The 140,633-nt window shown below is 49.5% G+C and overlaps 5 protein-coding genes across 12 annotated transcripts in view; 1 reads left to right on the top strand and 4 right to left on the bottom strand.

The window, feature by feature from the left end:
- Positions 1-18,199, top strand: part of TEAD3 (TEA domain transcription factor 3) — a 25,807-nt gene extending 7,608 nt beyond the window's left edge. Inside the window, exons 3-14 of the mRNA XM_043593155.1 lie at positions 2,891-3,142; positions 4,948-5,012; positions 10,461-10,523; positions 11,341-11,352; positions 11,931-12,068; positions 12,179-12,228; positions 12,812-12,873; positions 13,657-13,790; positions 13,978-14,151; positions 14,346-14,486; positions 14,565-14,717; positions 14,896-18,199. Coding sequence (XP_043449090.1) covers positions 2,891-3,142; positions 4,948-5,012; positions 10,461-10,523; positions 11,341-11,352; positions 11,931-12,068; positions 12,179-12,228; positions 12,812-12,873; positions 13,657-13,790; positions 13,978-14,151; positions 14,346-14,486; positions 14,565-14,717; positions 14,896-15,009 — 1,358 coding nt within the window. The 3' untranslated portion in view covers positions 15,010-18,199. The remainder of the gene's footprint in view (positions 1-2,890; positions 3,143-4,947; positions 5,013-10,460; positions 10,524-11,340; positions 11,353-11,930; positions 12,069-12,178; positions 12,229-12,811; positions 12,874-13,656; positions 13,791-13,977; positions 14,152-14,345; positions 14,487-14,564; positions 14,718-14,895) is intronic.
- Positions 18,200-19,982: 1,783 nt separating this feature from the next.
- RPL10A (ribosomal protein L10a) lies at positions 19,983-22,734 on the bottom strand. The gene is made up of 6 exons (XM_043592954.1): positions 22,641-22,734; positions 22,203-22,277; positions 22,031-22,111; positions 21,525-21,673; positions 20,496-20,668; positions 19,983-20,185 (listed from the first exon to the last, which is right to left on the bottom strand). The coding sequence occupies exons 1-6, from the start codon at positions 22,643-22,645 to the stop codon at positions 20,015-20,017; spliced, it is 654 nt and encodes a 217-aa protein (XP_043448889.1). The 5' UTR covers positions 22,646-22,734; the 3' UTR covers positions 19,983-20,014.
- A 918-nt stretch (positions 22,735-23,652) lies between these two features.
- On the bottom strand, positions 23,653-35,686 carry FANCE (FA complementation group E). The gene is made up of 10 exons (XM_043592953.1): positions 35,213-35,686; positions 31,369-31,990; positions 30,747-30,791; positions 30,397-30,456; positions 29,959-30,102; positions 29,471-29,594; positions 29,181-29,259; positions 27,540-27,606; positions 26,166-26,291; positions 23,653-24,187 (listed from the first exon to the last, which is right to left on the bottom strand). Exons 1-10 carry the CDS (start codon positions 35,458-35,460, stop codon positions 24,086-24,088), a joined length of 1,617 nt encoding a protein of 538 aa, XP_043448888.1. The 5' UTR covers positions 35,461-35,686; the 3' UTR covers positions 23,653-24,085.
- Positions 35,687-38,163: 2,477 nt separating this feature from the next.
- LOC122490448 (probable E3 ubiquitin-protein ligase makorin-1) lies at positions 38,164-41,204 on the bottom strand. The gene is made up of 4 exons (XM_043593154.1): positions 40,576-41,204; positions 40,375-40,485; positions 38,535-38,682; positions 38,164-38,301 (listed from the first exon to the last, which is right to left on the bottom strand). Exons 1-4 carry the CDS (start codon positions 40,707-40,709, stop codon positions 38,164-38,166), a joined length of 531 nt encoding a protein of 176 aa, XP_043449089.1. The 5' UTR covers positions 40,710-41,204.
- A 15,622-nt stretch (positions 41,205-56,826) lies between these two features.
- On the bottom strand, positions 56,827-140,113 carry PPARD (peroxisome proliferator activated receptor delta). 8 transcript variants are annotated; one of them, XM_043592943.1, is made up of 8 exons: positions 139,965-140,109; positions 136,095-136,178; positions 73,241-73,471; positions 63,499-63,653; positions 62,233-62,371; positions 60,611-60,813; positions 59,983-60,433; positions 56,827-58,954 (listed from the first exon to the last, which is right to left on the bottom strand). In XM_043592943.1, the coding sequence occupies exons 3-8, from the start codon at positions 73,368-73,370 to the stop codon at positions 58,707-58,709; spliced, it is 1,326 nt and encodes a 441-aa protein (XP_043448878.1). In that variant the 5' UTR covers positions 73,371-73,471; positions 136,095-136,178; positions 139,965-140,109; the 3' UTR covers positions 56,827-58,706. The 8 variants fall into 8 exon arrangements, with proteins under 8 accessions (XP_043448878.1, XP_043448874.1, XP_043448875.1 ...); XM_043592939.1 differs by having other exon boundaries at positions 63,499-63,722; positions 139,965-140,096; XM_043592940.1 differs by lacking the exon at positions 136,095-136,178 and having other exon boundaries at positions 63,499-63,722; positions 139,965-140,113.
- Positions 140,114-140,633: the final 520 nt, after the last annotated feature.

The raw sequence follows: 140,633 nt of genomic DNA, 5'->3' as shown, positions 1-140,633 counted from the left end.
ACGCCCACGGGTGTGCCTCAGCCTGGGGGGTACGGACATTCTCATTTGGATGTCAGTCCAGGCACCCACACAGCATACCTGTGCGTGGCTGTGTGGGGCAGGGGTCACCTGTGGGCCCCTGTGTTGGCGCCTGTGCCCACAGGAGTGTTCCTAGAAAGTGAGCCTTGCCGGTGCCTATGAGCCAGCGGAAGGGACGGTGGTCCCACTGTCTCCTTGACTCGTCCTTGCAGCCGCCCCCTGGGCTCCCCTCCCCCTCACCAGCTGCCAGCGGTCCCAGCCAGGGGCCGCCGCCCCGCCCCCCCAGTCTGTCCCAGCTCCCAAGCACTGCTGTGTTCGCCATATTTGGCCACAGTGCTCCTGCGGGGGGCGGGGCGGGGCTGACATCACCCCGAGAAGGGGGGGGGCCACCGCCTGGAAGAGGGGAGGCGGGCAGAGACTTGGGGGAGGCAGGAAAATTGCTGTAAAAAGTCTGGGGCTGCCAGGGCCCCCCATGCGCTGGGCCCCTGCTGCTCCGAGGGAGGCCTCAGGAAAGGATTTGGGGGGAAATGCGTTGAGGACTCTGTTGGGAGGGGTCTTAGCCCACTGTAGCCCCTCTTCTGCCTCCCCTCATAGCCTGTGGCAGTGTCGGATCTGGGAGGAGGCCCTGCATCTCAACTACCTCAATACGGGAGTCACTGGGTCTCCAGTCTTGAGTCTCTGCCCTCTCACATTTTTATTCCAAGAACGTGGCCTCAGGAGTTAAGGAAGGGATGGGGATATAACTTCCGGTGGGGAGAGACAGGCTGGGAGTAGAGGAGTTGGCCGTCTCACTGGTCAGGAGCATGGCTTCCTCTCTCCCTGGCCACCCCTCTGGTGTGGGAGAGCTGTTCCTCCTGGTCTTGGAGGCCTCACAGAAAGGGCTTCAGGAATATGGGTGTCCTTGAAGTTGCCCCAGCTACTTGGGCTGGGGGGAGGCCCCTGGTCTGGACCCCACTGGGTGGGCTCAGAGCAGTTGCCATGATAGCTGGGCCTCCTTTCTGGCTCAAGGTGGTGAGGCTTCTCAGCTTCATCCCCTTGGTTAAGGGACTGAAGCCAGATTGCGTACGCTCAGAGCCCAGCTCCAGCACTTACTAGCTGTGTGTCTGACAAGTTGCTTAACCTCTCTGTTCTTTGGTTTCCTCATCTGTAAAGTGGGACTAGTCATAGTCTCTACCCCATGGGTTATTTTGAGGATTGAATGAATCAATGCGTGTAAAATCCCAGAACGGTGCCTGCCATATAACAGGTGCTCTCATTAGTAGTCTTTTTTTTTTAATATTAATGTTTATTATTTAAAAAAAATTTTTTTTAGTGTTTATTTTTGTGTGTGTGAGAGAGAGAGACAGAGCACAAGCAGGGAAGCGGTAGAGAGAGAGGGAGACACAGAATCCGAAGCAGGCTCCAGGATCCGAGCTGTCAGCACAAAGCCCAACATGGGACTCGAACCCACGAACCGTGAGATCATGACCTGAGCTGAAGTCAGACGCTTAACTGATGGAGCCCCCCAGGCGCCCCTCATTAGTAATCTTAAGTCTATATCCTTCTGACGTTCAGGCCTCCTAGGCCCTCCCCATCCTTTGCCACTAGCCACACTCTTCAAGCCTCCCTAAACAGGTGGCCCTGCAGAAAGGACCCTCTACCCATTTGGCAGGACCTAGAATTCTTGTCTGAGGGGAAAGAATTCTCTTCCTTGGCTGCAGAGGGGTCTCCATATCTCTTTCCTACCCTACCCACCCCCCGCTTTCCCTGCAGGCCAGAGCAAAGTCCTTGGATGTAGCCCTCTTGGGCTCCAAGGCTCCCAGGACCCTGATAATGCATTGGCCACGCAGAGTCTGAGGCTGAAGGGGGTTGGGGGTGAGCCTTGGAGCTGTGTGTGTTGGGGGCACTGCCGGGTGCGGTCTAAGTTAATAACCCAGTCTGGCGTGTGCAGGGAACTCAGAGTTTACAGAGCCCTGGCCCATCTGCAATGTGGGCCAGGGCAGGGGCAGGCGTGTGGGTGGTTTATGGGCTGCTGTGGGGCCGGGAGGTGCAGGAACAGGAAGTGGGACGGAGGAGCCAGTGGGGTTGAGCAAGGCTGTTGGCCAGGCACCTTCTCAGCTGCTCCCTTGCCAACCAGCATCCCTCCCTCCTCGCAATTCCTGGGACAGTCCCAGCCCCCATGTTTAGGTTCCTTGTGAGTTATCTTTTAGGGAAGTCACAACCACACCCTTCCTGGATCAGGGACCCTCCCCATCCCGCATAATGGGTCTTCAGCAGGGTTGCACTGGGGCAGGGGGAGATTGAGGAGGTGGCGGGGGGGGGGGGGGGGTCCCTGGCTGGGGATGCCCAAGACCCGAGGAGGAGCAGGCAGAGTCAGAGCCGAGCAGCCCCTCTGAGAGCTGCAGACACACCGGGCCCCACTCCTGTTTCTCCTCTCCACTTGTCACGATGCCTTTGGCAGCCGCATAACCTTGGGAGCCTCAGTCTCTCATCTGAATAATGGGCACCAGTCCTTGCCCTCCCTGCCTTAGCTTTGAGGATTAAATGAATATGAATGTGCTTCTTCCCCACAAAAGTGCCGTGTAGATACAGGCATTATTATTGTTGTTATCGATCACCACCAAGACTATGTCTCGCGTGTTTTATGAGTCAGGCATTGGGGGTTGGTACTTTGTCATGATCTCATTTCCCTTACAACCTCAAGGAGACCTTTTCCTTGTCTTATAGGACCGAAAGCTCAGAGAGGTGATGTAGCTCGGTCAAGGTCACACAGCGCTGAACAGGCATAACCTCTGGTTACCTCCACCCTGCCCTGGAGCACCTGCCCCTGGGGTGGGAGATTGCTGGGATCTGGGAGAAGCCTGGCCCTAACTCCTCTGTGTCTGCCCCACAGGCTCCGGCTGCCCAGCGGGCTCAGGCCCAGAGCCCAGAGCAACCAGCACAATAGCGTCCAACAGCTGGAATGCCAGCAGCAGCCCCGGGGAGGCCCGGGAGGATGGGCCCGAGGGCCTGGACAAGGGGCTGGACAACGACGCGGAGGGTGTGTGGAGCCCCGACATCGAGCAGAGCTTCCAGGAGGCCCTGGCCATCTACCCGCCCTGCGGCCGCCGCAAGATCATCCTGTCAGACGAGGGCAAGATGTACGGTGCGTGCGGGGAGGCACGGGGACACTGGACAGGACCGGAGAGGTGGCCTGGCCCTCCCTGGCACCTCCCCCTGCTCTCTGCCCCCTCACCCAACCGGTTTGGTGAAGTCCTGTGAGGCCGCCAGCCTGCCACGGGCGAGTCTGGGCGTGTAAGCCTGTGTGTCTGGATCCTCCTCATAAACAAGCCAGGCTCGCCCCCTCCACCAGAGTGAGGCCCACACCTTGACACCCCCGGCGGCTCCTCCTCTCCTCCCCCTGCTGGCCTACAGGTTTCAGGGTGACTCAGTGGACACAGGAAACTGGGTCAGTCCAGTGTGCTCCAGGCTAGGCCTGGGACAAGGTCTTTCCCCACAGAGGGTGGGGAAGCCCCAGGGTAAGACCTGGGGTGTCCTACTGGCGAGTTCCCTCCAGTTCCTGGGTGTGGGATGGGGGCGCTGCGCGCTGGTGGGAGGCCACACGGCGACAGGAGCCTGGGTTAGGAAGAGGGCTGGAGAGACCAGGAGACGCCTTCATTCCTCAGACCACCTCCCAAGTGTCTCCTGCTCTCCTGGCCTGCTCTCTGCCACCTTGCCCATCCCTTGCCTCCAGAAGGGAGTGTCCCCCTCTTGTCCAGCCCTGAGAGGGCTCTCCCAGAGCTGCATTTTTGGGATAACTCAACCCTTCTGGGCCTGGCTCCTTGCCGACTCCCTCCAACCCTCCCTGACGGCCTATGGCTGACTGAGGCAAGCCCTCAGCCCATCCCCTCCCAGCGTCCATGACCGTGACGGGGGCCAGGAAGGAGACAGCTGGGCCAAGTGGTAAGGACTGCAGTGTCCCTTGTCCCCACCCTCTGTGCCATGCTCGCCCTAGCCCCAGAGCCCACTCGTGGGCAGGCCGATGTTCCAGAGCGCTTCCATAGGGCGGGGGCTGCCTGTCCCTACTGCTACCTCCCAGATGGCTGGGGCAGCCCCACAGGGTATTTTTAGACAGGGCGGAGGGAGTGGGGTGGAGAGGGGCAGGCAGGAAGGGAGGGGCAGTGGGGCTGGTTCTGTCATGGAAGAGGAATTTGGAGAATGTGGCCCTTCTGGGGAGGTGATGGGGTTGGGGGCCAGGGAGCCTGGATTTGGGGGATAAAAGGTATTGGCTAAGCATTTGCCGGCATCTCAACAAGTCAGGAGAGACACTGGTAAGCCGTGTCATGGCGGTGACAGGCTCGAGGACACAGTGATGTGCTCAGTGCCATCTTGACACAGGCTGTCAGGGTAGAAGGTGTGGTGGAGACCATCGGGTCCTTCCTGCCTCTTTCACCAGAGAAGGAGAGGGACTTGTCCAGGGTCTCTCCTCATGGCAAGGACAGCTAGGACAGGAGCCTATCCAGAACTCCATCAGACACCCTTGGGGACGTGTGCCACCTGCGGCAGGCCTCACTCACACGTGAACACTGGTGACAGGCACCGGGAGGAAGGAAGGGCTGCTGGGGCTAGGAGTGAGCAGCCCAGCTGTCCTGCCGCACTTTGGCCGCACCTGCCCCTGTCTGTCTGCAGGGAAACCTGTCAGGCGGCCTGACATTGCCCCACCTTCCTCCTCCCACTCTGTTGCCCCCTACTCACTCCCCCAGGGCAGTGCGGGAGCATCTGGGACTCCCCCTACCCTCCGTCTGCCCCGCTCGTCTGCCCCGCTCGTGCCTTTGCGGGGCGGCTGGAGTGAAGAGGGTCGGGGGAGGGAACAGAAGAGCAGCGTTGGGGGAGAGGCCGGTGGGTTTCCCAGCTTGGGGCGGGGAAGGGCGGGTCCTGGCCTCTCTTCATTCTTCTCTCGCCCCAATCCAGGTCGAAATGAGTTGATTGCGCGCTACATCAAACTGAGGACGGGGAAGACGCGGACGAGAAAACAGGTAGGGAGACACAGGTGCTGCATCCCCGCCGCCCACACACCCTCCCCAGGCCGCTCTTGCCGCTGTCGTAGAGAAAGGGGCACTGTCCTCTCTGACCGGCCACCACCACCCCAACCTGAGTGACCTCCGAGAAGCCCCGTGGGGCAGCCTCAGCGGCGCGTGGTCACCGCCCTGAGTGGCCCACTGACCAGCCAGCGAGACAGACGGTTGCAGGGACAGGAGTGCGGAGCAGGGCGGCACGGCCAACGAAAGAGTGTGGGCGGGTGGACAGGGTCTGACCTGGACCGGGCAGGGGAAGGGAGGAGGGGGGCCGCCGAGGCTTTCTGGAGGAGGTATCGCCCAAGATGCATTTTTAAGTAGGAACTTGGGATTTAGGCAGGCAGAAGAAGCAGAAAGGATTCTGCTAGGCTGAGGAAGTTGGATAGATGTATCATAATTGGGAACCCATACAGGGCTTACTCTATATTAATGTATTTATTCCTCACAGTAACCTTATGAGGTGGGTATAGTAATTACCTCCATTTTACAGATGAGAAAACTGAGGCGTGGGGAAGATAAGTAACTTCCTCAAGGTCACGTGGCTGGTAGGGGGTGGACCCCGGACTGAACCCACCGGGCAGGAAAGAGCCACCAGTCAGCAGCGCGGTGGGTGGGGAGAGGGGCGGGAAGAGCCGAGGATGGTGGCTGGAGGCCTGAGGGACAGGTTTCCCCTCCGGGCAGCTGGGTCCACGGAAGGGAATAGAACAGGGAGTGGCAGGTGGCAGCTGTCGAGGAATGTTGGCCCTGGAGCAGCTGGGGCAGTGGATCAGGGAGGGCCAGGCAGAGGCGGGGACCTAGATCCACAGCGATGGCGGCCTGGGTAGTGGCAATGGTGAGGGTAGTGGTGGCAGCATGGAGAGATGATCGGGTGGCTCCCCGGGCCAGGGAGGGCAGCTGTGTGCTGACGGGAGCCCTGAAAGGGAGCTGGTTGGGGTGGGTTCCGTGTGGGGTGCCTGGGAGAGAGGCAGGCTGGGCGCACAGACGGGAGGACCGGAAGCCGCCTCTGATCCTCAGCTCTTCTAACCTCCCTGTCTGGTGGGGTTTGGACCTTGCACCCACCTCCCCGGATCCCCATGTGCATATGACAGAGCTGACCTGTCCCATCCTGTTGTCTCAAAGGAAGGTTTTGAGTCCACCCCCTCAGTGTGGGAGCAGGAACCTCCCTCGTTTATTCAGGCATTTATTATTTTTTTAAAAATTGTTTTTAATGTTTATTTTTTAGAGAGAGAGACGACAGAGTGTGAGTGGGGGAGGGGCAGAGAGAGAGAAGGAGACAATCTGAAGCAGGGTCCAGGCTCTGAGCTGTCAGCACAGAGCCTGATGTGGGGCTCGAACTCGCAAACCGTGAAATCATGACCTGGGCGGAAGTCAGACACTTAACCGACTGAGCCATCTGACACTTAAACACCCCTGTTCAGGCCTTTATTAACCACTTTCCCTGGGCCAGTTCATACTGCACCGCATTTACTCATTTAGCGAATCAGTGAGCTACTACTTACTATATTCTAGGCATGAGGGATACGGCAGGGAACCAGGCAGACAAGGGCCCTGTTCCCAGGGGCCTGGGACTGACTGTCAGAGGTGCTGACTAATCATGCCCCCAAGTTCAGATACCCTCGCCGCTACCTGCCGGGAAGGGGTACTTTGCCTCTCAGGCTCTTCCTCTGCCATTAAATTAGCTATTATGTGAAGACACTTAGAACAGAGTGGGCACTGTAGAAGAATTTGCCGCTGCTAATGCTGTTATTATTCTGTCTTTATAAGCAGAAAGCCAGGGCTCCTGAATGGCTCAGTTGGAGGAGCATGCCACTCTTTTTTTTTTTTTTTTTTTTTTTTTTCATTTATTTTTGAGAGAGAGAGAGCACAAGCGGAGGAAGGGCAGAGAGAGGGGGACAGAGTATCCAAAGTGGGACTCGAGCCCACAAACCGTGAGATCATGACCTGAACAGAAGTCGGATGCTCAACCAACTGAGCCCCGCCCCCCCCCCGTGCCCCTAAGACCTTGTGACCCTTGATCTCAGGGTTGTGACTTTAAGTCCCATGTTGGGTGTAGAGCTAACTTAATTTTTTAAAAAAAGACTAAACAGAAAGCCATTGCAGACACAGGAGAAGGGCACTGTCTCCTGCTTCACCGAAAGAAATGTTTATAGGAACGTGTTTGTCAGAGTGGGAAGGGGTCAAGGGACCTTTAGGCTCAGTCCCTTTGACCTGAGGTGTAGGGAGGGTAGTAGAGCCTTTTGATTCAGAGGAACATTGTACCTGCTCCTGGCCAGGTATCCCAGGAAGGCTGGCTGTATGATGATGTGTTACAGGCCAGCTGGTGGCAAGCTCAGAATTTAAAAATTTGGTCATTTTGCAAGGGTAGCGTTCCTCTAACCTGATTCTTTCCTAGAACTCTGATGTCTAAGATCTCTGTAAAAGAGGACCCATCTCTTATGAGTTTGAGCCCCACGTTGGGTGTGGAGATTACTTAAGAAAATAAAATTCAGGTTGCCTGGGTGGCCCAGTCAGTTGAGCGTCTGACCCTTGATTTTGGCTGCGATCATGAGCTCATGGTGTGTGGACTGGAGCTCCACATCAGGCTGTACGCTGAGCCAGCTTGGAATTTTCTCTCTCCCTCTCTCTCTGCCCCTTCCCTGCTCGTGCTTGCGTGCTCTCAATCTCTCTCAAAATAAATAAATGGACAAGAAACTAACAAAATAAAATAAAATAAAATCTTAAAAAAATAGATGTATGGATGGATAGATAGATAAGACAGACAGACCCATCCTATGGTTGTGAGGACTAAGCACGTCTTTATGTGTCGCCAAGAGCAACCAGATGACAGGCAGGGGTTTTCTTTGGTTGTTTTTATTTTACTTTTGGTTTAAAAATGTGGTTTTAGGGTTTTTACAGGCACGTACAGCAATTAATAGCAAGTACAATGCCTCCACATTGAAAAAACAGCTAAGCATTATATTAGGATTAAGTTCCATGTGACTTCCAGCTGTCACCGAGTTGAGCATTCGGCGGTGGTCCTCTGTGCTAAGGGTCCAGAGAATCCTGGCAGCACAGCTTGGTGGCAAGTGGGCTCTGGACTCAGGCCACCTCGGTTCAAATCCCAGCTCTAGCCCCCAGCTGTGTGACCTTGGGTAAGCTGCTTCACCTCTCTGTGCTTTGGTTTCATCATCTGTAACTCGAGGGATGATGTGAGTACTGACTTGTCTGTGTCGCTGTGAAGGTCAGATGAGGGAAGTGTGAAATGCTGACGGCAGTAATAGCTGTGCCCACGAAGCATCACGTATTGTCATGATATGGGGCGATCAGTAATCTCACCGGACGCGTGTCTGATTGCTGTGCACGGTGAGGCAGCACGAGGAACACCCAGCCTGGACCCTAACCCAGTAGCAGAGGGCTGCCCAGCATCACTTATACAGTAACTTGCAGTATATGATTAAAAAGAAAAAGAAACAGTTTCTTTGTGGGGATGAAAACAACTTGCAAAGAAAGCCCACAGCCATTGCTGATAATGCCCGTGTGAAGCATCCTGGAAGGATCCATGTGTCCCCTTGTGTTTCGTGGGAAAACAGTGACCTTTAGGTTCTCTCAGGCTTAGGGTTAGACCCTTGTAATACGCTGGAGAAGAAATGCTATTAAGGGCACCTACTGTGTGTGTGTGTGTGTGTGTGTGTGTGTGTGTGTGTGTGTGTATGTGTATAGATATATATATGGCCATATATTTGTCCAAGGGGAAGGAAGGTATGTTGGGGGAGGAAGCTGATGAGCAAAGCAGGAGCAGGGCCAGGCCTGGTTTTATAGGCTGGCAAGCTGTTGGGGTTGACACAGGATGTAGGCGGTGGTACAGGGGGAGATCTTTCATAGAGGATATGGCCTCGATATATAATCTGATGGCCCGCAGGAGCATTATGGCCATTGGTGATGACAATCAGAAAAAAGTCTCAGGGTACCTGGCTGGCTCAGTCAGTAGAGCATGTGATCTCATCACGGGGTCACTAGTTCAAGCCCCACATTGGGTGCAGAGATTACTTAAATACATACATATGTACATACATACATAAATCTGTTTTAAAAAGAGAAAGGGGCACCTGGGTGGCTCAGTCGGTTAAACATCCGACTTTGGCTTAGGTCATGATCTCACATTTCTTGAGTTCAAGTCCCATATCGATAGGGCTCTGTGCTGACAGCGTGGAGCAGCTTTGGATCCTCTGTCTCCCTCTCTCTGTCCCTCCTGCTCTCTCTCTCTCTCTCTCTCAAAAATAAATCAACATTTTAAAAAAAGAGAGAGAGAGAAACTGTCTCCTCTGAAGACATCAGAGAGAAAAAGTCATCCTGTTTTAGAAAAATAAAAAGATACCCTTCTGGGTTAGAGGCAGCCCTACTCCAGGGCACATAACTTGAGCAGCAGACCTTGGGCTGGATTTTAGTCCTTGCTGATTGATTGATTGATTGAAAATGTTTTTTATGTGGGTTTTTTTTTTTTTCAACGTTTATTTATTTTTGGGAGAGAGAGAGACAGAGCATGAACGGGGGAGGGGCAGAGAGAGAGGGAGACACAGAATCGGAAACAGGCTCCAGGCTCTGAGCCATCAGCCCAGAGCCCGACGCGGGGCTCGAACTCACGGACCGCGAGATCGTGACCTGGCTGAAGTCGGACGCTTAACCGACTGCGCCACCCAGGCGCCCCTTGTTTTGTTTTGTTTTGAGGGAGAGACAGAGCATGAGCAGGGGAGGGGCAGAGAGAGAGGGAGACACAGCATCAGAATCAGAAGCAGGCTCCAGGCTCCAAGCTGTCAGCACAGATCTTACCTGACGCAGGGCTTGAACCTATGAACATTGAGACCATGACCTGAGCCAAAGTCAGACGTTTAACTGACTGAGCCATTCAGGTGCCCCGAGTCCTTGCTGACTTAGGTTCTCTTGTGCAGTGATCAACCTATACAACTGTACATGGTGGTCCTGGAGGCTACCATAGGCTCTTGATCAAAACAGGGCCAAGAAGAGAGCAAAGAACTGGCAGGGCTCAGGGCCCCATAGTTTCCCCCACTTCCATTTGGCCCCAGAGACGAGGGCTGGGGTGCTCCTTGCCCATGGCCGCCCCATGCCGTGCCTCCTCACTCTCTGTGTTTTCCTCTCTGACGGGGCGCGGGGCGGCCCCTAGGTGTCCAGCCACATACAGGTTCTAGCTCGGAAGAAGGTGCGGGAGTACCAGGTTGGCATCAAGGTATGTTGGGCGCCTGACTAGGGCCTCCAGTCCCTCCTCGGCACCTCCACCGCTATCTCCGCGCAGCTCAGGCCTCTGCCTCGGCGGGCTCTCTGGCCCCACTGTGCCTCCTTTCTGGCTGAAGCTCCGTTCTTGCCTCTTCTTCTGCCCCTTCTGCTCTTTTTCTCTCTTTCTTTCTCTTTCTACAGGTCTCTAGCCACTTGCAGGTTCTAGCCAGGCGGAAATCTCGAGAGATTCAGTCCAAGCTGAAGGTAGGGGGTCCCCACCTTTTGGCCCGGCCCTGCTGTTTTCTGAGACCAGCCCAGGGCAGACAGGTGGCTGAAGAGTATGGAGGGGTGGAGGGTGTCTCAGAAACACAAACAGCAGCATGAAGTCTAAAGGCCACTTCAGGCTACAGAGGGCCACAGCCTCTGGAAACTAGGCAGAAGCCCAGGGGGACCGCCAGCCCTACAGTGAGGGAGAGGAAGACCATCTGGGGCCACTGCGGCTCACCTCTCTTCTTCGTTTTCCTTTTTCTCCTTCCTCCTAATTGCTGCTTGTTAATTGCATGGGGCCTTCGGTGGGCAGGGGGGAGACACGGGGGCATCGGCTGGCAGAGCTGTTGTGGTGGGCATGGCTGTTCCTTGCATTGGACGCTCAATCCTGATGCTCAATCCTGACTGCCTTACGGCTGAGGATCCCAGAGCATAGGGCTCAGGGCCCCCGTAGGCTGTGCCTTCCCCTTACTTCATAGCTGCCCAGCAGACTAAGCCTGCCGCTCTCGGCCCCATGCCTGTATCACAGCTCCAGAGGACCTGGGCAGCCCCCCAGGGCACCAGCTTGGTCCACCATCTAGGTCTCCAGCATGCCCTCCCTCATTCTGCTCTTTCCAGGGCATGCCCACTGGCAAGCTCTCGCTCTGGGTAGCAGTGGGGTGGGGTGAGGGTCCACAGCGGCCTCTGAGCTCCCTTGGGTTCCTCAGACCCGAGAGCCAGGTGGCCGTTGAGCGGAGGAGGGTGAGAAGACAGGTCCCCACCCTACATGGCCCTCATGTGTGCCTCTTCTAATCCACCTCCCTCTCCTTCACAGGCCATGAACCTGGTAAGTAGCCTGCCCCTCCCCAGGGTGGGAGATGGGGGGAGAGCACCTAATACAGGATCTTCAAATCGTGAATTGTGAAATCCATTGAATAGGTTGCGACCAGCATGCTTTGAAAATGAACACTGACAGTGGTTCTCAAACTTGAGCCTGCATCAGAATCGCCTGGAGGGCTGGTCGAAGACAGATTTCTGGACTTCACCCTCAGGGTTTCTGATTCAGTGGGTCTGGGCTGAGGCCTGAGAATTTGCGTTTCTAACAAGCTGCCAGGTGATCCTGGTGCTGTTGGTTCATGGACCACACTTTGAGAACCGCTGATGAAACAGAATAGAAAATATGAGTGCATGACACACAGCATAAGGGGAAGCGTTTGGGTATATACTGGGTTACAGAATAAAGTAAAATTATTTCTCACCAAGGATTGTGCTCAGAGGGGTGATGGACACTTAGGAGACCGGCCCAGGTGGGGGCTGGGACTCCCCTGAGCCCGCATAGCAGAGCCCTGAGGGCCTGGGAGGGGCCCTGAGGCAAACCCCAACCCTGTCTCTGGCCTGGCCTCACACTGCCTCTCCCCTCCCCAGGACCAGGTCTCCAAGGACAAAGCCCTCCAGAGCATGGCATCCATGTCATCCGCCCAGATTGTCTCTGCCAGCGTCCTACAGAACAAGTTCAGCCCACCCTCCCCTCTGCCCCAGGCCGTCTTCTCCACTTCCTCACGGGTACAGGGGGCCTGGGAGGTGGGGCTGAGGTGAGGGAGTGCCTTCAGGGCTGGGCTGTGGTGGGGGTCGTGGATGCTGAGGGGCCGCTGGGCTTTGTCCCATCTCTGCAGTTCTGGAGCAGCCCCCCTCTCCTGGGACAGCAGCCTGGACCCTCTCAGGAGTGAGTATTGTGGCACATCCTTCCCACACCCTCGTCCCTGACAGTCATCTTCCCCTTTGATCAGGGTTCCAGCAACAGCTGGGCAAAGTTTTAATGCGAAAACAGAGGATGGAGAGCACCAGCAAGAGAGCAGTGCATCTGTCTATTCATTCATGTGTGTGTTCACTCATCAACCCACGCACCCACTTGTCGCCTGTCCTTCAGCTCCTTCTCATTCAGTTGCTCTCCCAGTCGGTCCCCTAGTCAGCACGTCAGGTAGTCGAGTGAACTCGGTTCCCTCAATTCTAAGAGGACTTTCATCCTCAGACACACCCTCAGTTTAATGAGCAGCTCGGGGTGGGGTCAAAAGGCTACATTAAATGTGCACATCAGTTGTGAGACACAGCAGGATTTCACAAATGCTAAAATGCGGAGAAGACAAAAAGCTGGTGAGTTCGCTTGTCAGCATGCATTTCTGGGCCTTTGCAGAAAGGCTGGGTGGCTCCCTATTGAGACCAGATGAGACTCCTCCAAGTGACTGGACCAGGTGGAAGGTGGGCTTAGGGGTGACCCTCTAACCAGGCTGTGCTCCTCCTGTCTGCAGCATCAAGCCCTTTGCACAACCAGCCTACCCCATCCAGCCGCCCCTGCCGCCAACGCTCAGCAGTAAGTTCCCCACACAACATTGCCACCGACTCCCCTCTGCCCCTCCCCATCTGCTGAGAAGAGCGGGGGCGGGGGGGGGGCGAGGGGGGCAGCAAGGCTGTGCCTGTGTTTACGCTGGGAGGGAGAAGTGGGTGGTGTCTATAGGGGATTGGTACAGGAATAGGCCCCTCACCTTTTATAGTGTTGCTTCCAGAACTCTGCTACTAACTAGTACACACCAACAAAAATACAACATTTATATATGTGTGTGTGTGTGTGTGTGTGTGTGTGTATATATATATATATATATATATATATATATATAAAATTCTCACGTGGAAACACACCAACATCTTAACAGAATTTCACTCTCTCTAGGTGTTGGGATCCTGGGTAATTTTTACTCTCCCTATTTTAAAAATTTTTTATTCATTTAAGTAATCTCTACATCCAATGTGGGGCTCGAACCCATGACTCCGAGATCAAGAGTCATATGCTCTTCTGACTGAGTCAGCCAGGCACCCCTATTTTTCCCTTTTTACTTGCCTGCATTTTCTGTTTGAATACATGTTAATAGTGATATAAAAATTCCACTGCTATGTACTACTGGGGCCACTGCAAACAGTTGTGCAGGTTGTACACTGTGCAAGAAGCCGTGGAAAGGGAGTCAAAATCCAACCCGTGTTCCTACCCAAAAGGGGTGCCATTTTCTAGTTTGCACAATGCTCTGCGCAGCTGGAGGCGGCTCTATGTGTAACCACGCACACACAGCCATGCAGATGAGGGTCCATCTCGCCCTCCCAGGTTACGAGCCCCTGACCCCGCTCCCCCCAGCTGCTGCCTCTGTGCCCGTGTGGCAGGACCGCACCATCGCTTCCTCCCGGCTGCGGCTCCTCGAGTATTCTGCCTTCATGGAGGTGCAGCGAGACCCTGACACGGTAATGTGGCTGGGGGTGGGGGTGGGGGTGAGGGTTTGTGCAATCATGGAGAGACCCTGGCATGGCGGTCCAGGGCCACGGCTCAGGGTCCTGGGGTGGGGAAGCCACAGGGCGGCTCTGTCCCCTGCAGCTCTCAGGCCTGCACACTTGAGTGCTCTCCTGACCCAGTACTGGGCCCTCCCCACAGTACAGCAAACACCTATTTGTGCACATCGGCCAGACGAACCCTGCCTTTTCGGACCCGCCTCTGGAGGCCGTCGACGTGCGTCAGATCTATGACAAGTTCCCAGAGAAAAAAGGGGGACTGAAGGAACTCTATGAGAAGGGGCCCCCTAATGCCTTCTTCCTTGTCAAGTTCTGGGTGAGCTGCCCTCTCTGCTCCCACCAGATGTGCAGCGTACCTGGGTCCCCCTGCTGACCCCTGACCCTGCCCTCTCTCCCTGTGGCCTGTGGGCAGAGTGCTGGGGTCCTTGGGCGAAACACTGGTGTGGCAGGCCCAGAAGCCTCCCTCTGGCCTCCGCCCTCCTGACACCACACTCGCTTCCCCCCATCTAGGCCGACCTCAACAGCACCATCCAGGAGGGCCCAGGAGCCTTCTACGGGGTCAGCTCCCAGTATAGCTCGGCCGATAGCATGACCATCAGCGTCTCCACCAAGGTGTGCTCCTTTGGCAAGCAAGTGGTGGAGAAGGTGGAGGTGAGTGGGGGCCCAGGGTGGCACGGTGGGGCCGGGAGCAGGCACGCTGGGTGACGCCCTCCTCGTGGCCTTCCGCAGACGGAGTATGCCAGGCTGGAGAACGGGCGCTTCGTGTACCGCATCCACCGCTCCCCCATGTGCGAGTACATGATCAATTTCATCCACAAGCTGAAGCACCTGCCGGAGAAGTACATGATGAACAGCGTCCTGGAGAACTTCACCATCCTGCAGGTGGGGGGGGTGGGGGGGCAGCCGGGGAATGGGGGGCACAGGGGCCTCAAAGTGGGGGTGGCCAGACCCATCGCTCAGGTGAGGAGACTGCTATCCAGAAACGAGAAGGGTCTTCTCGGCCCCTACACCTGTGGCTCTGTGCCGCCTGACCCCTTGAATCCTCCTGCCTGGCCCCCAGGTGGTCACGAGCCGGGACTCCCAGGAGACCCTGCTTGTCATTGCTTTCGTCTTCGAAGTCTCCACCAGCGAGCACGGGGCCCAGCACCATGTCTACAAACTCGTCAAAGACTAGGCTACCCTCTGCCCCCACCACCAGGATCCAGGACGAGCGTCTGTTCCACACACCTGCCTGGCCCCCCCTGGAAGTCTGGGATTGAGGACTCACCCGCCTGCCAGGCCTCAGGCCCAGGACCCAGGAGGCCTCCCCACCTACCCCCAGCACACACACTCCCTGCCACTGTTCTGCGCTTTAATTGTGGGAGAAGAGAGGAGGGCTCAGTGGTGGGGCTGCCCGCCCTAGATGCTGAACCATCGCCCAGCTCTGCCCAGCCTCCGGTGAATGGGAGGACCCCTTTGGGCTCAGGCACGTGTGGCCGGCAGGGGAGGGTGGAACGGAGACCGAGGGAGTCAGAGTGCAGAGGCCCCAGGAAGGAGAGTGTCGAGTTGGAGTTAGGTTGAGAAGAGAGGGGCCCACACTTTCTTGCACCTGCTGTGTGCCGGGCCCGGTGCTAGGTCCTATGTGTACCCAGTGCCGTTCTCAGACTGCGTGAGGCGAGCACGGGTCGTGGGTCTTGGCGTCTCATGATGTGCTGAGACTTGAAGTTGAGCGACCCTTGCAGGGTGGGGCAGAGTTGGAATTCTCATCCAGGGCTGCCTGTCCCCAGAGCCCAGGTTTACACTACCTCCCTGGAGGGGATGGGAAAGAGGGTCTGTACTAGGGGCTGGGGCCATCCACGTTGGGAGCCTCCTCCCAGGGGAGCAGCTGCTTCTGACCAGGCAGGAAGAGAGGAGCAGCAGGTACTTGGCACCTGTTAGGTGCCCTCTGTCAGCCCCTGTGCTGACCTCCTCCAACCCGCCCTGGCCCAGATCCAGTGCCTGAGCCCGTCAGCAGCTTCCTGATGGGAGAAGGCCCCCAGGGGCAGACTCCAAAATAGCTTGGAGCGTCCTGTAGAAAGATGGAGCCCCAGCCTCAGGGCAGACCAGTGTTCCAGGGACAAGGGGTAGCAGAAAGGCTTTGCTATTTTTTAATGCCCAAGACTTGGGTTTGGTCAACCCTTGGTGGGCGCCACTCCCTTATGTTTTTCTCCATCTCAGTCTCCCAGGACTGGGACAGCAGCTTCCCAGAATCAGTTCTGGGACTGAAGGTTAACCCTTCCCCTGCTGGCCCTTCCCAACACCCAGGCCCCTCTGCCAGCTTGGCCTGTCTACCAGCCGCCTCTGGGCATTCACGAGTTTCATATGAAGTACTGTGCCCCTTCCCTTCCTTACACCACCCGCCCCTGAGCTTCCTGAAGGTCCTCACAATTTGCATATCGCTCAGGCCACTTCCAAACCCAACCTAGGTTTTATAATGTATATTATATTTTTTGTGTATTTTTTAAATCCAGCTGTGATGGGTTATATCATAAACGTGGCGTGGGGCTGGGGCAGGGGCCCTCAAGGCCCAGCTCCTGCTCAAAAAAAAAAAAAAAAAAAAAAAAATTAAAGTTATTTGTTTGTGGGTTAGTTGTGTGACCAGTGTATGCCAGACTTCTCTGGGTTGGATTAGCTTCCAATGGGTGCTTCTGCTAGGTTAGCTCCTGTTGGGTCCTCCCACCCTACTCCCTCTCTGCTGGAGGGCCCCCAAGCCATACTTGCACTCAAGGTCCCATGAAAGTTTTGCAGACTCCCTTTCTCCCACCCACTCCTGCCATGAGTGGAGTGCTGAAATGTGCCCAGTGCTGGCCTAGTTTCTACTGCTGCATGGTCTCTTTGAAGTGACCTGCCCAAGGTCACACAACTACTGAGGCCCCCTGCTAAATCCCCAGTCTTCGTGGTGGCTACTGCTGGTTCTCTATCCTGCCCTCACTTTACACGAGAAGAACCTCAAGGGGGAAGAGTGCTTTCCCAAGTGGATAGCTGCTAGCAGGGGAAGCCAGATTCCAACCTGTTCTCTGCCTGGAAAAGCCCTGCTCTCCCCTCTGAACCATCTTGTGCTCATACAGCGGGGACCACAGAGTGGGGAGGGTGAGGAGACAGTATCTTCAATGTGTTTATCTGAAATCCAAATTTAAATAAGCATCCTGTATTTTCATTTGCTCAATCGGGTAACCCTACTCTAGAATCTAGTTTTCTAGATCATTCTGGTCCAACCTCCAGATGGGAAACACTGAAGTTAAATGCTGTCTTCACTCAGCCAGTGGCAACACCAAGATTTGAATCTGGTCGGCCTGACTCCAAGACCATGCACCTGGTAGACTAATCTGGTAGCTTTTTGTCTCAGTCCACAGCATTGGATGGCCGCCAGACTCACTTGCAAGATGGGGAGGGTGCCTGGAGCCCCAGCCAGGTGGTTGTGGCTCCTGGAGTCAGGACTTGGTTTATGAAGCACCCACTACGTGCCAGCCTAGGACTGGATCCAAAAATCTGATCTCTGGGCTTAACAGGTAATTCTATCTATTGGATGCTTGAGGCATCATCACGTGTGTTGTTGCCTTCTCTCTCCCGGAGTAAACAGCAGTAAACAGCCTTCGGGTGATTTAGAATCATGTAGATCTCCTGTGAAAAATCCAAGTGCAATATGGCCGGCCTCCTTGCCTGTCCTCCCCGCCCTCTCGCCCCACATCTCCCTACTTCCTTGCCCCCACATGCAAATGTAACAGATCCAGAGGTGGGTGAGGTCTATTTTCAAGGTCCCAAAGTAAGGTGAGGATCAGAGTAAGGGGAGTCTTGTGAGGCTGGAGCCCAGGACTCTCCTGAAGTGGCTCTTACCTGCTCAGGGTTCTGTGGGAAGCTTTAAAGGGCCAAGATGGCTGGATCCCAGAGACTGGAGCTAAAGTTCTGCCTTTCCTGCCCATTTCTGTTCTGATGTCATCTTGTCAATTCTAAGGTCAAGGCCTAGGTGCTACTCTGAGATTTCTTAGGGGCTCTTTATTTCCCTGTAGTGCTAATGCTGGAGAACTGGGGCTCCCCAGATAGCTGAACCCTGAATTCTCAGGTGCACACAAGCTTTCGACAGATCATCCCGGAGGCTGGAATTTGATGAAAATAGCTCAACCTTCTTTCACAATGGAATCTGCCTCCATGCCCATTTGCTTTCTCTTCTACCTACTCTTTATTGTGCTGCCGTGGGCTTGAGAGCAGGCACCATGGCTCTAAACAGGTTCCCCACTGCCCAGTAGTGGGTCAGCATTTTAGTATAGTTGGTAAGAATTCCTACCCCAATAACGTTAAGGCTTAATAAATAAAATGGGTTTGATTTAAATCCAGGTGATTCAAATCAATCCAGTAAGACTCAAGTCCCTAAGTATTTCTAAAACACCCACTTAACCTTTCCCTGGAGTTCCCAAACTTACAAAAAAAACCTTTAATCCTTGGCTCATTTCAAACAGGAAGGTGTGTCTAATTCTAAAGCCATCCTGGTCTTTCTCCCCACTCACCAGCATCTAAATTCAACTGAACCAGACCAACAGACTTTACATACTATGACCAAACACTACGGAGGTAGCTACATGTGATTGCTATTTAGCAACTGCGGTTTTAGTAACACTTTCTGGAGAATTGCCTTCTGATTGGTAGGATACACAGGATCATGCATGAGAAACTGCTTCTAAAAAACCCTTGGCTCCACAGGCATTGCTCAGTACTGCACCACTGCTGGCAGGAACAAAAGGTCTCTCTGGTCTTAGGCTCTGGGGTGGTTTGCAGGTTCTGAGAGGCTTTGCCCACTAGGGCCCTTGGGACTTGGCGATAGAGATGCAGCTGGGACCCATCACAGCAAACTCCAGGGAGGACTTCGGTTTTATGCTTCTGCCTCATGGCTCTGCCTTTTTGGTTGTATTCAGTGCCTAATAAGCAGCAGTGCGAGAGGCCAGGCGTTAAGATATTTGCCTTTTTCTTTCTGATTACAAACATGACAGAACTCCAGGAAATCCCAGGTAATCATTTTACTCCCAGAGTTAAACATGGCCAACATTCTGGTAGGTCAACTTCCAATCACCTTTACTATGCATAAATAGGACCCCAAATTCCGGGCTTATCACAAGACAAGACTGCAGCTTTTTTACCAGTAAGCAAAGTTACTAACAGTTACTAACTTAAAAGCTAAAACAATAAAAAAAAAAAAACCCTCAAAGATCTTTGGTGAAAACCTCGGATTGTTCATGGTTCAAGCTTGTTTCAAGGTACATTTTTATATATACTTTGGATTAGCCTTTCAGCTGTAGTAAGAGATGGAGGGATGAACCTGTTACTTTACCAAAGTTAAATGAAGCAGGTTCAAGTCTCATGTTAAATCACAGGTATTTCCCATACGAAAAACCAACTTCCCAGTACTGGGTGTTGGAGGCAAGAACAGGGAACTGCCTGCCGCAGAGCCTACCCAAGTACAAAGATCTAAAAGTTTCCACAGCCCAATTCTACCCGCTTGCTAAGCTCCCCCAAAAAACAAGGTTGGTGAATTACAATATTAATACAGATCTATTTGTGTTTTCCTGAACATCTCCGAGTAAATTACCACCCCTGAATATACAGTATTCAACTTGGGGTCACACAAATACTAGATCAGGATCGCAGACAAGAATCTAGGAATCCAAACTCCATTTGGTCCTTGTGATCCCTACAGACTGAGCCTCAACACACCATTTAGAGGGATAAAACCAAACAAAAAAAGCCCACAGAAAGAACCAATGGTGTAAAAGGGAAGCAACTTCAGCGCACAGGTTAAGCACGCCGCCAAGGACAGAGTCAACGTCCTCACAGTGAAGGCCCTGACTCCTTTCTACTAGTAAGCAGGAGCACTACAGGCTGGAGTCCTAGCCTAGATCAGCCCCTCCAGGGTACAGAAGTTTCAGTCCCTGTTAGTAGTCCTATACTGTCACATGTTGTAAGTATCCAAAAGACCTAAATTTTAAGGTAGATAGAATGCACTTCCTGGTTTGCAGCACGGAGAAAAGGACTAGCCATCACTGGGTGCCAGGAACTGCAGTCATCAGCACAAAGCTCTGGCATGCAATGTCAGCTCACAGAGCACTTCCCTCTCCCCTAGTCACAGGCAGACAGATAACGGCAGGTAGCACTAGGGTTTATTAAACTGCGCCTTAGTACAGGCGTTGGGGCTTGCCCATGGTGCTCTTGATGTATAAAGCCCGGACATTCTGCCAATTCTTCTTGAGCAATGACACCAGGAAATTGACAGCTAAGTGGATGTTATACACAAGCTCATCATCTGTCATCTTCACGTGGCCAACAGCCACTGCCAGACACAACACCTGTGGGAAGAGGAAAGTCAATCAGGTTGGTGGCTAGATGCAACAGAGTAAGAGAGGAGGCACAACTACAAGCCAGATGGTCCAACCAAATTGACCTCCAGTCACTAATAAACCTACTGACCCCAGGCCAGGAAGACCAGGGCTATGTTAAAAGCTTCAACCCTGCTCAGTGACTGTGACATGTCCTAAGTATCTACAGAAACACAAACCAGGGCTCCCATGTAGAGAATTCAGAAAAAATAAATGGAAAACTTACAGAACTCCAGGACGGGTGGTGCTTAACCTATGCAACCCAGCCAGCCTTCCTTACCTTCTTCATCTGGAATTTGATTGTGGACTTCACTTCATCCACTTTGGCCACCATATTCTCATTGTGGGTCAGCAAGGAAGGGAACTTGCCAGCCTTATTCAGGCCAGGGCCCAGGATTCGTGGAATCTGCTTGATCAGAGATTCAGAAGCCAGAAAGGCATCATACTTCTTGGCTGGTGAAGAGAAGCAGTTGGATGCTTAGGATCTGGCCCCGGAAAGCAACTCCAAACAGGGCTCTGTCAACCAACCACGAAGTGGCCCCTAACCACCCTGCTAACCCCTCTCTCCAAGTACCAAGTCTTTTTTAATCCTCTCACTCCAGTTTCTCTATCCTCTTGAGTTTTACTGGTCCAACATTCACATGAAACCTGGTCAGAAGCCCAGGCTGACCCACCCTCATGTTCAATAGAAAATACACATGCTCATTAAGACTGAGTTCAAATCCTGCCTTCCTACTTTCTAGATTCACAGTAACTAGGGCACCTATTTCCTACCTGTAAAATACACAAAGGATAAAAACGAAAAAGAAATCAGTTTTAAATAGAAATCCCTAGTCAAAACATACCAGCACCTGACTAGTCCATCTGTGAGAGCTAACCCAATTAGAATCTTCAAAGCCAACATAAAAAGGAACATTTAAAAGGTTAAAAATTATCAGAAGTCAACTAACCACAGCAGATCCTTTCCATCACGATTCTACTCCCTCTCCCATCATTTTAAAAATCCAAATGGGAGGGAGGGGGACGGGGGCACCTGGGTGGCTCAGTCGTTAAGCTTCCTATTTCAGCTCAGGTCATGATCTCATGGTTCAGGAGTTCAAGCCCCACACTGGGCTCTCCACTGTCAGCGCAGAGCCCACTTTGGATCATCTGCCTCCCTCTCTGCACCTCCCCTGTGCTCTCACTCACTCTCAAAAATAAACATTAAAAAAACAAATAAATGAAAATCCCAATGGCAGAAATACCACTCTTCTACCATTCCCATGGGAACTGTCTGCCCAAATACAAAACCACAGCAAGCCACACTCACCCAGCTTCTTGACTAGCTTTTTATTCTTGTTGAGTTTCTTCAGAGCCTCAATGTCCATGTGGGGAATATCCACAGCCTTCGCCTCATCACAGTGCTGCTGGTCCCCCAGCACACATACGGAGAACTTGGGGCGGGGAGTGGACTTAAGCCTGCGTTTTGGGGGGGACAGAACAGGTCAAACCCAGCCTGGGACTCCAAGAGCAGGTGAAGGGGTCTGGGATCGCTGCAGCCACTGAGCCTTACCCAGAAGGTCCACATTCACCAACAGCTAGTCTGGCTTCTCAAACTAGCCGGCGGGCTCGGCCAAGGCCTCCCCACGCCTCCCCTCTTATTTTAAGACCCAGGGTGGGGGTCCGTCCAGCCACGCCTGCCCGGAGCAGGGGGTCTGAACTACCCAAGCGCGTCAGTGCCGCACGTGCCCGCCGCCTCGAGCTCAACCGGGAGCCCGATGGGAGGCGACGGGCACGGGGTCACGGAGGACTGGGTGGGATCAGAACGGTGCCAACCTGACGGTGCCCGAGAAGCGTTTGTCCTTCTGAGGATCATAGTTCTTCAAGCTGATCTGCAGCTCCACGGTCTCCAAAAACCTTAGAGAAGGTAATAAAGTTAACCAGCCGCCCGCGACTGCCCAAGCCACCGCGCTCCGGGCCCGCCCTCCCCGCGGAGACGCGCGCTTACTTCCTGCGCTTGCGCTGGTTCCCGTGCAGGACTTCCCGCACCGCCTCGTACAGGGTATCGCGGGAGACTTTGCTGCTGTGAGAGAGAATCAAGACGAGCGATTAGGACCCGGGAGGCGCCGATCAACACCCTCGGCGTAGTCAGAAGTCTCAGGCTTCGAGACGGAGGAAGGGTTCACGACGCACGCCAAGAGGCTTCCGGACACCAAATCGAGAGCTTTGGGTGCGATAAAGCTGGAGGCCAGGAGGAAGAGATACCTTCCTAGCGGTCGGGCCTGGCGCTCAAACTCGAACGCCGGGCCTGCAGGGCGGCGTCCGGCAACAAATGCCCCTCGGCAAAGCAGAGGCAAGGATCCCCCCGATTTAGCCCGCAAGTCTGCCCCCACCAAGGTGCCAGGGGGCGCGGATGAGTGTGGATGGCTCCCTAAGTGCCACTTACCTCATAGCGCCACACACAACAGCAGGAAAAAAGAATAATTTAGTTCGCGCATGCGCTCAAATAAGGCTTCTGTTCTCGCGAGATGTAGCTTTCCTTCTGAGCGCGAGGGCCGGGCCACGCAATCCCCGGGGAGCCCAGCCGTTTGCGGCCGCTGGAGGGCGCTGCCGCGTGTTACACAGCTAGAGTGGCTCGAACACTGGGAGATAGATTCTGCGGTCCTGGGAGCCCCGTGGCCCGCGAGGAATATTCTCGTTGGCGCCAGCCACTGCCAGGCACTTACTAGGCTGGTACTGGGCACCGCACCGTAATGGTCGCTGAGAGCATGCAGTTCCCCCATGTTTGTCTCTCCAACCTTTTCTGCCCTTTTCCTCCTGTCCTGCACACCTGCTTCGGGTCTCAAAAGCGGGTTTTGCTCCTGACCTCTCCCTCACCATCTTGCTCTGGGGCTCAGGGCTTCAGAGGACGTTGTGAGAAGGGAAATGTCACGAAACTTCGGTTCCTGGCCCCTCAAAGCTTGCAGTGGGGAAGAGCTGGGAAAGTACTGTGATGAATTTTCACTTGATAGCTGATTCAATGTCATCTACCCGTTAAGTAGTTACTATAGACAAGGTGCCTCCCTAGCTACTACAACACACACGGCCAGCACTGCACAACCCTTTCTGCCCTTTCCTCGGTCCAACCGGCCCCATCCTCTTCTCTGCCCACAGAAACCCCAGGAGTCCTACAGACTCCTCCTCGAAAGCCTCCAGCTCCAGACTGAGCTGCACCCACCTTCACGGCCCCATTCCCCGGTGGTCAGTGCACAACAGACAGCTCTCATAGGGCCGAGGTGAGTGGCATCACACCTTATCGCACAGAACTGTGAATGAACGAACCTGAGAACTGTCACCTTCCCCTCACAGAGGATTTCACCAGGAAAAAGATGCCCCTTGTCACTGAGTAGGTGGGTGGTGGTGGTGTGTTGGTTTCAACAAACACCCAGAGTTAATAGGAAGGCAGATACTGCTTTGAATAAGACATTAAACTTCCTGCTTTTTATTAAATATCTGCTTTTTAATAAATTATTATCCAAATCAGAAAGAACACAGAGGGTCATAACATACACTTGAGCATAAGATATTTGTGCTGAGCACACAGGTCAACTCCAGGGCCCCTGAAGCATCATTCATGTATTCTGGGTCTGCTTTGACTCTACTGAGGCCTATCAGAAAGCTTCTGTCCCGGCAGCCTGAAGTAAAAGTGACAAGGAGTGAGCCCATCCAACCCCTCTAGCCCAGGACCCTGCCTGGGCTGGAAGGCCAAGATGGCCTCTCTGCATCCTGGAGCAGGGATGGCAGGTTCCGCCATTAGCCCCAGGCAAGGGGTCAGGGAGAGGTACTAGGGGCAGAAGTATCCTTCAGGAAGCTGGTGAGGGAGCTCTAGGAGTATGGTCCCTTGCTGGATGGTCAGGGAGCCAGACGTCTCAGGGCGGCTTGCAGGGACTTCCTCAGAAAAGTGGTGTTGAGCTCTAGGGCTGTGGCCAGGCCCAGCCTCTGGATTTCAGTGATCTGGGGAGAAGGAAGATAATTATCAGGACTCCAGCAGCTGATCCTTCCCTTTCCCCTCTGCCTCATGGCACTGTTTAGGAAGGAGAGAGGAATCTACGACACCAGGACAATGGAGGAGATATCTAAACCCATTATTCTACTATGATTAAGTTTTCGGGTTCAAGTGGACCAGGGGTCAGATGTTAAGTGTACAACTTACTAAGTCAGCCACATTTAAAAAAAAAACGTTCATATATTTATTTTTGAGAGTGTGTGCATGCACATGCACCCAAGCAGGGAAGGGACAAAGGGGGAGACAGGAAACAGAAAATCTGACAGTGCAGAGCCTGATGCAGGGCTCAAACTCAGGAACTGAAATCATGACCTGAGCCAAAATCAAAGAGTCCGATGCGTAATTGAGTGAGCAACCCAGGTGCCCCCCCCAAGTCGGCCATGTTAATAACAGTTGACAATTATTGGGTGCTTTCTATGTAGGAACACTTTATAACCATGACTTCATAAAATCTGTACAACCCTATTTTATTAAAAAAAAGTTTGTTTTTTTTTTAATGTTTATTTATTTTGAGGGAGAGAGACATGGAGCGTGAGCAGGGGAGGGGCAGAGAGAGGGAGACACAGAATCTGAAGCAGACTCCAGGCTCTGAGCTGTCAGCACAGAGCCTGATTCAGGGCTCGAACTCATGAGCTGTGAGATCATGACCTGAGCCGAAGTCAGACGCTTAACCGACTGAACCACCCAGGTGCCCCCCTCCTATTTTACAGAATAGAAAACTGAGGGTCAAAGATACTCCATTGTGACTGCCACATTCCTTCTGGGCCAGTATTTCTTCCCTGATCTGTTGCTACAACCTCCTGACAGATCTCTGCCCTGTCTTCTCTTGAATCCCCACTCCTTACAGATGTCCGAGGCTTCTTTATAAGATGTACATTTGAGCAAGACACTCCAGCTGAAAGCCCTGGGATAACTACTGATGCCTCACATTGGAGGACCTTCTTCCAGGATCTACATAGGGTCTTTGGTGGATCCAGGAGCCTCCTGAAATTGTGCATAAGATGTGTGTTCATGGTTTCATTTTTCTGGGAGGATCTATAGCTTTCATCAAATCATCGGATGGGCCTGTGACTCCCCCAAAAAGGTAAAGAGCCAACATCCAAGGATGCCTGGCCTTCAGGATAACTCCATGCTCCTCATCAAATTATAGCATCCTCCATAAGATGCTAGCATGGCCTGGCAATGTGAGTCTCAATTTCCTCATCTATAAAATGGAGCTAATAATGGTACCTTCTTATTGGGCTAACACATGGAATAAACTAGCAAGTTAACATAAGCAAAGGGCTTAGAACAGTGCCTGAGACGGAGCAGGGGCTACGCAATATTAGCTCTCAGTATTTTAACTCTAGCCTTGAACCTCACCCCAGCTACCATCTGCTCTCACGTTTTTAGGCCTCAGCTACAGCGAACTACCTGTAGACCCCTTGGACACTCACTGCTTAAACTGTTTCCTTTACCTGAAATGCCCTTTCCTCAGTCTTGGCCCCTGACCACCATTCACCCTTTCAGAGTTGAGAAGCCTGTCCCAGTTCCCAACCACAAGCAGGGTTTAGTTGCACCCCTCTTCCTCTGCCACCCAATGCCCAGCACCCACACCTCTCACCTGGCTCCTACCAGATATTACAGTGATCTGGTTATCATCGCTCTCCTGCCTCACTAGCCTGGCACTGGTGGAGAGTGTCAAGTCAAGGACGGGACTGCGTCATGGTCACTATTCATTCCCCAGTGCCCCATATAACATCTGGCCCACAGCGGTGTTGCTGGGATGAATGAACTCCTAAGCAGTCTCATTCCCCAGTCTTAGGCTTGAACTCATAGTTTCCCTGGCTAACACTCAGGGTGTCTTCCCCAGCAAACACTAGACATACACCCTGGTGGCACACTCAGAGCAGCGGGGCCAGCCCTCATGGCCCTACTGATACTCACATTGGCCTGATACTTGGTCATCACTGTCAGCATGAGCTTGGCATAGGCCACGGACGTGGCGGCTGCTGGCCCCTCTTTACAGAGCTTCTCCATCAACACACTGAACTTCTCAGGGGTCATCTCCACCTGCACACATTGGGAGATGGGACAGAACAAGAAAGGGCCCCGGATTTAAATCCCAATTCTACTACTTCCTAACTAGGTAACCCCGGGAAGGTCACTTAACCACACGAAGCCTCAGTTTCTACATCTGTAAAATGAGGTTCATGATATCTAATCCTAAAGAGGGCGAAAAGGATTAAATGAGATAATGCACATAAAGCCTGGCACATAGGTCTTGGCCTGGCTTGGTGGTTTAAGGTATAAAGGAGTGAGGAGTCCCAAGGGGTAGTGCCAGCATAGTAACAATAGCTCTCCTTAATAATAATGTAATCGATACTTATTATGTATCAGGCACTGTTCTGAGCACTTTACACCAATTATCGATTTCAACCTCACCCCAACCTTGGGTGTCATCACTTCCATTTTGTAGATGGGGAGACTGAGGCATAAAGAGGTCAGGTCAACTACCTAAGTTAAAAAAATGAGGTAGGACTCAGGTAGTGATACGGAAAAATTACCAAAATATACTGTCAGGTTAAAAAAGCAAAGTACAGGGGCGCCTGGGTGGCTCAGTCGGTTAAGCGGCCGACTTCAGCTCAGGTCACGATCTCGCGGTCCGTGAGTTCAAGCCCCGCGTCGGGCTCTGTGCTGACAGCTCAGAGCCTGGAGCCTGTTTCAGATTCTGTGTCACCCTCTCTCTGACCCTCCCCCATTCATGCTCTGTCTCAAAAATAAATAAATGTTAAAAAAAAAAAATTAAAAAAAAAATAAATAAAATAAAAAAGCAAAGTACAGAGAACTGAGCTTGGTGTGTTACCATCTATGTAAAAAGCAAGGAAAAAGTGAACTTAAACACATGTCCTTATATAGAAAAACCCTCTGGGAGGGTTCCCCTGGAATTAGTAACACTGACTAGCCCTGGAGAGGGGACCTGGATGGCTGGGGGAATATTTTTCACCATATCCTTTGGGCTTTACAATTTTTGAACAAAAGGATCTATAACCTATTGAAAAATAAAATTAAATTTATACACAAACACATCAAAAAGTCCCTCCCCAAGGCCACACGGCTAGTAAGAGGCAGAGCTAGGACTTAGCAGGCAGTCAGCTCTCTGCTACCAGCCTTTCCGGCCCCAGGACTCCCTTACCGTCAGGGGGCACCTGTTCTGCTTGCCCCTCCACCACTGGAGGGATCAGAAACCCGGTAGCCCCACGCCCGGCCACAGCATTGCAGCACTTCTCGGTCCAGCCCTCCCCAGGGCAGCCTGCTCACCTGCCGTTCCAGGAGTGACTGCAACACCAGGAACGTCTTCTCTTTCCAGGGCAGCTCCAAGATCTGTCTGCAAAAAGCACAGGCTCCAGTGAGACCGGCCCAAGCCTGGGAATCCATCGCTCCTACCCCAAGGCAGTGCCAGGCACTGGAGACAGCCAAGATCCCCAGCCAACCAAGGAAGTACTCAGAGCCCCCGATGCTGGCGGCCATTCAGTAGCCAGCCCATACTCGGTGCTGGGAAGACTACAGCCCAAGACTCCTGGAAGGGATGGTGAAGGACTTGGCGTGAGGTGTACAAAGGTTCCCTGAAAAATAAGCAGGAGTGGAGAGAGCATCCCAGGTACCAAAGGTGAGGGTGAGCCAAGGATGCAGCGAGATGATACCTATGAAGGCTTTCTAGAGAAGGCGGCATGCCCTGCAGAGCACAGGGAAAAGGTAGACCACAGTGAGGGCCACTCTACTGTGCTTCCTGTTCTACCGCACAGTCCTCTGCGTGCACGCATGGGCAGTGCATCACATGGAAACTGTGGCTTCGTGGGTAGACGGTCTTGAGTCAGATCCCAGGCTTTATCCCTGGCTGGCTGTGTGACCTCTGACCACGTCCCTTAACTACTCTGAGCTTCAGTTTTTCCAACTCTAAGGCAGCAACAGCACCTACCTCACAGGACGGCATGAAGACTGAGATAATGAACTTAAAGCACAGACAACGTACTCGATAAGTGGTGGTGGACGTTGTTTTTCAGGCCGCCCCCTTCTCGTGTTACAGTTAGCATTTTACATTTCACATTAGTGTCCAATGGGGTTGTAGCTCCCCATTGTTCCTACATGTCTGGATTGTGACTCCCCGGTTGTTTTTTTTTTATTTTTTTTTTTTTCCAACATTTTTTTTTTTGGGGACAGAGAGAGACAGAGCATGAATGGGGGAGGGGCAGAGAGAGAGGGAGACACAGAATCAGAAACAGGCTCCAGGCTCCGAGCCATCAGCCCAGAGCCCAACGCGGGGCTCGAACTCCCGGACCGCGAGATCGTGACCTGGCTGAAGTCGGACGCTTAACCGACTGCGCCACCCAGGCGCCCCGACTCCCCAGTTTTAATACCCAAACCAAACACCAATTTAATAACAATCTTTGAGCACTTACTAGGGGCCAAATACTGTGCGGAGGTCTATGTGCATTACCACATTTGATATCTAGAAAAAATCCCACGGAGCGAATATCATCCCCATTTTTTTATATGAGGAAACAGGCTCACAGAGATGGAATAACCTGTCTGGATTCACCAAGGCAAGGCTGAGATTTGAAATCCTGTCTGTCTGACCCCAGAGCCAGTGCTCTTAACCTCTGTGCCAACTACACTGTGCACTACTCAGGAGCAGGGACCCCCAGCCTCTTCTCTACCTTCTCCAAGGCACCTGGCATGGAAGACTGAAACCCTGGCCTTGGGAAGGTTCACGGGATGGCAACTGGCACACGCCCACGGGAGGGAGGACAGGACAGGCAACAGCGAGAGGGGCATCAGCTGTGCAGTTGCCGGTCTTTCAGGCACAGGGCCTGGTACCCAGCCAGCTCCAACTCCAGAATGCCGGGAGCCAGCCTGGCCAGTGGGAGCGGGTGGGGGCAGCACGGAGGCCTGTACACTTACCCCAGCATTAGAACCTGCGTGTCTGGCTCCAGGGCCTCGTCCTTCATAAGGCAGCAGAGTAACTCTGTTTGAGCTGGACCTGGGTAGAGGAAAGCAGAACAAGGGAAGTCTGGGAGGAAATGGTAGGAGAGGATGGAACAGAATGCCTGGCTCATTACAGGGGGGCATCGTCAGGGAAGCAGCAGGTAACCTTACCGACTGAATACACAACTGCCAGGGCCACCCTGGAGTGAAGGGTGCTGGGAACAGAGAGGGAAGAACTACTGGGCCGGGGCTCGTTCCAGAATTACCAGTTCCTGGGGCCTGGAGCACGGGGCCAAGAAGGGTTCTGCAGACAGGATAAGCATACTTGGCACAGAAGGAGGTCAGGGCAGTCACGAGCAGGCGGGAGGCCGAGGAAGTCAGGGACAGAATCTACAGCCAGTGGGGAGGAAAATATTAATTAATTCATTTCTTCTTCCCTGTAATAAATGCTTATCAGACATATTTCAGATGGTGATCGACGTTACAAAGAAAAAACAAAAATTCTGTTATTTAGAACTCACATGGGAGGACAAAAAGTTCCCTTCCCCAGCTCCTAAATCCCTTCAGCTTCTGGAAGGGTCTGGGGCCCACAAGGGAGGAATGAGATGCCATGTGGAGAGATGGCCTGGAGGTCCATGCTCTTTCTGTGCCCCAGGCTGCCTTGGGAACCCCTCCTCCCAAGCACACTCTTCTGCGGGCTCACATTCTTTCCCCCACTGTCCCCAGCATGCCAAGTGTATCCCAATGCACCTACCCGTCTTAGAAAGAGGCTCTTGGTCAGAATGGTAGCATTGCTGAGGCTAAGGTCTGGTGAAAGGGACAGAAGCCAGGTGCAGAACTGCAGGAGAGCTGTGTCCGAAAGCTGCAGGAGCTGCAGCTGGGCACACAGCAGTTCCATCTGCCAAGTAGGAGGGAAACACAGACACTCGGTCTGTCTCTGCTAGGCGGTCTCAAGCCAACTGGGCAGCAGAATGGGTGGGGCAAGGACACTCCAAGGGAAGGGAAGGCAGGGAGAGCTGCCCTATGGTGAGGGGCCAAGGGCTCAAAGGAAGCACACGGTGACCCCTGCCCAAGAGACCAAAAACCCAATAAAATCCTCTCCCCAAATTCCCACACGAGGCAAGGAAACACAGATGTAAGTGGAAAAAGGCTGGGGACATATCCTCAGGCCAGGCCGTCTTCCTGGACTCACCTGGCTTGGACTGCATTCGTGGAGAAGCTGTAGCTCAACTGGAGGGGCACCCTCCAAGCCCTGGAAAGGCAAATCCCATGTTAGGGCTGGCAGAGCCCCTGGTGACAAGTCAGAGACCACCCCTTTGTCTGGCACAGTGGGTGGGTGAAGACCCTGGATGCTACCAGAGGAGAGGGACTGCTCTGGGGTTAGACAACGTATCTGGACTTGGGCCAAGAAGAGCCCCTGCGGTGACGGTCCTCAGACCTTCACCCTGACCCTCATTGTCCAAACAGCCTGTGCTCTCCTGGGCGTGGCTGAAATCCAGGCAGAAGGTGGAAGAAGGGCAATGGTGAGCAGGGGTCAGTTACCTCCCCGAAGGTCTTGAGCAGCTGCTGCAGCCTGGGAACCTGGTCCTGCAGAGGAGAACCTGATCACTGCTGAGCCCCTACCAGCACAGTGTGGCCCCAAGCCCAGCCCTAGCTCCCTCTCCAGAGAAGGCCCTGGGTCAGTGGGAGCTAGGGGGCAAAGATGATTCACGAAGAACAAGAACACAAAGCCTAACCTTGAAAAGTACTTAAGAACTCAAAGTAGACAAGGCCCATGGAAATCCAGCTGTGTAGATTGACCTCTCTGCACCCACCCTAATGGGGGTAAGACCCAGGCCTTGGGTCGGGAGGACAGACCGAACACGGCACAGTCCCACGCCCTCTCCATAGGATAGCTCTGGAGCTTCTCTTCTTGCTTGGCACCCTTTAACCTCACATTGTACATCATTAGGCCAAAGGTTCCCCACCTCCAATAACTCCCTTCCTACCTCATCCTCAGAAGCTGTGGAGCAGAGACTATATTCCCTTAACCCCACCCTCCTACCCCTTGCTCCATGGACCACAGTTATCCCAGTTGGGAAATGGTCTCCCAACCAGCTTTGACCCTGGATAAACCCCCCACTCCTGGAGGATCCCTCTAAAGCCAGCCTCCCCACCCTAGTACCTGGATAGCTTTGGGCAGCTCCAAATTCTCAGCTAGGCCCTTGGCATCCTCCAGACTCTGACCAGCCGCACTGGGCTCAGCCTGGACAGGCTGGTTCTTAATGGGCAATGTACCTCCTCCATCTGCCAGGCATTCCAAAGATTCAGGTTCGTGTCTCTCTTCCTTGTGACCTTCTTCCTCCCTTTCCAAATATCGGAACCTTTTGGGGGCCCTCTCCCCCTCAGGCCTGGCAGGCTCTTCCTCTGGCCCCTTTCTGCGTTTCCCAGGCCAATGGGGGTCCTCGTCCTCCTTGTCCTCCTCTTCTTCCTCTCCAGGATCCGGAGTCTGGAGCAACTTCAGCCTCCTGCCTCCCTGGCCCAGCCGCCTACACAGGCCTTGGAGCTGTCTCTGGCAGCTTTTAGACAATGGGGATGCTCCCGCAGTCGATACCCCAACGTCTAGATCCCTTCGCAGCAATTCCCCCAGGGCCCGGAGCCAGGTGTCAGGGTCAGGGCTTTGGTCTTGCTGTGCAATCCGCAGCACAGAGAGCAGTCCGCTTTCAGGCAGCGACGGCCAAACAGCCATCAGCAGGGACATCAGGTTCCTCTGGCATAACTGAGGCAACCGCAGCAGCAGTGGCTTCCTGGGGAGCAGGAGGACAAGCAGTCAAGAGCATCTTCCTGGAAGGAGCACAGGACAGACTGCATAGAGCTACAGGTTAGATGGCAATGGACAGACAGGGTAACTAGGAGGCAGTACCTGCGAGTCAGTATGGATGGAGGGGGACAGCATGACAGTCATTCAACAAGCATTTATCGAGCGTGTATTTTACGTTGTTGTTAAATCAGCTTGAGTTCATTTTACTATTACTAAACAGCCAAAATTTCTCTGAACAATTCAGTATTTTTTAAATTGAGCATGTATTCATGTATTCTATGCTAGGCTCTGCTCTTTGACATCTCCTAGTTCAGCTCAAAAATTCACGTTGAAACCTACTCTACAAAAGATCTATGCTTGTTTTACAAAAAAAAAAAAAAAAAAAAAAAAAAGTCCCTTCCCAAACTTTACATAAAAATAATACCCCAGGGGTGCCTGGCTGACTCAGTCAGTAGAGCATGTGACTCTTTTTTAATTTTGTAAAACGATTTATGTATTTAAGTCTACACCCAACATGGGGGGGGGGGGAGCTCAAACTCAAGCCCCTAAGATCAAGAGTCACATGCTCCACCAACTGAGCCAGCCAGGCACCCCTAGAGCGTGTGATTCTTGATCTCAGGGTCATGAGTTCAAGCCCCAGGGTGGGCACAGAGCTTACTTAAAAAGATAAATAAAATTAAACAAACAAAAAGAATGTGCTGTGGGATGCACCAAGGCCCAAAGTAAAATAATAACATTCTAGGATGCTGTGCAGTGCTTATTCTGCAGCCCTGTGCTCTCCTTGGCAATCCCCTGGAACTCACAAGGTTACATCAGTCTAGCTGTGACATTCCTTTCACCCAGCTGAGTTCCTGAGAGGCACAGGCAGTGTCTCCTTCCTCCATGTCCCAGTACCCAGCAGAGCATCAGCCCACATCAGGCACTTGGTACACACTTTATTGAATGAATTAACTCTCAGAATTAAGTGTCCAGACATCGGCAAGGACTACTGTGGACAGAGCAGTGTAGCCATCTGTAATGCTGTAAAGGCACGAATCCAGACGCTGTGGGACCCGAGGCTTACTGGTGTGGCAAGTCATGGGTACATCAAGCCCACCTGCCATCACGCCTCTGCTCCTCTCTATGGGACTTTGCAGGGCTGCTTATCATCATACACAAGGGGCACCTGGGATGAGTGAAAGAGAAAAAAAATCTGACTTTTATTTCTTTGTGAAAACCAACCACTTAAGTGAGAGAGAAAACTAAAGTAAAAGTTAAAAAGATGATCAATTTGGGGTACCTGGGTGGCTCAGTCAGTTAAGCCTCCGACTTGGCTCAGGTCATGATCTTATGGTTCGTGGGTCTGAGCCCTGGGTCGGGCTCTGTGCTGACAGCTCAGAGCCTGGAGCCTGCTTCGGATTCTGTGTCTCCCTCTCTCTGTGCCCCTCCCCCGGGTCATGCTCTGCCTCTCTCTCTCAAAAATAAATAAACATTAAAAAAAAATTTTTTTTTAAATATGGTCAATTTGTGGTAGAGGATGATTAGGAGTACAGAGGTGGGGGAGACCCTATCCTAACTTCAAGGACTTATAACTCTTGTGTGTGCACGAACCCCCTTATCAAAATAAGTGTTAAATGCACAAAATAAAATACATGAGATTATGAAAGAAACCAATTATACTGAAGTAAAGTTGTACCCAGAGACCTTAGATTAAGTCCCCTCCTCTTATTCTGTCCGAAAAAAGCCAGACAGCTGGACAAACATTTCTATGACCTCCAATTTGGGGATGCAGAAAGTCCTCCTGAGCCATTTCTTGAAAAAAAATTCAAAGTGGGGTGTGGGAAGCCAGTATTAGAACTTACATTTCTACTTACCTAAAACATAAGAAGTTAGTTATCATAAATATTTGTGTATGGAATGGCCCTTCACCTTCCAGTCTCCAGCCCAATTTTGAGGGAGGGGTATCCAAGTGTGCAGAGCCCCCTAGAGGCTGAAGGCAGCACCTCAGTCACTTTCTAAATTTTTCTGTGCACTTTAATTAGGATAATTAAAGGAATTTATGGATACGGTATTGCTTTTTAACAACACCAACCTCACTAAATGGACACACAACTTATAAGGATGACTGAAAAGAAACTGAATGCCAGTAAATGACGCACACCAAATAAGAAAATGGCAGAGCTGACCCTTCTCCTAGCAGAAATTGTCACATAAAAAAAAATTTTTTTTTAAAGTTCAAAGTCATACCAAAGACTATAATTATCAAGAACACCATCCTTAAGAAAAGTGATTTTGCCCTAGAATGTACACTGTGCTTTGAAAATTCGACATTATAAAGCCATTCCAACAGATGGTCCGTTTTCTCACCACGTTTTAAATGTCTATTTTTGTATACTTTATAATGTGCGCTACTTTTTTTTAAGTTTTATTTATTTATTTGGGGGTGGGGCAGAGAGAGAGGGTGAGAATCCCAAGCAGGCTCCACCAAGTCAGCACAGAGCCGGACAGGGGGCTGGATCCCATAAACCATGGGACCATGACTTGAGTCCAATTCAAGAGTCGAAGGCTCAACTGACTGAGCCACCCAGGCACCCCTTGGGCATTATTTTTGCACTTGTGTACACTTTGTTATAGGCAAGTATCCCTACGCTGGAGGTATGCGTTCCCTTTCTTTAGAGATGGGAATCTGCGAACAGAATCTATTTGAGCCCAGTGTCGTCTTTTTTTTTTTAATTTTTTTAAATATTTATTTTTCAGAGAGAGAGAGAGAGAGAGAGACGGAGCGTGAGCAGGAGAGGGGCAGAAAGAGAGGGAGACACAGAATCCGAAGTAGGCTCCAGGCTCTGAATCGTCAGCACAGAGCCTGAGGTGGGGCTCGAACTCATGAACCACCAGGAGCTCTTGACCTGACCTGAGCCTAAGTGGGACGCCGAACCAAACTGAGCCACCCAGGCGCCCCCGGCCGACTGGCTTCTAATTACTCATTTACACTCAGCGGAAGGCGGGTGTCTTCCAGGCAGGTTCGCGGCTGCGTCCCGGCACCCAGCAGGTTCTCAATAAAGGTCTGTTGGATGCTCCTCCCTACAGGGTGCGCGGCAGGGACGCCCGGCAGAGGGGAACCAATTAACCGCTCCGGGATTCGGTCTCTTCATCTAGAAAAGTGGGCGGCGCCAGCCCATGCCTCACAGGACCTTGGAGAAATGCCGCGCCCCACAACCAGATGACTTACAGCTCAAGGCGACAGTCCGGGCCCTCCACGACGGGTTCCTCCTGGCACAGCGCCTCGAGGACGTGGCCCCAGCCGAAGGGCTCCCCGCCGCGACTGCCCAGCGCCCGCAGCAGGCCCAGGCCGCGCCGCGCTCCATCCGGTCCGGCCTGCAGCGCCTGCAGCAGGAGCCGGGCGGGGGCATCCAGCTGCGCCCAGGGCGCCGACCCCGAGCCCTCAGTCAGGATGGGTGCAGCCTCCGAGGCTGCCATGCCCGGGACCCGGTGCTGCGCCAGCTGCCGATCTGGTTCCTGACCTCAGCCTCGACAACTGGAGAAAGGGAGCAGGACCCCAGCGCCTGCCCCGACGCCGCGAAGAGTGTCCTCCCGCACCTGCCACACTCGGCGCTCGGAGACGCACACTGAGCACCACCCGCCGGTGAGATTCGCGCCCAGTGTTAGAAAGGTCCCGAGCGGGGTGTGGCTAGGGGCGGGGCCGGACGTGGAGCGAGCGGCCAGGGTAGGCCGGAAGGGGCGGGGCTAGCAATGATCCTGGCCAGAGAGTCTGGGAACGGAGTAAGGGGGCGGGAGGAAGGCCCCGCGAGATCCGCGGATGGGGCGGGGCCGCGGTGAGGGCAGGGCCACAATGTGGGAATTCGCGTGTAGCTTGTAGGAGGTGTCCTGCCGGAGGTAGTGGAGTGGGGCGGGGCTTGGTGAAGGGGTGGATCTTTGCCTGTGATCTACACCTTCCTTCCTCCACACTTCCTGAAGTAGTTGGGCGGGAGGTGGGGGTGCTGAGTGGATGTGAGGGATTCTGTTGTTCTTTTTTTTTTTTTTTTTTCAATGTTTATTTTTGAGGGAGTCAGAGCGGGAGCAAGGGAGGGGCAGAGAGAGCGGGAGACACAGAATCCGAAGAGGCTTCGGGCTGCCCCCAATGCGGGACTCGAACCCACGAACCATGAGATCATGACCTGAAGTGCATCGCTTAACTGACTGAGCCACCTAGGCGCCCCAGAAATCCTGTTGTTCTTCAGGATCCAAGTATCATTTAATTTTATCTGATGTCCATGTTATGTGTAGATCACAAACTTTGCGATAGGATTTGGTCACCATTTACCAACCTGCCTTGATGTCACCTCTTCCACAGGCCATCAGCCGCCATCATTAAGGTTTCAGTCCTCTAGAAATATTTGATGCACAACTATCCCTCAGAATGGGGTGGTAGTAAAACCCGACACTATATGGCCAAAGGCCTTGCTGTGAACTTCCTCACAAAGTCCAAGAAGCCCACTTGCTCTGGTTGTTTACAAGGAGCAGGGAGTAGCTCCACCTCCCAAGGTTTCAGTTTTAAGGAAATTTGCTGGAGGAGGCAGACTTCTACTGAAGTAGCAGGCTAGGAGGAATCACTACAGAGGATTAGAGAGGGGAGAAGAGCTCCACAGCACCCCACAAAACCCACTTTGGGTTCCAGTTTGTGTTTACCATTCTCCCAGCTTCTGCAGTCACACACACATCCATTCATTCGGTCAATCTTTGCTGAGCACCTGAGGCTGGGGTTTCAGGGAACAAAACAAACACCTCATTGTTGCTGACACTCCAGTGAGGAGAGACAACTAATAAGTAAACAGTAGAATGTTTGATTGTGGTGAGTGCTTTCAAGAAGAATATAGCAGGGAAGCAGGGGTGGGGGAGGTGAATTTAAACAGGTAGGCAGGCAAGATGAACCTGAAGAAGTTAAGGGAGCAAGTCAGGTAGAGAGATCTGTGGGGAGACATTTCATGCAGAGGGAGCAGCACATGCAAAGGCCCTGAGGCATAAGCATGACTGGAGCAGAATGTACTTGGAGAGTAATCAGAGAAGAGATCAGAGAGGTAACTGGGCCAGGTCTTCTGAGGCCTTGAGATCAGAAAGAGGACTTCAGTTTTCACTCTAAGTAGTATGGTAAGCATAGGAATATTTGGTTTGTTTAAGTAGTCTCTACACCCAGTGCAGAGCTTGAACTCATGGCCTTGAGATCAAGAGTTGCACATTCTACCACCTGAGCTGGCCAGGTGGGCATGGTAATGGTATGGTAAGCCATAGGAATATTTTGAGCTGGATCCGATTTTCATTGGAGCCAAACTTTTGTTCTCTCCAAAATAATTTCAAGGGAGCTGTTGGGAAAGACTAAGGAGTATCTCTCAGATAGTGACTGCTTTGCAGACACCACATTAGCAGAAGTTTTGTGCAGACACCTCTGTCTCAGGTTAGCTGTTCTAACTTCATAAGAGAGGTTTTCAGTCTTCAAATGACCAGCTGTTGGGAGGACAGGCCCTGACAAGTAGCAGGTAGGGTCAGGAATGCTAAATAGCCTTCAGTGACTTGCCAATCCTCAACTACCAGCTTTACCCTCTGGTGGTGGCTCTGGCTCATGCCCACCAAGGTCTGCATTCTAGCCACTGGGAAGGAGAATGGAGGGGAAAGTTCTGAGAGTGGTTTAAACAACCCAGGAGGATCCTGGAGACCCTTTCATGGGATTCTGATGTCATTACTATTTTTATAATACTAAGTTGTTATTAATTTTATTTTCCACTCTCGTATTCTTATGAGCATAAAATGAAGTTTTCCAGAGGCTGACAGGTGATATTGCAACAGAATGAATGCAGAACCACCCCCCTTGGTTTAGGGGGAGGGTATCCGGGCTATGAGCAGACACTTTTTAGATACTAGCAGTAATGGCTTAGATGCATTTTATTGGTTTTCTTTCAGAATCCTACAAAAAGCAAAGTTAAAAACCAAGTCCCTGGCAAGAAAGTGAACACCTCCTCTTTCCCGAGAGCCCCCCACCTCTTCCCCTGTTCCCTAGCTGTGTCAGTACTAGTTTCATGGGCATGGAGGGCTTGCTACTTTCATCCCCCACCAAGTCCCAAAAGGGAAAAGACCTACCACCTAGCAACCCCCTGCCCCTCAGCCCCATCCCCCACATGTTGATCCTGGTTACAGAAAGCCAAGGTAAGAATTATTGCGATCCAGTAAGAGTTCTGAACCCCAGAAGGCCATGGCCAGGGCACAGTCCATGAAGAATGCTTCGTCCTCCTGCTTGGTGCCCCCTTGAAACCCTGTTGGGCCCAGTACCTGGGAGTAGAGAAAGAAATCAATGAAAACCCATCACCTTCAACCCAATTGCCCCAGGAACAAGAGAATCAAGGCTGACACATAAGGTTGAGCAGGTTGTACGTAGCACAAAGATGCCCCATCTAAGCAGGCACCATTATCCTTATGGACATCATGTATAGGTCTTACATTTATCACAGACATTTATTGTAAACAGGGCAAGCAGCCTCCCTGTCCCACATTCCTGCTGTTACCACCTCACTCCCAGAGGTCAGCTGCATACTCTCAGTCCAGGGAGAATCAGAGGTCAGGGCTTTATCCGGTAGCTGGTGCAGATAAATACAATCAGACTTGAAGGGGCAGCGGCCATTCCCCTGCATGAAGAACCGACATCGGATCTGGCTATGAGAGGACAGAAGGAGAGAAGACCATTACTTCAAGCCCTGTTGCCCCAGGAACAAGGAGCACCGAAGGCTGACGCGTAAGGCTGGGTAGGTTGTACACAGCACAAAGGCACCACTTGTACGCAGTCGCCACTGGCATCGTAGTGTAGATTTTACATTTATTACAACTATTTTCCAGCAGATGGCAGTAAAGTGTCTTAAGGTGGGGGGTGCCTTTCTCTAAGTCTCCACAAAGTTCATTTGGGCTAGCTGAGCATCTCTTTTCCTTCTTTGAACTAAGTTTCAACAATACCACCAAGAAAAGATAATCCTAAAACGTGTCTCTGTAACCAACTTAAAACAATGTCCTGTTCTGAGGAGTGGGCTTATGATTTGGTAATTGCTAGCTAATGAAATGAAATTGATGCCCTTTCTCTTCTTCCTCCTCCTATTTACTCAAACCTGGCGTCGGAACCCCCGCCATCTGGATAGCCTACAAAAACCCCACACGCAACCTATCTACATTTCCCATCAGCTTCTTTCTCTTCACCCTCATGGGACAGTGACAGTCCTGGGACCACCTATGCTGAAAGTATTAGGCCTGTTAAATCTTCCTTCTGACCTCATGGTCACTTGGCCGCTTCCTCTCAATACCCCCCCTTCCCCATTCCTTCCAGTATGCACTAGGAGTCAGAATGCTTGGCTTCAAACCCCACTTTCTCACTTAAGTCATACAGACCATGCCTCAGTTTCTTCTTCTGCAGCATGAGGATCTTAGGACGCCCTACTTCACAGAGTTTATAATGTGCGAAGTCTGTCATATATAATAAGCCCGTCATCTACATCATCTCCTATCCTACCTGGGCCTGGGTGCTCCCCTTTGTCTTAGACAACTTCTAAAGACTCCCGACTGGTACCCCAGATGCCAATATCTCCTCACTTTGACCTGTCTCTGCCTGGAGTGCTCTCACTTTTCTCCTCCAGAGGAGCCCCCTCCTCCAACCCACAGCTCAAATACTTCCTCCTCTGTGAGACTCACCCAAGAACTTTCCCCACTTTGTTGAGTCAGCTGTTATAGTTCACAGCAAAATCTGGTGCCTTCTCAACAAGGTCGAATGTGTCACAGGTAGGTAGAGACAAGACCTTCTTTTTTGATCCCACCCTTTATCCAAATAGACTCTGTATATGTAGCATATAATAAGCCCTTTGGGAAGGTGAAATTAAGAACGTGGAATTGTAGTTAATTCCAGATCTGGATGTATGCCCACCCTCCACAAGAGATGAAAACCTACTGACTTTTTCCCTGTCTCCAAGGGCTGCCTTTTGGTCTCTTTCTCAGAGACCCCATGTTTTCAAAGATCATCTACACAAACAACATTCATATCAATTTATCTCCTTGCTTAAAAAAAAAAAAATCAGAAGTAAAAGCCAAGGAGGGTTTCTCATTGCACTGAGAAAAACAGTTACCCTGCATTGACCTTGACCTTGAGCCAGGCTGGAAGGCTTGATCTGCTGTCTCGGTCACTCATCATTATTTATTGGGCTTTCTGAAATAGTGGAAATAGCTCACATCCTCGTCTGCCCTCTCTATCATTCTGAACTTCCGGGATTTGGGGGATCCCAGGCTGGGAGCCACGGCTGAGCCAGAATGGAGCAGAGGCTGTCTTCTCCTCTTCCCTAACCTGGGTCATGGTCCCCCTGCCAGCCTCACCTGGTCCGAGCCTTGAAGTTCCTGATGAGTTGCTCCTTCTCAGCCCCCTCGCTCACCCAGAATTTGTGGGGGATGATGTAGCTGGAATGGACACGGCACTGGGGACAGGCCCTGCCGAGGCGGGAGTGGGAGAACAGTCACAAGCCCTCACCTCTCTGAAGTGTCTCCCTCCCTCCCTCCCAGGCTCCTCCTGACACTGACTTGATGACAGCCAGCGGGAAGTTCTGTTGGCTTTTCCGCCAGGTGCGCAGGCAGCCCAGGCAGTGGGCGTGGGTGCAGTTGGGTAGGATGCCGAAGATCCGCTCGGCCTCTGGCTTGTCCCACACCTTGTCCATGCAGATGCCACACACGACGTCCCGACTGTCCTGCTCCCTCTGCAGCCACACACAGGGTCAGGGCACATCCGTGTCCACCCCCTCCCCCAACGCATACACACTGCCATCCCCAATACAGCCCAGGGACCATATAGCCCTCCTCCAGCTGGCCCGGGCATCTCAGAGGTCCAGCATGGCATCCTCTGCCACTGCCCCTCCCCCGCTACCTGCTGCAGCTCCAGGCCCAGGCTCTGAAGTGGGGCCATGAGCTCCCGGACAGGGTCTGACTTAGGCTGAGGCTCCTGGGAGTAACAGTGATCGTCGTCAGCAGCTGTTGGGGAAAACTGGATCCATTCATTCATTTACTCATTCGTGTAACATCTGCTGAGTGTCTGCTGCACATAGAGCTCTATGGGCACGCAAAGTCTTGCCCCCAAGTAACTGGGAATCCAGTCAGAAGTGTAGGTCTCTAATACACCATTTACAGCTATGCTGTCCTATACAGCAGCCGCTGGCCACATGTGGCTATTGAGCACCTGAAATGCAGCTACTCTGAACTGAGATTTTGAAGCTTAGTACCAGAAAGGATTCTAAAATATTCCATTAATAACTTTTTATGTTGATTACATGTTGGGATGATTTTGGATATATAATTTTTGATCTATTGGGTTAAATAAAATATAATATTAAAGTTAAATTTCACCTGTTGCTTTTTACTTTTTGAATGTGGCTCCTAGAAAAATGTAAATTTCAGGGGCACCTGGGTGGCTCAGTCAGTTAAGCATCTGACTCTTGATTTCAGCTCAGGTCATGATCTCATGCTTCATGAGTTTGAGCCCTGCATCAGGCTCTGAACTGACAGCACAGAGCCTGCCTGGGATCCTCTCTCTCTCTCTCTGCCTCTCCCTCTCTCTCAAAATAAACATTAAAAAAATTTTTTAATGAAAAAATGTAGATTGCATATGTGAATTACAACCACTTTAGAAAGCAGCTGGGCACGTCCTGAAAATATTAAACATGGAGTTACCATGCGACCCAGCAATTCTACTCCTAGGTATACAGCAAAGAAATGAGACACACGTCCACACAAAAACTTGTATACGTGCACGCTTACAGCAACATTATTCGTAATAGCCAAAAAACAAAACAACCCAAAGGTCCATCAACTGATGAATAAAACAAAATGTAGTATTTTCATATAACAGAATAATAGCATTTGACCATAAAAAGGAATGAAGTACCGATTCATGCTACAACATGGATGAACCCAGAAAATGTGATGCTAAGTCAAAGAAGCCAGACACGAAGGGCCATATAGTGGGATTCCATTTATATGAAGTGTCCAGAACAGGCAAATCCATAGAGACAGAAAGTAGACTGGTGGTTTCTAGGGGCAGGGAGGAGTGGGGGAGAGGGAGTGGTTGGCTCATGGGTTTCCTTTTGGGGTGGGGAAAATCTTCTAAAATTAGATAGTGGTAATGTTTGTAGAACTCTGAATATACTATATCAATTCTTTTTTTAAAATGTTTTCTTTGAGAGAGAGTGAGAGAGAGATCAAGCAGAGAAGGGGCAGAGAGAGAAGGAGGGAGAGAGAATCCCAAGCAGGCAGAACCTGATGCAGGGCTCGATCCCACGAACTGTGATTATGACCTCAGCCAAGATCAAGAGTCGGTCGCTTAACCAACTGAGCCACCCAGGCATCCCTGAATATACTATATTACATTGGATTGTATACTTTGTGAATTATATCTCACTAAAGCTGTTAAATTATATAGGTGACTTGTGTTCCAGCTGGACAGCACTGAATTAGAATAACTTAAAAAATAACTGCTAACATTTAGTGTTTACTCTGTGTTCTAGGTACTGTGTGCTAAGCACATCACATTTATGAATTCACTGCACCCTCACAAGACCTGAGACAGGTACTGTTATCACTGAGGACACGGAGGTCCAGAGAGGTTAAGTGACTTATCCGAGCCCACACAGCTACTAAGTGGCAGAGCCGGCATTTGAGACTAGGTGGTTTGACTCCTCAGGCACCATGAAATTCTGCTTCTAGCACACAGACAACAACAGAGCTGGAGGTAAGCTCCCCTCTAGCTGGGAATCTTGAGGTGGGAAAGAGGTAAAAAGGACATAAAAAGGACATGCTCAGAGACAGCACAGGAACCCTGGTCTCAGATCCCACTTGTGCCCACCTGCAGGGCCCCTGATGACTCACATGACGGTGACGGGGACTTCCAGGAACTGCCATCAACCTCCTCCGCCTTGCCGGCCAAACCCACCAGGCCAGGCTCCATACCCCAGCAGGCCCCCGGCCAGTCCCAACCCACAGCCACAGAGGGCAGGTAGGTGGGCTCGGAGCCCCTGCGGGTCAGCCCCAGCCGGGGTCTTGGCAGGGTGACACGTGGCTCCGAGTGGCGCCGGCCCCATTCCAGGTGGCCAGGGGGCTGAGGGTGCTGATAGCTGCAGTGGGAAAGAGAAGAGTGAGGAGACACGGCTAGATCCGCCAGGGCTCAGAGCTAGCTCAGCCTAGAAGTCGGAACTGAGAGGGGAGAGGAGGCTTTGGGAAGATGCGTGGTCCATGAAGGGATGATCCTTCCTGTGTCCCCCACCCTATTCCTTATTTGAGGACAAGGGCTGCTTACCTGCATTGATCTCCGTGGAAGCAGAAGCCTCGCTGGAAGTATCTGCAGACCTGGGACAGCTTTCTGTCTTGAGCGATGTAGCAGCTCAACCCCCAGCGACAGGCCCCTCGGGCGAATGTCCTAAGAGATTGTCTGAGTCATGCTCAACCTCGTTTTAGTTCCTGCCTTTGTAATCCTTAGAGAGAGAGGCTGTAGGATAGCTGAACACAGGCTCTGGAGTTGGTCCTGTGTTCAAATCCTGCCCCTTCTAGGGAGCCCTGGGTGGGTAACTCAAACTTTCCTAAAGCTTGGTTTCCTCACTCTTAAAAAAAGAGGGCACCTGGGTGGCTTCATCAGTTAAGCATCTGACTCTTGATTTCAGCTCAGGTCGTGATTTCACAGTTCATGAGATTGAGCCCCGTGATGACAGCATGGAGCCTGCTTGGGATTCTCTCTCTCTGCCTCTCCCCTGCCTGTGTTTCCTCTCTCTCTCTTTCAGAACAAAGAAACAAACAAACAAACAAAGTTAACAATGCCTCTTTGTTACCTCAGAGTTGTTGCAAAGTTTTTGTTTTTGTTTTTAACATTTATTCATTTTTGAGAGACAGAGACAGAGCATGAGCAGGGGAGGGGCAGAGAGAGAAGGAGACACAGAATCCGAAGCGGGCTCTAGGCTCTGAGCTCTCAGCACAGCCCCAAAATGGGACTTGAACCTACAAAGTGTGAGATCATGTCCTGAAGTCAGATGCTTCACCGACTGAGCCACCCAGGCACCCTGCGAGGGGTTTTTTTGTTTTGTTTTGTTTTTTAAGGTTTTGCACGAGGCACTTAGTGAGTGCTCAGTAAATCATAGTGATGACTATTCTGTCCTCCAAGTACAGAGTCTTGTAGGTTCTGGAATCAGAACTCTGGGTTCAAATTCTGCTACGAGGACCAGCTTCATGGACATGGCTATTTAGTCACACAGGGACCCGACACTTGCTTTAATGATCTGCTGTTGCCCACCTGAAATGATTAAATTTTTTAACAAGGGCCGTGATGTTCATTTTGAATGGGGGCCCACAGATTACACAGCCTGTTCTGCCTGATACTGCTACTTCTTGGTTGCTTGAGCTTGGACAACCTTTTTATGCCTCAGTTTCTTCACTTGTAAAATGGCGATAATATTTGTACCTATTTCATGAGGGATGTCAAATGTAAATGAGATAATATACGTAAGACACCTGGCCTATAGCAAGCCCTCAATAAAACAATAGCTGTTGTCTTCCTCATCATCACTATTACAGGGGCTTTTGAGGGTCAAGGTGGGAGATGGAGAAGGGAAGGAGGAGGCTGGGTTGGACAGGTGTTTGTTAAGAATCTACCACATGTTCAGACCTGGGCCAGGGCTCTGGGACAGCGGTCCACTTTTGTCATGTGCTTCCTTGCCTGGAGGGCGAATGAGGCCACACATGAGGTGGCCAGAGCATCAGGGATGGGGACAGAGGCCTTATTCTAGTCCCAAGAGAACACAGATTGCCAACCCGAGCTAAGGGTCTGCCATAGACTGGTGGGCACCACTCCCTCAAGAATGTCCAATGGTGAGAGGCCCCAGCAGAGAAGTAGGCCGAGGGAAAAAAAGATGGGCAACAGGACTCGTTGGTGAGGGTTCCAGATTGTGGGGCACGTGGTCCTTCATCCACAACGATGGCGTGGAACTCCTGGATGAGGAACCTGCCTATGGAGCTCCTGCTGAGGTGACAGAGCACACAACCAAGAAACCAGGGCCAGGACTAGCAGGAGGAGAGTGGGTACTCACCTCAGGCACAACATCTCAGGAGATGCCAAACAAACAAACAAACAAACAAACAAACAAAAAACCTCACCAATAAAAGAAATCATATTTTAGGACAGAGAGAGACAGAGCATGAACGGGGGAGGGGCAGAGAGAGAGGGAGACACAGAATCGGAAACAGGCTCCAGGCTCTGAGCCATCAGCCCAGAGCCCGACGCGGGGCTCGAACTCACGGACCGTGACATCGTGACCTGGCTGAAGTCGGACGCTTAACCGACTGCGCCACCCAGGCGCCCCAAGGAATCATATTTTAAAGATCAAAATGAACGCAAAAAAAATCTACACAGGACAAAATATCAAACTTTTAAACAAAGAGAGGGTTCAACGCCACACAAGCTATTTGCCTCCCCGGCCCTGCAAGGACACAAGCAACCAGGACAAACACAGACCGTGAAAAGGGCTCAGACAGAAACAAATGGCTGGCAAGGTGGGCACTCGACAGGGTGGCCAGGGAAGGCCTTTGAGTGTAATGTAAGGTCACTAAACAGTACTTTTTGATGATAGTACTATGTAATTTTTGCCATTTAATTCAGAGGAAAGCAAAGAATTCAGTGCCCCAGCAGAACAAATCACCTTTCATTCCCATCCACTTATTTATGTGAACAAGATTTCATAGTGCTTCCATTTACAAAAACTGAAAATAGAAACTGATGTTGGGGCACCTGGGTCGGTCAGTCAGTTAAGCATCTGACTTCGACTCAGGTCATGATCTTGGGTTTGTGGGTTCAAGCCCCATATCGGGCTCTGTGCTGACAATTCAGAGCCTGGAGATTGCTTCAGATGCTGTGTCTCTCTCTCTCTCTCTCTGCTCCTCTCCTGTTCACACTCTCTCTCTCAAAAATAAATAAACATTTTAAAAATTAAAAAAAAAAAAAGAAATTGATGTTGAATGTTGGCTCATTCTAGCAATAAGTAATATTTATATCCATGGATACATGAGCTTTCTGGGGAGCAGAGAAAAAAAAGCAACTGTTCCATCTAGCTCAGGAGAAAATTTTCTAAAGAAAATTCTTTGTTATTTAGTAATTAACTGTTCAGGTTATTTGGATCAGTTGAGTACTACCAATAACTAAATCCAGAAAAAAAATTAATTTTGTTTCACAAATATCTTTGTTGCAGAAACATATAATATTGTGATCAGCAAAAGACAGCATCTGAGAATAAAAATATGTTAGGAGAAAATTTGGGGGGAAAGTGAAATGGAGGAGGCATGCAAGGAGAAAAGGGAATTATGTAAAACTCTAAGAGCCTGTATATATATTTTTTCTCTTTTTTTTTCTTTCTTTTTTTTTCTTTCTTCTTTTTTTAGATGGAGGACATTGGATGCATGGAAAGAAGAATGGACTTATTCACATCTAGCCGCTTACCTGCCATTACTGGTCTGCCTACATAGCAAGTGTAGGACCCAAAGCAAGCAGGATTCAGATTTCTACCCAGAGCTACAGCCTGCCCAGTCCAGTGCTCTGTGGTGCCTTATAATCATCCTCACTGCCTGGCTTGGGAAAAATGAGAGCTGCTACAGGAAGATTGAGGGCAAGTTCTTGTGGGCTGAGGGCTTTGAACACATCCCTCAAAATCTTGCCTGAAGGGCCAGCCTTGGAGAGGAAAGATTCAGAAATGACAAAATGCATTTGATTTAGCGATGTAACTTGTCTCTAAAAACATCTTTTAAAAATAGCTTCTGGAATTTTTTTAAAAAGTAATTGTTTTATTTTAAAATGGGACTATTTGTAATACTTTAGAGATGATCATCTTTTGCAACAATTTACATTACCACGTAAACCAGTAGGTAACGTGAAGTGTGGAGGGGACATGCGGTTGTCCAAATTTCTTTTAGGAGGTTTGTGGAAGGTGCCTGGTCTGCTCGGTTTCTGCTCCCAATTACCATGTCGGGGGAGTAAACACGAAAAGACTGGGTTGGGGTAAGGACCAGACCAGTAGGTGACAACCAAAGTTCAGCAGGGCTGAGGATGGGGGAGGTGGAAAAGAAGAGTCACCATGGAAGGGGGGTGATCCTAGAGCAAGAGCCAGTAACCCTCAGAGGAAGGGTTTGCAGGTCTCCTCTTCAACAATGGAAGCCTCCAGAAGGAGAGATGTGCTAGGAAAACTTTGCCTTTCCCTAAAGACCACCAATGAGGCCAACTTCCAGGACTGCCAAAACAGGGGCCACCAAACTAACTCCTGAGAGGCTCGGTGACAGGAGGTCTCCAAGCATGTCCCCGGGGGGCTCAGCCCCTTGGATGAGGCACAAGAAAAGGGGCTAGGGGCTTTGTGATCAAAGCCACATTTGAGTAACTCTTCCTTCTATATTTTCTTCAAGCCGTGTTGTGTATTGCTTACTGTATGTGAACGTATTAAAGGCTCTGGTAAGCCCCGCAAAGGAACCTATTTGATTTCACCCAGCATTGCTTAAACCTATTTTTATCGTTAATTGTTTAGGCCCTCCACCCCCACACTCTTAACGTACTGATGAAACACATTTTGTTTTTGGAAATGTCAAATTAGTTCACTGAATCCTCAAAACAAGCCTGAAAGTCAGGAGTCATTTTTTTATGTTTTGTTTTGTTTTGTTTTGTTTTCAAACGCTGAGGCTCAGAGAAGTAAAGTAACTGGCCTGGGCCCCGGAACAAGAGCCAGGACCGTACAACCCAGGTGCCCTCATTCAGCCCAATCATCCTCTAAGCAAACAAGATTGACTTGTCAGGGGTGAGGTCCGCCGGCTTTGGGAAATTTCTCAAGTCAAGGTCTGAGGCCAAGGAGGAGGGACAGAGCAGCAGGAGATCATAGGTAATCCAGGCCTGGGGAGGCAGCCAAAGGGCCTTGGTGTTTGGGGTGCTGGAGCCTTGGACCCCTGAGTAGTGAGCCTGGGGAATCAGGACTGCACTGTGGGGGGGCTGGGTACAGGAGGAGGGACTGAGGAATTTAGGGTTGGGTATGGTACAGGGGGAGGTGGAGCCTGCCAGATGAGCCCTCTGACTGGGGTTTTTAGAACTGAGGGCCCAAACTTAGTCTAGGCTGTCACCTTCCTGGCCCTGTCCAAAGCTCAGGAAGGAACAATTGATAATCTCCTTCAGTAAACATCTGTGCCTCCCTCTTGCTACCTAGCTGCCTTTCTTCCCAGCCTGGGAAAACCACTTCCCTCTGAGACCCTAAGATCTACAAGTATCCCATCCTTACCCAAATTTCAGTTCTCTCTGGGGGAACTGAGCTCTTCAAACTGTTGGTAAAATGAAGTTAGGCTAAGGTATGAATGTTTGAGCCAGCATGACCCAGAGAATGACTCTCTAATGGTGTAATGTTCAACCTGATATGTTTCCATTTAAATGTTTATGAACACCTGGCTTCATGCTAAGTTCTGGGGCTAGAGAAGTGACCAGGGCATTGGATCCCACCCACAGGGAGATACTTGGTATTCCTGGGCAGAGAAACCTTTGCTGGGTGGAAGAGAAAGAAGGCAAGTGGGGAATACCTGTTCTAAATGATCAGACCCTGAGCTAGCCCTGACTCAGCTGTGCAGCCTTGGTGTGCCTTTTCTCCTCTCTGGTCTCAGTCTCCTCCTCTGGACAATGAGGGCATGGGAAATGATCTCTAGACCCTTCTAACATTGGGGTGGGGCAAGGAAACCCCTCCTCCTCCTGATGCACCCCAAATTCTTAGAGACTGGGCTTTCAAAGGCCAGGCCAAACCTCAAAGACTTTTCTCCCACCTTCCCCATGTACCCTGAGGCCCATACCCCTACCTGCATGGACGCTGGGAGTGGGGGCTGCTCTCTTTACCATGGCCGCTGCCATCTGACTCTGTGGGGTCCATTCCAGCTGTAGCCACTAGTGAACGTCAAGCAGGCCTGCCCCAATGCTCCTTTATCCTGCCCTCTCCAGGCCGGGCCCAAAGGAGGAGGGGCTCCACAGCCAGGCCTGCCCCTTCCCTTGGCCCCAGGCCTGCAGGAAGGAGGGATGGAGGGCAGAGGCAGGATGGCTGGGAGGCTCTGGGGTTGAACTGCCCAGTCCAGGCTCCAGGGTGTGGGTGGGGTGGGGCCCGAGGACCTTCAGGGATCCCTAGGTGATTACTGAAGGAAACTGGGGAATGGGTTAAAACTTTAAGGGTCCAGGAAGGCAGGATAACTTGGGAGGAGATATAAGGACCTGGGACCCAGGGCCAAAGTTCTCAGAGGCTCGAGTCTTGGGGTTGAGGAACTAACTTGTGGTATCTGAGGGAAGTTTATAATAGAGGAGGCCAGAGGGGGGCCTCCCCCGACTCCAGGCTACATAAACTCCACAGGTGGAGCTGAGGTTGGTGGAGAAATCAGAGGGTGGGCTGGGAGGCTTGGGAGCCTTCGGGAGATGGTGTGAGCCAGGCATGGGGTAGAGGGAGGCCTGTTCCAGAGGGGCCGTGTACTAGACAGATCCAAGAGACTCTGGGGACCTGCCTCCAAGACCAAGATATTCTTTCTAGAAAAAGTCACCGTGGCCTGGTCTGTTTGCCATTGAAGCCAGTTTGCTATCCTGATTGTAAGAAATTAGAACAGTGTTGGTGCCTCAGAAAGGGCTACCATGAGAGGTGGCCAGGAGGGGACTTGCCCAAGGCTTTATTCAAGGAGGACACTTCGAGTTGGATGATACTAAATCCGCCAAGCAGAGCTCCCTCTTGGGCAGCATAAAGCCCTGGTGTGTTCAAAAGCTTGTAGCGGGGGAGAGCAATGGGCTGGGCCCATTGAGGATGGGGAGATAGGGCAAGGGGGACCATGAGCTTTAAGAGTCTTTCCCTTCCCATTCTATTTCTTTTATTTTTTAAAGTAATCTCTACACCCAACGTGGGGCTCAGACTCACAACCCCAAGATCAAGAATTGCATCCTCCACTGACTGAGCCAGCCAGGCACCATCTGGTTCTCTTTCTTTCTTTCTTTCTTTCTTTCTTTCTTTCTTTCTTTCTTTCTTTCTTTCTTTCTTCTTTATTTCTTTCTTATTTTTAAATGTTTGCTTGTTTTTGAGAGAGAGACAGAGAGAGAGAGAGAAAGAGAAAGTGGGAGTGGGGGAGGGGCAGAAGATCCAAAGCACGCTCTGCTCTGACAGCAGTGAACCCAACATGGGGTTCAAATTCATGAACCATGAGATCATGACCTAAGCTGAAGTCGGACACCCAACTGACTGAGCCACCCAGGTGCCCCTGGTTCTATTTCTAATACCCCCTCAAGTCCCATCTAATACCCCCTTAACTCCTCCAGAGCCCCTGTTGTCTCCGCTAGACTGCACTGCCCTGGGTGGAAGAGAAGTTTAAAAAGACCAAATGAGAGGAATTCACTTAAAAGTGAAAGCAGAGGGGCGCCTGGGTGGCTCAGTCGGTTGAGCATCTGACTCTTGATTTTGTCTCAGGTCGCAATCTCATGGTTCATGGGTTCAGGCCCCACTGACAGTGCAGAGCCTGCTTGAGATTCTCTCTCTCCCTTCTCTCTGCCCTTCCCCTGCTCTCTCACTCAACATAAATAAGTAAACACTTTTTATAAAGTTAAAGGAGAAGTTTTAACATTAAATTTAAACAACTTCTTCTATCTATCAGTAAATTGAGACCATAGACTGGGAAACCAATAATCTTGGACATCTTTGTTATTTCTTTTACTTTTGCTGGATCAAAATTATTTATAAGACCACTGCTTTAACCACTGAGCTATGGAGCCCGTTTTGGGTCAAAATTATTATTTTTTTAATTTTAAGTTTTTATTTTAATTCCATTTAGTTAGCATACAATGCAATATTAGTTTCAGGTGTACAATATAATGATTCAACACTTCTGTACGTCACTTGGTGCTCATCACAAGTGGCCTTAATCTCTATCACCTGTTTCACCCATTCCCCCCACCTGCCCTCTGGTAAACGTCATTCTCTATAAAGAGTCTGTTTCTTGGTTTGTCTCTTTTTTTCTCTTTGTTCCTTTGTTTTGTTTCTTAAATTCCACATATGAGTGAGATGGTATGCTATTTGTCTTTCTCTGACTGACTTATTTTGCCTAACATATTTTCTAGTTTCATCCACATCCTTGCAAATGGATCAAAATTATTTTTAAAACTTTGGGGGGGGTGTGCCTGGGTAGCTTGGTCGGTTAAGCATCAACTCTTGATGTCTGCTCAGGTCATGATCTCAGGGTTCATGAGATTGAGCCCCGCATGGGGCTCTGAGCTAACAGTGAGGAGCCTGCTTGGGTTTCTCTCTCTCCTCTCTCTCTGCTCCTCTCCCACTCTTTCTTAAAATAAATAAACTTGAAAAATGTTTTATAGGTGCTGCCAATCTTCCCTCTATGGAGACTATGTCCATTTATACTCCTACCAACAACATGAGAGTGCCTGTTTTTGCACACCCCTGCCAACACAATGTTATCAAACTTGTTAGTATTTGTTAATTTGGTAATTAAACAAACAGTATCTCACTTAGTTTGAATTTATATTTCTCTATGAATGAAATTAAGCATCTTCTCATATGTTTGTTTTTAAAGTAATCTCTACACCCAACATGGGGCTTGAACTCACGATCCAGAGATCAAGAGTTGTACACTCTACCACCTGAGCCAGCCAGGCGCCCCCTAGCATCTTTTCATATGTCTCAGAGGCCTTTCTTTCTCTATGGATTTCCTTTGCCCATTTTCCTAACAGGTTGTTGACATTTTACTCACTGATTTATAGGTGTTCTTTATTTATTAAGGAAACTAGTTCTCTGATTATGCCACACCTTTTTTCACATGGTTGACTTAAAGTGTTTTATGGTTTTTGCCCCAGGAAGAAAATTTTAAGATGTATACATAGTAAGATTTTTCATTTTTTATCTGATAGACTCTAAGTTTTGTATATGCTGCATGAAAACTAGAAAGTTTTGTGTATACAATACACTTTGGTCTATCTATCCACTTTATATAAAAATCTTTCCCCATGTGTTTCTTCTAGTTCTTTAAAAAAATTTTTTTAAGTTTATTCATTTTTGAGAGAGAGAGAGAGAGAGAGAGAGAGAGAGACAGAGCGTGAGTGGAGGAGGGGCAGAGGGAGAGGGAGACACAGAATCCAAAGCAGTCTCTGGGATCTGAGCTGTCAGCACAGAGCCCGACACAGGCCTAAAACCCACGAACCTCGAGATCATGACCTGAGCCAAAGAAGTCGGACCCTTAACCGACTGAGTCACCCAGGTGTCCCAAGTTCTTTTTTTTTAAACATTGTATAAATATATCAAGTATATCCATTGTCCTGTTGATGAACACTATTTTGTTTCCAAGTTTTTGTTATTGCTGCAGTGAAAATGCATAGGAGTCTGTATAATTTAAAGGGTCTCACTTTAGGTTGTGTGTCAGGTTGGCTTCTCCAGTAAATACATTTGGAGGTTTACGTGCAGGACACTCACTAGGGAGTGCTCTTTGGTACAACAGCTGTAAGGAATTGGAAAGAAGCAGGATGGTATGGAGAGAAGTTAAACTGCATTGCAGTTACAACAGAAGCCTCAACTCTGGAGCTGGGGTGATTCTTCAGGCTGTCCCAAACTATTTCAGGGTAGGCACGCCTGGGTGGCTCAGTCGGTTAAGCGTCCAACTTCAGCTCAGGTCATGATCTCACTGTTCCTGAGTTCAAGCCCCACGTCAGGCTCTGCCCCACTGACAGCTCGGAGCCCGGGGTCTGTTTCAGATTCTGTCTCCTTCTTTCTCTCTGCCCCTCCCCTGCTTGTGCTCTCTCTCTCTCAAAAATAAACATACATTAAAAAAAATTAAAAACGAAACTAGTTCAGGGTAGCTTGGCTTCATAGCCCGGTGTTAGCTATAGGCTACCCCTGGGGGTGTGCTTATCCTGGGCAAGGCAACTCCTTTGAGCAAGAGCACTTTCCTGAGAGGAAGTCAGCTGTGAGCCCAGCAGCCATGGAAACTAGTGCCTGGGTTCTGGGCGGTAGAACCTCTTGGAAGCTCCACAGCTTCCATAGGCACAGTCACATTTTCCCTTTTTTTAAATTTTTTTTAATTTTTTTTTTTTAGACAGAGGGAGACAGAGGATCCAAAGCAGGATCCAGGCTCCAAACTGTCAGCACAGAGCCCAACACCAGGCTCAAACCCATGAACCAGGAGACCATGACCTAAGCCGAAGTCAGACGTTCGACTGAGCTCTTCAGGCACCCCTAGCTTTTCTAGGTTTTGCCAACCTGTTTTTCAAGTGGATTATACCAATTTCTATTCCCTTCTCAGCATATAAGAATTTGTACTGCTATTCTTTCTGTCGACATTTTCTATGTTGGTCTTCCATACTATTTTCTGGGATATTTCCATAGATCCTTCTTGAGGTGCAAAAATGATCTCTTTGATGGTGTCTAACCTGTTTTGTTTTGTTTAACTCTTTTTTTCCCCCTTTTTTTCCCTTGGAAGTTCCAGGTATTTCTTTTAAAATGTTTCTTTTTGGGGGGCTTAGTTGGTTAAGCGTCTGACTTTAGCTCAGGTCATGATCTCGCAGTTCATGAATTCAAGCTCCACATCAGGCTCTCTGCTGTCAGCAGAGCCCCCTTCAGATCCTCTGTCTTCCTCTTTCTCTGTCCCTCCCCCACTCTCACTCACTCACTCTCTGAAAAATAAATAAACATTAAAAAAAATGTTCCTTGGGGGTGTCTGGGTGACTCAGTTGGTTGAGTGTCCTTGATTTCTGCTCAGGTCATGATCCCAGGTTGTGGGATGGAGCCCCACGTTGGGCTCTGTATTGAGTGTGGAGCCTACTTGGGATTCTCTCTCTCTCTAATAAATAAAAATAAAATAAATACAATGTTCATTTCTTTCTTAGAAAACAAACTGCTCCTTATAGTGTTGATTTTTTCTTTGTATTTTTTAAAAATATAAAAGTTATTTATGATTTTACTTTTTTATGTAATCTGTACTCCCAGTGTAGGGCTCAAACTCATGACCCCGAGATCAAGAGTTTCATGCTCTCCTGACAGAGCCAGGCAGGCGCCTTTATTTATTTATTTACTTACTTACTTTTTTTTTTTTTTTTAATTTATTTTTGAGACAGAGAGAGACAGAGCATGAGCAGGGGAGGGGCAGAGAGAGGGGGAGACACAGAATCTGAAGCGGGCTCCAGGCTCTAAGCTGTCAGCACAGAGCCCAACGCGGGGCTCGAACTCACGGAGTGTGAGATCATGACCTGAGCTGAAGTCAGACACTCAACCAACTGAGCCACCCAGGCGCCCCTATTTATTTCTTATAATGTATTCAAGTTATATTTTTGGATGTCCTGGGGGTTCTAATTTCATTGGTTGTTATGGCTACGTATTTTCATGCAGGATTATTTTCTTCATTTTTATAATTTTGTGGGAATTCTCAACTGCCAGTATGTGTCCTCCAGAAAGGTTTTGCATGTTTCTTCCAGGCTCCCCAGGGATATTACCAGCCTGAGACCCCATTTCTTCCTTCCTTCCTTTCTTCTTCCTCCCTCCCTCTCTCTCTCTTCCTTCCTTCCCTTCCTTCCTACCTTCCTTCCTTCCTTCCTTATAAGCTCCATACCCAATGTGGGGCTTAAATTCATGACCCTGAGATTAAGAGTCGCATGCTCCACTGACTGAGTCAGCCAGGCACCCCTCTCTTTGTATTTTTTCTCTCTCTCTTCCTTCCCTCCTTCGTATTTATTTATTTTGAGAGAGAGAGAGAGCGAGCGAGCTTGAGTAGGGGAGGGGCAGAGAGAGAGGGAGAGAGAGAATCCTAAGCAGGCTCCACACTGTCAGTGCAAGAGCCCCTAACATGGGGCTTGATCCCAGGAACCATGAGATCATGACCGCAGCCAAAATCAAGAGCTTAGTTGGCTGAGCCACCCAAGCACCCCTTTCTTTCTTTCTTTTTCAAAAAAATAATTTCAGAAATTTTAAAGAATTATCACAACGATAGTATCTTCTAATTCTCTTAAGGTTGCTTTCTTCTCTTTTAGTCTAAATATTTGATTCACTTATTGTCCTGAGCATCATTAAAAGGAGACTGGGTGACTATTGCTCCCTAAGTTTTGCTCACAGGTAAAAAGCAGATGGCCTAAGGCCCTGGAACAGTATGCCTCATTCTAGCAGAGTGACCCCAGCCACACTTGCTAATCTCTCATTGTGCCTCACCTGCAAAACGGGCAGGTGATAGTATTTACCTTAGGGTAGTGGTGAGAATTAAGAGGTGATGTATATTGAATGCCTGGCTCAAAATAGGTGCTTAATAAAGAATATCACTTAGTGATAGCAATAATAAGGTGCCAGAGCGAAGAGATGCTATCTCTTTACGGCACCAGAAGCCAGGTAACAATAGAAAGCTGGTGGGGTGCCTGGTTGGCTCAGTTGGTAGAACATGGGACTCTTGATCTCGGTGTTCTAAGTTTGAGACCCACACTGGGTGTCAAGATTACATTAAAAATAAAATCTTACAAAAATAAAGAAAACTGGTACTGAGACTTACCTTCTCCTCCCTGAACTGAGTGTTATTTAGTTTTTTGGTATCCTCTGTCCTTACCTCTTTAGCCCTGGGAAGAGGACTGGCCTTTAACAGCTGAGCTAGTCTTCAACTATTTTTCTACTGCCTAGTGTGTGGGAAAGGAGAGGGAAGTGAGAAAAAGAAACCAAGCAGATCAGCAAGCAAGGCGATCAATTTCAGAGATGCCCCTGTTCCAAGCATTCCTCTTCCTGCTCCTCACTTCCTCCTGTTCCCCTGAGACTGTCACTCTCCTGGCTGAGATGAACCTCATGGGACTTGACAGTTCAGATCACTCTGGCCAGTAACAGAGAAAACCGGGAGGCAAGTGTCACACTTAACCATCACCATAAGCTTGAGCCTCCTGGGGCCGCTCCCCTCCAGCGGGTGTCTGCACTTTGTGTTGGTTAATCGCTGGCTCTGGGCTCCTGGTTTCTGCAGCGTGGGTGGAGGTTCGAGAGATGCTGGCCACCAGATGATACCATTTCCCACATGGCCCCAGGGGTGAGAGTGTCTGCCCCCCTACTGATGTCTGGATGACCTCCGCTTTCCCCCTTTTGATCTTTCAGTCCTTCTAACGCTTTTGTAACAACTTCCTGTAGTAAATTCCCCGTTTTGAAATTCTTAGGGGTGTCTGCTTTCCTGGCTAGATAAGCACCGAGCTGGCCTCACGGCGGCCCAGCCCACTGGCTGCTGAGGGCTGGGCGCTCCTGGGGCCTCTGTGAAGATGGCACCTCTGCAAGCAGAGGAGAAAACTGGGGTGTCGGCTGAGGAAAGTCCTGGTCGCTTGTGTGGGTGGTCAAAACTGGACAGCAAACGACAGGTTTTTGGCTTTGCATTTCCACACACCACTCAAGGCCCTTCTGAGACCCTCCAGGCCCTCCTCACACCACCCTGGTTTGTACCGTGACACCAAGGGGGCGTGTATGTCCTTTCTGCCGCCTCCTGCCCCCCCCCCCCCGGCCCCACGCCGGTACCCCTGATGTTCCTTGCAGGACGGGGATGGCATCTTCTCGCTCCTCCGCCCCCGCTCACTGACGGATGGTGGGCAGGGCGGGGGATGGGGAAAGATGGGCAGCTCTCACAAGGCAGAATCAACTCTCCTGGCCTGTACCCCAAAGTCTCACTTGCCCAGCCAAGTTTCCCACTTCGTGCGCTGGACATGGAGGAGGGGGAGGGGTCTGGTCAGCCGCCTGGGAAAAACACGTAAATAACTGAGTCAGCCTAAACCAACTCTTAAATATTTAATTCCCATTTATTTAAAGTTCTGTCAGTCTGTGTACACTATTTATATTAAAAACACAGGAAGCTGGGGCTCCTAGCAAAAATATACATTTCGATTTTGGAGATTGTTCAGACACTGAGAAGAGCTATATCCTCAGCACCAGACCTGGGTGGGGGGTGGGGGCCGGGGGTCAGGCACAGCGTCTCTCCCTTTACAGCGTTGGCTCAAAGGGAGCACCCCAACCCCAATCCTTGGTCAGCCGAGGGTGGGGGTGGGAGAGGGAAGTATCTTGTCAGTAGAGAATGAGCTCAGGGCATGGAAGGCAGGGGCAGATGGACGGGACCCAGGAAGCCTGGGCTCTGGCCTCAGGCCTTCCCCAACCTTTCTCATAGACCCTCACCAAGTCCCTCGCCCTTCCAGGCCAGTCTCTTTCCTGGAGAAGCAGCCTGGGTGGGCTCTCGGCCTTCCTGCTCAGACACAGCATCCAAGCTGGGCTTCAGCCCCTCTTCCCAGGCTTAGTGCTTCACGTGGGAGGAGCGGGACTGGGCCTGGCAAGGTCTCTGGTCACCAGAAGCTGCACAGGGTCAGTGACCAGCTGGGCCAAACACGGGAAGGGGAAGGCGGCAGAACTGTTGGGACGAATGGACGTCACACTGAGCAGTCACACGTGAGCAGGTGCTGGGCTGGCTCAGCTGACCCCTGGCCACCAAGGGATCTGGCCCAGCTCTGCCCATCTGCCTGTAGGCCCCTCTAGCCCATCTGTCTCAGGGAACCAGGTAAAGGGAACCAGGGTGTGGAACCAGGTAAAGTGAGTCAGTGCTTGTGTGTGTGGAGTGGCAGCTCCAGGGAGTGTGTGTGGGGGGGCGTGGGCTTCAGCTGGGCTCCTGGATGCATCTGAGGCCGGGTCCTGGCACTGAGTGGAGAAATAGGAGTCATGGTCAGTGGCTGCTGCAGAGTGGGAGTAGGGGGGGATGGGTGCCGATGACACCAAGGCCTGGGGTCAGAATTAAGTACACCGCCTGCTGCCTTCCCTGCCAACCTCTGCCTCCCTCGAGGCTTGCTTCTCTTCAGTGGGGGTCCCACCTGGAGGGACGCCCACCTCCTTCCAGGCTGGGGGTGTCCCCCAGCGGCCAGCGCAGGGGACCATCAGTGACACTGACCTGGAAGACTGGTGAAAAGAAGAACAGAGAGGGCATTGGTATCAGTGGGGCTGGGACGTGCTGCTGGAGAGGGGTTGGCTGGGTAGGGGAGGGCGGTGATAGTCTGGGGGAGTGACTCGGTGACTCGGGCTATTGCTGCAGTCAGCCCAGGCCCTGCGTGGCTTCCCCAGGAAGCCTGGCCCAGAGAACTTAGTGTTTCTTTGGATGGCCCAAATCCTTTGCTGTGAAGACAGGAGAAGTGAGGCCCCTACCCCTGCAGGTGACTGTTGGTACAGAGGGCAGGCCCATTCCTCCTGCTCCTTGGGGGACAGGGGACGGGGCGGACAAAGGCAGAGGACCCGTTCCATGCTGCTGGTGAAGTAACACAAACTGTCTCACAAAAGGAGGGACAGACACAGGGATGGGGAGAGAGAAGGGGAGGGAGGGAGTGAGGAAGAGGCAAACCTACAGAGAGAAAGGAAGAGAGGGAGCGCAAGGAAATTAGAGAAGAAAGAGGGACTGAGACCGAGCACGAGGAAGAAGGGAGCGCAGGGAGCAGAGCAGGGGCGAGAGACTGCGTGTCTGAGCGCAGGATGGGATTCCACGGCTCCCGGTGCGGCTCCGGGCGCGGTGTGATGCCAAGCGGCGCCGGCGCTCAGGGCTGCGTTCAGGGCTGCTCTCCGGAAAAGTCCCGTGGGTGGTGCCTATCCCTGCTCTGTCCGCCTGCCCCTGGAGGCCCCAGGCGCACACCCTCAGTACATGTCCTTGTAGATCTCCTGGAGCAGCGGGTGCAGTGAGGTCTCCGTCTCGGTCTTCTTGATGCGCTGCATCATCTGGGCGTGCTCGGTGACCAGCTGCCGCAGGTCGGCCATCTTCTGCAGCAGCTTGGGGAAGAGGTACTGGGCGTAGGGGTGGTTGGCCTGCAGGTGGAACTCGAGGGCACGCAGGATGGTGTCCTGGATGGCCTCCACCTGGGGAACGTTTATGAGGCCTGGCCGGTCTGTGGGGACACAGGGCAGAGGTGTGGGAGGGGGCAGGCATGCATGGGGACATAACGGGGTCAGAGGAGCTCCCTTACCCCTACCCTACCCTGTGTGGGTGACTCGGCCCGGGGGACAGCAGACCTATTGCTGTGATGGACCCAAGCCCTGGCCTGTCGGTGACTGCCCCACTGAGTATTCTAGTGTCTCCACCCCGGGTCCTGGCCCATCTCCTTTGCTTTTTTGTTTTTTCTTCTGAAAAAGGCAGTATCCTATCAGGGTTAAGAGACTCGCTGCCTGGATTCAACTCCCATCGCTACCACAGACTAGCGATGAGGCTATGGGCAGGCCACTCAGCCTCTCTGACTTCAGTTTCCTCACCTGTAAAATGGGGTAACAGAAGCACCTTCTGCACAGGGTTGTTGTGAGGATCAAATGAGTTATACTCTAGGAAACAGAACAGTACCTGGCATGAAGTAAGTTCTGTGGCACTGTTAGCATGAGTACTGTATCTATTGTATTGGAATCTGAAAAACGCAGGCCAAGGATGGAAAATTTCTCTACCATCAGAAATAATCCCCATTAAGGGGCACCTGGGTGGCCCAGTCGGTTAAGCGTCCAACTCTTGATTTTGGCTCAGGTCATGATCTCATGGTTCGTGAGTTCGAGCCTCGCATCGGGCTCCACACTGACAGCACCGAGCCTGCTTGGGGTTCTCTCTCTCTCTCTCTCTCTCTCTCTCTCTCTGCCCCGACCCGCTCGTTCTCTTTCTCTCTCTCAAAGTAAATACATAAACTTCAAAAAAAAAAAGGAAATAATTCCCATTAACATATTGGCACATTCCTTTTCAGTCTTTTTTCTCTCCTCTCCATCTATAAGACAGAGCCGGTCCTCCACGTACAGTTAGTGCCTCGTGTGTTCCACTGCCATCATCACATGGACACTTCCCCATGCTGCTCCAGCTTAGGCTTGGCGCCCTGCAGTGAGGGCCCAACCCCCAGAAGGGCTGGGTGTGTGGGGCAGGCCTACCTGCCCCACCCTCACTTACCTCCACAAAGAATGATGGCCGCAATGAAGAGAGCCAGGTCACTGTCATCAAGTTCCAGGGCATTGAACTTGACAGCAAACTCAAACTTGGGCTCGATGATGTCACTGAAGGGCTTTCGGAGGCTTCGCAGGAACTCACGGGTGACAAAACCAGTGCCGTTGGCCACCAGCAACCCGTCCTTGTTGACAATGGAGGCCAGCATGGCAAAGATGGCCTCATGCACACCATACTTGAGAAGTGTCACCTGGTCGTTGAGGAAGAGGTTGCTGAAGCTGGGTATGCTCTTGGCGAACTCGGTGAGCTCACGCACAGTCTCTACTGTGGTGCACTGGCAGCGGTAGAAGACATGCACGCTGATCTCCTTGTAGGGTGGCAGGCCGTTCACCAGCTGCTTCCACACCAGGCCCTTCTCTGCTTGCCACAATGTCTCGATGTCGTGGATCACAAAGGGCTGAAAACCAGGCCCCGTTAGAGGCCAGGCCTTGGGGGACCCCCGCCCGTATGCTCCCCAGACCCCCTGCCTGTACCATGAAGTTAGGGGAGGGAGGAGGCCCGGTTCTCCCAGAAGTCAGGCAGGTGGCAGCAGGGCCCAGAGCCTGCGACCGCCAGGCCGAGCAGTGACACTCACCGCCGTGTGACTGGCCTTGCCGGTGAGGATGCCGCGGGCCTTCTTTTTGGTCATGTTGAAGTTTTTCAGGTAGGCGTTGTAGATGTGCTTGGAGAAGGCCTTCAGGTCGGCCACCTGCGGGTTGTGCTGATTCCCCTCGCTTGCTGTCAGCCCTGCCACCAGCTTCCTCTTCTCGGCCTCTGGCATCCGGCCAAAGCGAATGGCTGTATTGTGGGGTGGGGGTGAGGGAGAGGTCATCGAGGAGCCCAGGCAGGGGCTAGCACCTCTGACCTCCTTGTCCCACTACAGCTACATGGGTCAAAATGGAAACATACTTTTTGACCTCAGGACCCTCAGAAGCTCTAGAGCCACAACGTTGGACATGTTGGGGAACTCCTCCGGAATGTAAGCTCCGAGGGGACAGGGATTCTGTCTTGTTCACAGTGCCTGGCACACAAGGGCTCTAACTCATGGAGTTGACTGAGCCACTGTGGCTGGAAGGCGGTGCAGTGTGACAGGTAGGAAGACGGTCTCTGGTGTCAAAGGCCTGTACTCGAGTTCCAGCTTGGCAGCTTACTAGCCATGTGACTTAAGGCAGGCTATTTCACCTTTATTCATAAGAAAAATGGGCCAATACTTCAACCTCACTGGATTGTCAAAACAGTCGTGAGACTGACGCGCTGCCCGCTGTGCTAAGAAGGCAGCTTCAAAACAATTAAATAAGAATGTTCACACGGTAAGCACTCAAAAACTAGTCATTAGTGATGGAACAGGATACAAATCTGGCTTCTCTAAAAGAAAAGGTGAGAAGAATGGAGTTGGCCCTGGGATCTCCTAAGAAATCCGCTCAGCCCACCCAAGCAATGGAGCCCAGGCATTTACAGACTGAGGGGAGGGATCAAACCCCAGACGTGTCAGGCCCCAGCACCTAGGAAATGTTTCAGATGGAGGGCTTGGGTCCTGCCACCATCTAAAATGTAAGAGAGGGTAGCTGTGGGTGAAGACCTTTAAACAAGAAGGCTCCCCCTTGTCCCCTGGGGGTGGGTGACCCAGATAGGCAAAGAGGGGGCAGGTGGGCCGCAAAATCCTACTGTATGGGGTCTGAAGACAAGACTGAGGGAGGCCTGGCGTGCAGGGCAGGCTCTGACTCCCAGGAGTGGCCGGCCTCCAGGAAATTCCAGCCTGGCTTCTGGCAGCTGACACATATGGTCACTTGCTGGCTCCTGCCTGCCTTCAATAACCAAGAAGGGCTGAGGTGATCCCAGGCTTTGGCAGTGGCTTTTCACACTCTGTCAGGCCATCTGAGACAGGCTTGAGGTTCTAGGAGTGATGTTTCCAACACTACTGGAGCTGGGGTCCGTTCCCAGTTCCCTTCTGGGCCACAGAGGCTAAGCCTCAGGTACTGAGAGGTGGTGACTGCCCGAGACCCAGGACCCGGGACCCGGGACCCGAGACCCATGTGGGCGCTGAGCAGCCTGGGGAAGGCAGGTCTTAGGCCGGCGGGTACTGTGACACGTGTGCAGTGCCTGCTGCGTGCCAGGCACTGCTCTGAGGGCACTCCCTTTCTGGGCTCCCGGGAGCCTGGTTCCAGGCTGTGTGGAGGGAGCCAGCACCCCCTGTGCCTTGCCCGGGTCGGCTCTCACCATTATGCGACATGCCCAGGGCCACACATTTCTGGAAGCGACAATACTGGCACTTGTTGCGGTTCTTCTTCTGGATCTTGCAGATCCGCTCACACTTCTCATATTCCAGCTTCATGCGGATCGTCCGACGGAAGAAGCCCTGAGGGACGGTGAGGAGGTGAGGAAAAGCCATGAGAAAGGGAGAAAGTTGGGAATCCTGCTCTGCCCAATGGGTTACGTCAGGGGCCCCAGTTACGTGTAAGGATGTAAAAATCCCTGAGCTCTGGAAGTAATGCAGGGAAATTTTTTTGGAGGGGAGAGGGAGAAGGAAAAGAAATAACTCGAAAACTTTTGAAATATATATTTATATATCTTAATTATTTATTACAAATTTTTTTAAATGTTTATTTTTGAGAGAGGGAGAGAGACACACACACAGAGGAGAGCAGGGGAGGGGCAGAGATTAAGGCAGAGAGAGAGAGAGAGAGAGAGAGAGAGAGAGAGAGAATCCCAAGCAAACTTCGGGACGTTATTTATTTTACATGCTTCTTTGTTAGTTTGGTAACATAAAATTGTATCCTGGATTACCTGATTTATTCATAAATGTATCTGGTTCTGTGTATTTTCCAGGCAGTGGTTTAATAAAATGATATGTGAGGGGTGCCTGGGTGGCTCAGTCAGTGGAGCGTCTGACTCTTAATTTCAGCTCAGGTTATGATCTCATGGTTCGTGAGTTCGAGCCCCGAGTCAGGCTCTGTGCTGACAGTGCCGAGCCTGCTTGGGATTCTCTCTCTTCCTCTCTCTCTCTCTCTCTCTGCCACTCCCCTGCTGGTGCTCACTTGCTCTCGTTCTCTCTCTCAAAATAAATAAATAAACTTAAAAACATATATGTGACATTTTGATGGGCGTGCAGTTGGGAGGACAATCCCAAAAGCACGACTGGAAAAAGAAATGTCAAAGAGCCCCTTTCAGGCCTTGAAGCTCTGATGTCAGGAGATGGTTCAGCCCAAGACCCTCATTCTGTCTTGCTGGTCTTCTACAGCTGCATCCCCAGGGGTGCCAGCAGCCAGACAGCCCATGTGAGCGGCTGGGGTGGCGCCCAGCAGGGCAGGCCTGACGAGGGACCAGCAGGACCCAGAGTGGAGGCCTGGAATGGGCCCAAGGGCCTGGCTGCCTCCCAGGTGGGAATTCCAATGGAGGCACTGTCAGGGCCCAGCCTCTCTGGCAGCTCAACTCACCATGTAATCACAGCCCCGACTGCCAGCCCCCACTCGCCATGGCCCCTACCTTGCACCCCTCGCATGCGTGAACACCGTAGTGGAAGCCTGATGCCTTGTCCCCGCACACACGGCACTCCATGTTGAGGCTGCCACACGAGGCCCCGTCACAGCCCATCTGCAACTGGTCCAGCAGCGAGGGTGGTGAGGAGCTCTGGGAGAGGTCTGCAGACACACAACATAGGGGTGGCTTCACACGCTGCCAGGACTGGGGCCAGGGGAGGTGGACAGAGCCTGTGGGGGCAGAGCAGGCGGTGGGAAGAGCCCATGTTTCTGAATCATACAGCCCTCAGCTCAGACACTTGAGGGCTATGTGCCTCAAGGAGTCGACCTCTCTGAGGATTGCTTTCTTCATCTAGAACGTGGGGCTTCTCTAGGAGGATGGCAAAAAGTTTCCAAAGCATTTCCCCAGATCTGACATACAGCAGGCGTTTGGGAAATGGCAGCTCTACTCTCCAGGGTAAGTCAGAGCATTCCTGGGCTGAGCTCACCGCTGGGGAGGAGAGAGAGGGTGTGTGCGTGTGAGTGTGTGTTGGGAGAAGCGACTATGTTTTGGGAAGAAGGGAGCAAGAGGGAGGAAGCAGACAGAATTTTTTTAGACCATCTTTGGGAAGTAGCTCTCTTAGCTTAAGAGGCTCCACTGTGTGGGCCACGTGGGGTTGTGTGAAATGTGTTTTGTGGACACTGAATTAGTGCAGACCTCTGCAGAGCTGCCCTTCACCCCCCTCTGCTGGGAAATGTGATTCCTGCGTGGACTCCGGAGATGCTGTAAGGGATCACTCAAGAAGCTCAGATCCATTCTCACAAAACTTCTTGCTCAAGAACAAAGAATGCAGGTATCAGTCATGTTGACTGGGAAGCATACTGAACTTCCCCAAGTTTTTTTCTATTAAACGTACAAGATGTTCGAACCAGGCGTTGTGAGCGTAAGCGCGGAAAGCACTCGGCCGTGGCAATGACTTCAGGGTGTATGTGCTGCCAGATGACTTAGTAAGAATTTCCGGGAGTCCCTTCTGAATCTCTCCCTTGGGCACTCAGAAACGAACCCTTCCCGGGGAAAAGGGACGTGCCCCGAGCCCCAGTCTCCCAGCCCAGGGCCAGCTGCATGGCCCCACGTGCCATCTGGCCTGCCATGCTGGCCTGCCAATCTGCTGTATTCTCTGCTCTCTTTCCTGATGACCAAGCAACCTCATCGGCGGCACAGGCCAAATCCCCAGACCGGAGAAACAGTGGCTCAGAGCAGGATGGTACCTTAGGGAGACTCAGACCATGGAGATGAGCCCAGATTTAACATTTCCCAGGCTGCTGTTCCTACCTCTACGTAATACAGATTTAGGCCACTCCACAACATATCTTGATTTCCCTCCCATGGAGTAACCCACCTTCCCAGACCAAGGTGCACTCCACTCTTCCCACACCTTCCTCAGCTCTCCCTCGGGTCCTAGGAGTGACAGCAGAAGAGGCTTCAGCTAGACCCCATCTCGGCCACAGGGAGGGGCGCACAAGCACCAGACCAGACCCCAGCAGGGAGGACCGAGTGGCCTGCTGCGATCCTGGGCTGGTGACACAAGGGCAGGGGTGACACAAGTCCCTGGTTCCTAAAATGGCTTGTCTTGTCCCAGAGACTTAGCTCCTAACCTTCTGTCATTCCACGGGGTGGAAGCACCCACCTCAGCCCACAGATGGGGGCGAGTGGGCTCCCTTCCTCTCCTGCGCACAGGGCTGTAGGGGAGCCTCCAGCCGTGGAGGGCAAAGCCACTTTGGTTTTCTTCCTGGCCTTTTGTCACCACACGACAGACTACGTGTGTTTACTCAGTGTTGGGCGCCCTCCACCAGAACGTAAGGGCCACGGCACAGGAGCTCTGCCACCAGGGTGCTGCTGGATGGGGAGCCGGCACTCAGTGACTCTGGAATAAGCGGTCCTTAAGGTCCCTGGGCATCCTGAGCTCAGCGCGAACTGGCTGGAGGAGCTGGGCAATATCCACCACTCCTAGAGGCATTTTAATAGGGCAGGAGAACTCACAGGGTGAATTGCTGGGAGAAAACGAGACCTGCGCAGATGCCAGGCAGAAGGGTTTCCGGCACTTCCTCCTCTGATCTGTGTGGTCTGTATGCGTGCTCACTTTGTGTCACTTCTTGTAAGCAGTGTTATTTTTGTGGCTGACACGTCTGCCTCCTCTGCTAGACTTGGGACATCTCTAATCACGTTGTCTTTGGGTCTCAAAGCCCACCTCCACCACCGAGTCTTGTCCACAGTAACCAACCTCGTGGGTGGTGCCTTCCTTGTTTTCCCTTGTGACCCTGGAGGCTGGGCAGGTGTCTGGTCATTTGTACTGCAATGCCACCCTCTCTTTTCATTCAACAGACATGTGATGAGCACCAGCTGTGTGCAGGGTGGGATCGGACCCTGCCCTGGACTAGCTCAGGTAAGAATGAGGTAAGAAAACTGGAACACAACATGGCGAGTGGCATCACTGGCTGAGGGGCAGGCAGATGACACAGGACTGTGAAGGAGCCACCACTCAGACATGAGACTGTCAGGGAGATTGCTTCCCTCTGGGCTCAAAGGTGAGAGCTTTGGGGGCGCCTGGGTGGCTCAGTTGGTTAAGAGTCTGACTTCAGCTCAGGTCATGATCTTACAGTTCATGAGTTCAAGCCCTGCATCGAGCTCTCTGCTGTCAGCACAGAGCCCACTTTAGATCCTCTATTCCTCCCTCTTGCTGCCCCTCCCCTGCTCCTTCTCTCTCCCTCCCTCCCTCCCTCTCAAAATAAATAAATAAATTAAAAATAATAATAATTAAAAAAAATGAGAGCTTTGGAAGACCTCCAAATAGCTTCCAGATGCTCAGGAACAGCAGGCTTGAGAGTTAAGAATGTGACTCAGGAGCCATGTGGTCTGAGATCAAATTGGTGTCTTGGGCTCAAAACCCAGCTCTGTCCTCTGGGCCTCAGTTTCCTCCTTGGTAAAAGAGAGATGACAGGCATATCTATCTGAGAGTCATGGTGAAAAGTAATGGAACTACCACAGACAAAAGGCCTAGAACTTGGAAGAGGCACGGAACTATCAGTGTTAAGTTAGGAGGATGCCCGTCAGCAAGCTGCAATTCTGCCCTCTCCAAGCTGTGTACCCCACACAGGCAGGGACCTTCCTCTTTCTGGCTGATTGTACCCCTTCACCCACAGCTTCACAGAAATCCAAGGTTGTGGGGGAGGGGAGCGTCTCTGCTTATGAGACCCGGAGAGGCCCCAGGCCAAGACTAAGCGGCTCACTTCCCCTGGCCTGCCACCGGCCCTTGGCCTAGGGGCATCAGGATCACCTGGGAGACGCCAAGCTGCTCAAGCCCTACTAGCCACCAAAACCACCTGAGCTCTGGGTCCTGAGGAGAGACCCTGGGTGTGCATCTCAAGGGAAGTGCTGCAAATGGGGACTGTGGAGAAACAGGCCCAGGGCGGTGTCAGGGCACTGGGAGATGGATGTCCTGCCCCCAGGTGGTGAACAGGCACAGGCTGCAGAACTTGAAAGCAGTCAGCGAGGCTTGGTGGTAGCAGGCTAGTGAGACACAGGCACCCGCTGCCCATTTGAGGGGAATAAGAGAACAAAAAAACTGACCCAAGAGGCAGAAAGAGGCAGGGGAGATGAGGGGCTAGGGTGGGCAAAAGCGTATGCATTCTCCAGGGGGAGGTTTTGTGGCAGCGTGCATGTGTACCAGGGCTACTGAAGTGGTGGTGATTCGGGAGTGGGTTTTCTAAAGATAAAAGATAAAGAATTTGGTTTCTTCCTGGTTGACCACCTGGCTTAAGGGTTTATCCTTGAATCACCACCCTACCTAAAAGTAATGATGGCAGAATGCTCCGCGTTCTAGGGACCAGGTTCTGAAGGCCCCACAGCCTCACCATGAGCCATAGGGTTCCGAGAGGCCCTCCCATACCAGGAGTCCCAGCCTTGGTGTCCCTCAGGAATGCTGGGTGGAGCCATTAGGGCATGCCATTCCGAGGGCCGCCTGCCTGCACAGCGGGCCACTCTCCCAAGCCAGCGCAGCACAGCCCTCCTCCGACTCCTCCTCTGTTCTCAGGAAACGTACTTGCTCACCTGATGGCCATCATCTGGGCCCTGAGCCCCCGCCTCTGAACTTCCACTCCAGCCGCACCCTGCCTGACCTCCCAAACATCTTCTGAGGGTCTACCTCCACCTCTACCGCAGGAGGGTGGGGGGGGGAAAGAACCAGCATTTATCAGCCCCCCACTAAGAGCTTGTTAGTATCATTTCATATCACCTTGGAAGACAGAACTGACCCCATTTAAGATGAGGTTAAGGGATCTGCCCAAGGTCACCTAATACACGGTGGGACCAGGACTTGAACCTAAACCTGACTGCCCTGTAAAGACTGTGTATTTATATGAATAACAGCTCTTTTTTTGGGCACGCCTACTGTGTACCAGGCGCTCTGCTGGATACGTTGTACCATTAATCCCATGTGAACCTTAAATAACCCTTCAAGCAGGTCTACTTATCCTTTTATAAGTGAGGAAAGTGAGGTTCAGAAGGTTAAGTAACATGCTGACAGTGGCATTAACCAGATCGTTAATTTTGACATGTCCTGTTGGCCAGGCCATGATACCCATGGTACCCAGTTTTTGATCAAACACCAGTCTAGATGTTGCTGTGAAAGTATTTTTTAGATGTGATTAAAGTTTTAATTTAATTTTTTTAAGTTTATTTATTTATTTTGAGAGAGGGACAGAATGAGCGGGGAGGGGCAGAGAGAGAGAGAGAGAGAGAGAGAGAGAGAGATTCCCAAGCAGGCTCCGAGCTGCCAGCGCAGAACCCAAAGTGGGGCTCAAACTCATGAAACTGAGATGATGACCTGAGCCGAAACTGAGTCAAATGACTGAGCCACCCAGGCGCCCTTAGATGTGATTAACATTTAAATCATGACTTTCCATAATGTAAGTAGGCCTCAGCCAATTAGTTGAAGGCCTTATGAAAAAAGACTGAGGCCTCCCTAACAAAGAAGAAATTCTGCCTCGGGACTGCCTTCAAACCCGAGCTACGGCATTAACTTCCCTGGGTCTCTTGTCTGGTGGCCTGTCCTGCCTATTTTCAACTTGCCAGCCCTCACAATGGTGTGAGCCAGTTCCTTAAACACACACACACTCCCTCTCTTTCTATGTATGCACACATCCTATTGGTTCTGTTTCTTTAGAGAACCCCGACTAATACAGCAGCAGAGTAAGACCTGGAACCTAAAACCATCCAATCCCTTGGGCTGAGCTCTTATTGTACTCTATGACTTCCCATAAGCATGTATATGTTCATTACTATTAAATCAGTAATTCATGATTATGATAAATGATGAGACATGTCACTGCTGAGGATGACACCGTGCCATTATTCAAATGTTTGGACTCAGAGTAAACACTAAGCCCAACTCCCAGAGAGTGAACGAACTATCAGTTGTACCATCTTGGATTACAAGGTCAGCAAACAGACACTACTGACCTTATTCACATCATTTATATATGGATGAAGGTTCTCGCGCATATCTAGTTTCCATCACTGCAGGTATGCTGTTGTCATACCCGTGAGAGTGGCCAGGAGGGGCCAACACTGTTACCTTTGCTGGCAGAGCCCCATAGGTAAATAGCTTCTGAAGTGTCAGGGCCAATTCTGTGGGACTCTGGAACTGGGGTACTAAGCAGCCTCCTTACTTCTGTTGTCCTGTTCACTTGCACAGTGGGCTTCTCAGGGCTGCCGCACAGCCTTGTCCTCAACTGCACAGCCAGCCCCTGCCTGGACACCCACCACATACTTGCTGAGAGAGGAGGTGCCCAGGCCAGGAGGAAGGACGCCTGATCTTTCTCAGCTCCATCCCCACATGAAGACCCCTGACTTCTTTCTAGGGTGTGGCTGGGATGCCCATCACTAAAGCAGGAGGGGACAGCAACCCTTGCCATGACCCAGCTGGGGGACACTGGGCATAGGAGTTTCTTCATCGCAGGCCCGTCCTGCCTGCCTTCTCAGGTGTTGAGCTTGGTATAGACGCAGAATCAGTGCAGAACCTCTGAAGGGTCAGAAGAGAAGCAAACTGTGTGATCTTCCTTCTGTTTCAGGGCTTGAGGCTGTGTCCCATCCTCTTGAATTCCTGAGGGGACTCCAGAGGCCAAAGTCATAGCCAGACCTTGAGGTGGGCACACTTTATTTTTTTTTTTATTTTTATTTAAAAAAAAATTTTTTTTTTCAACGTTTTTTAATTTATTTTTGGGACAGAGAGAGACAGAGCATGAACGGGGGAGGGGCAGAGAGAGAGGGAGACACAGAATCTGAAACAGGCTCCAGGCTCCGAGCCATCAGCCCAGAGCCCGACGCGGGGCTCGAACTCACGGACCGCGAGATCGTGACCTGGCTGAAGTCGGATGCTTAACCGACTGCGCCACCCAGGCGCCCCGAGGTGGGCACACTTTAAAGGTAGAGACTGAGGGGTGCGTGGGTGGCTCGGTCGGTTAATCGTCCAGGTCTTGATTTCAGCTCAGGTCATGATCTCACAGTTCATGAGTTCAAGCCCCACATTGGGCTCTGCACTGACAGTGTGGAGCCTGCTTAGAATTCTATCTCCCCCTCTCTCTCTCTATCTCTCCCTCAAAAGAAATAAAAATAAAATGTAAAAGTAAAGACTGAGATTGGAGAAGTGAAGTCACCAGCAAAAGCCATAGCTCATAATCACACAGACTTGAGATCCCTGCTCTGGCTCCCCAAGGTGAGGCTCTTTCTTCCAGGGCCTTTCACCTGCTGGCCTTTTTTGGGAAACAAAACTACTTTAACTTTTTGTTTTTAATGTTTATTTATTTTGACAGAGAGAGAATGCATGAACAGGAAGGGGTAAAGAGAGAGAGAGAGAGAGAGAGGCAGACAGACAGACAGACAGACAGAATCTCAAGCAGGTTCTGCACTGTCAGCTCAGAAACCAAATTGGGACTTGATCCCACAACCCTGGGACCATGACCTGAGCCGAAATCAAGAGTCAGACGTTCAACCGACTGAACCATCCAGGTGCCCCCAAATTACTTTAACCTGTTAAAGAAAAGCAATGCATTTGCTTCTTAAATTAGGAGAGTACTGTAGATTTGAGAATAATACATAATGGCATGTACCAAAGATCCTACTCCTTTGAGTTAATGGCATAGTCCTTTGTGTGTATACTCTTTTAGTGCCTTCCATGATACTTAAAGATTTTTTTTTTTAAGTTTATTTAAACTTGTAGGGGTCAAACCCACGAGCCGTGAGATCATGATCTGAGTTGAAATCAAGAGTTAGACGCTTGACCGACTGAGCCACCCAGGTGCCTCAATACTTAAAAGATTTTTAAGCAATGGGATCCCCAATTTGTCAGGAGCTGTTTTTCCCGTCAGTGTATTCAGACCTACCCTATCCTTGTTAATGACTACACCGCATTCCACAGTATGGCTCTACCACAGTTTATATAACCAATTCCCTACGATGGGAGCTTGCCAATTTTTTGCTTCTATGAGCAGTGCTGCAGTAAATAAGTGTGGAAATCTCTGTGTGTTCTGCGCGGGTATTTACATGGGATACATTCCTAGGAGGGGAACTGCAGGGCCAAAGGAATGTAAAAAGTGTTGGCCTGCGTAGCCAAACTGCCCTCCACCCTCTTAGCTGGAGGGCCATGTCTTCCCCCTCTGGCCAAAACGGTTCTCTTTGCTAATCTGACAGGCTAAATGACATTTTATCTTGAAGATATCTTCTTTGATTAGTGAGTAGACTGAAAAACATTTTGTTTTCTGGCCAGCTGTATTTGTCCTACCATGAACTGCCTGTTTCTATTTTTCGGTTGTTTGCCTTATAGAATTTGTGGGAACATTTTTTATACTATGGCTTTAACACATTATGATTATGTTAAACAACCCCCTCCTGTTTCAAATCCTGAGCAAGGAAGTCTTCCTATCTCTCCTTCATCGATTTATTGATAAATGGAATATATTAAATACCACATCATACATAGCACCGCAAGGGCGGCTGGGCAAATTTTCCCCCAGACATCTCCCTGCGTGCCCTAATCCCATGGATAAAGCTTCCCGAGATGCCATCATCTTGCCCACTCGCCCTGCCTGGGCATGCGGGCACTGTACTCTGATCTGTACGTGAACAGCAGTATCATGTGAGGATATGGTCCCACAAGGCTGTGTAGGAAACTCCAGGACAGGTCATTACTTCTGTGTGCCTGGCCCCAGATGTGGGGATAGGGCGGGCCAGGCTGGGTGGTGAGGCCACAAATCCCATGGCCTTTTCTTCCCTTTTCACTCTTCCTCAGTGACGTAGTTTGCTCATTCTTAGCCCCTGGTGTCTTCCTTCTGCTTCCTAACCTTCCTTGCCCATCTCAATTTCAGAACAGCACATGCTATTAGCACTAAGTGAGCGATCACCTCTGGTTAGCTATTCCTTTTCTGAGAAAGGCTCGGCCTCTAACTTCATCCCAGTCACCAGCCAACACACAGGGAATAGGTTACCGTGGGGCTTGGGGGATACTTTCTCCTAAGGCCTGAAATCACACCAAGCCCACTTTGGTCCCTCCTGGGTATGTGGGTGGGCTCAGAGGGATGGGATAATGGCCTTTCCCTTACCCCCGCCACGTGCCCGGAAGAGGAAGAAGCGCTGCAAAATCCAGGGACTCGTTTTGCAGGTTCAAAATAGTGTGGCTCAAGGATTTGGGCCTTTCTTAGCTACAGGCTAGGCAGGAACCTGTTCTACCTCAACAGCCCCTGCCCCAACTCTGACCCCATCTACCTCTTCTCCACGCAGAGACGGGCTCCAGAGTCCATCCTTGTGGGGTGGGCCTACTCCTCCACCCTGAATCACCACCATCTGTGGTCAGGATCTCCTTCAGCGGAAACCAGTAGCAAAATCAGGAGGTCCCCTCCTGGAAGTACATCCTCTCATGACACCGAGTTCCCTCTGAGGGAAGGGAGCAAGAATCAACTGAATGTGTTGGCACTTATGTGGAGGGAGAAGGCGAAAAGTGGTGGGGAGGGCGCTAGGAGCAGGGAAGAGGCAACATCAGCAGCAGGGAAAACCAGGGGCCAAGAAGTGGATTCTGAGTGCCCCTGAAGGTGGACGTAACATCATGATGGTGACAGGGACAGAAAGGTACAGGGTCCCAGAGAAGAATGTCTACCCTGCTACTAACAGTGGATAAACAAAGGGGGAACCAACAAGTGAGATAAGAGAAGCTAAAAACTGTCTGGCTGCACAAAAGTAATCTTAATTACAGTCATTCATACTAACCGCTTAGCATTGATGCCTAATTATAGAGCAGCTCGATGACTTGTATAATTGGCACCAGATCAATGGAGTTGGGTGTTCTGACTGATCATTACAGTCACAGGTGCAGTCGACCTTTCCAGTGTGTTGTTAATGTAGATTGGCTCCGGATCCCTTGGGCAGTAGCAGTGGGAATAATCCTGACGACACGCATGACAAATGCCAGCTCATTTAATTCCCACAAAACGCCCTGTCCACATCCCCCACAAGCCCCGTCTGTTTTACAGAAAGAAGAAGTGCAACTGCCTGAGGTCTTGCAGCCGATGAGCAACAGAACAGGGGTGTGAACGGAGGCTGTCTGGCTCCAGTCCTGAACCACTCTGCTCCTCTGCGCCCCGTGACGTTGTTTGCAGAGGGCATTTCCTGCTCTGCCTGCCGTGCTGCCTCCGCCCCGTGTCCCCTGCCGCGCCCTCCTCACCTGTATAGCTGCTGGAAGGAAGCGAGCGCTCTGGTCCTCCGTTGAGTTCTGGGCCTCCTTCTGCCTCTGCCACTTCCTTTTTCTCCTCCTCTTGCCGGACCTCAGGGGCTTCCCCTGGTGGCTGCTCCATGGCTGATTTCCCCTCGGCGCCACGCCTGCAGGCCCGGTCATAGCTCTGGCATCATCTGGGTCTGGACGCAGATGGACCTCTACAGGGAAGTTCCCATCAGCCTGGGCCAAGGGGCAGACAGGAAGAGGATGAGAAGGTGATGGAGCAGGGCATGCGTGAGGGCTAACACCTGAGGAGCCAGTATGGAGGGGGCTCCCCTGCTCCTGCTCCTGCTCCTGCATGGCAGGAACGCCTCCTCCCTGCAGTGCTATCCTCTGGTCTCCACTCCTGGCACCACGAGTCACTTCTCCTTCTGCCCTGTATCCATTTGGTTCCTGAGACAGGTTTGTGGGGTTCAGAGCAGTCTCCATGAACCAGACAGGGCGACAAGCCACCACATCACTTTTCCCAGCCTCCTCGGCCCCATCCTGCTCTTTGAGCCAGATCAGAACGACTTCAGGGGATTTTTTTCAAGCTCCTGATAAGCACTGCACCTCCTAACCACCATCCTGTCCCTACTCCCCGCCCTCCCCCCCCGCCCCCCAGCACTCAGGCTCTCCTAAGCCACAATTCTTGAAGGGAGTGGATCCTATCCTTCCTGTGTTTGGGTGTGGGGGGAAAAGGACATGAGCCCCTGCTGGGTTAGGCTCACAACTGGCAGCAGATCTGCAACCAGACCCTCAATAGCATAGCCATCAGGCAAGGGGAGATGCATTCTGTCCAGGACTTTCCAAGATGGGTTACTGGGTGGTGACCCCCACATCCTTATCACCCAGGAGGAGGCAGTTCCAATCTCCAAATAAAATATTGTCCACAATGCCACAGTGAGTGGTGGTAAGATCCTGAGGTGTTGCTGGTGAGGGTCATCCTGGCAGGGGACAGTAGGCAGAGGCCTTGAGAGTGGGGTAGATTTTGACCAGAGATGGCATAAAACTTGTCTTGGAGGTACAGCACGAGAAAAGACTCGGAGGCAGCACAGTGGGGGAACCATAAGGAGTCCTGGTGGTCAGGCAGTGGGTGCTGCAGGAGAGAGGATGTGGAGGGAGGGCTGGGAAGGTGGGCTGTATCTAGGCACGTGCAGGCTGTGGGAGAGGAGAGGAAAGGTCTGCTTTACAGAAATTCAAGCATCCGTGGGACTTCTCCTACATGTGCCATGGGCAGCTCAAACTCAACCTATCCAAACAGAACCCACCATCTTCCCCAAACCCACCCTTCCTCTGGTAATCCCCACTTTAGTGACCTGCGTGCAACATCCACCCACTCTCAAAGCCAGAAGGCAAGGGTGAGCTGAGACTCTTCCCTCACCCACGCTGCTCTACACTTGCAGACTTGGCTGTACGCTGGAACCACCGGGGAGTTTTTAAAATGTGGATGTCTGGGCCTGTCCCCAGAGCTTCTCATCTGATAGTCTGGGGAGCAGCCTGGGCATTGGGATCTTTATTTCTAATTTTTTTGCTGATCTTAATCTACGGGCCAAGCTTGGCAATCAATGTTCCACAGCAAAGCAACTTCCAACTGACAGTAAATCTTCCCTCTCATCATTCCTTTCCATCAGGCTTTCATTTTTTGTTCAGACTGACAATAACCTCTTAGTTTGTCAACGAAAGGCAGTTTGGAAATCTACCCCTAGAGTATAAGAGCTGGGGGGTTGGGAATCTGAAGATACAGGGAGTGTCCTTGTTGACTTGACAGTCACAGGAAGGGATTCAGTTCACCAAAGGAGATAGCAACATGTCAAGGAAGGTCAGAGGAACAGGCACCAGAGCAGACAACAGAGCACTGGCCAGAGGCAAGAGAGACTGGGGACAGCCGGACAACTCAGAGTCATGGGAAGGGCTGTTTCACAGGGGAGGGCTCAACCATCTCAAATGCTGCAGAGGTTAAGGGTGATAAACTGACACATGACCCCTGGATTCGGTGACTACCAGGTCGTTGGTGACTTTGTGAGACAAGTTTTAAGTCAAGTGGTTAGGATGGAACCCTGGGCTCTGAAGAATAAGTGGTAGTGAGGAAGGTAGGACAGTGAATGGAGACTAGCTTTTTTTGGTAAATATGTCAAGGAAATAAATGTACAAGAGGATACTGCCTTGAGAAAGTGCTGAAGCCAGGAAGTATTTTAGACTAGGGGAGACTCAGTCTGTGGATAAAGAGGTCTGCAGAGAAAGACAGTCTGAAGATTCAGGGAGGTAGCTGTGGCAGAATAACTGATGCGAGGGGAATAATTCAAGGGCACAGGGTGAGCAAAACACAAAGAAGTATCATAGCAATTGGGGAGGGGGTGGTTAAAGCTCATATGGAATGGCCTCACTCTTTTAGTTAATAAAGTAGGAGAGAAAGTTGTCTATGGAGAGTAAAAGACGGGACTTGCAGGAAGCAAAGAGGCCGGGTGGAGGCACTTTGGCCAACATGACAGGGAATTCACTGGAGAGGAATAAAAAGAATTAGAGTAAAGCCACAATAATTAAAACACCGTCGCACTGGCACATGAACAATCAGTGAGAGAGAATACAAAGAGTCCATAAATAGATGCAAACACATATGGAACTTTAGCATATTATAAAGATAGTACTTCAAGTCAAAGGAAAAAAAATGGATTCTCCAAGAAATGGTACTGGGACCACTGAATAGTCATCTGGAAAAACTAAGATGGATCTCTGCCTCCAACCTTACACCAAGACAAGGTCCAAAGAAGTAAACAAAAATTTTAAGTTAAAACAAAATTATACGGGGGCATGTGGGTGGCTCAGTCAGTTAAGCGTCCGATTCGACCCAGGTCATGATCTCACGGTTTCACGAGGTCGAGCCCCGCGTTGGGCTCTGTGCTGACAGCATGAGCTGCTTGGGATTCTCTCTCTTTCTCTGCCCTTCCCCCACTCACACTCTCTGTCTCTCTCAAAATAAATAAACTTTAAACAAACAAACACAAACATACATGAACTATTGGGCACGTGGCTGGTGCAGTCGATGGGACATATAACTGTTGATCTCAGGGTTGTGGATTCGAGCCTCACACTGGGCAGAGCCCACTTTGAAAAAAATTTTTCCATATTTGAACTATAAACATACTCTTGAGGCTGGGGAAGAGCTAAGCATGACACTAAAGCCATAAAAACTTTATGTGTTAAGAGATTATGGATAAAAGATTAGTAAATTTGATTACATGAAAATATAAACTTTCTACATGGTAGAAAAAAGTCATAAGAAACAAAATATAATAAACTGGGAAAAATATGTGCAACTCTCATCAAAGGACTAATTTCTCTAAAATATTTCCTACGAATAAGTAAAAGGACACCAATCTAATAGATAAATAGGCCCAGGATATGAAAATGTATACAGAAAAGGTACCCATTTGAAAGGCTGCTGAATATCACTCATAAAAAAAAGAAACTCAAAACAATACTGAAATGTACTTTTTACAATCAAATTAAAACAAAATGTTAGGGCACCTGGGTGGCTCAGCTGGTTAAGTGTCCAACTCTTGATTTGGCTCAGGTCATGATCTCATGGTTTGTGGGATTGAGCCCCCTGTTGGGCTCTGTGCTGACAGTGTGGAGCCTGCTTGGGATTCTCTCTCTCCCTCTGCCCCTCCCCAACTTGCACACGTGCTCGCTCGCTCTCTCTCAAAAACAAATAAACTTAAAACAAACAAAAGCTAACACGCTGCTAAACATCTGGGGAACCAATCTCACACATCCCTGGTAGAGAGGTAAGTGGGCACAACCTCTGAAGAGGGTAATTTGCCTACATTTATCTAAATTACAGGTGCACATTCCCTTTGACCCAGAAATGCCACTTCTACGTTGTATTCTACAGCTGTTGCTACTGCAGCAAAATGACACAAAGTATTGGTTATTCATGACAGTATTATTTGACTAGTAAGAGGTGGGGAACAAGCTGAATGCCTATTAACAGGGGCCTTTGCAAATAAATTATGATATGGAAACAGGAATTCTGCACAGCCACATGTAAGAGTCATGATGTTTATGGACTGAAATGGAAGTATCTCTACGATATATTAGTAAGGGACGACAGCAACTTGCAGAATGAAGAGCTACAACCTCACGCAAGAAAGATCTACTGAAGCTATGTTTGCTCATGTGTGTGTAAGCCAGGAAGGCTACACAGAACTGGGAACACTGGTTGCCTCTGGACCACTAAAGGGAGAGGGGTATTTCACGGTACCTTTCGTACCTTTTAAACTCTGAACTACAGGTGTGTTGCCTGTTCCAAAAACAATTTAAACTGGAATAAAATAAAAAAGGTAAAACATACAAATGACAACGTGGAAGATGAGAGGGAGGCAGCTGGAAGGGCTGATGAGCTTTAACAGTTCGGGCAAATATAAACGGAAAAATTTCTAAGATGACCACTGAGACATACAATACATACATACATACATACAATAGCATGTATGATTTCCAAATTATTATCGTAGAATAGGAAAACTCAGAAGCCATGTAAAACTCTACCTTTCAGACTGAGAAAGTCTCACAGATGGGAGACTATGGTGACGTAAAAACTAAATACGATGTAAGATGGACCCTGGAACAGAAAGACGACAGTAGTAGAAGACCTGGTAGGATCCGAATAAAATCCACTTGGTTTGTGGCACTGAACCAGCGTTCGTTTCTTAGTTTGGGTACGTGTCCGGGGTTTATGTAAGATTGTGCACATTAGGGGAAGCTGGATGAAGGACATATGGGAACTCTGTGTGATCGCTGTGGTATTTCCATAACCCTACAGTTTTTTCAAAAAACAGCTAAAAAACGTTCTGGCTTTCTGGCTTCTCTTGAAAACTGGGCAGACCTGGCCACTGGGTGCCTGCATGCCCCTGACACCACGCAGAACCCCTTTACCTACACACGTGTTCACCTCTGGTCCCGTCTCTACTGCTTCCTGCTGCCACTCCCTAAAGGTGGCCCGTCCGGCAGGAACCTGAGTTTGGTTAGAATAAATCACTTCCTCAAGGATCAATCCCTGATCATCAAACTTGGCAGTCACTAGACCCAGAGTAAGGCAGTTCCCATGGCCAGCCCTGTGGCTCTGACTACCAGTGGTGGCCGGGGGCGATCACTTCTAGTTGTCTACCTAATTCCACTCCCCATCTTCCCGAGTCCCAATCTCTTTGGATCAGCCACGTGCTTCGCTAAACACTCAATCTCCTGAGCTCTTCTGCAGCTATCCAGTTCATGGGACACAATTCTGACCAACGATATGTAAACAGAAATCTGTTGGGAGGGCCTTCTGAAAATACTGTTTTTCTCCCGATAAAAAGTGACAAAGGTTCACCTTCTCTCCTTCCTGCCCGCAACAGGAATACTGTGCCTGGAGGTGTAACTGCTCCCTTCTGAGCAGGAGAAGACAGGTTAGGAGGGTGGGGCAGAAAGTACGAAGGGGCCTTGTGCAGGGACTGACCTAGCCCCAGAAGGCCTGTCTCCAGACAGCTTGCGGAGGTGAAAACAACGAAATGCCTGTTTTACGAGGCTCTGTTTGCCAGACTTCAGCCGCATGCAGCCGAACACAATCCTAACCAAAACAGCAAGACACAGGACACTTAGCCAAGGAGGAGAACAGGGTTGTGGAAGGGGGATGGCGACAACACCGGGAAAAGGACCCTGGTGATTACCAGGAGCAGTTTGTGACTAGTGTGGCATGTAGTAAACGCTCTAATTAGTTACTATCTGAACAGCAGGGGCCGGGCACACGGAATCTTCATTCTCCACAGGACTGAAAAGTCTGGAGGTGGAGGAGGCTGGGGCAGGTGAGGCGTGAGAAACCCTCAACCAGGCCAGTGGCAGAAGGGACTACAGGAGGCTTGAGGAGCCACAACGAGAGTATGGGCAGCATGGTGACAGAAGGGTCAGACAATGTGGTTTCTCAAAGCTACAAGCACAGCAGTGGCAATGACCACAGGGTAAGAGGCGTGAGGCTGATTAGAACCAACTTTTTGGATCCGTGTAGCATGGGTGTCAGTGGAAATGCACCCTGGACCGTGGTGATGAGAGCTGGGGAGACAGGGACATGAAGATTTGGGGTCCCCCTTGGCAGCTGGAAACAGAGGAGGGAAAACGACAACCCTGCCTCAGACAGATACTTGACAAAATATTTTCTCACTCATTCCCTCACACCCTCTGATCCTCTGAGTGGCTCTGGGGAGACGGGACGGAGTTCATGGTCAGGACTGAGTCCTGGAAGGAGGGGTGGGTGCTGACTGAGCTCTCACTACACATCACATCTGGCGTGTGAAAACCAGGCTCTGCCAATCCTCACGAGCTCCCACAGGCGAGCCTTGTGAGCTCCCCTAGGGAGATGAGGGAGGCGACAAAAGCTCAGTCCTGTGGAGCCTGACAGGGTGTCTCCTGGAAAAGGTGCCAGGCTTCTGAGGAGCTGTGGGCAGTGGGCCACCTTATGTACCTCTGACACCCTGAGCCTCAGCTTCTGCTCCATATATCAACTGCTGGAAGGTTATTTCCGGTGACCAGAGGAACTTATCAGTTGGGGGGGTGGCGGAGGGTGCAGGTGATCACCTCTTGAAACAGATGTGGTTCTGGACTCTCGCCAGAGTTCTGCCTTTGGGGCCAGGATCCTCGGATTCTAGGCAGACGGTCCTCCCCAGACTGGAATGGTCTCTTCTGGCTGTGACCAGCTGAAGGGGGAGGAGAGCAGCAGTCCGGCTGTTCGAAAACCCACACACGTCCCTTGGGCTGTTTCATATTTAGATGTAACCACTGTGCTGCAGCCCATCCCTGCATTTTGCCAGAAACCATCCATTTTCACACAGCCCTGACTGTTCCATTTACAGCTGAGGTCTGCCCACCTCCCAGCGGCCAAGGCCGCCCCCACCCCTACCACTGTTCTCAGCCTGCCCAGTCAGGAGCTACTTTGATCTCCCTGGGCCCTCCCCGCCCCCCGCCACCCCGGGCCCAGGCCCAGGCCCACAGGCTGGGTTTCCACAGGTGGCTGCCACCCCACTACCACTACCCCTGCAATGGACCTTATTTCCCTTCCTTTCTTCAGCCCTAGCACTAAAAGTAGCATGCCCTGGCACTAGGTTTGACTTTTATGTGGCTGAGAAGCCCAGGTTTTAGCTATTGCCACCCCCCGGGGCTGTGCCAGAGTCAGAAACCCTTTGACTGTGTCACAGCCTCCCCCTATTTGGGAGGTTGGTGCTGGAGTCAAACAGGGCAAAGGTCCCGCAGCCGGCACGAGGAGGCGCTGCTCTGCTGCCCTTGGACAAAAAATGGAGTCCCCAGCAAAAGACTTTCTCACACAACAAATGCCTGGACTACTCTGCTTCTGGCACGCACACACGTGTGTGTTGTGTGTATACGTGCACACACGAGCCTGTCGCACAAGCAAAGCAGTGCTCCCATCCCAGCACCCACTCTCTTTGCCCCAAGAAGAAAGTCAGGCCTTCTGGCAGCAGAGGTGGGGGGAGGCACACACTTCACCTATTTCCTATCTGCCCACCTCACGGGCAGAGGTAGTTAGGAGCTTAAGCCAAATGACCCTAGGGAGGCCTGGTCTGGGGTCTGAGCAACTACCACCTGGTGCCCCGATCCATCCCTAGCCGTCCGCAGGAGATGGAGCATCCCTGACGCCCCCCGGCAGGCCGCATGCTCCGACTGGGGTCAGGCAGAGTGCCGGAGCCCCACTCATCCCTCAAACCTGACAGGCCTCTCTCTGCACCAGAGCCCACGCTGGGTCCCAGCCTTAAGCTTCCAGCCCACCGCCTCCATCACAACAGTACCGCTTCCATTCTCCGAGAGCTTACTACATACCAGGTTCTGTGGGTACGGACACATTTAACCCTCACAACGACCCTAAGACTCAGATGCTGTTATTATTTCCATTTAACTGATGAGGAAATCGCACCCAGACAGGGAAGGTAACTGACTCAACGTCACACAGTAATTGGAATAGCAGGATTGGAGCCCAGGCAGGTTGGTTTGGTGTTCATCAGTGCACTGTGTGCCTTGCATGTGATGCCGGGTGAGACTGGACCAGAAGCTGGTATGTCCCTGCCCTGCTGGATCTAGAAGCTGCTCTTAGCCTCAGTCTGGAGCCATCACTGCTGAATTCTTTGTCTAGCTGCCAATCCCCTACTGTTTTTCTGTCAACAGTACCCTGGGTCAAAGCCCTTCTGAATACTCCCTGCCAGAAAATGACTTCTGTGTGCTAAAGACAGCCATAGGCTCTGGTCCCTGGCTCCTTCTCCAGTCCCATCTCACCTGCCCCTGTGCCAGCATCACTCTCTGAATGTGGAGGGACGTACAGGCCTCAGCTTTGAATACTGTCCCCTCTACTAGTTAAGGCCCATTCTTCCTTCAAGGAAGGAAGCTCTCCCTGAGTGGCCCCATTCTGTTCCTTCCTAAGGCAAACCCGAGCCTGGCTCTCCGGATCTGCGATTACTGCAGCAAACTGCAATGTCAGGCAACTGGTGTGGCCTCACCATGTTATGATCAGTTTCCCAGACAATGCCCTCTATCTTGCTGAGTGAGGTAGGTCCCCAGCACCTGACACCACGCCTGCCATTTAGTGGGTGCACAACACACACTTGTTGAATGAACACACAGAGTACAAACATTAAGCTCAGGCACAGTGTTTTCACTTGTAGCTTTTGCTGCTCTATCCATTTTCATGTCACTGCCCCTGAGATGCAATACTCCATAGAAGTTAATTCCAGGGGCTTCTGTGTCAGGCCTGGGCTCTAACCTTGGCTCTGCCCACCCTTTCTGTGACTTGGGGGAAGAAACTAACTCTTCAGAGTTTCTTAGCCCTGAGTTTGGGAAACTACCACTTAACTTGAACAGACGTCTTAAGTATTAATTAACCACACAGCAAATACTTAACAGTGCTGAGTATATGGAGCACCTGGGTGGCTCTAAGCTGATCTCGGCTCAGGTCACTGTCTCACAGGTCGTGGGATCAACCCACTGACAGCACAGAGCCTGCTTGGGATTCTCTCCCTCTCTCTCTCTGTCCCTCCCACACTTGCTTTCTTTCTCTCTTAAAATAAATAAATAAATAAGCATTAAAAATAAAATAAAATAAAATAAAATAAAATAAAATAAAATAAAATAAAATAAAATAAAATAAAATAAAGTAAAGTAAAGTAAAGTAAAGTAAAGTAAAGTAAAATAAAATAAAATAAAATAAAATAAAATAAAATAAAATAAAATAAAATAAAATAAAATAAAATAAAAATAAATAGCGTTAAGTATACGGTAAATGTCCGGCCAATAGGGACTGTGGCTGCTGCCATTATCATCACTGTTGGCTCATCTTAAGGGATTAGAAGGAGCAAGTGATATTCCAGGACTTACACAAACACAGAATTTCCCACTTCCCTGCTTTACAATCAACTGTGTAAAAGGGAACTGACAGGGAGCTCCCTACTCTGGACACGTGCTTCTCTTTCAGAGAGCTGGACCCAGACTTCCTCCCCATGTTGTGCCCCCTGCCCTGATGCAGATGACCCAGCTGCTGCCCTTTCCTCCCTCCCACCACGGCAGGAGGATGAGGGTCAGCAGTCTCCAGAAGAAGGGCAGAGGTTGCCCCATTTCCCTGGTAAGTGCTTTCAGGATCAGCAGTGAGAGAGGCCATGGGAGGATGGACCTGCTTGACTCTGTCCCAAGCTTTCCAGTCAATCATTAATCCAGGTACTGACCCAGTACCCTGGTTTTCCAGACCAGCAACTCCACAGGGCTCTTTGCTTTCCATTTGCCAATTCAGATCACCCCATTCCTCTCAGGGTACAGGAGAAGCCTGTGTACCTTCTTGCTGGCAGGCCATCTTGAAACTAACCCCAGAAGTAGCCGGGGGCTGGTTTTATTCAGAGTGTGCTGGAACCAGAGAAAAGACAGGCAGCAGGCCATGCTTGCCCTCACATTATCTAATTTAGCTCCTAACCCCTGCAGAGTGGAGCTGAATTAAAATAAAAGGAAAAGTTGCCTCAGGGAGCTACTGAGAGATCGTAGGGGAAGAGAGACGTGAGGAGGAAAGAGGGCTCTTCACCTGGGATCAGCGGGGCCTGAGTACGCTGAGGCACGGACCCTCAGCCATCACCTTTCCCGCTGTGAGGGTGAACCCGCTGAGCACTGCCCCCTGAGCACTGTCCTCGCTGCCTCGGAGTGGAGCTGCTGCAGACTGAGGATATTAAAAATCTGGTTTTCACAGACAACACCACCTCAGCGATGTCGAAACATGTACATATGGCATAAAAACAAAACTGGGGAGGGGGGTGGGCGCCTGGGTGGCTCAGTCGGTTAAGCATCCAATTTCAGTTTGGCTCAGGTCATGATCTCACACTTCATGAGATCGAGCCCTGTGTCAGGCTCTGTGCTTACAGTGAGAAACATACTTAGGATTCTCTCTCTCTCCAAATAATTAAAACATTAAAAAAAAAAAAAAAAAAAAGAGGGGCACCTGGTTGGCTCAATTAGTTAAGCGTCCAACTCTTGGTTTTGGCTCAGGTCATAATCTCACGGTTCATGGGATCGAGCCCCAAGCCCCTGCTTGGGACTCTCTCTCTCTCTGAGCCTCCCCTGCTCGAGTTCTCTCTCAAAATAAATAAATAAATTTAAAAAAGGAAAGAAAGAAAGAAACAAAACTGGAAAGACATGCCCCAAATTGTTGATGGTACTTTTTTTCTGAGGGGTCAAGTTATGGGTGATTCTTATTTTCTTAATTCTATTTTTCTGTGTTCTCCAATTTCTTCACAATGAGAATGGGTTGCTTTTATGATGGGGGAGGGCATGTAAAAAAGTGTCATGAACAAAGAAAACTGAATAATATGCTGAGATACTGATGAAGTAAAAGAAAGGCCTGCCCAGAAGAGACCCAGATCTTTCCTACTGGAAGCCTGAGGGAGGAATGAGGATCTACCACTGTTCACAGAAGGCTCCCGAGGTAAGGATGGTTGTGCCAGCAGGAGAGGGTCACACCAGGGGACCTTTCCAGAACACTCCTCATCTGAGGACCTCAGGTGCTAAGGCTGCCAGTGCTATCAGTGCCCCTCCACTCTTCTTCTGGTCCCTGCCAGCTGCTGCCAGCTGCTTTCATTCACTCATCCAACAAATATTTGTTAAGTACCTAATATCACGTGCCAGGCTACACAAACCAACACAAATATGTAACCAACACAAATATGTAACTAGGAATGATGAACAGAGCTCTGAAGGACAAAGGTCAAGTACAGTGGGGGCACACTCAGAGCGTGCTAGTCTAGGGTGTGTGGTCAGGGGAGGCCCTCGTGAGGACAAGACCTCGGACTGAGAGGGAGACCTGTAGGGTCCCAGGGCCACCAGGAACAGACATGTGAAAAGGTCCCACACAGACTGAAGGATGGCATGAACCCTCTGAGAGCACAGGAAGGCTGGTCATCATCTGGGGCTTCCAGGGGCAAGCTAGGGTTGTGGGTGTTTACCCGAAGAACAGCAGAGAACCTAGGAGGGTCATTTAGAAGATGGGCAGGATCGGAGCTGCATTTAAAAAATGAACTTCTTGGGGTGCCTGGATGAATCAGTCAGTAAAGCATCTGGCACTTGATTTCGTGAGATTGAGCCCCGAGTCAGACTCTGCACTAACAGTGTGGAGCCTGCTTGGGATTGTCTCTCTCTCTCTCTCTCTCTCTCTCAAAATAAAATAATAAACTGAAAGAAAGAAAGAAAGAAAGAAAGAAAGAAAGAAAGAAAGAAAGAAAGAAAGAAAGAAAGAAAGAAGAAGAAAGAAAGAAAGAAAGAAAGAGAAAACATTTCTGGCTGCTGTAGAGGACAGGTTGGAGAGGAGTTCAGCTGGGTTCTGGGAAGCCAGGGCTATAGCAAACCTAGCTGGGGCAGGGACAGGGGAGAAAAGGCCACCTCCCAGAGCCCCGGAAGGCTAGGCATGGGAAGCAGCCACCTGTTCATTCCTGGGAAGATCCAGGCCAAAGAGCCGAGGGGTGAGGCCCTCACACAGAGGTGCATGCTTCTTTGGGTGCTCCATCTGTGCTCTAAGTAAAACATCAGGGCAGCGTTAGATAACCTCCAAGCCCCTTCCTGCTCTGGCCTTCTTGGCTCCAGCCTCCCAGTTCTGTCCTGGTCATAGTGATTCCAGCTGTGACATACATATGGATCTGGGGAGCAGACAGTGGCACTGGGCCCTGTTTGGCAGGAGGCCAACTGACACAAGCAGCCACATTTCTGGGCATGACAACTCCACCAAGCCCTCCAAACTCCTGACACACAGCTCTCGTAACCAGCACACCAAACTGTGGACCAGTGGCCCTGTTCTGGGAGCTAGGTGGTTACAGGGCTACGCATACCCTTCTTTTTATTTTGTTAATGCTTATTTGTGAGAGAGAGAGACAGAGAGAGAGAGACAGAGAGAGAGAACGCATGCACAGGCAGGGGAGGGGCAGAGAGAGAGAATCTCAAGCTCAGCTCAGAGCCTGACGAGGTGCTGGATCCCGTGAGACTGAGACCGCAAGATCATGAACTGAACCGATATCAAGAGCTGAATGCTCATGGGGCGCCTGGGTGGTTCAGTCAGTTAAGCGTCCGACTTCAGCTCTGGTCATGATCTTGTGGTTCATGGAGCCCTGCGGTGGCCTCTGCACTGACAGTGTGGAGCCTGGAACCTGCTTCTGATTCTGTGTCTCCTCTTTCTGCCCCTTCCTTGCTCACATTCTGTCTCTCTCAAAAATAAACATTTAAAAATTGTCTAAATATTTTATATATATATATATATATATATACATATATACATATACACACACACACACGCGTGCACGCGCACATATACAGACATACATACCTATATATGTTCATGTCCTAGGAGCACTTGGGTGGTTGAGTCGGTTAAGCGTTCAACTCTTGGTTTCGGCTCAGGTCATGATCTCATAGTTTTGTGGGTTCAAGCCCCATGTTGGGCTCCATGCTGACAGTGTGGAGCCTGCTTGGGATTCTCTAACTTCCTGTCTCTCTTCCCCTCCCTCAATGGCACTGTCTCTGTCTCTCTCAAAATAAATAAATAAACTTAAAAAAAAAAAAAGTGTTCATGCCCTTGGACGCCTGGCTGGCTCAGTTGGTTAAGCACTTAACTGTTGATTTCCACTCAGGTCATAATCTCACGGTTCATGGGTTTGAGTTCCAGATCAGGCTCTGCATTTACAGTGCAGAGCCTGCTTGGGAGTCTCTCCCTGCCCCTCCCCCACTCTGGCACATATGTGCACTCTCTCTCTCAAAATAAATAAATAAACTTTAAATAAATAAAATTGTTCATGTCCTTTGACCGTGTAATACCCCTCACAGGAAAATACACTGGGCTATTCAATGCCCTGTTATTTACATTTTTTAACAATGAGAAATATTTATAATGAAAAATAACAGAAACGACTCTATGCCCAATAGAGGAATGGTTAAATATATTAGGCATCCCCTGAAAAATGGAGTACGATTCAGCCATTAAACTCATGTTTCCATGCGATATTTAATAACTTGTTTTTAAGTGAAAAACAGTAAAAGTACTGGGGTACCTGGGTGGTTCAGTCCGTTAAACATCCGACTTAGGCTCAGGTCACGATCTCATAGTTTGTGAGTTCAAGCCCCTCACAGACTCTGTGCTGACAGCTTGGAGCCTGGAGCCTACTCCGGATTCTGTGTCTCCCTCTTTCTCTCTGCCTCTCCCCTGCTTGTACTCTGTGTCTCTCTCAGAAATAAATAAAACATTTTTTAAAAATTAAAAAAAAATAGTAAAAATACAGAACTACACAGGATGATTCCCATAAAAATGACTAGAGAAAGAATGGAAGGATGTTCCCTTGTATGAATAGGGTTGTAGGTGATATACTATTTTTCTGTTGCTGTATTTTTTTTTTCAACGTTTATTTCTTTTTGGGACAGAGAGAGACAGAGCATGAACGGGGGAGGGGCAGAGAGAGAGGGAGACACAGAATCGGAAACAGGCTCCAGGCTCTGAGCCATCAGCCCAGAGCCCGACGCGGGGCTCGAACTCACGGACCGCAAGATCGTGACCTGGCTGAAGTCGGACGCTTAACCGACTGCGCCACCCAGGTGCCCCATCTGTTGCTGTATTTTAAAACTTCCTATACTGATCATGTATTATCTTCACCTTACTTGACCCATCAGAGATGTATTACATTGCTGGATCCTTCCTCCTTTACACCTTTTCTTACTTGGCTCCCAGGCTTCCTGGCTGCTCCTATGCAATTTCTTTTGCTGGTCCCAGGTAGGAATTTTCTTCCCAGTCCGAAGATCTCTTTCATTGTCCAGCAACACTCCCTTCCTTCGTGATCTTAAACTGGCTACTGGCTTTCAATACCTTCAATATGCTTATGACTCCCATATTTACTTCTCCAGTCCAGCTTCTCTGACACCTTCACATAGATCCCCAATTGTTTCCAAAATGAGCCTCTGACATTCCCCAAGGTCCCATCTCACTAAATGGCACCTCCCACCTTCTAGCTGGTCAGGCCAAAATGTTGGAAGTCAGCAAATCCTGTGGGCTGTGCCTTTAATAAATACCCAGAATCTAATCACTTCTTACCACCTCCACTGCAATGATCCTGGTCCAAGCCAACATCACCTCTTGCCTGGATTATTCCAATAGCCACCCGCCTGGCTTTTCTGGTTCTGGCTTCACCTCTACTCTCCACACAGCAGTCAGAGTGATCCTTTTAAGTCAGATTCTGTCTCTCTTGTGATCCAATCTCTCCAGGAGCTTCCTGCCCATCTTTACAGTGGCCTGGGAAGCCTCCTGGAATGGGTGCCCTGCCTGCTACTCCCTTCCTGGTATACCACGCACAGGTACACAGCCTTCTCGCTGCTCGTGAACACAGCAGGCACAGCTTGCTGCAGTGCCTTTGCTGCCGTTCCCTCTGGCTGAAAATGTACTTGCTCAGGGCTTTGCTCCAAGGTGACAGTCAACCTGATGTTGGCGACAGTCATCGAAAACGAAAAGATATGACCACCAACTGACCCGTGAGCTGGACCCAGGTGATCAAAAGCTCCTCACCCCCTTCCCAGTCCTTGCAATGTAGGTTCTGCTTGCCTCTTCCGTTCCCAGAGGCTGTTCCGAGGATACAGCCTGGAGGTAGTGATATGATATCGAAAACACCTGCATGGTCTATAGGACTGAATCCAATTAAGGCCTCTGTAAGCTGTTAAGATTTGGTGGGCATGTGTGAGGATCCATTTGCCTCGCTGCCACCCAAGATGAGCTTCATATGTAAGTTTCCTATGCCTATTAAAACTGCCACCTAACCCACCTGGAGTGGCCTGCCTCTTTGGTCTCTCCCTGTCCTCTGTTCAAAGTGACACCTGACCACTCAATTTAAAACCATCCCAGCCCACCCTCAGGTACTTCCATTTCCCTTCCTGCTTCAATTTTTTCCGTAGCTCTTACCACTATCTGGAATAGTGTGTTGTGTACTCATATATGTATGTGTACATATATACGAGTATTTTTAAAAACTCATTTGTTTATTGGCGGTCTCTCCCCAAAAGAATATAAACCCCACAAGGCAGAGATTTTCACCTATTAGAGTCACACATATCTTCAAGTCGTAGAGCAGGGACTGGCAGACAGTAATTGCTCAATAACTATGTGCTGAATGAATCATCTTTTTAAAAAAATTTTTTAATGTTTATTTTTGAGAGAGAGAGACTGAGTGCAAGCAGGAAAGGGGCAGAGGGTAAGGGAGACACAGAATCTGAAGCAGGCCCCAAGCTCTGAGCTGTCAGCACAGAGCCCAACACAGGACTCAGACTCACAAGCTATGAGATTGCAACCTCAGCTGAAGTCGGACACTTAACCGACTGAGCCACCCAGGCATCCCCTGAATGAATAACTTTTTGTAACTGCACAGAAGATTTCCATTCATGGCCCACCCTGAAACAGCTCCATAGAGATCATTGTCCTTGGATTCAGTTTTCCAGGGGTACCTAAGCCTGCTCTCTAGACCACTCCAGGCAAAAGAAGTGCTAATCAGGATTATAATGAATTGGTAGAAATGGGAGTGTAGAGGAAGACATGGAGTCTAGAAACAGCTGGCTGAGAGGGCCTAACTGTATTCCAGGCCAGATCTTTTGCTAATCTGCCAGGTGACTGTGGCAGAAAGTGGTTCATTTTTCTTGGCTTAATTCTCTCCTTGGGGAGGGACTGTTGGGTGCTTCTATCCCCACCTCTCTTTTAACTCTAAAATACTCTCACTGAGCATACCCCAAGAGCAATAGTCAATGGAAAGAGGCCTAAGTCACTTACAGGCCTCAGTTCCCCTCAGGGGAGGGGTGGGGACGTGGTGACAAATCCTCAAGTGCCTTTAAAGTGTTTACACTCCAGTCAAGGAAGAAGATAAGACCAGTACATACAATCACCTTGAGTAAAGCTGTACACAAATGGGGCAGAGTGGGGAGAGTGACTTCTGCTGGAGGCCTCAGGGAAGGTTCAAGGCCAAGGAGAGCTGGGTTGTCCAGAAATGATCTTAGAAGAAAATAAAATCAAGGAGTGGGCAGATTACTTTTTAAATACAGACTGAGAAGCAGGGTGTTCTAGGTAGGGGAAATGCAGGGGTTTGGACCCAGGAAGGGGTGGATGGACAGAGACACAAGTAGACTGAGTGGCAGGGACCAGAAAAGGCTGGGGAAGCAGGTCATAGCCAAATGCACAGAGAACCTCGTGCAACTCTCACACCGAGCCTACCCAACTTCTGCTTCAATCAAACAGTACAAAGCATTTCTAGATGCCAGGCATTATTTTAAGTGCCTTACATGTAGTGACTCACTGGGGCTTCACAAGTGAGAATTATGAAGCAGGTACTATTGCCATTCCCACTTACAGATGAGAAAACAGAGCAAGGGGTGCTTGGGTGGCTAAGTCGGTTAAGCATCCGACTTCGACTCAGGTCATGATCTCATGGTTGGTAGGTTCGAGCCCTGCATCAGGCTTTGTGCTGACAGCTCAGAGCCTGGAGCCTGCTTTGGATTCTGTGTCTCCTTCTCTCTCTGCCCTCCCACCCCCCATCTCGCAAAAATAAATAAAATGTTACAGATGAGAAAACGGAGCAGGAAAGAGTGAAATAATTTTCGTGCCCAAATGAGACAGGCTGCAGAGCTGTCAAGCCAATCTGCCTTCAGGGTGGGAGCTCTCAACCTCTCCACTGTATTGCTTCTTGCTTCCACTCCTGAGCCCCTCTAATGCTAAAGGGTCTCCTGTATCCTCACAAGCAGACCCTCCCTCCAACTAACTTCCATTCCTGGTCCTGTCCTGCCTGATCTCTGGTCACCAAGTCCCAAACTGCACCTTCTTCCTCCCTCAAGCCATCCTGTCCAGTGAAACCTCTCAGTTACTGCAGGAACTGTCATTTGACCCTTTCCCGACCTCCCCTCCTCCTTTGTTTTTCATGCCCTCATAATAATGCCCCTTCTAAAAGCCCCAATAGTCAAGATAAGGCTAAAGCATTGGAGTGGCAATACTTTAAATCTATCTTTTCTCCTAAGTCAATAAGAGCCCAAGTGTCATGAGATGCTTTCCTCTAGGTGCTATTTATTAACCTCTGGATAGAGCAATTCAACAAATTATAGTGACTGCCTGTGTCCTGCTGAAATCCAGACTCTGGGCATGACTCGTTTCTATCTGGAGGTGAGAAGATAGAAGATACAGTGGGGAAGGCATTAATGCTGGGCTATATGACAAGCATACTCCCAGCTCTGTCTTTAACATGCTGTGTACCTCTGGGCAACCTTCTAACCTCTCTGCGGCTCAGTTTTCCCATCTGTGAGATGGGATTAGTATCCACATGCCTTCCTAATGGTGGACGCATGGCTTGAATAAAATATTAAATGTGAAAGACCTTTGCATTATACAATTTATAAGCTGAAATATTAATAATGGTTATCTCTTAGGAGTAATATTTATTTCTCCTCTTATTGTTTATCTGATATTTATTTATTTTTTAATATTTTTTTAACGTTTATTTATTATTAAGAGACAGAGCGTGAACAGGGGAGGGGCAGAGAGAGAGAGGGAGACACGGAAGCAGAAGCAGGCTCCAGGCTCTGAGCTGTCAGCACAGAGTCAACGCGGGGCTTGAACTCACAAACTGCAAGATCATGACCTGAGCTGAAACCGGACACTTAACCGACTGAGCCACCCAGGCGCCCCGCTTATCTGATATTTAAAAATCTTCTATAATGAACATGCACTGTTTAGTAAGCAAAAAAAAAAAAAAAAAAAAAAAAAAGGTTTTAAAAGCATGACACAAACATAAGGCATCGTTATTTTAGAGAAGAAGAAGAAGAAAAAGCTGAAGAAGTCAGTCTCAAGATGCAACACTGTGGCACATCCCTGCCATGGAACTCTCTGCAGGTCGTCAAGAGCAGCAGGTGGCACACACGTGGCGCCATGGCAGGACAGCCCTGACACACCGCTGGAAGGAAACCGCGAGGAGCCACACTGCACATCTGCCTCACACCAATTTTAAGACAAGACAGAGCCGACACACATCAGCCCAGTAACACAACAATTGCGAGGGGAAAAACAGTCAGGAACGGGAGGGGGGAATGAGGAGTGTGATGGTAGGCAGTTTTTACAGGTATGTAGTTGTAACTGTCTTTAAAACAGGCACCAATGTCTTTTGTAATGAAGCTGAGAAGGGCAAGGAGTCTCCTTCAAAGACTTCTTGCTCGGGGCGCCTGGGTGGCTCAGGTTGAGCGTCCAACTCTTTATTTGAGCTCAGGTCGTGATCCCAGGCTTGTGAGATCAAGCCTGGTGTCAGGCTCTGCACAGAGCATGGAGCCTGCTTAAGATTCTTCCTCTCTCTCTCTCTCTCTCTCTCTCTCTGCCTCTCTCTGCCCCTCTCCCCGACTTGCGTGCACTCTCTCAAAAAAAAAAAAACAAACCAAACAAACAAAAACGAAAAAACCAACAAAAAACTTCTTGCTTTCTCCCTAACCAAAGCTCTGGACCTCACTTGAGGGAAACCAGCTTGGGAACTAAGGGTGAATATGGACACTGAAGGAAGCAAAGCTTGCTTGGTGCCGGATCTCAAAACACATTTTCAGAATTTGCTTTCTGTTCTCCCTTTCCAAGTGCACACCTATGTGGTTGCTCTCTAAGATCCCAGATAAGAGCCTACTTAACAAATATTTGAGAAGCATGAAGTCCCTCAAAGGGGAAAGGGAGAGCCAGAGGTGAGGGAATGAAAGAATCAATCAAACAAAAGTATTCAAATGTCAGGAACACCAGAACATACTTTTTAAACATCAAAGCACCTTGGAGAGTCAGAAAACTGCCCTCACCTTCCAATTCTCATATCATTTTGACAGCAGCTTCTGGGTTTCATGCCTGCATGACAGAGCCTTCAAGAGCTCTTGGTGGGAAAGCCGGTCACAAATCTGTCATCTCACTTCTCAGGACTCAGAGCCAGGACGAGGGGTGTGCAGGACGAGATGGTGAAATACCTGGCTTGGAGTGAATTATGGATGACACTTGGGGAATTCATTCAGAGAGCAGAAGGCCTCACATGTCAGGTCACATCAGGCTCCCGGTATGGATTTCAGCCCCATCCAGCAGGAGGAAGAAGGGGCTCCCTCAAAAGAATCAAGTAAAGCACTGCCACTGTTCCCCGAGTGTTACAATCAGTGATGGTGGGGAGTCTGGTCTATAAACACTGCTTTCCCTATGTGGTTCTCTCCAGGGGTCCCCCTGCTGCTGCCTACCCGGCCGCCAGAGCCCTGGGGGTCTCTCCAAGATGCAGGGCCCGGGGAGGCCATCATTTGGGGTAGAAGAGCTCCCCAGAATTCCCCTCTGGGCCCACAAGGCATAGCTTGCTCCTGGTCACGCCACTTTGGCCCTGCCCTGAATCTGGCCACTTCCCAGGAGGCCTGTGAGGATGAACAATGCCAGGAGAAGCAGCAGGAACTTAGGAAGGCTGACTTTCCTGGACTCTCAGCTCCACAGCAATAGGAAAACATGGCCTTGACAAACCATATCCTGATTGAGCCAGAGCCACTGGTTCCCTCAAAACAACTGCTCTGGGGAAGGGCATGAGGAACAGACATTACTCACCAAGAGCTCAGGTGCTACTTGCTTTGGAGAGAGCTGCTAACTGGGAAGACAGACGTCAGTTGGTGGGCTGGTGGGCTGCCAGCACAGAGGGCCGGCAGAGCAGTCCTGGAGCACTCCAGAGTCACTGCCACAGCCTTCCTTTCTGGCTGCCTCCTTGAGAACCTCCACCCAAATCCTAGGGCGTCCAGAGCACGCAGGCAGTGACTCCCCACCCACAGCGACCTGCTTGGCAAGGTTCTGCACACCTTTCCCCCATTAATCCTTCCTGCCTCCCTCCCTCCCCCCAGGAACCCAGGCAGGCTGAGGCAGTACTTTCTCCATCCATCTAAACTGCCCTTGGGATTCATGGGCCAATTTGGGGACTCTGGGAACTGATCCTAACATGAGCCAAGGCCAGGTACGTAAAGCCTTTCCTGTCTGGGGAGGTGGGGGCTGAAATGGGGCCAGTAGCTCACCTTTGTAACATCTACATGGAACCATTTATTCCAAAGGTGGCAAAGAGAGCCTAACAGCCTGCGTACCAGCTCACCTGAGGTGCCTGGGTCTTTTTAGGCCATGTGTGCACGAGAGAAAACTGGGCAAGAGAGCCACCTCTCTCTTCCCTCTTGCCTCAGATCCTACAAGGGCTGGTGTTTTGCTTGATTCTGAGCATTAGTTCCTAGTGCTTGGTGCCACCATAATAATGACTGGCCACCTCAGGGCAAGGGCAGGGCTTTGGCCCAAACAGAACAGCTGGTGAATCCTAGCTGAGTGGCCTTGGGCAAATTGCTTCACCTCTCTGAGTATCTATTTCCTTTTATGTACAACTGCTCAGCCCAGGGAGATGATGTAACTTGTCTATAGTTTGGGGGAGAGATGACTGTAGAGCTTGGTCTCAAATCCCAGTCTCCTGGCTTCCAGGGCTTTTTTTTTTTTTTTTTTTGACTACACCAAAATGTTTCTCAATAGCAGGTACAACTGACAGAGAAACAAGTCAGTGAAAAGTTCCTTCCAAAATTCTCTGCTTTACACAAAAGCAGCCTTCATAGACACCAATTTAACCAGGTGACTGAAGTCAGTATCACCTTTACTGGGGCCAACTGGGACCATCATGCTTCCTGTTGTGAAGCAACAGCAAGCACTCACTGCTTATGCGGGTTCTCACCAAAAAGTGGTAACTTGCTTCTAATCGCAAGGAAATAACCCAACAAGTATGGAATGTGGACAATTGATGACACAATGTCAAACAAATGTCGCAAACTATTTGCAACTGGTAAATTTTAGTGAAGGAAATATACATGTTCATTGCACTGTTCTTTCCACTTTCCTGCAGCTTTGACCTTTTATTAAATAAAAAACAGAGAAGAAAAAGGCTTTTCGGCCTTCAGCTCACCCCATGGCTCTCAACAAAGTCTCAGTTGTATCATGTTCAATTCTCTGTCCAGTGTCCAGAATATAAAAACCCAAGCTTCCCTGTCATTCAAGGCATCCCTTAGTACGACAGGGATCTCAGAGTTTTCTAAGCTCATCTTCCACAAAAAACTCTACAACCTGAACCACCATCATCAGCCACAACTGTTCACACACTGCTTTCATACAGCCATTAGTTGGAAACTCATTCGCCGAGCCGGCAACTTTTATTCTCCACAGGTCATGCACCCACCCTGGCCCCCGAGACACCGTAATGGACGAGACTCAGTGGACCTTAGTCGCCAGAGAACCCTACAATAATTGCCTTTTGTCAAGTCCTGCCTTGTGAGAACTCTTGACTATACTCCCATATAAGATTTCCTTCTCAACACTTCTTGGGAAATATATCTGTTTTATTTAATCCCCAAACCTGAGAAACATCAATTGGAGAAACTGGGAAAAATGGGAAAAAGTATGATAATCCTCTGGTGAGAATTAAAGCTGAATAATCAATCTAGAGATGTTACTGGTCTGAAGGAATCCACCAACTTCAAGTCAAAGCAAGAGCAAGGAGCTAACAGGCACAGCTGAAGGTTAAGGCTGACATCTGGGAACCATGACAGAGTGCAAAGGAGAGAAGCGGTCATAACCTAATCAAGCCTTGCTTGTAGTCACTGCCACGCTGTTAAGTGTCTGTTTATGGCCCTGTTTGCCATGAATGGGGAGTCATTCTTGCAAATATGTATTAATATATTTATATATGTAGTATGCACAAATTGGCAATTTTGACACATGATTTTGTGTGGTACTCTTAATTTTGTTAGGAGATACACATGTTCGGTTATCCAAATACTACCCGATAACGTTCACTGGCATTTTCCAGTGTTTGACTATTTGACATGGAAGAAATACAAACAAAAGATGTGAATATTGTGGAATTCGAGGACACAAAACCAGAAGCGGATCTAAAATCTGAATTCATAAAGTATTATTAATTAGTAAGGGGAATAACTAAATCAAAATTGGGGCATGCAAAGTATTTTCATCACTAAAAAAGGAAATGAGCCTGTATGAAGGAACATGTGCTTCAATGTCCAACTTGAAGATACTTGTGGATACATGCTTAACCATTCAACCAACATCCATGCAAGATGAAAGAAATTTTTCTACGCCTGCAATATTTGTCCAGAAACAAAGATCGAGACTATAAGAAAGAGCAATTCGTGCTTTGTGTATTTTAAAATTTCGTTTTAGACCCACACAGATATGACCGATTGATTTGTGAGAAAAGTGAATGGGAATTCAATAGAACTCAACAAACGGGGATGAAACAACTGAAACAACTCAAATGCAAAAAAAGAACCTTGACCTATGCTTTACACCTTTTATGGGTTTAGAAATGAATCCTGAATCTAAGTTTAAAATAAAAAACTACGAACTTGTAGAAGAAAACACAGGAGAAAATCTTCGTGACTTTGGGTAGGGCAAGAAGTTCTTAGATGTGACATCAAAAGCACAACTCATTGGCTAAAATTAACAACTCAGGAAACAACAGATTCTGGCGATGATGTGGAGAAATGGGAACCCTCTTGCACTGTTGTTAGAATGCAAACTGGTCCAGCTGCTCTGGAAAACTGTGTGGAGGTTCCTCAAAAAATTAAAAATAGAATTACCCTATGACCCAGCAATAGCACTACTAGGAATTTACCCAAAGGATACAGGAGTGCTGACTCACAGGGGCACAGGTACCCCAATGTTTATAGCAGCACTTTCAACATAGCGAAATTATGGAAAGAGACTAAATGTCCATCAACTGATGAATGGATAAAGAAGATGTGGTTTATATATACAATGGAATACTGCTTGGCAATGAGAAAGCATGAAATCCTGCCATTTGCAACAACGTGGATGGAACTGGAGGGTATTATGCTAAGTGAAATAAGTCAGGCAGAGAAGAGACAGATATCATATGTTTTCACTCATATGTGGAACTTGAGAAACAACAGATAACCATGCGGGAAGGGAAGGGGAAAAAATAGTTTCAAACAGAGAGGGAGGGAAACTCATAAGAGACTCCTCAATACAGAGAACAAACTGCAGGTTGATGTGGGGGGAGGGGAAATTGGGTGATGGGCATTGAGGAAGGCACTGTTGGGATGGGCACTGGGTATTGTATGTAAACGATGAATCACAGGAATCTACCCCCTAAAACCAAGAGCACACTGTATACACTGTATGTTAATTAACTTGACAATAAATAAATTATATTTAAAAAAATCACAACTCATTAAAAATTGATAAACCGGACTTTATCAAAATTAAGGACTGTGCTCTTTGAAAGATACCATTGAGAGAATGAAAAGACAGGCCACTAACAGAAAATATTTGCAAATCTCGTATCTCACAACAGACTTGTAGCCTAAATACATATTAAAAAAAAAAAAAAAAAAACCTCCCCAGACTCAGCAATAATTATTGAAAACAAATATCTCGGGGTGCCTAGCTGTCTCAAACAATGGGATGTGTTACTCTTGATCTCCGGGTTGAGTTTGAGCCCCACGTTGGGTTGTACGGGTTACTTAAAAATAAAATCTTTTTTGTTGGTGAGGATGTGGAGAAAGAGGATCTCTTTTGCACTGTTGGTGGGAATGCAAACTGGTGCAGCCACTCTGGAAAACAGTATGGAGGTTCCTCAAAAAACTAAAAATAGAACTACCCTACCAGCAATTGCACTACTAGGTATTTTTATCCAAGGGATACAGGTGTGCTGTTTTGAAGGGGCACATACACCCCCATGTTTATAGCAACGCTTTCAACAATAGCCAAAGTGTGGAAAATACCCAAATGTCCCTTGACAGATGAATGGATTAAGAAGATGTGGTGTGTGTGTGTGTGTGTGTGTATGTATACACACACACACACACACACACACACACACACACACACACACACACACAGGAGTATTACTCAGCAATCAAAACAAATGAAATCTTGCCCTTTGCAACTATGTGGATGGAACTGGAGGGTATTATGCTAAGTGCAATAAGTCAGTCAGAGAAAGACAAATATATGATTTCACTCACATGAGGAATTTAAGATACAAAACAGATGAACATAAGGGAAAGGAAGCAAAAATAATATAAAAACAGGGAAGGGACAAAACATAAAAGACTCTTAAATATAGAGAACAAACAGAGGGTTGCTAGAGGTGTTGTGGGAGGAGGGAAGGTCTAAATGGGTAAGGGGCATTAAGGAATCTACTCCTGAAATCATTGTTGCACCATATACTAACTTGGATGTAAATTAAACAATAATAAATAAACAATAAATACATTTAAAAATAAAAATAAATAAAACCTCTAGGTTTGACAAAAGAAAAAAAAAAAAAAAGAAGACATGGGCAAGAAATTGAAAAGATACTTCACCAAAGAAGATAAACAGATTAAAGTCAGCACCAAAAAAAGATGCTCAACATCCTTAGTCATTAGGGAAAAGCAAATTAAAACACAGTGAGATACCACAACATACCTATTAGAATGGCCAAAATGAAACAAAAAGTGACAATACCACGCAGAGAAGCTGGAATCTCATACATTGTTGGTAGGAATTCAAACTAGCACAGCCACTTTGGAACAGAGATTGGCAGTTAAACACATTCTTACCATAGATTCGGCAATTCACTCCTAGGTATTTACCTAAGTAAAACAAAAATCTAAGTTCAAACCAGCACATGAATGCTCATTCAAAATTGTCAGAAACTGAAAGCATCGTAAATGTCCCTCAACTAAAGAATGGATAAACAGGGGCATCTGGGTGGCTCAGTTGTTTAAGTGTCCGACTTCAGCTCAGGGCATGATTTCATGGTTTGTGAGTCAGAGCCCCACATGGGGCTCTCTGCTGTCAGCGCAGAGCCTGCTCTGGATCTTCTGTTTCCCTCTCTCTCTGCCCTTCCCCTGCTCATGCATGCGCTGTCTCAAAAATAAACAAACATTAAAAAAAAAACCAAATGGATAAACAAACTGTGGTACATCTTTACAATGGACTACTATTCAACAATAAAAAGGAGCTACTGATACATGCAATTACAGATAAATTTCAATACATTATGCTAAGTGAGAGATTTTTAAAAAATGCTACGTACTTTATGATTCCATTCATATGACATTTTAGAAAAGGCAAAACTACAAGAACAGACAATAGATCAGGGGTTAATGATACACGGAGGTTTGACTACAAAGGAGTAGCACGAGGGAATGTCATTGTTTCTATGGAGTGATGGTACAGTTCTTCATCTGGATCATGGTGGTGGTTTATGACTACAAATCTGCCAAAACTCACAGACCTGCACACTCAAAAGGGTGAATTTTAGTGTCCGGAAATTTAAAAATAAAAAGTTTAAATTATTTAAGAATAACTTTTAAGTATTAAGTGTTTGTGGTATTATCCTTCAATCATTAAATTATTTCTATTTGGCATTCATTTTGTGTTAATGTTCTCATCTTTTAACATTTCCTATTATCAAACATCTGTATCAGGTAGAGATCATTTTTTTAAACTGTTTTTTAATGTTTATTTTTGAGAGAGCGAGCGCACGCAGGTGCTTGCGAGCGGGGTAGGGGCAGAGAGAGACAGGGAGAGAGAGAATCCCAAGCAGGCTCCATACTGTCAGTGCAGGGTCCGACACAGGGGATCAAACTCATGAACTGCAAGATCATGACCTGAGCTGAAATCAAGCGTTAGATGCTTAACTGACTGAGCCACCCAGGTGCCCCAGGTAGAGATCATTTATACAAGTTAATAAAATACATAATCTTGGGGTACCTGCTGACCCAGTCAGTAGAGCATGTGACTCCTGACTCAAGGTCATGAGTTCAAGCCCCACATTGGGCATGGAGCCTACTTAAAAACAAATAAATTAATAAAATAAAATCTATAATTTTATCACAATATAGTGTTCCTAATAAGAATAATAAATCATGCATACACTATCATATCTTTTTTCTTCTTTTACAAAATAGCCTCTAAAACTTTTACCACAGAAAAATAATTCAGTTTATTATGGTCTCTCATTCTTAAAAACTCGTAAATGCAAGAAACAACAAGCGTTGGTGAGGATGTTCAGAAAAAGGACCCCCAGGCACTGTTGGTGGGAATGCAAACTGGTGCAGCCACTGTGGGGAACAGTATGAAGGTTCCTCAAAAAGTTAAAAACAGAACTGCCCTACAATCCAGTGATCATAGTACTGGGTATTTACCCAAAGAATACAAAAGTACTTACTAATCCAAAAGGATATATACACCCCTATGTTTATAGCAGCATTATCTACAATAGCCAAATTATGGAAGCTGTCCAAGTATGCACTGACAAGATGAATGGATAATGAAGATGTCAGGTGTGTGTGTGTGTGTGTGTGTGTGTGTGTGTGTACACATGAATATTATTCAGCCATGAAAAAGAATGAAATCTTGCCATTTGCAATAACATGGATGGGGTTAGAGAGTATAATGCTAAGTGAAATAAGTCATTCAGAGAAAGACAAATACCATACAATCTCACTCATATGTGATATTTAAGAAACAAAACAAACAAACAAAAGAGAAAAAGAGAAGAGAGAGACAAACCAAGAAACAGACTCTTAACTATAGGGAACAAACTAATGGTTACCAGAGAGGAGGGGGGGGGGGGTGTGGAGGATGGGTGAAACAGGTGAAGGGGATTAAAGAGTACACTTATCTTGATGAGCACTGAATAATGTACAGAGCTGCTGAATCACTATATTGTTCATCTAAAACTAATATAACACTGTATGTTAACTATACTGGAATTAAAGTAAAACATTTAATAAAATTTAAAAAAAATTTTTAATGTTTATTTTTGAGAGAGAGAGAAGAGAGAGAGAGAGAGAGATCGTGAGCAGGGGTAGGGTATAGAGAGAGGGAGACACAGAATCTGAAACAGGCTCCAGGCTCCAAGCTGTCAGCACAGAGCCTGACACGGGGCTCGAACTCACAAACCATGAGATCATGACCTGAGCCAAAGTCAGACACTTAACCAACTGAGCCACCCAGGCACCCCAAACACTTAATAAAATTTAAAAAAAAAATCATAAAACTCATAAATGAAGTGTTATGAAAGATACAGAATAACATGATTTGGGGAATTCCCAGGAAATTCAATTCCTTGTTCCTAAATCCTGAAGAGTAACTGTCAGGAGTTAGGAAGCACCAGAGCCTTGACACTTCTCCAGGCAGCCTTTGCTATGACCCCATGGTAACCTTCCACCTGCCTCTAGCCAGAGCCCTTCAATTAAAAAATCATTTATGGGACTGATTTGGGAACTATGCGCACCAGCATTGACCTAGACTCCTATAGGGGGAGATGCCAAAAGAGTAAGACAAAGACTCCCCTTGAAGACAGTGAGCACACAAAGAACTACGTGGTGGAGGCCACACAGGAGGGAGACATATGGGAGGAAGAAATACTTCCAACTCGGGAGAAACAGGGATGGTTTTGGAGTAGTTGTTATGGCCCTTCTTTCAACGGGGTCAGAAGATTGGGAAAGGCACTCTGAGGGAAGGCCAAGGTGAGCCAGGCAAGGCAGCTGAAAACGCAGAGCACATCTGGGAATAGTGAGCTTCCCCTTGCCTGGGGAGTCCACCATCTTTGATGGACAGATAAAGGGCCCCAATATGGCCAGCCTTGAGGCAAGGGGGAAGGTATAATCAAAGAGGTGCTTTGGTCTGAATGCCTTTAAGAGCAGAGAGAGGCTGAAAGACTCAGTAGGGGGCTTCTGAAACAATGCAGTGAGAGAGGGGGAGGGTCTGAAATCTCATCTCTCATCCCTCCCAAATGCTATACTCTGTTCACCTAGAACATTCCAGGACACCAGGCTATCTCTGCCTCTGGCTCTCAGCACAGGCTGTTCCTTCTACCTGGGACACCTCACTCCCTTCTTAACCTAATACCTGCTCATCCTTCAAATCTCAGTGTATAGAAAGAACACTTCCTCAGATAAGCCTCCTGCAACGCGCTCGTAACGGCCCTGTATTTCCTCAAGCACAGCCCTTCCTACATTTTCTAACTGTTGTATTTTACTCATTTATTTATTCTGGGGATATGCTATTTATTTATTTGCTTGTTTCCTTGCTCTATAACAGGAGTGCTCACGGTTCGATGGTGCAGTCTGTGTTAATCTTAAGTATGTAGCCCCATGAAGTCTTATGTTTATATATCACCACAAAATCATTACCCAGCTCAAGATCCCAAACGTTTCCAGCACCCCTGAATGTTCTTCATGCCCCTTCCCAGTCAGTGCCCTCAGTAAGAGGTAACTGCTAGTCTCACCTCTACCAACATCAACTAGTTTTGCCTGGCATGCATCCAGCATCTCTCGGTTGGAGTCTGAGAGCCCATGGAGTTGTTCTTGCTGTTCTCTGGACCCCAAAAGTGCTGGGCACAGAGCAGGCATGTGAACATGTGCTCAATGAATGATGAGACCAGGAAGCAAGAGTGCCCAGGGACCCCAAACCTCGGCCGTGTTTGCATCTCCATGCCTCTGCCTATGCTGCTATCCTGCTTGAAATGCCCTCCCTTGTAAAAAAAAAAAAAAAAAAAGTAAATTTACTAAGTAATCTCTACACTCAACATGGGGCTTGAACCCACTGACCCCAAGATCAAGAGTCACACGCTCCTCTAAGCCAGCCAGGCACCCCAGCCCTCCCTTTTGTACCAAAATCCTTCCTACCTCCCTCTTTTTTAAAAGTTTGGCTCAAGACCCATCCCCTGTGGGGAAGGTCACCCCCATGGCATCCACTGCCCACCACATTCATCCCGCAGAGGCTGCTTCACCTGTCCTTTCTGGGTAGATGTGCGTGTACCTCTAGATTCTACTCCCCAAATAGGTGGAGTCGCTCAAAGGAGAAACACTGTTTTACTCTTCTTTAAGGAGAACCAACCTCTCTCACCTCCTCACTGTTCACAGAGTATCCTGAACTGCAGAAAATGTCTCCTGGCCTGTCTTCCTCGTAGGACGAGGAGGATCACACCAGAAAGCAGCTGCGAGGATGTTTTATAAGCCACAGTTCACTTGACAAATCTAAGGCATTTTAAAGTCTAGTTATGTGAGTGCTGGAAAATTATTGGCTAAACTATACATGCATCATATGTACAACAAAAAAAGATTAAAAAAAAAGAATGCAGTGGATCTGTGTATGCTGATGTGGAAAGATTTCAAAGATACACTTAAGGGAAGAACTAGGTGTCCACAAACAATTTGGTGTGCTCCCCACTGTCACAGGGAAACAGGAGGGGGAAGAGGAAACACACATATACACCTGAATATGTTCACGGAAAATTGTGGAAGAATGCACAGGACACTGATCACCCTGCACCCTTTGGGAGAGAAGCTGCAGTCCTACAGCCAGTCAGTCACTTTTTGTCACAGAACTGTCTCATCTGTCCATGGGTTATTTTTATATTAATAGACATTTTAACATAAAAATAAGGTAAAATGACTACAGTTCATCCTGAGGGTAAACTGAGGGCAGCCTGTTGACACCTGAACTCAGGCTCCAGAAGTCAGGGGCAAACAGCCTGGAGGCAGAATTTCAGTACAGGTCAGAGAGCTGACCACAGCCTGTGAGCTCACCCAGAGCCCCCCTGAGGCCTCATAAGGAGCAACAACCTGACACAATTCCACTTTTGCTTAGCAGCCAAAGGCTGGGAGAGGAGAGCCTAGAGCCACAGGGGGAGCAGTGAGTCTGGGGCCACAGTGGGGGGAAAAAAAAAAAAGCTGCCCACCCTGCTATGTGGTTCAAACTGATCTGGGCCGGGGCGGGGTGGGGGAGGAGGAGGCTGGCTCCCCCACCTCCTGACAAATATGCAAACCCAAGGTTGGGAGAAGCAACCCAAGGGAGAAGGCAGAAGGACAAGGGCCCCCCAGGGGGCTGCTGGTCTTCCCAGCTCTGAGAGCCATACAGTTGAAGCAGGGCTTCCTGAAGGTGGAGGGAGAAACATCGAAGCAACCTCTCTGCAAGGGCCTATCTCTGTTTGTCCCATCTACAGGGCTGCCCATTCTTAAGCCTCACCCTTGACCTTGAGGAGTTACAGGACTCTCCGGGTCAATCAACAAACTCCAGCTGCCAGGTTAGCAGTGAGACAGAGTCCCTTATCACCTTCCTGGTTTATGTTTGGGTGAGCTCTTGGTGGAGATCTTAACCTTGAAGCTATCCCCTCACCCCCTTAATGAGCTCCCAAGATCCAAACAGTCCACATACCAAATGAACAAACCCAAGCTCTTGGCTGTGTTGCACGAGGTCCTTCTTGATCCAGGCTCTGCCTCTCTCTCGAGCCTTCCTGGGGATTGCACGCGTGCGTGCACACACGCATGCACACGCACGTGCGCGCGCGCGCGCGCGCACACACACACACACACACACACACACACACACACAAACTACTGCTTGCCCTTCCCTTCACCAACCTTTGACATGATGACCCTCTGTCACACACACGCTCCTCCCTGGTCTTGTGCCTGGCTGGCTTCTCTGCTCACCACACAAAATATCACTGCCGTTTTCACACACTGTGACCACATCCTACATGTCTGTTCAGGCTTCTCACCTACTGACTGCCTAAACACCACACGAGGCCTTGCAGGGCCTCATCACGTGTCTAAAAACACAGTGATCTTTGCCCCAGGCCTGAGGCGGCCCCGTCCCTCGTGCCCAGCAGACTACCTGGCAGGCGTCAAGTGCTGTTTCCTCTCCTGCAACCTCCACCTGCAACTCCTCGGATGCTCCTGGTACCAGTCAGCGGGACGCCGTCGTGCCACACAGGCTAAAACATCATCATCCCTCGTTCCTGACTTTCCAACCACCCATCGCGCCCTTTCGGTGATTGTGCTGGCCCAGGCCCTGCACACCCCCACCTGGAACTCCCTCTAGACACTCCCTTGCTTCAGTCCAGCCTCCCTGCTCCTGCTGGTGACACTCTTAAGCCCAGACATGATCTGTTAAAACCCCGCCCATAAATCTGCAGCTCACTGTGCCAAAAGAATAAAATCCAACTCCTTAATGTGGTATCCAAGGCCTCCCACACTCTGGCCCCAATCTAGAAGTCCAATCACAGTGGGTAAGAGCAGTAATAAGAACTCATGTGTACCAAGTGCTTCCCACGTGCCCCTTAATCTCTGTAACAACCAGGATTACAATTTGACAGATGAGGAAACCGAGGACAGGAGGGCTAAATAACTTGCCCAGGGTCACAGTCAAGCTCATAAGGAGTGTACTAGGTCATAAATAATAACCTTTTAACCCATCAGTCTTCCTTGAAAGATTAAATCCTTAAGGGCTGAAAAGTACCTTTAAAAAAATGTTTGCAGTAAGCTTCCTGTTACCTCCCTGACACCCCAAAGGGAACTGGGCAAGGACGAGGAGGAGGAGGAGGAGGGAGGGCAATTGGTGCTCCTGAGATCAAAAGCAAAGAGACCACAGGTCAAAGAGACTCCTGATTACTTAAAATACTCATGCCTATCTAATGGGACCTGGAGAAGGATTTTACTGCTCTCAAGGTTTCATTTTGATGACAAGCCGTCAGGGACAGCACAGCACAGCCGATGCCGGGTGCCTGGTGAGGAACACCCCTCCCGATGACGACCCCATTCCTGGAGCAAGGTCTCCGGGCAGGACCACAACCTGTGCAAGAGCAGGATGCATTCCTGCTGCCAGCGCCTAACTGCCTATGGGCCTGCGACTTGGCTCTTCAAACGTGTGGCCTCAGCCCAGAGGTTCCCACTAAGCCACCAACTGTTCCCACTTGCTCAGGTCCTAGGGGATATTGCTGGGGTCAGAACGAAGGGGCAAAAAAAACAAAAAACAAAAAACAAAAAAAAACCACCTCCAGCAACAACGATGACAGCAATAAAAGGGAGAGAGCAGAGGAGAGGTCACAGAAGAACCAAGCGGCAGCGAAGTGCGTTGGTGTGATAAACTCTGGAGACTGGTGTGTGTGTGTGGGGGGGGGGGGGGCAGAAGTGTGAGGTGTGCTTCCTCACGCCTTCTTCCACGCCACTCCTCTCTTTCCACCACCCTCACTCTCTGCTGTACTTGTCTATGTTCTATGTCTCCCCTCTGGAATGGGGACTCCCTGGTCCTAATAACTAGCAGACAGACCGCAGGTAATAAAGTAATGCTGAATGATTCAGGGCAGACCTTCCTCACAAGTTGTTAACCCAATATCTTCTCTCCCCTTCCCCTTTAGTTGCACAATCCCAATTTTACTTCAGGTGGCAATGTGTCCAGTTAAAAGACTTCTCAGCCTCCCTTGCAGCGATGGGAGGCCAATGAAGGAAGTGCAAGCTATGGAGTGGGACTTCCAAGAAAGCTTCTTAAGACGGAGAAAAGACAGCTTAGCGTATGTATGTCTTTTCTGTCTTGCCATGCCCTCCCTCCTTCCTGGAAACCTGACTCAATAGCTAGAGCTCCAGCAGTCATCTTAGACTGTGATGCAGCCCTGGGGTTGGAAGCCATGCACCAAGGATGGCAGAACAGAGACTGGTCCTAGACTGCCTTCCCCAGACTTCTTTGAACCCAACCTAACAGAGGGGCGCCTGGGTGGCTCAGTGGGTTAAGCCTCCGACTCTTGATTTTAGCCCAGGTCATGATCTCACAGTTCATGAGTTTGAGCCCTGCATCGGGCTCTGCGCTGACATCGCGGAGCCTGCTTGGGATTCTCTCTCTCTCTCCCTCTCTCTCTCTCTGCCCCTCCCCTGTTGCGCGCGCTCTCTCTCAAAACAAATAAATTAAAAAAAAAAAAAAAACCTAACAGATAATAAACTCCTGCTGGTTTAAGCCACTGCTATTTCTGATCTCTGCTCACCAACTGCCAAATGGAACTGGCAATTGACTCATGAATAAACCAATTAAACATGTTTTCTTAAATTACTCATCGCTGACTTGCAGTTCAAAGGCCAGTCACCACCTCTAACCTTTCTGGTCTTTGTAATATAACAATAGTTTGCCACTAATTAGGGACATCAGGCAGACGGAGGGATGGAAACAATACAAGGATAGGGTAGGACAAGGTGGTGGAACAGAGGATAAAGATAATAAAAGACGGCAGCAGGAGGGCGAGCAGGAAAACGAGGGGCAGAAAAGAGAGGGATGTGGGGGGAAGGCAGGGTAGGAAGAGAGGGCAAAGCATGTGAGAGCAAAGGAAAGGGGAAGATGACGGGCAGGGTAGAGACCATGGAGGAGAAGGGAAAGGGAATGGGGTCAAGATGTGCTGCCACAGCAGTCGCCAGTTAGTTAGCACTCGCCGTGGGCTGGGCATTATGCCACACACTGGGTGATTCTCTCTAATCCTCATGCCCCTGAGGTAAGCGTTACCATGCCCATTTTACAAATGAGGTAACTGTGGCTCTGAGATATTAAACAATTTCCCGTCAGTCACAGAAAGTGGTAGAGGCAGAAGACTTTCCTGAAGTAGCCTTAAAAGGAAGGGAGGAGAGATGCCACCCTTCCCTCTTTCTTTCTCTATCCTACTGCCTGGAATGCGGATGTGATAGCTGGATCTATGGCAGCCATTTTGGGCAATGAGAACAACAGCCACACCCTAAGAATGACAGAGCAAGGAACTGGAAGGAGCTTGGGTCCTTTATGATGTAGTGGAGCTTCCACAACTACCTGAGACTACAGACTACCTAATCCACTTGGAGTTCCTATCCATAAATCCATCTATAACTGCTTTAGATCTCAATTTGCTCAATTTTCCTCCAATCCTCAATAACAGATTCCAAGGCCCACTCCCAGAGATCCTGATTCAACAATCACTTTGAGATGTAGTCTGCTAGAAAGATGGAGTCAGACTAGAAAAGGCAAAGAAACAATCTTGAGAGTCCACAGGAAAAACCTTGATGCCTCAAAAGTAGCAACTGTTGATTGGTGATCTGTCCCAGGAGACCAGCCAAGTGCCATTGTAAAACTAACCAATCTGTCAATATTTAAAGAAATGGAAGGAAGGAAAAGTTCATAAAGACACATTTGGGGCCACGCCTCAGAAACATAAAAGGTGGTCCTAGTAATCTGAGACCAAACAGTAACAGTGCTAACAAATCATCCAAGAAAAAAACAGATGGTCTAACCCTCACAAAGAGAAGAGCTCCTTTTGAGCAAGAGTACCAGGCTGTTAAGAGGGGCAGATTTGCATAGAGCAGCATCACTCAGAATTTGTCTCGCACGGATGGCAGCGGCTTCCTGTGTGCTAGAAATTCTCTCCAACTAGACTGTAAGGAGAGCGGCTGTGTTATTACTGTTTCGGTGTCTTCAGCAAGAGTGCCCAACACGGAAGTGAGCACACAGGTGCTGAATTCACAGCTACAGACTGGGAGTCATCAGGAAAGAACTAACGAAACCGCGGGTTTTGGCTAAGCTGTCTGCCAACCCCTAGCCCTGTGCCTACCTGAGTTGAGGCTGATTCCTGAAACCAGCGAAGGGGATGGAGAATCAGTGCTGTCATTGTTCATCACTCCCACCAGACTGTCTGCTGAACACCCTCTGGGGATCTTCAAAGAACAAGCTCCCTTCACTTCTGAAACGATTCCCGTTTTGGAGTCCCATGAGTCCAGAGAACATGGGCAAAGCTGAAGAGGGCTGGCATAGGACTTGTTTAGCTCTGTCCCAGGGGTATCCAACCCACCCTTTTCAGCTGCTGAACTCTCCGTGGGGTAGAGACCTGAACTGGGCTGTAAGTCATGTGTGTAGGTGACCTGTAGCTCTCAACACCAAGCTACTGAGATTTAACACCCTGGCCTCCTTTGGAAGCCCCAGCACATGGAACCATCCACTCCTAAAGCAACTGTCCCTTTCAGAAATACAGCCTTATTCTAAAATTAAAGGTTCTTAGGGTCCACTAGGGATTATAATTAGTTTGTGCTCCTCTGCCTGGCACTTGGAGAAGCCAAGTTTGGGGACAGAATGTGGGCATGCATCCTTAAGGCCGGAAACTGCTTCAATTTCGCAGGATTTCGTGGCTTTTTCTGGCTGCTGTCTGGCTTTAAGTCTCTGGCACTATCAGCTAGACTGAGAACTGCTACCTTGTGTCCCAGTCACACTTCCATCAACTTGGCATAAAACTTGCCAAAAAGACAAACTTTCTACTCTCTCTCTTTCTCTGCATTTGCACCTCTTACCACTCCCAGCTTGCTTCTATTCAACCAGAGAAATTCAATATAGTTCAACTCCACGGGCAACACTGAACACAGACACCAAGTGACAGACAGAATGCCACGAGCTTCAAACACCAAGAAAACTAAGACCCTGTTCTCAAGGGGCTCAGAGTCTGGTAAGGAGACACATAAATAAGCAATGACCCACAGAGTGATAATTTCTACAGAGAGAGACCCCAAGCCCAGAAAGAGTAACGGCCACTCCGTCGAGGGGGATCAAAGAAGGAAGTCAAGGGGAGACAAGCACTACTTGGGAGGAACGAACATGCGCAAAGGTGCAGAAGTCGGACAGTGTGGCCTCCTGGAGAGCGCAACCACGGAGGGAGCTAACAGGGATTAGGTTACTGTCAGATGCTGCTATTTTACAGATGAGAAAACTGGAGGCAGGGAGGATTAGAAACTTGTCTGAAATCACACGTTACAAAAGCATGACGACAGGTTCCAAAACAAACAGTTGGGACTCTAAAATCTAAGCTTCCGAACATCACAGTACATGGGGTGCAAAGAGTTCAGTTTGCTGGTATAAAATTTAAGAGCTAAGCTTATGCAGGACAGGTACACAGCGGCTGGATCATAAAGGACTTCACACACTATGCTAGAATTGAACTTGAACTAGAATTGAACTAGAATTGGACTTGAACTTTTGGCAATAGTGTCACTACAGTTCCCACTACAGTCACATAGAAATACTAGATAAAATACTAGACAAAAATATCCTTAAAAATACACCCAAATTTGAGGGGTGCCTGGGTGGCTCAGTCGGTTGGGCGGCCGACTTCGGCTCAGGTCATGATCTTGTGGTCCGTGAGTTCTAGCCCTGCGTCGGGCTCTGTGCTGACAGCTCAGAGCCTGGAGCCTGCTTCATATTCTGTGTCTCCCTCTCTCTGACCCTCCCTTGTTCATGCTCTGTCTCTCCCTGTCTCAAAAATAAACGTTAAAAAAAAAATTAAAAAAAAAAAAACAAACCCAAATTTGAAAGAAAGATGGGCGCCTGGGTGGCTCAGTCGGGTCAGCATCCAACTTTGGCTCAGGTCATGATCTCGTGGCTTCTGAGGTTGAGCCCTGCGTCAGGCTTTTTACTGACAGCTCAGAGCCTGGAGCCCACTTCGGATTCTGTGTTTCCCTCTCTCTCTTTGCCTCTCCCCCGCTCTTTCTCTCTCTCTCAAAAATAAATAAAACATTAAAAAAAATTTTTTTAAAGAAAAAGGAAAAAAAAAACCCATATGCCAGAAATGACAAGAAAAATGGAAACATGAACAGTAAGTGGAGTGGACACCAAAATGACCCGTGGACTTTTGAACCCACATCTGAAGTGGTTTGAATAGCTGGCTGTGGCTGTGAGCCCCAATACCAAGAGCCTCAAAGGACTGCCTAGTTCAGGAAAGCCACAAGAAGCTAGCAATTTCTCCAAGGCTCTACTGGAGGGAAGGAGGTCACCTAGAAAGCTACACTACTAAGCAGTTCCACCATGGATATGAATCTGATTTTGTACCAAGGGGGTGGGGGAAGAGGTGCCAAACTGAGAAATGAACATAAAAACTGAGCCAGGACCACTCAAGCACCCATGGCCCCACCAGAAGCAAACTGCTTTTATGGATATTTGCACAACCCAGGACACAAAACCTACCCATAAAACAGTCCTTCCTGAAGATGAACTCACAACTCAAGTTATAACATTTATTTATTTTTCAGAGACAGAGATAGACAGAGCATGAACAGGGGAGGGAAAGAGAGAGAGGGAGACACAGAATCGGAAGCAGGCTTCAGGCTCTGAGCTGTCAGCACAGAGCCTGATGCGGGGTTCGAACTCACGAACCGTGAGATCATGACCTGAGCAGAAGTTGGACGCTTAACTGACCGAACCACCCACCTGTCCCACAACTCAAGTTATAAACCACACAAGGAAATAAACTACCAAGAGGGACAAGCATAAGACCAAAAAAGAGTAGTTATCATCCCAAGAATCAGAAATAATAAAACAATCTGAGACTATGAAATGAGAACATTTAGATCATTAAAGAGACAAAGCAGTACAGAAAATACAGACGCAGAGGCTTGGATGGTAGAATGGTCAACATATATCTAAGAGGAATTCCAGAAGGCCAGAGTAGAGAAAATGGGAGAGAACCAAAGAGATACATGAGAATTTCCCAGAATTTTATTTTTACTTATTTTTATATTTTAAGTAGGCTCCACACGCAATATGGGGCTTGAACTCATGACCCCAAGGTTAAAAGTCACATGCTCAACCAAATGAGCTGGCCAGGCACCCCCGAGAATTTCCCGGAGTTTAAAAAAGAATTAAATGTAAGATGTTAACATTAGTTGAAGGTGGGTGAAGGGATACAGAAACTCTCTAAATTTAAATTTACCTAAAATTACTCCAACATAAAAATATTTTTTTTCAAAAAGTGGATAGAAGTAGCACACCAGATCCTGAACAAGAAAAGGAAAAACAAATCCACACTTACTTCCAAATGGATCTAAGCAAAAGCATATAGAGGTAGAGAGAGAAATATATTAACTAAGTGTAAGTAAAAAGGGTATAGGTATTCACTATACTATTTTCATGTATTTTCAAAGTAAAAAGATGGGGGGGATGTGGGAGTAAGAAGAGAAACAAAATGTATATATTTTTTAAGTTCATTATTTTTTAAAAAATAATCTCTACACCCGATGTGGAGCTCAAACTCACAACCCTGAGTTCAAGAGGCACATGCTATTCCGACTGGGCCAGCCAGGACTACCAAGATGTAGAACTGTCAAACCAGTAAAAGGAATAAAGAAATCTAAAGCAATCTAACAGAAGACAGGAAAGGAGAAAAACAGGCAAAAAAGGAAGGTATACAGAAAGTACTTAAAAACATAATATATTTAAGTCAAATACCAAAAATGTAAATAAATTATACTCATTTAAGACAGATTTTCAGATTTGATTTAAAATTTTAAATCCAGTCACATTCTATTTATGAAAGAAAACTCCCCAAACGTGAGGACACAGAAGGTTGAAAATTCAATGCAAACAACAACCCCAAGCTGAGGCAGCACCAGTGTCATCTGACATTAGGGCAAAAAGCAGAAGAGATATTTAGAAGGAAGAGTCAACAAGACTTGGTGACTGAGAGGGAAAAAATGGAGGGCAACCATCAGGTGACCAGGGGCATGGGGACGCTCCCTATAAGGCAGGGACTGTGGGAAGAGGAGGTCTGGCAAAAAACATAGGGGTCCTTTTGGGGCATGCTGTGTTTCAGGAACTCTAGAGACCCTCAGGTGCAGATGTCCTGTAAGCAGTTACAGACACAGTCACAAGTCCACTGGGTTATTCTGGAGTTTTCCAGAGGAGATTCTTAACACTCAGTATTAAGAATGTACATAGTTATTGTTTCTCTTTTTTTTTTCTTTAATTTTATTTCCTTTGAGAGAGGGCACGTGTGCACACACGTGCGTGCATGAGCAGAGGGGGGGCAGAGAAAGAGGGAGATAGAATCCCAGGCAGGCTTCTCTCTGTCAGCGAAGAACCCAATGTGGGGCTCAATCCTATGACCCGTGAGATCTTGACCTGCCCTGAAATCAAGAGTCGGACACCTAACTGATTGAGCCAGCCAGGCACCCCTCAACCAAGCCTCAAATGCCAGCCCCAAGACTTAGACTTACAATGACCTTGGCAGTAGACCTGTGTTTCCTTCTGATGCGTGGCTCATCCAAACAAGGCCCCTGCTGGGTAGAGAGGCAGTGACAGATTTCAACAGTGGCAGTGCCTAGGACTTCTGGAGCCACTTCAAGTCCCATGTACACAGTGGAAAGCTCTTTGGAAGGAGGCACCCTGTATTTCAGAGCCATCGTAAAAAGCCTCACCAGAAGTGGGGGTCAGGAGCCAGAGGGCCTCTATGGTTTGCTACCAGTGGGTTGACCATATCAGCGGCTAAATCCCAAGGTTGAATTCCAGTAATCCAGTAGTTTGCCCAATCCTGCTCCCAGGGGGTATACAGTGGTGTAAAGGATAACTATAATACAAGAAAGACTATGACAAGCCCCGCAAGAGAAATACCGAGAGCTCTGCGTTTGAAGAATGGCAAGCGCTCTGTGCAGTTCAGGGGAAGAGTCATGACTTCATGGAAGAGGCGACATGGGAAAAGTTCTTACTTCCGTCCCCATTACATAATTCCAGGGGCACCAGCCTTCCTGCAGTTGTGCCTCCCAGAGGCTCAGGACCTCCTCGATGTACTTACTCCTCTCCACAGTGGAAGCTGGTGATTTCTAATAAAATCTATTAAGTGCTTACAAAGAATCAGGCACGTGCTGAAGGCTTTATGAGCATTCTTTCATTTGATTCCCTCAATTACCTTCTAAGGTGTGTACCACTGTTATTCCCAGTTTATAGATGAGGAAGGTGAGGTTCAGAAAGGCAAAGAACACTTCCAAGGTCACTGAGGTAGGGTCACAGAGCCTGAATCTGAACCCCAGTCTACCTGCAGAGTCCACATCCTTAATTACTTTGTCATACCACCCGAGGGACACACATGTCCTGCTTGCTCTCCTAGACGACCACACCATCAATTCCTGTTCTCTGGCTAGCACCAGGCACAGCGCACAGGTGAAGAACACTGGGGCAGGACGACAGAGCAGGGGGGTTGGATTTGAGTCAGAGCTCCTGGGCTAGGCCCGGCTTGAGTGCTCACTGTGGAGGCTGAGCGAGTCTCTCCAATTACAAAGCAAACAGTGTCAGGCACCCGTGCTAGACATTCCTGCATAACCTATTCCTCACAACAATCCACCAGCCCCATTTCTTAGAAGAGGGAGCTGAAGCTCAGAGGGGTTAATAATCTGTCAAAGGCCCTCGGCTACTGAGTGAGAGAACCAGGAGTTGAACCCAGACCTATCTCCAAGGACCGCACTTGTAGCTGCTCTGCACACAGCCTTGAACATCTCCAGACCTAGGAGTGAGGGGGAAGAGAAAGGCAGAGAACCCTGCCTTTGGACTCAAGAAGATCAAACAAGATAATATACCTGTAATCACTGTAAACTGGGAACACCGTCCCTATTTCAGGCCGAGGGGAGGCCCAGAGAGGAGGTCAAGGAGCACAGGTTTGTAGACAGCTGCAGAGCCCGGAAGAATCCTGCAAAGAGCCTTTTTCCAAATCATGTCACATTTACAGGTTCTAGAGATCAGAATGTGGATATATCGCTTGGGCAGCCACTAGCCAACCCACTAAAGGCGTGAAATCATTAGAGTGGAGACAAACATGGAGAGAATGGGAGGGACACTTGTGGATGGTAGAGGAGAGAAGGGTTCAAGCTGTCATAAGGCTCCCAGGAGCTGAGAGAATGGCATATTACGAAAAGAAACAGAGGCGTGGGAAGAGGGGAGACAAAGGTGAGCTCTGCCTTGAAAACGGAGCACTCCAGTAGCCTGGTAGACACGCGGGTCTGGCATTCAGCAGAACAGGATCTGTGGCAAGAAGTTCTCTATTTTTGTCTATGAGGGAAGAAGGTCTTAGCCCCAGGAAGGGCCAAGAGGAGCAGCAAAAGGGCAGACCACACAGCACACTCACAGGCAGGCAAAGGAAAGAGGAAGAGGAAGCAGGGCACAGGGCAGCAAAGGCACGGTCAGAGAGGACGGGAACAGGGGCCAAGGGAGACGAGACGGTCGGCCTCAGAGAGGGCAGGGGCCAATCTCTTTCTGGGGCTTATTTCCACGGTCTAATAAGGTGGTGGGCAGAGAGCAGGCTAAAGTAAGACTCAAACAGTGAACAATTACATGAGAGACCTAGTAGGAGAGATCTCAGAGATGCAAAAAGAAGTTATGGCACCTGTAGCACTTGGGATGACCACGGTTCCAAGACGCAGCAGGATCCCAGGAGAAAGATGGGAGTGAGTGGGCGAAGGCTTGGCGCAAGCTCTACGTGGAAACGTGATATGAAAACCATGAGAGACAAGTGTAAGGACAAACAGCCAGCTGTTACGGAGAAGGTGAATTACTAGGCTTTAACTGGCCCCACGCAAGGACACAGGGGCCCTCTGCTACACACAAGCACTACCCTGGCCACCCACCTCCTCCTTCAAATCTCGTGTCCACTCCATATACTTCTCTAAAAAACAAACAGATGCCACAGCTTATCTGTGGAGGAAAGGGCTGCTGTGAGACCCTGAGACGTGCCCACACGTCCCTGGCAACTGTCGGGGGCGGCTCTTCGTCACGGACGAGTGGCAGGCTTTCCCAGACAGGAACTGTGGGGAGAGGAGCAGGGGCTGCGGCCAGTGGTGACTCAGGCAGTGTTTACCAACCATGTGGGTGCCCACCACCTTCAGAGAGGGCACACTGGGTTGACTGTGTCACACTTCCTGGAAGCATTTCTTCATTTCTATTTTTTTAATGTTTATTTTTGAGAGAGAGAGAGAGCAAGCGTAGAGGGGAGGAATAGAGGGGAGACAGAGGATCTGAAGTGGACTCCATGCTGATAGCAGAGAGCCCCGCGTGGGGCTCGAACTCACGAACCGTGAGATCATGACCTGAGCTGAAGTTGGACATTTAACCAACTAAGCCACCCAGGCGCCCCTCTTTATTTCTTTTTTTGAAGACACACAACTTCCAGGGTGACATCTCTCTTGGTAACTTCAAAGGCATTTCAACCAGCAGCTGGAAACAACATCTTACACATACTTGACCAAGCCAACTTTACTCACTCCCCAATATGTCCACACGTGACAGGGATGCCACGCAGCCTCTCTAAGGAATGATACAATACCCACAATGAGGACCCAGGAGTCCAGAGCACCATCTTCTTCAACAGGCAGGACTCTGTGGCCCACAGAAAGGGGCATGTGACCACTCACTGACTCCTAAATTAACTGGTTCACAGGTCAGAGAGTGCTATATTAGAAAAGATCACAGGATTTCCTTTATAAATTAAGTCACATTCAAGGGGGCAGGGAGTCAAACACTCTCATATACTGCAGAGAGATGGTAAATTAGTACAACTCTCTGGAATTTGGCAATTTGGTGAAGTTTATCAATAGCCTTAACATTTTGGATCCTTCAAAATTATATACACATACAACCGAATACCTGCTAAGTAGCCAGGAACAATGCCAGGTAGTGGGGAGACAATGTTAACAAGCCAGATGAGGTGGCTACCCCCAAAGGGCTTCTGTTTGGGCCAGGAATTCAGACAATTAGGCAGTAAATTAACAGACAAGATGATTTCTGAGTACAGGAAGCATTAGATATAATAGCAAAAAAGGATAAATAACCTAAGGGTCCATCAGCAGGATTGGTTAAATAAATAAGCTCAGATACACTCTTAAGATGGAATACTGCTCTGCTTTGTCAAAAATGCATTTTTGAAAACTATATTCAAATTGCTAGTGATATAAACGTTTAAAGCAGGTTTCAAAATAGTATCACAGCTATGTTCAGTGAAAGAAGACAATCACAGAGGACCACATACTGTATGACCCCATTCCCATGAAATGTCCTGAGAAGGAAAATCCGTGGAAACAGAAAGTAGATTAGTGGTTGCCTAGGGCTGGTGGCAGGGGAGGAGAAAACGGGGGGTGAATGCTAATGGATATAAGACTGCCTTTTGGGATGATGAAAAAGTTCTAAAACTAGATTATAGCAATGGTTACACAACTCAGCAAATATACTCAAAGCCATCAAATTGTACATTTTAGCCAGTGAACTTTATGGTATCTGAATTGTATCTCCGTAAAGCTGCTAAATAATCGTATCACAATATGACTTCAATGTGGCTTTCTAAAAGAGGATGTATAAAGATGTGGGGGGGGGGGGGCGTTGAGAGACACAGAGAGAGAGAGAGAAGGCACAAAAAAATGAAAGAATGAATATCCATCAAAATATTAACTGTGGTAAGTCTCTGGGAGGAAGATTCTAAGGTAATTTTTATTTTCTTCTTTATATTTCTCTGTAATTTCCAACTATTCTAAAATGTAGTTATCAGTTGTTTAACTGACAAAACAGCTAGGGTTTTAAAAGCTACAAGAGGACCTTAAGTAGGTCCAAGACACAGAACTAGGAAGGTCTGACTATTGTCCTAACTTGGATATACGTATCCAAATTAACCTTATTTGTATATAAGGTTGTCCCAGCCTTTGCACCAAAGATAATCAGAGAGCTAAGCAAACAAATTTTGTATTCCAGATAAATCAGACCAAATAGGTCCCAGTTAAGAAGGGTCTGCTGACCACTGGCAGAGCTTACTCCCCTCTGCAAACGCCTTAAAAGAAAACCAGTTGTCACCATAATGTTCAGAAACTATCAAAGAATGCAAAAGCATATCAAAGATTTGAGCAGATGCGTCAGAAATCTCCTGGATGCATTCGGGAGTCACTTCCTGGTTGTAAAGAGTGAGGCCCTCTGGACAATCACTGTCAGGCCCCACTGATTCCTCTGATCAGTGACCTCAAAAGAAGGCACCTTCCCTTCCCTTCCCTTCCCTTCCCCTTCCCCTCCCCCTCCCCTCCCCTCCCCTCCCCTCCTCTTTTCTTTTTTCTTTTCTTTTCTTTTCTTTTCTTTTCTTTTCTTTTCTTTTCTTTTCTTTTCTTTTTTAAGAAGGCACCTTTCTGAGAAGTCGGTGGTTCCCCAATCAGGCTGCCCTCTCAAGTTAATGGGGAGTTTTACAATGCCGATTCCTGGACATCATTTCTGGAAATTCTAATTCAAGAAGTCTGAGACAAGACCCAGGAATCTACATTTTTTCCAAAATTCCTTGGTGAATCTGCCAGCTGAGCCATGTCTGGGAATCACTGGACTAGATACTGTTGGGGACAACTAGCAACCAGGCCAGCCTGCACATCTGGCTGCAACACCACAAGGATCCCACAGGACCAGCGCTGGACCGAAATGCTACAAAGTGCAGAAAGGGAAACTCCATGGGGAAATTCCATGCGTGTCTAGCAAGGAGCGCCGGAGTCTGGGGAGGCAGCTAGCAAATCCCTACGAAAAAGCTTGTTTTGGAAGGTTCTCTCAGGCTCAGTAATCTTGGATGCTAACCTGGGAAAAAGGGGTAACCAGTGCAACTCCTACTCTGGGAGACCAAAAAAAGAATCATTTCCTCTAACAACATATACATGAGCCAGCAAGCAAGCTTTGCGGCCCCCAAGGAATCAGAAGCAGAAAGGGACACGATATGGTGTGGCAGAAAGAGCTCTAGTTGAGTCACACAGATTTGGGTTCAAATCTCTGCTCTCCATGACTGGCTATCTGTGGAGTAAAGATGGCTACAATCCTTTTGCTACTCCTCCCATCAAGATGTGGAGTCTAGTTCCCCTCCTCGAATCTGGGCTGGCCAGCGACTGCTCTGACCAGCAGACTTTGGCAAAGGCACCACCACAGAACATACGGGCTGCCGAGAGAACGTGTAAACCTAGTGTTCAAACAAACAACAACCCCACAGTAAGTACCCTTTCACCAACAAGCTCCCACTTGTAGAGCCCTTTTCAGCCAAGGGTACATCTTCATATACAAAGTACAGGGACTATTTACGATCTCCCTACAATTGGGAGGGACCACGCCAACAAGTGCCCCATATTCCAAGGATGACTCATCTTCCCCCACCACACCAGTGTCCCCTCTGGTCTCTCTCCTTCCTGTTACAGTGTCATCTTTGTCCTAGCCACCTGGGTTCAAAACGCCAACCTCTCAAGACTCCTCTGTCTCTCTTCAGCATCCAGGAACAGCCAAGGCCTCCCCAGTCACCCCCATGGCTACCAAAAGGCCGTCTTCAAGGCCAGGCCGACCTGAGGGCTCCTCTCCAACTTCCTAGCTGTGGCCCATACACAAGCCTCTTATCTCTTGGAGGCTTTAGCCTCCTCAGCTGCAAAGTAAATCTGTGGTCGTTTCAAAGATAAGAAAAATGCAGCCAAAGTACATAGTACAGAGAAAGTGCTCAGTATAAAGCAACTGTTACTATGGGCCAGCAACTTTTCACCGAGGTTAATAAAGACATCTCCTAATGTCTCTCTCTCTCTCTCTCCATTTTGACCCCTCTAGTATAATGCTAGCAGATTAACTGTCTAAAATGATGCTACCACATTATTCTCCTACTCACAGGCCTTCCGCTGGCTCCCCCTGTCCTCATATCAATCCCAACTTCTCAGCCAAGCGTGTCAGATTACCTACAATAATGGCTGCATACTACCATGCTGGCCTGCTCCAGTCAACCCCATCCTCACTACAACTTGCTACTGGAGGTGGTCTTCTAAACTTGCTCGCAATAATACCTGCCTCCTGGGGCGCCTGGGTGGCGCAGTCGGTTAGGCGTCCGACTTCAGCCAGGTCACGATCTCGCGGTCCGGGAGTTCGAGCCCCGCGTCAGGCTCTGGGCTGATGGCTCAGAGCCTGGAGCCTGTTTCCAATTCTGTGTCTCCCTCTCTCTCTGCCCCTCCCCCGTTCATGCTCTGTCTCTCTCTGTGCCAAAAATAAATAAAAAACGTTGAAATAATACCTGCCTCCTGACCCCCAGAAACTGCAAGATCATAAATGTTACTTGAAGCCGCTAAGCTCTGGGGTAATTTGTTATGAGGTGATAGATAACCAATACTCTTGACTTCCCCGAACACATCTGAGCTGTTGCTCCTTGACTCACATCTCTGGCTGCTGCACTTCTTTTCAGCCTGCAGGGCCCACCTCATATGCCAGTGCTCACCCTGAGACTTTTTTTATATTTTTGAGCAGGGAGGGGTAGAGAGAGAGGGAGACACAGAATCCGAAGCAGGCTCCAGGCTCCGAGCTGTCTGCACAGAACCCGGCGCAGGGCTCAAACTCAGGAACCGTGAGATCACAACTTGAGCCGAAGTGGGATGCTTAACCAACTGAGCCACCCAGGCTGAGACTTTCTTTTTAAAAAAAAAAATTTTTTTTTAACGTTTATTTTTGAGACAGAGAGAGACAGAGCATGAACGGGGGAGGGGCAGAGAGAGAGGGAGACACAGAATCTGAAACAGGCTCCAGGCTCTGAGCAGTCAGCACAGAGCCCGACGTGGGGCTCGAACTCACGGACCGCGAGATCGTGACCTGAGCTGAAGTCGGACGCTCAACCGACTGAGCCACCCAGGCGCCCCTGAGACTGTCTTAAAGTACCATCAACTAGCCTCCTCTGGGAGCCTTTCCCTTTTCCCCACCAACACTGTTCCCAAGTATGTCTCCATCCTTGCATCTGTCACACTGTATCATTATCAACCTGTTTATCTGTGTGCAAAACGACAGATGGCAAGGTTATTCACTGCCGCAGAAGACTGGAAATCACCCGCATACCCATGTAGCAAATGAGGGAGCTGCAAAAAAGAATGAGGAAGCTCCATAGTGTACTGGTATGCCAGGAGGGATAAGATACAATATGTGAAGCAAGGAGGCAGACCAGTGAACACAGCTGTCTGTTCGGCATGGTGCCGGTGCTCGGCACCGTCTACTACTGCCTGCGGAGGCGGCAGGAGGAGAAGCACAAGAAGGCGGCCGTGGCCGGCGGCCTCAAGAAGACCATCATCAAGCCCATGTACAGCCCGAGATGGAGGCACCTGGCCCGGCCCTGCTGTCGGGACCCAAGGCCACGACCCTCATCCCATACCTGCCGGCAGCCGCCAGCGAGGCGGAGCAGTACAGCTGGTGGATAGCGGCAACGCGCCAAAGGCCAGCAAGGGCAACTCCATGGAGGTGCGCATGGGACAGCAGGCCGAGCGCAAGGACTGCGAGCTGGGCCAGCCCAGCCCTGACAGCCAGACCTCGGTGGCCTAAATCTCCACCATCGCCAGGGAGGGGGACAGGGTCAACCAGATCATCAACAACTGCATCGACGCTCTCAAGTCTGAGGCCACCTCCTTCCAGGGCGGCAAGTCTTTTAACATCTGTCTATATTTGGTTGGTTATTTGAGTATTTTTGGACCATGTGTGGTCAGACTGGTATTTGAATAAAATAACATATCAAAAAAACGGTTGAAACAGTAAATTTTATGTTATGTATATTTTACAATTAAAAATAAAGAGCCGGGTGCCTGGGTGGCTCAGTCGGTTCAGCGTCTGACTTCAGCTCAGGTCACGATCTCATGGTTTGTGAGTTTGAGGCCCACGTCGGGCTCTGTGCCAACAGCTCTGAGCCTGGATCCTGCTTCAGATTCTGTGTCTCCCTCTCTCTCTGCCCCTCCTGGCTTGTGCTCTGCGTGCCTCTCTCTCAAAAATAAACACTTAAAATAAAGAGAGAAAGAAAGAGCCAATATGGGGCGCCTGGGTGGCTTAGCCGCTTAAGCATCCAACTCTGGAGTTTGGCTTAGGTCATGATCTCACAGTTGGTGAGTTCAAGCCCTGTATCAGGCTCTGTACTGATAGTGCAGAGCCTGCTTGGGATTCTCTCTCTCCCTCTCTCTCTCTCTGCCCCTCCCCGCCTCTCAAAAATAAATGAATAGGGGCGCCTGGGTGGCGCAGTCGGTTGGGCGTCTGACTTCAGCCAGGTCACGATCTCGCGGTCCGTGAGTTCGAGCCCCACGTCAGGCTCTGGGCTGATGGCTCAGAGCCTGGAGCCTGTTTCCGATTCTGTGTCTCCCTCTCTCTCTGCCCCTCCCCCGTTCATGCTCTGTCTCTCTGTCCCAAAAATAAATAAACGTTGAAAAAAAAATTTTTTTAATAAATGAATAAACCTTAAAAAAAAATAAAAATAAAGAGCCAATAAACATAATAAATAAATGAGTGAGGGCACTCTGCAGCCACTTGGGTAGTTCCTCAAAATGCCAAAGTTAGCATATGACCCAGCAATTCCATCCCTAGTTATATTCCCTAAAGAACTTAAAGCATATATCCACACAAAAGCCTGTCAATGAATGTTCACAGCAGCCAAAAAATGGAAACAACCCAAATGTCCATCAGTTGCTGAGTGGATAAACAAAACATGGTATTTTCCATAAAGTAGAATGTTATTCGGCCATAAAAAGGAATGAAGTACCATTGCATACTACTTAGATAGCAAGTACACAGATTAACCTTGACAACATTATGCTGAATGAAAGACAGACACAAAAGGCCACACATTGTGAGATTCCATTTATCTGAAATATCCAAAATAGGGAAATCCAGGGAGAAGGATAGGTTAGTGGTTGCCAGGGGCTGAGGGGAGAGTGGTGCCAGGGGCTAAGTACAAATAGGTACAGGGTTTGTTTTGGGGTGATGCAAATGTTCTGGAATTAGAGGTCATCAGAGAGAATACACCAAAACCCCTTGACATACATGCTTTAAAGTAGTGAATTTCACGTTATGTGAAGTATATCTCAATTTTAAAATGCTAGAGAACTATGGGGTGCCTGGGTGGCTCAGTCGGTTGAGCGTCCAACTTTGGCTCAGACCATATCTCGCGGTTCGTGGGTTCAAGACCCACATAGAGAGCTCTGTGCTAACAGCTCAGAGCCTGGAACCTGCTTCGGATTCTGTGTGTGTGTCTCTCACTCTGCCCCTTCGTGCTCTGTCTCTCAAAAATGAATAAACATCAAAAAAAATTTTTAAATGCTAGAGAAATATATACAATGTAAAATAAAATAAACTGCTCACATTTTGCCTTGGGGCTCAGTGATTCAAAAGCCTGTCCCTGTCCGTGCCCTCTCACCCTGCAAGGCAGCCTGTCCATCCCCTCCACCTCTGTGTCCCCTAACACACTCTGGCTGCTCACCAGCCCTTCATTGCTCCCATGACTTCCTACTTTTGGGCTTTTGGGCAAGGCCTGTCCCTGCTTCTTTAGACCCATCCCTGTCCTGGCAGGTCTCCACCTCCTACAGACCTACCCAAGACCGTCTGGAGGCTGAGACACCAGCCCCAAGAGTCACCCCAGACGAGCTGCCCAATGACCAGGACTGCAGTTACAAGCATGTGTCAGCTGAGGGATTCGGTTTCACGGAGGAACTTAATTATAGCTCAGGAGTGGAGGAAGGGAGAAGAGCAGTGCATGCTTGAGGGGATGTACAGGAAGCTACCCTGCTCTGTGGCCCAGAGGGTTTCTGCCAAGTTTACCAAGACTGGGATCCACAGGAAAACAAGTATGATCCAGGAAGGCCCATAGGAACACACAACTTACAGAAGTCATCCTGTCCATAATCATGAATTCCTGGCCTCACCATGTAACACCAGCCTGTGTGCAAATCAGAGGGGCCCAGAAAAAAAGCTGAGATGCCAAGTCTCACTCACCCTCAGGGCTCAGACAAGCTTTTTACTCACCTAGTGCCAGAGATCTCATTTTTTTTCTGTAAGAAGTAAAGGGGAGGCATAGCTTATTTCTCCCAGAATACCCCATCTTCAATTTTCTCGCTGGCTCTGAGCTGTTTTTCTAGAATGGAATCTGAGCCGTTGGGGGTGCTGGGAACATCTTCCTTATGCCTGACTACTATGCTCAGATCCCTGCCTATTGCCCAGTGAGGTGCCACGGAGCAGCTGCTGACACACAGAGGTCAGCAGGGCCGGGCACACCAGACCTGTGAAACCACCTGGCCTGGGCACTGCCAGGTGGAGAAAGCAGACCAGGTGCAAGTTCATGGAAAGAGCAGGGCCTCGGTGGTGGAGGAGCACCTTTCATCAAGACATATTTCCTTATCAGGGCGCCTGGGTGGCTCAATTGGTTAAGTTCTGACTTTGGCTCAGGTCATGATCTCCCAGTTTGTGAGTTTGAGTCACGCACCTGTCTCTTTGCTGACGGCTCAGTGCCTGGAGCCTGCTTTGGATGCTGTGTCTCCCACTCTCTCTGCCGCTCCCCCACTAGTGCTCTCTCAAAAATAAACAAACACTAAAAAAAAAAAAAAAAAAAATTAAAAAAAGAAACCACCTGAAAAATTGGAAAGGCAAGTCGCAAAACTGAATGTTAAATACTATCCCATTTTTGAAAAAAAAAAAAATAAGTACACAAAGTCATAGTAAAATCTGAACACAGACTAAACTTTACAGCAGTCACTTATGGATGGTGTGACTATGTATGACTTGTATTTCGTTCTCAGTGCTTAGGTGTATTTTCTTTTTTTATTGGAGTATGACCAACATACAGTAGTTTGAGGGGTACAACATAATGATTACACATTTGTATCCACTGCAAAATGATCTCCACTATAAGTCTCGTTACCATCTGTCACCAAAGTTACAAATATTTTTTTCCTTCTGGTGATGAGAACTTTAAAATTTACTTTCTCACCAACCTTCAAATTTGTAATACAATGTTATTGACTATAATAATGCATGCTGCCCATTCTATCCCCATGACTTAAGTATTTTCTAATTGTCTATTATGAATAAGCATTATTTATATAATTAAGACATTTTAAGATAAATTAAAAACCGCACACATGGAAACACTTGTGCCTGAATGCCAGCTCCATATCCTAAAAACGACTGTTTTCCAAATTCCATTATACTGGCCACTGGTGGTATCTGATTAATTTCCAAGCCCCCAAGTACAAGTTTCCAAAGATGTCTTTCATTGTTACTAGCTAAACAGCTTGCCAGTGGCAAACCACCCCCCCTTCAAAACCTTGGGCCCAAGCACCCTGATTCACCTGGTCGTGTCTGCACCCATGGGATCCAGGTCCCTACCCCTCCAGAGCTCACAACCAAAAGCCAGAGCTCAGAAAGGTGCAAAAGTAAAAAGCAGGGCGGGGGGTGGGGGGTGGTGACTGACATCCTCCAGCTGGAAGACTCCTCACTTCACCTGGCTGTCTCATCCAAGGCTCAGGTAAGGGCTGGAGTGGGTGGACTGCAGGAAGCTGCCATGAGAATTACTCTGTGGGCTCCGCAGGGAGTCAACACCCACTCCAGCCAACATTCAGAAGAAAACAGGAAAATAAATAGTCTTGAAGCTCTATTCACCAAGGAACATGTACTGGCATCCACCCCAAGCCGCTAGGTGCCTAGGGTCCAGAGATACGCTAACAATAAAACAATCAACACTCAATGACTGATACACCTATGCCTTTACAAGTAGGAGCTCTTTTAATCCTCAAGTCAGCCTTGAGGGGTAGTTATCTCCCCTTTGTTACAGAAGAGGAAGCCACTGAGGCATAAAGTGACTTGCCCAAAGCTACTAGTAGAGCCAGAACTCAGTCCCACGTATTCTGGCTCTCAACCAGTACCCCAAATTCCCTCAAAGTCCTTATCCTCAGAAAGAGCCAGTGAGCTAAAAATATGAAGAGTGCCACATGCTACTTCCTGTTCTGCTTCAGGGGAAAGCTCCTTCCCTTCTGAGGAGCCAAAGAAAGGAGGAGTTCGACTGTCCCTCTGTCCAAGATCCCCTGGGCCTACAGCTGGCCTGAGGAGGGGCCATCAAGGCAGGCAGGGGAGCACAGTCCCCAGAGCCCAGCCAAGGACACCGCTGAGATGCTACTTATGCCTGTCTCTTCTGATTCCCAAAGCCTTCCCTGTACCCCAACCCCTGCGCCTCCAGTCAGGAAGTGGGAGCAGAAATAAAAATAGCTCTCTAAAAATAAGCCAAGGATGGCAAGGTACAAGAAAGGGGAAAAACATAAGGCCCTGCTGGTTGAGCCCAGTGTCCTGCTGGTCTAGGTAGGAACCAAGCAGCTGAGTAGGACAGGTACCCAGAGCCCTAATTCTGCTTCAGCCTCTGCTCACAGTGGATACCTGCACACATTCACAAGTGCCTGCAAAGCCCAGGCTAAGGGGACAGAGCAGGAAAAGCAGTCTGAACTGAGAAGCACAGGGGGAACCAAAGGGCTTAAACCTCAGCCCTGTCCTTTGTCAGCTGTGTGACTTGAGTGGGCTCTTTAAGCTCTGTGATCCTGCACGTCCTCATCTGTTAAATGGGAATACCAATACCTGCCTCTTGCAGGCTGGCATGAAGGAGAGTGAGCTCACCCATGGCATGACATCTGGCCCAAAGGAGAATCTGAATAAAGGCAATTTCCTTTTCTTTCTTCTCTCCGTATCTGCACACCTGGGCCACCTTCTCTCTTTCTTCTCTCCCTTCGCCAGACTGCAAACAGGCTGATTAATCACTCAGATCAGAGATTGGTTTTTTTCCTCCTTCAAGCCCCTGCCACTACACATGCCTGGCCCACCAGTTGGCTGGTTATTTCTTCTGGTTCTAGGGGGTTGCTCACGGCCTTGAAGCAGACCCAGGGAGGCACTAAGTACAGCCATTCTCAGGGCCTCCTCTTCCCACTGACCTGGCACAAGACTGCGCAGGGGGCTCCAAAGCCTGCCAACATCTGGTTCTGCCCAGTGACCAACAAGACACTCTGCTAGGCTCGGAAGCAGGGAGTGCTCTGGGAAGCCAACACCAGTCTGGCCAGTCAAGCAGGTACTTTCCACACCGGAAGAATTACAGTCAACCAGCCATCCTCTGTGGGGAGGCCTGCTGTGTGGTAATCAAAGACACAGCTTTACACACCTGGGTTCAAATCTCAGCTCTGCCACTTACTAGTTGTGCAGCTTTTAGGCAACTTTCCTAACCAGTCTGAGCCTCCACATCCTCATCTATAAAACGGGCATAATGAGTCCTACCTCTCAGGGTTGTGGGGATTCAACGAGGTGATACATGTGACGTGATTAGCACAGTGCATTCAACACCTTAGAGCCATAGCTTGCTTGGCTCCTGGGTAGCTACTGACTTCTGTGGGTATTAGACACAGGTGAGCCCAGCTCTCGAAAGAACTCACAAGCAGACATCAGAGCCTAGAATGCAGGCAATAACTCCACCATAATATAGCACAGTAGGTGCTGAGCCAGAGGTACGAGAAGGGAGGCTCCCCAGACCCCCAGGGGAGGAAGTGGAGAGGAGGAGGCAAATGGGAAAGACTGCCAAAACCAAAAACCTCAGCTGTCTTTCACTGAGCTTCAACCACAGGGAAGAGCAATAACTAGCCAAGGGGTCCTTAAGTTTCCTTCTACAGATGTCTGACTGCTGCCCCATGAAGTGACTTCCCAGACAGGGCTCCGGCACAGGTTAGTGCCAGCGCTACTCTAGGAAGCAAGCCGCTTAGGTTGGCCATCCAGTCACCCTTCCGTCTGACAAGCGCTTGGTGAGCCATCTCTGCACAAGACACTTGCCCATCAAGGAGCCAATTTCGGGGGAGATGATCTTTGAACGTGGCTAATGAACACTCATCAGGACCGAGCACGTGACTGTGCAGTGGAGGCTGCTCCCTTGCGACTCAACAAGGTCTCGGATTCATCGAGAACATCAGATGGATGGATCAGTTCTTTCTCACGGTGGAAGCAGAAGGAAGAAAGGAGGGCAAGGTCCAGGCCGCAGACCACAGAGGGAAAGCAGCACATGGGCAGCACTGGCGGCGCTGGAACCACCTCAGGAGAGGTATTCTTGGTTGTCTGCAACGTGCCCAGGGTGGGGGTACAAAAGTGAATCAAAAACAGATGGTCCTGGTTGTGCGTGAGAAGACAAGGCTACCCTAGGCTGGCAGGGGACGGAGACAGGCCTTGGCTTGGGTGCAGATAAGCCTACTAGGTCAGGAAATGGGCTAGAAAATGGACAAAATATTTTTCTACAAGGTGACACGCTGTAAGGACATGAAAGGCAAATTGTAAGTAGATGTTGTCAATACACTGGGGCGTTAAGATGCCAAAAAAAAAGAGATGTCATAGAAATCATACACTGCAAAAATAAAAACAAGACTGGGATAATACAATTTTGATTGGATGCATTCTACAGTTTGGGAATTTATTCACCTAGTGATTTTCACTTGGGAGATAGAAAATGATCATTGCTCAGTTTGCTTATTACCAAGGATTTTTAATTTCTCAGCAACAATCAATTTGATGCCATTATTTAAAGCAGGTTCTGGGAAGCGTCACCTCAGACTATAAAATCAGGGACACAGGCATGGAGAATTTAATCTGTGGGGACAATTTGTAACTGACCCCTAGATGGCAATGAAGCTTACCATGAACTACTGACAGATTGTCATTCTGAAAAGTTGCCAAAGCACCAGAACTGTCATGGGGTCACTATCCAGGAACAGTATGACTTTTCAAGCTGGGCTTACTTGACCTGTATGGATCTGATTCTTAGAAACCCAAACCACATCATGAGGACCTAGAGGAGGCAGAGTCCCTAGGATTGGAAAGGCCACTCCCAGGAGAGCTAGGGGCTCTGAGACATGGTGGGGGCAGGCCTGTGGCTGCTGAAAAGCTAAGTGGTGACCATAAATGTGCAGTGGCACCAGCTTGCACACTCTGCTCCTTCTTCCAGCAGCCCCCAGCCACCTGGCTGAGTAGTGGGGGAGAAGGCACGCTATGTGCTGTTCCTGGGAGGAAAGCAGGGAGAAGAGTGGGCTGGTTAGACAGAATGTCAGGAAGGCAGCTGTGGGACCCACACTAAGTAGCCCAGGAGGAGTGGAGTGGAAAGAAGTAGCAGGCCTGGGGGCTTGGAGGTCCTCATGGGCTGAGGAGGAGGGTGACCGAAGTGAGGACCCCCAGAAAGCACCCCAGGACTGCCTGGGGAGAGCAGAGCAGCCAACCTGCATCCCTAGGAACACAGCTCCATACCACTACTGACAGCGGAAGTGCTTTTATTATTCAGAAAGAGGAGAATGCCTTTCCCCCCTCTTCTAACATTTTAAGTTGACTATGTTTACCTGCTGATGTGCCGTAGGTACGATGTGATAGATATTCTATGTAAAGGAACTGAGGAACACAGGCATAAAGACCGAGGGGCCGTGTGACGAGAAAAGGAAGGAAGAGGCTAAGGGCCAGGTGAAGTAAGAGATTTTACAGACTTCTGGGTCAACGGTGATCTGGCCCCAGTCATCTCTCTGACCTCACCTTCTATTCTTTTCTCCCCTCATTCCACTCCAGCCACAGTGGCCTCCGGACTATTCCTCAAACACCCAGTCATGTTCCCGCCTCTGGGCCTTTGCACTTGTTTTCCCTCACTCAGAAGATTCTTCCCATACACGGCTCACTCTCCTCTTCGAGCCTTAAGATTATCTTCTCAGTGAGGCCTTCCTCAAGCCCTCTATTTAAAAGTGCCACCACTTCTTTCCTGCTTTATTTTTTGATATAGCATTTACCACCACCTGACCTGTTCGCTACATAATTCTGGCTCTCTCATTCTCCACCACAACCACCATGAGAGCAGGAGTCTTCTTTATCTGCTTGTTCACTCCTTCACCCCAATGCCTAGCACATAGGAGGTACCCAATACGTGCCTATTAGTGAGTGGTAGATGGAAGCGGAGTGAGATTTACACTAATCCTGGATCCTCAACAGTCTGAAAGAAACTATTACTGATCTGATTGAAGGTATGGGGTGACTTACAAAAACAAGGATCAGACACTACCTGAGGCTTTCTCTTTTACTCCTAAGAACTCTTTTAAAGGTTCCCCCAAAGAGCATATTGTTTCAAATATTAGTCTGGGAAAAGGCAGGACCTAGAATCTTGAACTGCTGTAAAAGGGATGCTCTAAGACTGCCTTAAAATAGGAACGAGGACCAGCCAAGTCACCACCTGTGCCTGGAGGTAAATGAGACCTATAGGTAGCTTCCTACTGCCATGGTTACAAATTACTACAAACTTAGTGGCTTAAAACATAATTATTCTCCTACAGTTCTGGAGGTGAAAGTCCAAAATCGGTTTCACTCCAAAATCTAGCTATTGGCAAGGCCACGTTGCTCCAGAGGTTCTACGGGAACATGTGTTTCCTTGCCTTCTCCAGCTTCTAGAGCTGCATTCCTTGTGTTCCTTGGCCTCGTCCTCCATCTTGAGATCCAGTGACAGTCACACCGCCTTCCTCTGTATCAAATTTCCCATTGCCTCCCTCTTAACAGGACACCTGTGACTGCACTTAGGGCCCACTTGGATAATCCAGGATAATCTCCCCATTTTGAGATCCTTAATTGCATCTGCAAAGTCCATTTTGCCATATAAGGTAGCATCTACAAGTCCCAGGGGTCACAGGCTGGATATTGGATATCTTTGGGGACCATTACCCAGTCTACCACCACGGAAGACAGACTCCAAAAGTGCGGAAGGAACATAGTTCAGACCTCTGGTCCACATGAAAGAGGGTCAGAACAAGAATCCTGGCAGCGTCCTGGACTAGGGTCTTTCTTTTGCTATCATTGCTTACTGTTATCTAAGGGGTGGGGAACTAATTTCATGGAACTGAGCATTTTGGCCGCTGGAGGGCCTCCTTAAGGGAGAACGGTAGTCTCCAACCTGAAGCCTCCAATGGACCACACAGGAGTTCATCCCAAGATGCAAGTGCTGTGGGGTCAAAGGGAACCCACCAGGATCTCTGGACTGTCCCAAAGGCTTTTGCAGTAGGGGAAGCTGGAAAGAAATGGTCTGGACCAGACAAACAAGCTCAAGATCAGGGATGGCAGGTGAGCCTTCTCTCATGAGAACTGCCTTGCGTAGAGGGTTCCAAGAACTCATGTGGCTTTGGAGAGGAATGCTGCTGTAATCAGAGCACCAGATCAGCTAGTAATGTCTGACACCAGGAACGGACAGGTTAATGACAGTTTACACGCTACACATTACCAACTCTATCCTGCACGGCACCTCTGGGAGCTATAGGAAGGTGGCTTTGGCCCAGACACCAAAAGACCTGGAAAAGCAAAACACAAGAAACACAACCACTCCAGGAGATTGCTTTACACCTTGGACACTGTCCCTCTGTTATGGAGACATCATACGGCTTCTTACTTAGTTGGAACATGCTACTCACTGTCAATTATTTCACTGCTCCCCAAAGTCCTCAAGGGCCCAGTGACGTGACTGAGGAGGATACATTTCCAATGTTAAGAACTACACACTTACTGTATTGGTTTTACTGATGTGCTGTTCACCGGTGGATCCAGCTGGCCAGAAATATTTAGTGGGCGAAGTGACATAGCAGTGGCTCTCAACCAAGAGTGATTCTGCCCCCTTGATATGTGGCAATGTCTGGAGACATTCTTGGTTTTCACAACTGGTAGAGGGAGGAGCTATCAACATCTAGTGGGGTAGAAGCCAGGGATGATGCTAAACATCCTACAATACACAGACAGCCCACTTGATAAAGAATTACCCAGCCCAGGGCTGCCTGGGTGGCTCAGTTGGTTAAGCGTCTGACTCTTGGTTTCAGCGCAGGCATGGTCTCACGTTACATGAGATTGAGCCCTGCATCTGGCTCTGTGCTGACAGGGCAAAGCCTGCTTGGGATTCTCTCTCTCTGCCTCTCCCCTGCTTACACACACACACACACACACACACACACACACACACTTTCAATCAATCAATAAAAGACTTACCCAGCCCAAAATGTCTGTGGCTGAGAAACCTGGTGCTAAAGGAAATGGAACCAGAGGCAAAGAAAGTAAAGTGAGAGTTATGAACAAGGCAATATTTGAAGCAATTAAGGGAAACTGAGGAAGGGACACCACATTTGCTTGTTTGGAAAAGAGGACGATAGGTAAAGCTCTGGGTTCTGGCAAACTGAAGGACGGCCTGTTTTTGAGGAGAGTGGGCCCACAGACTGTTGTATATGGAGGGTGGCCTGCTTGGCTAATGTCGCCTATTGGGAGAGCAAAGTTGGCCTGCACTTCCATTGGCATAGTAGCCAAAAACACGTGCTTCTGAGCTGACAACTCTTGGATGAGGGAAGTGCCAAAAGCAGTGATAAGACAAGGATCGCGGTGTTACAGCAGATTACGAGTGAAGGCAGGGAAAATCTGTTTTTAGATACCTGTTCGTCTAACAGCGCAGAAATGAACTTCAGCAACAAGTGGTTTTCCCCTAACACTGGGGAGCCTCTCCCTTCAGCATTCGCCCCATGAGAGAACTCTTTCAAAGGTGTGTCGCTATTAGCTGTGGAGAATTTGGTAATGGTCTTGGGAGGGCTGCTGAGATGACGGCAAGGCCGGGCTGGGAGGCAGGCTCTGAAGACTGGACTCAGGGTGGGGGGAGGGGAAGGGGAGGTGTCGCAACGCACTGCCCAGGACACCAACTGTTTAACAGCACCTGCAGACTCCCCGTGCTGAGGCTGGGCCCCCGTGCCACAGCCTGCAACTCAGGGAAGGCACTGTTTCGGACAGGCATTTCTTCCTGAGCTCTCCACCTCAGAACCTAGCTCGGTACAAAGGGGGTTTGGGACCTCAGCGCACAGCCCGAGGTTCACGTCAGCCATTCAGTCACGACCCCGTATACCAGAGCTGAATCACCCCCAGGTCCGTCCAACACCAAATCCGCTCCAGCTCTTCCCACGGTCTCTTCTCAAATGAAAAAGCTACAGAGGCTGGGCAAGACATGAGGTGTCTAAACCCTGAGGCCAGGGCCCCCCAGGAAGCACAGAAGGAGTGGGCTCTTTGCCAGCTCGGTGAGTCGCCCCTCAGCCTGGAGCAGTTCCTCCATTCCCAGCCTCCTTCACACTCTTTTTGCTGTTTCCCCCTTTGGCCTCCTTCTCTCCCCCTCTCCCTACCAGCCTCTAATTTGTCCCCCTCTTTCTGCCTCTCACTCTTCTCCTCGCTCCCTAATGGTCCATGAGAGCGAAACGAAGATGTAACTGAAACACTGTTAGTGGTGCTACAACGAAGCTTTATTTTTTTCTTTTACTAACTGGTTTTTCTTTTTTTCTTTTATTAACTTTTTTTTCTTTTATTAACTTTTTTTTTTTTTTTTTTAATTTTTTTTTTTCAACATTTATTTATTTTTGGGACAGAGAGAGACAGAGCATGAACGGGGGAGGGGCAGAGAGAGAGGGAGACACAGAATCTGAAACAGGCTCCAGGCTCTGAGCCATCAGCCCAGAGCCCGACGCGGGGCTCGAACTCACGGGCCGCGAGATCGTGACCTGGCTGAAGTCGGACGCTTAACCGACTGCGCCACCCAGGCGCCCCTCTTTTATTAACTTTTTAATGTGCCTTGACAATAAAACCTGACTTCAGTTGCCTTCTACCTTTGGTGAACCTTTTGATCTCTCCTGTGTACCAGCATCCCTGAATAAAGGGGGGAAGGGGTTCCTCCAGCCATGCTCTGGGTCCTCAATCTGTGTGGCTGAAAGATCGAAATCAAAACCAGAGGATCTCAGATTTAGTATGAGGAAGAATTTCCTCCCATTCAGACCACTGGAGTAGTCTCCTACCTAACCTCTCTATCTCCATTCTTTCTCCATTCAATCAATCTTTAATGCAATATTAACACAATCACCCCTTCTCCAAAACCATCAACGGCTACCCACTGCCCAAAAAACACACAGTGCAAATTCCTTCACCTGGCATTCAATGGCCTCTACCAACCTACTAGGAATTTCCTAACTAACAGTGGTTCCCAGGAATGGAAATCATGAGAAGATGCACTTTTCTCCTGGAAGTATCACTCATATATACTGGCCAGGCTACCTCACATAAGGGATGCTAAAAAAGAAGCAGTAGCTGGTCTCTGAGGAGCCCTCTCTCCCTCCCAATGAACCATGCCTCTTGGTATTCATACCCTTGTGCAGTCCTCTGAATCTGAACTGGTCCTGAGACCAGGAAAAGACAAAGGAATTGACACTGTGTTACTTCCAAGGCTAGGTCACAAGAAACCTTGCCCTTTAGCCCTGGATCTCTTAGTATACTCCCTCTTGGGATGTTTCTGTTCAGAATCCAGCCATCGTGCTGTGAGAAGACCAAGTCACATGCGGAGGCCACATGTAAGCACTAGCCAACAGCCAGCATCAAGCGCGAGCCATGTGAGTGAGCCAGGGTGGATGTCCAGCCCAGTTGAGCCTTCAAATGACTCCATTTGACTAAAGCAATATATCCCAACTAAGAACTGCCCAGATGAGCCAGTCAACTCAAACAACAATGAAAGGTAATAAATTACCAATTTCACTTAAGAATATCCTAAATGAGGGGCGCCTGGGTGGCTCAGTCGGTTGAGCACCTGACTCTTGATTTTGGCTCAGGTCATAATCCCAGGGTTGTGGGATCAAGCCTCACATCAGGCTCCATGCTGACTGTGGAGCCTGCTTGGGGTTCTCCCTCTTTCCCTCTCTCTCTAAAATAAAAAAATTAAAAAAAAAGAATGTCCTAAATGAGCCAATAAAAACTAACTTCATTAAATCTTGACCTTTAAGTACATGTCTTTTAAATATTCTTTGTAATAAAACAAGAGTTACGTGGTTATCAAGAAAAAACAATCGTGAGATTGAGTTGCAAGCTAAACTAGTCATTTTTTTCATGATACAACATTTTTTACTTGAAAGAAAAGAGTAACAAATTATAAGGTTTTTCTAGTGTTTATTTATTTTTGAGAGGGAGAGAGACAGAGCATGAGTGGGGGAGGGGCAGAGAGAGGGAGACACAGAACCCGAAGCAGGCTAGAGGCTCTGAGATGTCAGCACAGAGCCCAACGTGGGGCTTGAACTCACGAACCGTGAGATCATGGCCTGAGCCGAAGTCAGACACTTAACCGACTGAGCCACCCAGGCACCCCAAGAGTAACAAATTATGTTAGATTTGAGTATTTGACAGACTTTTTTTTAAGTTTATTTATTTATTTTGAGAAAGAGGGGTGGGGAGGGGCAGAAAGGAGAGACAGAATTCCAAGCAGGCTCTATACTGTCAGCACAGAGCCCGACACGGGGCTTAAACCCACAAACCATGAGATCATGACCTGAGCTGAGATCAAGAGTTGAACGCTTAACTGACTGAACCATCCAGGCGCCCCTCAAAATCTTTTTGTGCACATGTCTTCTCTCCCCAACTAGATTCCACACACTTGGGGGACGGGAGCAGCCAAGGACCGTTGCTGAAACATCTGTCACAGCACCTGACCCACAAAAGTGCCTCAGATGAGAAAGACAAAGATAACAACCAAACCACAGTTTTTTGAGATTAGCACTGAAAACTCTGACAGCCTCACCTTTTGCCAATGGAAACTAAGAGAGAAAACTTCTAGCTGGGACTGGGAGCTCAGAGCCTCGGGATAAACTGGACAAGTGACCCCTGGACATGTACAATTGCTGCCACTGTGACTAGCTGCTGCTGACACAAACGACAGAGCAACGAACCCAGGGGGAAGTTCTACGTTATCCCCTCGCGGGGAACCTCAGAAGTCTCCCAAGCCCCCCTTCTTCCTCATGCACATTTCCTTGAGACGAAAAGACTTGGTACGGGTTTGACAACAGGAGGGGCCCCCACCTGAGGCCTTCCTGCAAGATCCACAAACAACCTGACCCCCACAGACTGACAGACACATGGGCTCGGCACCCTGTTTGGCAACAGGAAAACCCACAGGGTGTTAAAGGCAGAGAAAGGGAAGTAAGGCTCATAAACAGCTCCTGGAACCACTGAACTTCAGAGATTACAACAAACCAGATGGGAGCCCATGTTTCCCTGGCCCCCGGCAGGGACCTCGCCATAGCCCGGCCTCCCAAATAGCTGGGACAATGACATCGAATTCCCTGTAGCTCCCCTTCTGAGAGTTTATAAAATCTGCCACGCATCCTGAGAACAAACAGGGAAACGGTAACAAGAAGCCCAGAGCATTGTGCAGACCTGCTACGCTAGCAGAGATGGAAGAAAACAGCTCCATTTCTTACGCCCAGCTCACATATGCCAGCAAACCACAGACCCATAAGATGGGGACTGAATCTGGTTTTTTTTACTATCAACGTTCCCCAAGTACCTACTACTGTGCCTGGCACATAGCAGACACTCAAAAATGTCTGTTGCACAAATGAAAGAAAATGACAAGACACCATCTTTGTCTGGCACCCACACTGACAGAGAAGAAAAGTTTGTACACCGACTCATTCGACAAATATTTATTTAGCATCTCCTCGGTGCAAGGCAGTCCTAGACACAACAGGAAACAAAGTTAAGTCCCTGCCCTTGTGGAGTCTATGTTATAGTGGGTGTAAAGGTGAAAAATCTCAGTGCTCTCCCCAAAACTACATAAGCCATAGACCTTTAATAATGTTTAAATAAATGCCCACTATGTGTAAACAATGAGTACCAAATGTTATGATAGGCACCTGGGATCTAGGAACTCAGCCCTAGTGAAATCACTTCATCTTTTGGGCCAGGATCCTAAATCTGGGATGTGTCAGTTGGTTGTCAGAGGTCCTTGTGTAAGGAAAATGGGATTACCGCTTTGGTGCATCTGTCCTCATCTGTCGGTGAACAGAAGCCACTGCGTGAGTACCACGTGCATGCCCAAAACACCACGCAACACTGCAGGATAGAAAGAAACCCAACATCTTCAGCTGAGAAGCACCAGGGGTCAGAAAAGCAGCTTTAATATTACAATTAAACACTAGGGCTCAAAAGGTGCTCCCAAGCAAGCTGGCTCTTTCTCTGTCCTTCACACACACACACACACACACACACACACACACACACCCTGAGATGTTGTTATTCTGAGCCTGAGTCAGCAAATATTTCCCAGTCCTGGAAGTAGTCTGCTGATTTCCAAGTAAGCAGACACCGGCTTTGCTGATTTTACCAGGGTGGGGCACAAGGAGCTGGCAACGTGAAGAAGGATCTGGAGTCCAACATCCCCCACAGGTGGCAGCTCATAAATGGAGATGCCCTGAGTCATGCTTGAGTCCTTGACCCAAGCCCCATGGAACCAGGACTAGAGTCACACCCCAATCACCAGCCTCTGAGTTATGAAGGCCAGGAACCACCTGCCAAGGAAGAAGACCCACATGTCTGAAACCTGATGCAAGAGGCCATCTCCTCCCTGCCAGGCTCAAGCAAGTGCCCAGCTCTCCTCTGAAACCAGCTGCTGTCAGTGGCTCCTCCCCCTGGATCCCAAGGCACAGAAAAATGCTCGGGGATTTCAAACCATTGACAAGCAGCCACTGTGCAATCTGGGACAACATGGCATAGACCAGGGAATCATCACACACAGAACTTCTGACCCGACACAAGCCAGAGCCTGGCAGGACAGACCAAGTCTGTGGAAACGCTGGGTAGGGAGGAAGAAGAGAGTGATCCCAGCGTGGACAGTGCAAGGCAGCGGGGCAGCTCCTGGCATTTCCAGGCCCTACTCAGGCACTGGACGAGGGCCCTGCAACTGAGCTTCCCAGCCAGCAGGGAACACACTGGGAGGTGAGCCTCAGTGACAGGCTATACAGCTGAAGTCTTTAAAGCCACAATCCAACTCCTGAAAGAGAGGAGCTACCGGGTCCCAGAACATGCCAGGATCTGCATGCCCTCAGGACAGCTTGCACAACAGCCAGAACAGCTGTACTCTACCCAAAGCAGAAGCCTACTTGCTTCCTAGGCCAGTGTACAACACGGCTATCCTCTATCAGGCCCTTAGGGAAGAGATCTGAGGGACCACAGGCCTGGTAAGGGCCATTCTTCTTCAATGGGTAGAGGCACACACCAAAGGAAGAAAACACTGGTGGAGAGGAAAGAAGAAAGGCAGCCAAACAAAAGAACAGTCCGTTAAACTAAGGAGCTGACAGGTTACATCTTCTGTAGAATAATGTCAGGGCTCTGTCTGCCTACACCTTTTGAAAAACAGAGACGGCTGGCCCAAACTCTGCAAAAAAATCACTGAATTGGAACTTGGTAATTGATAATCCTGACCATCCACAAAGGCCACAGAGTGGACAAACTGAAGGAATCTATCCAGCCAGAGCTGCTGGTGCCCAAGCTGTTGCATAAGGACTGGGCTTGCCCTCTTCTCAAGCCCTTCTCACCTGCGGCCTGGGTACAGAGCACCACTAACGGACAAGCAAAGAGAGGAGTAGCACACCTCTCAAAGAGCCAGGTCAAGTCCTTGGGAGCCAGAGACTGGACTAAATTACTGCCAAACACACAAGCTCACCTCCATCGGAATGACCCATTCCAACCCTGGAGGGATGCTTTTCACAGGAAGAAGGCCACCCCTTTTGGTCCATTCTGCCCAAATCCGACACAAGTACTGCTTAGGAAGGGGCTCAGGGGCCAGTGGAGAGGAAACTGGCTCAGCCGTCCACAATCGTACTCCTTTCACAGAAAAGGGTCAGTGTGCAAGAGAATTCCAAAACTTTAAAGTCTGGTCCAAGCTGGTTCACTTGGCTCTCCACCACAGCTCTTGAAGGTTGCCAATTCTGGGTCCGATTCTGGCTCAAAGACAGAAAGCGCGATCCTCAAAAGAGGAGACCTAGAAACCCAGAGCCAGGTGAAACAACAGGCCTTCATTTCTAAATGTGAGAGTGGGTCATGCTTTCAGAATCCTCCAAGATCAGATTGGGCAGAAACAGAGGATATGTTATTTCCTGAAGATCTCTCCAGGGGACCAGTGCCAAATAAAGGAGCGCAAATTGAAAGCATCTGAAAAGAACTTTCTGCCTGACACGAAGACACATCAAGAAGGTGGTGGGGTCTCTAGCCCCAGAGAGGATATGTCTGTGACTGGACACAACTCAAATTCCGGACACCATCTAACCCATACAGCCCCACAACCTCCCCAGGCAGATATCCACCTGGCAGGGCAAAAGGAACAGAACTTAAGGTCCGCCTCCCTCTTGGATCCGCAGGAAATTAAGCTCTCAAGGAAAATGGAGGAAGAATCTTCAAGAGAACCTGCTCAGTGACTGACATCAGAGGCCCTCACATTCAGTGAGGTCAGGGATGTACGAGTGAAAATCAGAGGCTGGTTCAGGTGACCAATAACAAACGGGACAGCCGCCTCCCAGCCCCCGGGGCTATCGGGCTGGCAATCTATTTCAAAACTCATGCAGGAAAAAAATGTCTTGGACACAGTACAGAGGAAAAAGGTTAAGGCATTCTCTGGGGCACAACTTCTGGAGACTTCTCTTAGCTCTTTGGGATGGAGCACAGGGAGAAGGGTGGGCAGAGAGGGCAGAGATAATCTGGAGTATCATGATGTAACCGTGCTTGGGTACATCCAGAGTGGAAAGACACGGAGCCCTGTTTCCTGGAAGGGGAAAAGAGTTGGATGAGGCCTCCAGCTACCCCTGGCACACACCCAACTCAGCGGCTGGTCTCTCCCCAAGGGTTCCTGGAAGTCAACAGACCCATAAAGGGGAAGTATTAAAACTGAGATTAGAAGAATGGTGTACAAATTGGACATTATCCCCGATGCGACACCCAAGTCAATTCTCCCAAACAGACCTGCCTGCTATTTACCTCAGACATTCAGCCCCTTACTTCAATCAGGGGCTGAATGCCCCCCACCCCACCCCGGGGGGCATCTCAACAGCAAGTCAAGGGAAAAGCGGAGTAGAGCGTGGAGCTAATGCTTCTTCCCGAAGTAGAGGCAAGGAACTGGGAGGTACGTGACAGGAATAGAGGGGACGGGGCTAATAAGAAGGAAATTAGAGAGGCGAAAACAGGGCATCTGAGGGTAGCCAGGGTAAAAGGGGCTTAGGTAGACAGGGATTGCTGGCAAGGGGCTGAAAAAGCCTACCGCTCGAAGATGAGGGGGAGCGGTAATCCGGGGGGGGGGGGCAGGAAATGGGGGAAGAAGGGGAACCAGGATGGGAAAAGAGCAAAGACCGAGAGGGCAGATAGGGGGACGAAGGCAGGACATAAAGATAACGAGAGGGACAGAGAAGATCCCCAAGGAGATCCTCGGTAAAGAGGGCAATGGATTTGGAGACACCACAGAAGGGATGAAGGAAGAGGTCAGAGGCAATGGTAGGGAAGGGGAGAGGACCCCGAACCTTAGACCCAGCTCTCAGAACACAGAAATGGGACAAGACGGAGCCACTAGGCCCAAGAGGGGGCACAGAGTCTGGTGGGGGAGGCTCGCGGTTCGGGCTCAGTGATGGGGGACCAAAAGGCTGGGGGCGCGCGGGCGCCAGGAGAGCAACAAACCACGGCGCACCGGCCGGGGCCGGGCCATCGGGAAGCCGCAGCGGCTCAACCCGCGGACCCCTGCCGCTACCCCCACCCCACTCCCCACCGGGCCTCGCGTCCCAACCCGGCTGGCCGCCTCAGCCCCGGTCCGCCGCCTCCTTCCGCTGCTTGCTACCGCTTCCCCCGACCCGGACTGACCTGTTTTGGCCGCCTCCCGCGCCGCCTCGGCCGTCCCGCAGGCTCCGCAGAATCCTCCGAAGCCTGCCAAAACTTTTCCCATTAATCCCCAGCTCCGAGGCGGCCGCGGCGTCACACGCTGCGCGGCCCGACCCCGCCCCCACCATCCTGAGGTCACCGCGCAGCTCGGCCCCCTTCTCCCCACGCCCCCTTCCGCCCCGGCCGGGGCCAATCACCGCGCGTCCTGGGCGCTCCCCTGATTCTGCACTCCGCCCACCGCACGTTACCCAGGACCCGCCTGCAGCGCCCTCTGGTGTGGGATGCGGGCGTGGCAGCTGAGGGAGGAGCAGGAGGGGATGTTCCAGGGCCGTAAGACAAGTCTGACAAGTATCGCAAAAGGGAATTTAAAGCTGGAAGGGAATTTAAAGGTCGTCTAATACAGCCTCCACGTCTTTCCACTGAAGAAACGGTCTCAGGGAGTGTGAATGACTTGCGGTCAGAAGCCATGCCGGGGCTAGAACCTGGGTCTCCAGACTCCACTGGAGGAGTCCGTGTTGCCTGTAGTTTTAAAGAAAAGACTTTCCTCCCTGGAGAGGCTTCTGCAACTAGAAATTTATGGTTATGGACTTTCTACCTATCTTCCTCTGTACTTAAGTAATATGCTTGCCCACCTAAATGGGGAGCATCCTC

This window comes from Prionailurus bengalensis, chromosome B2, assembly GCF_016509475.1.
Source record: "Prionailurus bengalensis isolate Pbe53 chromosome B2, Fcat_Pben_1.1_paternal_pri, whole genome shotgun sequence".
Taxonomy (NCBI): Eukaryota; Metazoa; Chordata; class Mammalia; order Carnivora; family Felidae; genus Prionailurus; species Prionailurus bengalensis.
The sequence above is the reverse complement of the archived record's forward strand: the minus strand, read 5'-3'. Positions and strand labels throughout refer to the sequence as shown.

What these genes read in the sequence shown, in the direction of transcription:
- RPL10A (XM_043592954.1), bottom strand. An exon ending in CGCTTCTCGGGCACCGTCAG is followed by an intron (nt 21,674 to 22,030) that starts GTTGGCACCGTT and finishes CCCAAAACGCAG; the next exon opens with GCTTAAGTCCACTCCCCGCC. An exon ending in AAAGCTAGTCAAGAAGCTGG is followed by an intron (nt 20,669 to 21,524) that starts GTGAGTGTGGCT and finishes TCTCTTCACCAG; the next exon opens with CCAAGAAGTATGATGCCTTT.
- LOC122490448 (XM_043593154.1), bottom strand. Translation starts at nt 40,709, where the DNA reads ATGGACAAGGTGTGGGACAAGCCAGAGGCCGAGCGGATCTTCGGCATC. An exon ending in TTCCCGCTGGCTGTCATCAA is followed by an intron (nt 40,486 to 40,575) that starts GTCAGTGTCAGG and finishes CCGCCTCGGCAG; the next exon opens with GGCCTGTCCCCAGTGCCGTG. An exon ending in TGACCTCTGGGAGTGAGGTG is followed by an intron (nt 38,302 to 38,534) that starts GTAACAGCAGGA and finishes CTCTACTCCCAG; the next exon opens with GTACTGGGCCCAACAGGGTT.
- FANCE (XM_043592953.1), bottom strand. Translation starts at nt 35,460, where the DNA reads ATGGCAGCCTCGGAGGCTGCACCCATCCTGACTGAGGGCTCGGGGTCG. An exon ending in CCGGACTGTCGCCTTGAGCT is followed by an intron (nt 31,991 to 35,212) that starts GTAAGTCATCTG and finishes CCTGCTCCCCAG; the next exon opens with GAAGCCACTGCTGCTGCGGT. An exon ending in GCTCCAGGCCCCAGGAACTG is followed by an intron (nt 29,260 to 29,470) that starts GTAATTCTGGAA and finishes TCCTCTACCCAG; the next exon opens with GTCCAGCTCAAACAGAGTTA.
- PPARD (XM_043592940.1), bottom strand. Translation starts at nt 73,370, where the DNA reads ATGGAGCAGCCACCAGGGGAAGCCCCTGAGGTCCGGCAAGAGGAGGAG. An exon ending in CCTGGGCATGTCGCATAATG is followed by an intron (nt 60,814 to 62,232) that starts GTGAGAGCCGAC and finishes CCCACAATACAG; the next exon opens with CCATTCGCTTTGGCCGGATG. An exon ending in GCAAGGCCAGTCACACGGCG is followed by an intron (nt 60,434 to 60,610) that starts GTGAGTGTCACT and finishes CCTGGTTTTCAG; the next exon opens with CCCTTTGTGATCCACGACAT.